The sequence below is a fragment of the Engystomops pustulosus genome, chromosome 3 (assembly GCF_040894005.1).
Source record: "Engystomops pustulosus chromosome 3, aEngPut4.maternal, whole genome shotgun sequence".
In the NCBI taxonomy this organism is placed as follows: domain Eukaryota; kingdom Metazoa; phylum Chordata; class Amphibia; order Anura; family Leptodactylidae; genus Engystomops; species Engystomops pustulosus.
In genome coordinates this window covers 3,578,521-3,690,244 of record NC_092413.1, presented here as the reverse complement: position 1 = coordinate 3,690,244, position 111,724 = coordinate 3,578,521, and the positions used below count along the sequence as shown (strand labels likewise).

At 52.3% G+C, this 111,724-nt stretch overlaps 1 protein-coding gene across 1 annotated transcript; it reads left to right on the top strand.

Moving 5' to 3' along the window:
• The first annotated feature begins 14,111 nt into the window (after positions 1–14,111).
• Positions 14,112–70,923, top strand: LOC140120816 (glucagon-like peptide 1 receptor). The gene is made up of 6 exons (XM_072139768.1): positions 14,112–14,195; positions 24,544–24,613; positions 30,384–30,472; positions 61,595–61,733; positions 69,706–69,747; positions 69,840–70,923. The coding sequence occupies exons 1-6, from the start codon at positions 14,143–14,145 to the stop codon at positions 69,975–69,977; spliced, it is 531 nt and encodes a 176-aa protein (XP_071995869.1). The 5' UTR covers positions 14,112–14,142; the 3' UTR covers positions 69,978–70,923.
• The last annotated feature ends 40,801 nt before the right edge of the window (positions 70,924–111,724 follow it).

The window sequence follows — 111,724 nt, the reverse complement described above, 5'->3', positions numbered from 1 at the left end:
CTATAACTCTTCTTTTCTTCAGATGACTCTATAACTCTTCTCCTCTTTTGATGACTCTCTATAAATCTTCTCCTCTTCTGATGACTCTCTATAACTCTTCTCCTCTTCTGATGACTCTCTATAACTGTTCTTCTTCAGATGACTATCTATAACTGCTCCTCCACTGATGACTCTCTATAACTCTGCTCTTCTTCAGATGACTCTCTATAGCTCTGTTCCTCGTCATATGACTCTCTATAACTCTGCTCTTCTTCAGATGACTCTCTATAACTGCTATAACTGCTGCTCCACTGATGACTCTCTATAACTCTGCTCTTCTTCAGATGACTCTCTATAACTCTGCTCCTCTATATGACTCTCTATAACTCTGCTCCTCTTCGGTTGACTCTATAACTGCTCCTACTCCAATGACTCTCTATAACTGCTCCTCTTCAGATGACTCTATAACTCTGCTCCTCCACTGATGACTTTGTATAGTAATAATTCGTAATAATCTCTCTCCACTATTACTTCTTAGTGACAGTCTCTCTCTTTGGGGCAAATTTATTAATTATTAATTAATAAATATGCCCCTTTGTCTTGTCTATGACTTCTCTCTCTCTCTCCACTGTGTTACCTTTCATCTTTGTGACTGTCTCTCTTTCTCTATTACAGTGACTGTCTCTCCTCTATGACTTCTCAGTGACTCTCTCCAGTATGATGTCTTGGTGACAGTCTCCTCTAACTTCTCAGTGACTCTCTCTCAAGTATGATGTCTCGGTGACTGTCTCCTCTGACTTCTCAGTGACTCTCTCTCCAGTATGATGTCTCGGTGACTGTCTCCTCTGACTTCTCAGTGACTCTCTCCAGTTTGATGTCTTGGTGACTCTCTCCAGTATGATGTCTTGGTGACTCTCTCCAGTATGATGTCTTGGTGACTCTCTCCTCTATGACTTCTCAGTGACTCTCTCCAGTATGATGTCTCGGTGACTGCCTCCTCTGACTTCTCAGTGACTCTCTCTCCAGTATGATGTCTCGGTTACTGCCTCCTCTGACTTCTCAGTGACTCTCTCTCCAGTATGATGTCTCGGTGACTGTCTCCTCTGACTTCTCAGTGACTCTCTCTGCAGTATGATGTCTTGGTGACTTTCTCCTCTGACTTCTCAGTGACTCTCTCCAGTTTGATGTCTTGATGACTCTCTCCAGTATGATGTCTTGGTGACTCTCTCCAGTATGATGTCCTGGTGACTCTCTCCAGTATGATGTCTCGGTGACTGTCTCCTCTGACTTCTCAGTGACTCTCTCCAGTTTGATGTCTTGGTGACTCTCTCCAGTATGATGTCTTGGTGACTCTCTCCAGTATGATGTCTTAGTGACTCTCTCCTCTATGACTTCTCAGTGACTCTCTCTCCAGTATGATGTCTTGGTGACTGTCTCCTCTGACTTCTCAGTGACTCTCTCTCCAGTATGATGTCTCGGTGACTGTCTCCTCTGACTTCTCAGTGACTCTCTCCAGTATGATGTCTTGGTGACTCTCTCCAGTCTGATATCTTAGTGACTGTCTCCTCTATGACTTCTCAGTGACTCTCTCTCCAGTAAGATGTGTTGGTGACTCTCTCCAGTATGATGTCTTGGTGACTCTCTCCAGTATGATGTCTTGGTGACTCTCTCCAGTATGATGTCTTGGGGACTCTCTCCAGTATGATGTCTTGGGGACTCTCTCCAGTCTGATATCTTGGTGACTGTCTCCTCTATGACTTCTCAGTGACTCTCTCTCCAGTAAGATGTCTTGGTGACTCTCTCCAGTATGATGTCTTGGTGACTCTCTCCAGTATGATGTCTTGGTGACTCTCTCCAGTATGATGTCTTGGTGACTCTCTCCAGTATGATGTCTTGGGGACTCTCTCCAGTATGATGTCTTGGGGACTCTCTCCAGTATGATGTCTTGGGGACTCTCTCCAGTATGATGTCTTGGGGACTCTCTCCAGTCTGATATCTTGGTGACTGTCTCCTCTATGACTTCTCAGTGACTCTCTCTCCAGTAAGATGTGTTGGTGACTCTCTCCAGTATGATGTCTTGGTGACTCTCTCCAGTATGATGTCTTGGTGACTCTCTCCAGTATGATGTCTTGGGGACTCTCTCCAGTATGATGTCTTGGGGACTCTCTCCAGTCTGATATCTTGGTGACTGTCTCCTCTATGACTTCTCAGTGACTCTCTCTCCAGTAAGATGTCTTGGGAACTCTCTCCAGTATGATGTCTTGGTGACTCTCTCCAGTATGATGTCTTGGGGACTCTCTCCAGTATGATGTCTTGGGGACTCTCTCCAGTATGATGTCTTGGTGACTCTCTCCAGTATGATGTCTTGGGGACTCTCTCCAGTATGATGTCTTGGGGACTCTCTCCAGTATGATGTCTTGGGGAATCTCTCCAGTCTGATATCTTGGTGACTGTCTCCTCTATGACTTCTCAGTGACTCTCTCTCCAGTAAGATGTCTTGGTGACTCTCTCCAGTATGATGGCTTGGTGACTCTCTCCAGTATGATGTCTTGGTGACTCTATCCAGTATGATGTCTCAGTGACTGTCTCCTCTGGCTTCTCAGTGACTCGCTCTCCAGTATGATGTCTTGGTGACTCTCTCCTCTATGACTTCTCAGTGACTCTCTCTCCAGTATGATGTCTTGGTGACTGTCTCCTCTGACTTCTCAGTGACTCTTTCTCCAGTATAATGTCTTGGGGACTCTCTCCAGTATGATGTCTTGGTGACTGTCTCCTCTGACTTCTCAGTGACTCTCTCCAGTCTGATATCTTGGTGACTGTCTCCTCTATGACTTCTCAGTGACTCTCTCTCCAGTAAGATGTCTTGGTGACTGTCTCCTCTAACTTCTCAGTGACTCTCTCTCAAGTATGATGTCTCGGTGACTGTCTCCTCTGACTTCTCAGTGACTCTCTCTCCAGTATGATGTCTCGGTGACTGTCTCCTCTGACTTCTCAGTGACTCTCTCCAGTTTGATGTCTTGGTGACTCTCTCCAGTATGATGTCTTGGTGACTCTCTCCAGTATGATGTCTTGGTGACTCTCTCCTCTATGACTTCTCAGTGACTCTCTCCAGTATGATGTCTCGGTGACTGCCTCCTCTGACTTCTCAGTGACTCTCTCTCCTGTATGATGTCTCGGTGACTGCCTCCTCTGACTTCTCAGTGACTCTCTCTCCAGTATGATGTCTCGGTGACTGTCTCCTCTGACTTCTCAGTGACTCTCTCTGCAGTATGATGTCTTGGTGACTTTCTCCTCTGACTTCTCAGTGACTCTCTCTCCAGTATGATGTCTTGGTGACTGTCTCCTCTAACTTCTCAGTGACTCTCTCTCAAGTATGATGTCTCGGTGACTGTCTCCTCTGACTTCTCAGTGACTCTCTCTCCAGTATGATGTCTCGGTGACTGTCTCCTCTGACGTCTCAGTGACTCTCTCCAGTTTGATGTCTTGGTGACTCTCTCCAGTATGATGTCTTGGTGACTCTCTCCAGTATGATGTCTTGGTGACTCTCTCCTCTATGACTTCTCAGTGACTCTCTCCAGTATGATGTCTCGGTGACTGCCTCCTCTGACTTCTCAGTGACTCTCTCTCCAGTATGATGTCTCGGTGACTGCCTCCTCTGACTTCTCAGTGACTCTCTCTCCAGTATGATGTCTCGGTGACTGTCTCCTCTGACTTCTCAGTGATTCTCTCTCCAGTATGATGTCTCGGTGACTGTCTCCTCTGACTTCTCAGTGACTCTTTCTCCAGTATGATGTCTTGGGGGCTCTCTCCAGTATGATGTCTCGGTGACTGTCTCCTCTGACTTCTCAGTGACTCTCTCTGCAGTATGATGTCTTGGCGACTTTCTCCTCTGACTTCTCAGTGACTCTCTCTCCAGTATGATGTCTTGGTGACTTTCTCCTCTAACTTCTCAGTGACTCTCTCTCAAGTATGATGTCTCGGTGACTGTCTCCTCTGACTTCTCAGTGACTCTCTCTCCAGTATGATGTCTCGGTGACTGTCTCCTCTGACTTCTCAGTGACTCTCTCCAGTTTGATGTCTTGATGACTCTCTCCAGTATGATGTCTTGGTGACTCTCTCCAGTATGATGTCCTGGTGACTCTCTCCAGTATGATGTCTCGGTGACTGTCTCCTCTGACTTCTCAGTGACTCTCTCCAGTTTGATGTCTTGGTGACTCTCTCCAGTATGATGTCTTGGTGACTCTCTCCAGTATGATGTCTTAGTGACTCTCTCCTCTATGACTTCTCAGTTACTCTCTCTCCAGTATGATGTCTTGGTGACTGTCTCCTCTGACTTCTCAGTGACTCTCTCTCCAGTATGATGTCTCGGTGACTGTCTCCTCTGACTTCTCAGTGACTCTCTCCAGTATGATGTCTTGGTGACTCTCTCCAGTCTGATATCTTAGTGACTGTCTCCTCTATGACTTCTCAGTGACTCTCTCTCCAGTAAGATGTGTTGGTGACTCTCTCCAGTATGATGTCTTGGTGACTCTCTCCAGTATGATGTCTTGGTGACTCTCTCCAGTATGATGTCTTGGGGACTCTCTCCAGTATGATGTCTTGGGGACTCTCTCCAGTCTGATATCTTGGTGACTGTCTCCTCTATGACTTCTCAGTGACTCTCTCTCCAGTAAGATGTCTTGGTGACTCTCTCCAGTATGATGTCTTGGTGACTCTCTCCAGTATGATGTCTTGGTGACTCTCTCCAGTATGATGTCTTGGTGACTCTCTCCAGTATGATGTCTTGGGGACTCTCTCCAGTATGATGTCTTGGGGACTCTCTCCAGTATGATGTCTTGGGGACTCTCTCCAGTCTGATATCTTGGTGACTGTCTCCTCTATGACTTCTCAGTGACTCTCTCTCCAGTAAGATGTGTTGGTGACTCTCTCCAGTATGATGTCTTGGTGACTCTCTCCAGTATGATGTCTTGGTGACTCTCTCCAGTATGATGTCTTGGGGACTCTCTCCAGTATGATGTCTTGGGGACTCTCTCCAGTCTGATGTCTTGGTGACTGTCTCCTCTATGACTTCTCAGTGACTCTCTCTCCAGTAAGATGTCTTGGTGACTCTCTCCAGTATGATGTCTTGGTGACTCTCTCCAGTATGATGTCTTGGGGACTCTCTCCAGTATGATGTCTTGGGGACTCTCTCCAGTATGATGTCTTGGTGACTCTCTCCAGTATGATGTCTTGGGGACTCTCTCCAGTATGATGTCTTGGGGACTCTCTCCAGTCTGATATCTTGGTGACTGTCTCCTCTATGACTTCTCAGTGACTCTCTCTCCAGTAAGATGTCTTGGTGACTCTCTCCAGTATGATGTCTTGGTGACTCTCTCCAGTATGATGTCTTGGTGACTCTCTCCAGTATGATGTCTCAGTGACTGTCTCCTCTGGCTTCTCAGTGACTCGCTCTCCAGTATGATGTCTTGGTGACTCTCTCCTCTATGACTTCTCAGTGACTCTCTCTCCAGTATGATGTCTTGGTGACTGTCTCCTCTGACTTCTCAGTGACTCTTTCTCCAGTATAATGTCTTGGGGACTCTCTCCAGTATGATGTCTTGGTGACTGTCTCCTCTGACTTCTCAGTGACTCTCTCCAGTCTGATATCTTGGTGACTGTCTCCTCTATGACTTCTCAGTGACTCTCTCTCCAGTAAGATGTCTTGGTGACTCTCTCCAGTAAGATGTCTTGGTGACTCTCTCCAGTATGATGTCTTGGGGACTTTCTCCAGAATGATGTCTTGGTGACTCTCTCCTCTATGACTTCTCAGTGACTCTCTCCAGTATGATGTCTTGGTGACTCTCTCCTCTGACTTCATACTGGAGAGAGTCACTGAGATGTCTCGGTGACTGTCTCCTCTGACTTCTCAGTGACTCTCTCTCCAGTATGATGTCTCAGTGACTGTCTCCTCTGGCTTCTCAGTGACTCTCTCTCCAGTATGATGTCTTGGTGACTCTCTCCTCTATGACTTCTCAGTGACTCTCTCCAGTATGATGTCTTGGTGACTCTCTCCTCTGACTTCATACTGGAGAGAGTCACTGAGATGTCTCGGTGACTGTCTCCTCTGACTTCTCAGTGACTCTTTCTCCAGTATAATGTCTTGGGGACTCTCTCCAGTATGATGTCTTGGTGACTGTCTCTTCTATGACTTCTCAGTGACTCTCTCCAGTATGATGTCTTGGTGACTGTCTCTTCTATGACTTCTCAGTAACTCTCTCCAGTATGATGTCTCGGTGACTGTCTCCTCTGACTTCTCAGTGACTCTCTCTCCAGTATGATGTCTCGGTGACTGTCTCCTCTGACTTCTCAGTGACTCTATCTCCAGTATCATGTCTTGGGTGCTCTCTCCAGTCTGATGTCTCGATGACTGTCTCCTCTGACTTACCAGTGACTCTCTCTCCAGTATGATGTCTCGGTGACTGTCTCCTCTGACTTCTCAGTGACTCTCTCTGCAGTATGATGTCTTGGTGACTTTCTCCTCTGACTTCTCAGTGACTCTCTCTCCAGTATGATGTCTTGGTGACTGTCTCCTCTAACTTCTCAGTGACTTTCTCTCAAGTATGATGTCTCGGTGACTGTCTCCTCTGACTTCTCAGTGACTCTCTCTCCAGTATGATGTCTCGGTGACTGTCTCCTCTGACTTCTCAGTGACTCTCTCCAGTTTGATGTCTTGGTGACTCTCTCCAGTGTGATGTCTTGGTGACTCTCTCCAGTATGATGTCTTGGTGACTCTCTCCTCTATGACTTCTCAGTGACTCTCTCCAGTATGATGTCTCGGTGACTGTCTCCTCTGACTTCTCAGTGACTCTCTCTCCAGTATTATGTCTTGGTGACTGCCTCCTCTGACTTCTCAGTGACTCTCTCTCCAGTATGATGTCTCGGTGACTGTCTCCTCTGACTTCTCAGTGATTCTCCCTCCAGTATGATGTCTCGGTGACTGTCTCCTCTGACTTCTCAGTGACTCTTTCTCCAGTATGATGTCTTGGGGGCTCTCTCCAGTCTGATGTCTCGGTGACTGTCTCCTCTGACTTACCAGTGACTCTCTCTCCAGTATGACGTCTCGGTGACTGTCTCCTCTGACTTCTCAGTGACTCTCTCTGCAGTATGATGTCTTGGCGACTTTCTCCTCTGACTTCTCAGTGACTCTCTCTCCAGTATGATGTCTTGGTGACTTTCTCCTCTAACTTCTCAGTGACTCTCTCTCAGGTATGATGTCTCGGTGACTGTCTCCTCTGACTTCTCAGTGACTCTCTCTCCAGTATGATGTCTCGGTGACTGTCTCCTCTGACTTCTCAGTGACTCTCTCCAGTTTGATGTCTTGATGACTCTCTCCAGTATGATGTCTTGGTGACTCTCTCCAGTATGATGTCCTGGTGACTCTCTCCAGTATGATGTCTCGGTGACTGTCTCCTCTGACTTCTCAGTGACTCTCTCCAGTTTGATGTCTTGGTGACTCTCTCCAGTATGATGTCTTGGGGACTCTCTCCAGTCTGATATCTTAGTGACTGTCTCCTCTATGACTTCTCAGTGACTCTCTCTCCAGTAAGATGTGTTGGTGACTCTCTCCAGTATGATGTCTTGGGGACTCTCTCCAGTATGATGTCTTGGGGACTCTCTCCAGTATGATGTCTTGGGGACTCTCTCCAGTATGATGTCTTGGGGACTCTCTCCAGTCTGATATCTTGGTGACTGTCTCCTCTATGACTTCTCAGTGACTCTCTCTCCAGTAAGATGTCTTGGTGACTCTCTCCAGTATGATGTCTTGGTGACTCTCTCCAGTATGATGTCTTGGTGACTCTCTCCAGTATGATGTCTTGGGGACTCTCTCCAGTATGATGTCTTGGGGACTCTCTCCAGTATGATGTCTTGGGGACTCTCTCCAGTATGATGTCTTGGGGACTCTCTCCAGTCTGATATCTTGGTGACTGTCTCCTCTATGACTTCTCAGTGACTCTCTCTCCAGTAAGATGTGTTGGTGACTCTCTCCAGTATGATGTCTTGGTGACTCTCTCCAGTATGATGTCTTGGTGACTCTCTCCAGTATGATGTCTTGGGGACTCTCTCCAGTATGATGTCTTGGGGACTCTCTCCAGTCTGATATCTTGGTGACTGTCTCCTCTATGACTTCTCAGTGACTCTCTCTCCAGTAAGATGTCTTGGTGACTCTCTCCAGTATGATGTCTTGGTGACTCTCTCCAGTATGATGTCTTGGGGACTCTCTCCAGTATGATGTCTTGGGGACTCTCTCCAGTATGATGTCTTGGTGACTCTCTCCAGTATGATGTCTTGGGGACTCTCTCCAGAATGATGTCTTGGGGACTCTCTCCAGTCTGATATCTTGGTGACGGTCTCCTCTATGACTTCTCAGTGACTCTCTCTCCAGTAAGATGTCTTGGTGACTCTCTCCAGTATGATGTCTTGGTGACTCTCTCCAGTATGATGTCTTGGTGACTCTCTCCAGTATGATGTCTCAGTGACTGTCTCCTCTGGCTTCTCAGTGACTCGCTCTCCAGTATGATGTCTTGGTGACTCTCTCCTCTATGACTTCTCAGTGACTCTCTCTCCAGTATGATGTCTTGGTGACTGTCTCCTCTGACTTCTCAGTGACTCTTTCTCCAGTATAATGTCTTGGGGACTCTCTCCAGTATGATGTCTTGGTGACTGTCTCCTCTGACTTCTCAGTGACTCTCTCCAGTCTGATATCTTGGTGACTGTCTCCTCTATGACTTCTCAGTGACTCTCTCTCCAGTAAGATGTCTTGGTGACTCTCTCCAGTAAGATGTCTTGGTGACTCTCTCCAGTATGATGTCTTGGGGACTTTCTCCAGAATGATGTCTTGGTGACTCTCTCCTCTATGACTTCTCAGTGACTCTCTCCAGTATGATGTCTTGGTGACTCTCTCCTCTGACTTCATACTGGAGAGAGTCACTGAGATGTCTCGGTGACTGTCTCCTCTGACTTCTCAGTGACTCTCTCTCCAGTATGATGTCTCAGTGACTGTCTCCTCTGGCTTCTCAGTGACTCTCTCTCCAGTATGATGTCTTGGTGACTCTCTCCTCTATGACTTCTCAGTGACTCTCTCCAGTATGATGTCTTGGTGACTCTCTCCTCTGACTTCATACTGGAGAGAGTCACTGAGATGTCTCGGTGACTGTCTCCTCTGACTTCTCAGTGACTCTTTCTCCAGTATAATCTCTTGGGGACTCTTTCCAGTATGATGTCTTGGTGACTGTCTCTTCTATGACTTCTCAGTGACTCTCTCCAGTATGATGTCTTGGTGACTGTCTCTTCTATGACTTCTCAGTAACTCTCTCCAGTATGATGTCTCGGTGACTGTCTCCTCTGACTTCTCAGTGACTCTCTCTCCAGTATGATGTCTCGGTGACTGTCTCCTCTGACTTCTCAGTGACTCTTTCTCCAGTATCATGTCTTGGGTGCTCTCTCCAGTCTGATGTCTCGATGACTGTCTCCTCTGACTTACCAGTGACTCTCTCTCCAGTATGATGTCTCGGTGACTGTCTCCTCTGACTTCTCAGTGACTCTCTCTGCAGTATGATGTCTTGGTGACTTTCTCCTCTGACTTCTCAGTGACTCTCTCTCCAGTATGATGTCTTGGTGACTGTCTCCTCTAACTTCTCAGTGACTCTCTCTCAAGTATGATGTCTCGGTGACTGTCTCCTCTGACTTCTCAGTGACTCTCTCTCCAGTATGATGTCTCGGTGACTGTCTCCTCTGACTTCTCAGTGACTCTCTCCAGTTTGATGTCTTGGTGACTCTCTCCAGTGTGATGTCTTGGTGACTCTCTCCAGTATGATGTCTTGGTGACTCTCTCCTCTATGACTTCTCAGTGACTCTCTCCAGTATGATGTCTCGGTGACTGTCTCCTCTGACTTCTCAGTGACTCTCTCTCCAGTATTATGTCTTGGTGACTGCCTCCTCTGACTTCTCAGTGACTCTCTCTCCAGTATGATGTCTCGGTGACTGTCTCCTCTGACTTCTCAGTGATTCTCCCTCCAGTATGATGTCTCGGTGACTGTCTCCTCTGACTTCTCAGTGACTCTTTCTCCAGTATGATGTCTTGGGGGCTCTCTCCAGTCTGATGTCTCGGTGACTGTCTCCTCTGACTTACCAGTGACTCTCTCTCCAGTATGACGTCTCGGTGACTGTCTCCTCTGACTTCTCAGTGACTCTCTCTGCAGTATGATGTCTTGGCGACTTTCTCCTCTGACTTCTCAGTGACTCTCTCTCCAGTATGATGTCTTGGTGACTTTCTCCTCTAACTTCTCAGTGACTCTCTCTCAGGTATGATGTCTCGGTGACTGTCTCCTCTGACTTCTCAGTGACTCTCTCTCCAGTATGATGTCTCGGTGACTGTCTCCTCTGACTTCTCAGTGACTCTCTCCAGTTTGATGTCTTGGTGACTCTCTCCAGTATGATTTCCTGGTGACTCTCTCCAGTATGATGTCTCGGTGACTGTCTCCTCTGACTTCTCAGTGACTCTCTCTCCAGTATGATGTCTTGGTGACTGTCTCCTCTGACTTCTCAGTGACTCTCTCTCCAGTATGATGTCTCGGTGACTGTCTCCTCTGACTTCTCAGTGACTCTCTCCAGTATGATGTCTTGGTGACTCTCTCCAGTCTGATATCTTGGTGACTCTCTCCAGTATGATGTCTTGGTGACTCTCTCCAGTATGATGTCTTGGGGACTCTCTCCAGTATGATGTCTTGGGGACTCTCTCCAGTCTGATATCTTGGTGACTGTCTCCTCTGACTTCTCAGTGACTCTCTCCAGTAGGATGTCTTGGTGACTCTCTCCAGTCTGATATCTTGGTGACTCTCTCCAGTATGATGTCTTGGTGACTCTCTCCAGTATGATGTCTTGGTGACTCTCTCCAGTATGATGTCTTGGTGACTCTCTCCTCTGACTTCTCAGTGACTCTTTCTCCAGTATAATGTCTTGGGGACTCTCTCCAGTATGATGTCTTGGTGACTGTCTCCTCTGACTTCTCAGTGACTCTCTCCAGTCTGATATCTTGGTGACTGTCTCCTCTATGACTTCTCAGTGACTCTCTCTCCAGTAAGATGTCTTGGTGACTCTCTCCAGTAAGATGTCTTGGTGACTCTCTCCAGTATGATGTCTTGGGGACTTTCTCCAGAATGATGTCTTGGTGACTCTCTCCTCTATGACTTCTCAGTGACTCTCTCCAGTATGATGTCTTGGTGACTCTCTCCTCTGACTTCATACTGGAGAGAGTCACTGAGATGTCTCGGTGACTGTCTCCTCTGACTTCTCAGTGACTCTCTCTCCAGTATGATGTCTCAGTGACTGTCTCCTCTGGCTTCTCAGTGACTCTCTCTCCAGTATGATGTCTTGGTGACTCTCTCCTCTATGACTTCTCAGTGACTCTCTCCAGTATGATGTCTTGGTGACTCTCTCCTCTGACTTCATACTGGAGAGAGTCACTGAGATGTCTCGGTGACTGTCTCCTCTGACTTCTCAGTGACTCTTTCTCCAGTATAATGTCTTGGGGACTCTCTCCAGTATGATGTCTTGGTGACTGTCTCTTCTATGACTTCTCAGTGACTCTCTCCAGTATGATGTCTTGGTGACTGTCTCTTCTATGACTTCTCAGTAACTCTCTCCAGTATGATGTCTCGGTGACTGTCTCCTCTGACTTCTCAGTGACTCTCTCTCCAGTATGATGTCTCGGTGACTGTCTCCTCTGACTTCTCAGTGACTCTTTCTCCAGTATCATGTCTTGGGTGCTCTCTCCAGTCTGATGTCTCGGTGACTGTCTCCTCTGACTTACCAGTGACTCTCTCTCCAGTATGATGTCTCGGTGACTGTCTCCTCTGACTTCTCAGTGACTCTCTCTGCAGTATGATGTCTTGGTGACTTTCTCCTCTGACTTCTCAGTGACTCTCTCTCCAGTATGATGTCTTGGTGACTGTCTCCTCTAACTTCTCAGTGACTCTCTCTCAAGTATGATGTCTCGGTGACTGTCTCCTCTGACTTCTCAGTGACTCTCTCTCCAGTATGATGTCTCGGTGACTGTCTCCTCTGACTTCTCAGTGACTCTCTCCAGTTTGATGTCTTGGTGACTCTCTCCAGTGTGATGTCTTGGTGACTCTCTCCAGTATGATGTCTTGGTGACTCTCTCCTCTATGACTTCTCAGTGACTCTCTCCAGTATGATGTCTCGGTGACTGTCTCCTCTGACTTCTCAGTGACTCTCTCTCCAGTATTATGTCTTGGTGACTGCCTCCTCTGACTTCTCAGTGACTCTCTCTCCAGTATGATGTCTCGGTGACTGTCTCCTCTGACTTCTCAGTGATTCTCCCTCCAGTATGATGTCTCGGTGACTGTCTCCTCTGACTTCTCAGTGACTCTTTCTCCAGTATGATGTCTTGGGGGCTCTCTCCAGTCTGATGTCTCGGTGACTGTCTCCTCTGACTTACCAGTGACTCTCTCTCCAGTATGACGTCTCGGTGACTGTCTCCTCTGACTTCTCAGTGACTCTCTCTGCAGTATGATGTCTTGGCGACTTTCTCCTCTGACTTCTCAGTGACTCTCTCTCCAGTATGATGTCTTGGTGACTTTCTCCTCTAACTTCTCAGTGACTCTCTCTCAGGTATGATGTCTCGGTGACTGTCTCCTCTGACTTCTCAGTAACTCTCTCTCCAGTATGATGTCTCGGTGACTGTCTCCTCTGACTTCTCAGTGACTCTCTCCAGTTTGATGTCTTGGTGACTCTCTCCAGTATGATTTCCTGGTGACTCTCTCCAGTATGATGTCTCGGTGACTGTCTCCTCTGACTTCTCAGTGACTCTCTCTCCAGTATGATGTCTTGGTGACTGTCTCCTCTGACTTCTCAGTGACTCTCTCTCCAGTATGATGTCTCGGTGACTGTCTCCTCTGACTTCTCAGTGACTCTCTCCAGTATGATGTCTTGGTGACTCTCTCCAGTCTGATATCTTGGTGACTCTCTCCAGTATGATGTCTTGGTGACTCTCTCCAGTATGATGTCTTGGGGACTCTCTCCAGTATGATGTCTTGGGGACTCTCTCCAGTCTGATATCTTGGTGACTGTCTCCTCTGACTTCTCAGTGACTCTCTCCAGTAGGATGTCTTGGTGACTCTCTCCAGTCTGATATCTTGGTGACTCTCTCCAGTATGATGTCTTGGTGACTCTCTCCAGTATGATGTCTTGGTGACTCTCTCCAGTATGATGTCTTGGTGACTCTCTCCAGTATGATGTCTTGGTGACTCTCTCCAGTATGATGTCTTGGGGACTCTCTCCAGTATGATGTCTTGGGGACTCTCTCCTCTGACTTCTCAGTGACTCTCTCCAGTATGATGTCTTGGTGACTGTCTCCTCTGACTTCTCTGTGACTCTCTCTCCAGTATGATGTCTCGGTGACTGTCTCCTCTGACTTCTCTGTGACTCTCTCTCCAGTATGATGTCTTGGTGACTGTCTCCTCTATGACTTCTCAGTGACTCTCTCCAGTATGATGTCTTGGTGACTCTCCAGTATGATGTCTTGGGGACTTTCTCCAGTATGATGTCTTGGGGACTCTCTCCAGTAAGATGTCTTGGGGACTCTCTCCAGTATGATGTCTTGGGGACTCTCTCCAGTATGATGTCTTGGTGACTCTCTCCTCTGACTTCATACTGGAGAGAGTCACTGAGATGTCTCGGTGACTGTCTCCTCTGACTTCTCAGTGACTCTCTCTCCAGTATGATGTCTCAGTGACTGTCTCCTCTGGATTCTCAGTGACTCTCTCTCCAGTATGATGTCTTGGTGACTGTCTCCTCTGACTTCTCAGTGACTCTTTCTCCAGTATAATGTCTTGGGGACTCTCTCCAGTATGATGTCTTGGTGACTGTCTCTTCTATGACTTCTCAGTAACTCTCACCAGTCTGATGTCTTGGGGACTGTCTCCTCTGACTTCTCAGTAAGTCTCTCCAGTATGAGGTCTTGGTGACTGTCTCCTCTGACTTCTCAGTGACTCTCTCTCCAGTATGATGTCTTGGTGACTGTCTCTTCTATGACTTCTCAGTGACTCTCTCTCCAGTATGATGTCTCAGTGACTGTCTCTTTGTCTCTCTCTTTCAGGTGTGCCTATGCTGTTTGTCCTCCCCTGGGGCATAGTCAAGTACCTCTATGAAGATGACGGGTTTGTCCCTCTTTGTCTGTGTGAACAGTGTCTTGTAGAGGATGAGATTTCTGACATTTCCTGCAGGATCCTCAGGAATCTGTTAGCAACAACTGGTAACCAAGTAGTAAGAAAAACCAAGGACAAGAAGTGGAGAGAGAAGCTTGTAACCAGAGGCCTCCGAAATCTACCAGGGCAGGGAGACACTAGAGATAGCAGGGAGGAGAGGAGAGCACCATCAGGGGAGGAGAGGAGAGCACCATCAGGGAGGAGAGGAGAGCACCATCGGGGGAGGAGAGCACCATCAGGGAGGAGAGGAGAGCACCATCAGGGAGGAGAGCAGAGCACCATCAGGGAGGAGAGGAGAGCACCATCAGGGAGGAGAGGAGATCACCATCAGGGAGGAGAGGAGATCACCATCAGGGAGGAGAGGAGATCACCATCAGGGAGGAGAGGAAAGCACCATCAGGGGAGGAGAGGAGAGCACCATCAGGGAGGAGAGGAGAGCACCATCAGGGAGGAGAGGAGTGCACCATCAGGGAGGAGAGGAGTGCACCATCAGGGAGGAGAGGAGAGCACCATCAGGGAGGAGAGGAGAGCACCATCAGGGAGGAGAGGAGAGCACCATCAGGGAGGAGAGGAGATCACCATCAGGAAAAAGAGGAGATCACCATCAGGGAGGAGAGGAGATCACCATCAGGGAGGAGAGGAGATCACCATCAGGGAGGAGAGGAGGTCACCATCAGGGAGGAGGGGAGATCACCATCAGGGAGGAGAGGAGAGCACCATCAGGGAGGAGAGGAGATCACCATCAGGGAGGAGAGGAGATCACCATCAGGGAGGAGAGGAGATCACCATCAGGGAGGAGAGGAGAGCACCGTCAGGGAGGAAAGCCCCATCAGGGAGGAGAGGAGAGCACCATCAGGGAGGAGAGGAGAGCACCATCAGGGAGGAGAGGAGATCACCATCAGGGAGGAGAGCACCATCAGGAAGGAGAGGAGATCACCATCAGGGAGGAGATGAGATCACCATCAGGGAGGAGATCACCATCAGGGAGGAGAGGAGAGCACCATCAGAGAGGAGAGCATCATCAGGGAGGAGAGCACCATCAGGTAGGAGAGGAGATCACCATCAGGGAGGAGAGGAGAGCACCATCAGAGAGGAGAGCACCATCAGGGAGGAGAGCACCATCAGAGAGGAGGTCACCATCAGGGAGGAGAGGAGATCACCATCAGGGAGGAGAGGAGAGCACCGTCAGGGAGGAGAGCACCATCAGGAAGGAGAGGAGATCACCATCAGGGAGGAGATCACCATCAGAGAGGAGAGGAGAGCACCATCAGGGAGGAGAGGAGAGCACCGTCAGGGAGGAGAGGAGAGCACCATCAGAGAGGAGAGCATCATCAGGGAGGAGAGCACCATCAGGTAGGAGAGGAGATCACCATCAGGGAGGAGAGGAGAGCACCATCAGAGAGGAGAGCACCATCAGGGAGGAGAGCACCATCAGGGAGGAGAGGAGATCACCATTCGGGAGGAGATCACCATCAGGGAGGAGAGGAGAGCACCATCAGGGAGGAGAGCAGAGCACCATCAGAGAGGAGAGCATCATCAGGGAGGAGAGCACCATCAGGTAGGAGAGGAGATCACCATCAGGGAGGAGAGGAGAGCACCATCAGGGAGGAGAGGAGAGCACCATCAGGAAAAAGAGGAGATCACCATCAGGAAAAAGAGGAGATCACCATCAGGGAGGAGAGGAGATCACCATCAGGGAGGAGAGGAGATCACCATCAGGGAGGAGAGGAGATCACCATCAGGGAGGAGAGGAGATCACCATCAGGGAGGAGAGGAGAGCACCGTCAGGGAGTAGAGGAGATCACCATCAGGGAGGAAAGCCCCATCAGGGAGGAGAGGAGAGCACCATCAGGGAGGAGAGGAGAGCACCATCAGGGAGGAGAGGAGGTCACCATCAGGGAGGAGAGGAGATCACCATCAGGGAGGAGAGGAGAGCACCGTCAGGGAGTAGAGGAGATCACCATCAGGGAGGAAAGCCCCATCAGGGAGGAGAGGAGAGCACCATCAGGGAGGAGAGGAGGTCAGCATCGGGGAGGAGAGGAGTTCACCATCAGGTAGGAGAGGAGATCACCATCAGGGAGGAGAGGAGATCACCATCAGGGAGGAGAGCACCATCAGGAAGGAGAGGAGATCACCATGCGGGAGGAGATGAGATCACCATCAGGGAGGAGATCACCATCAGAGAGGAGAGGAGAGCACCATCAGGGAGGAGAGGAGAGCACCATCAGGGAAGAGAGGAGAGCACCATCAGAGAGGAGAGCATCATCAGGGAGGAGATCACCATCAGGTAGGAGAGGAGATCACCATCAGGGAGGAGAGGAGATCACCATCATCGAGGAGAGGAGAGCACCATCAGAGAGGAGAGCACCATCAGGGAGGAGAGCACCATCAGGGAGGAGAGCACCATCAGGGAGGAGAGGAGATCACCATGAGGGCGGAGAGGAGAGCACCATGAGGGAGGAGAGGAGATCACCATTCGGGAGGAGATCACCATCAGGGAGGAGAGGAGAGAACCATCAGGGAGGAGAGGAGAGCACCATCAGAGAGGAGAGCATCATCAGGGAGGAGAGCACCATCAGGTAGGAGAGGAGATCACCATCAGGGAGGAGAGGAGATCACCATCAGGGAGGAGAGGAGAGCACCATCAGAGAGGAGAGCACCATCAGGGAGGAGAGCACCATCAGGGAGGAGAGGAGATCACCATCCGGGAGGAGAGGAGAGCCCCATCAGGGAGGAGAGGAGAGCACCAGCAGGGAGGAGAGGAGAGCACCATCATGGTGGAGAGCACCAGCAGGGAGGAGAGGAGAGCCCGTCAGGGAGGAGAGAGATCACCAGCAGGGAGGAGAGGAGATCACCATCAGGGAGGAGGGGAGAGCACCAGCAGGGAGGAGAGGAGATCACCATCAGGGAGGAGAGGAGAGCACCGTCAGGGAGTAGAGGAGATCACCAAGAGGGAGGAGAGGAGATCACCATCAGGGAGGAGAGCACCATCAGGTAGGAGAGGAGATCACCACCAGGGAGGAGAGGAGATCACCATCAGGGAGGAGAGCACCATCAGGGAGGAGAGGAGATCACCATCAGGGAGGAGAGCACCATCAGGGAGGAGAGGAGATCACCATCAGGGAGGAGATCACCATCAGGGAGGAGAGGAGAGCAACATCAGGGAGGAGAGGAGAGCACCATTGGGGAGGAGAGCACTATCAGGGAGGAGAGGAGAGCACCATCCGGGAGGAGATCACCATCCGGGAGGAGAGGAGAGCACCAGCAGGGAAAAGAGGAGATCACCATCAGGGAGGAGAGGAGATCACCATCAGGGAGGAGAGGAGATCACCATCCGGGAGGAGAGTACCATCAGGGAGGAGAGTACCATCAGGAAGGAGAGGAGAGCACCATCAGGGAGGAGAGCACCATCAGGGAGGAGAGGAGAGCACCATCAGGGAGGAGAGGAGATCACCATCTGGGAGGAGAGGAGAGCACCAGCAGGGAGGAGAGGAGAGCACCAGCAGGGAGGAGAGGAGAGCACCAGCAGGGAGGAGAGGAGATCACCATCAGAGAGGAGAGCATCATCAGGGAGGAGAGCACCATCAGGTAGGAGAGGAGATCACCATCAGGGAGGAGAGGAGAGCACCATCAGGGAGGAGAGTAGAGCACCATCAGAGAGGAGAGCACCATCAGGGAGGAGAGCACCATCAGGGAGGAGAGCACCATCGTGGAGGAGATCACCATGAGGGAGGAGAGGAGAGCACCATGAGGGAGGAGAGGAGATCACCATTCGGGAGGAGATCACCATCAAGGAAGAGAGGAGAGCACCAGCAGGGAGGAGAGGAGATCACCATCCGGGAGGAGAGGAGAGCCCCATCAGGGAGGAGAGGAGAGCACCAGCAGGGAGGAGAGGAGAGCACCATCATGGTGGAGAGCACCAGCAGGGAGGAGAGGCGAGCCCGTCAGGGAGGAGAGAGATCACCAGCAGGGAGGAGAGGAGATCACCATCAGGGAGGAGGGGAGAGCACCAGCAGGGAGGAGAGGAGAGCACCGTCAGGGAGTAGAGGAGATTACCAAGAGGGAGGAGAGGAGAGCACCATCAGGGAGGAGAGGAGATCACCATCCGGGAGGAGAGGAGAGCCCCATCAGGGAGGAGAGGAGAGCACCAGCAGGGAGGAGAGGAGAGCACCATCATGGTGGAGAGCACCAGCAGGGAGGAGAGGCGAGCCCGTCAGGGAGGAGAGAGATCACCAGCAGGGAGGAGAGGAGATCACCATCAGGGAGGAGGGGAGAGCACCAGCAGGGAGGAGAGGAGAGCACCGTCAGGGAGTAGAGGAGATTACCAAGAGGGAGGAGAGGAGAGCACCATCAGGTAGGAGAGGAGATCACCATCAGGGAGGAGAGGAGATCACCATCAGGGAGGAGAGCACCATCAGGGAGGAGAGGAGATCACCATCAGGGAGGAGAGCACCATCAGGGAGGAGAGGAGATCACCATCAGGGAGGAGATCACCATCAGGGAGGAGAGGAGATCACCATCAGGGAGGAGAGGAGATCACCATCAGGGAGGAGAGGAGAGCACCATCAGGGAGGTATGGAGAGCACCATCAGGGAGGAGAGGAGATCACCATCAGGGAGGAGAGGAGATCACCATCAGGGAGGAGAGGAGATCACCATCAGGGAGGAGAGGAGATCACCATCAGGGAGGAGAGGAGGTCACCATCAGGGAGGAGAGGAGATCACCATCAGGGAGGAGAGGAGATCACCATCAGGGAGGAGAGGAGAGCACCGTCAGGGAGTAGAGGAGATCACCATCAGGGAGGAAAGCCCCATCAGGGAGGAGAGGAGAGCACCATCAGGGAGGAGAGGAGAGCACCATCAGGGAGGAGAGGAGGTCACCATCAGGGAGGAGAGGAGATCACCATCAGGGAGGAGAGGAGAGCACCGTCAGGGAGTAGAGGAGATCACCATCAGGGAGGAAAGCCCCATCAGGGAGGAGAGGAGAGCACCATCAGGGAGGAGAGGAGGTCAGCATCGGGGAGGAGAGGAGTTCACCATCAGGTAGGAGAGGAGATCACCATCAGGGAGGAGAGGAGATCACCATCAGGGAGGAGAGCACCATCAGGAAGGAGAGGAGATCACCATGCGGGAGGAGATGAGATCACCATCAGGGAGGAGATCACCATCAGAGAGGAGAGGAGAGCACCATCAGGGAGGAGAGGAGAGCACCATCAGGGAGGAGAGGAGAGCACCATCAGAGAGGAGAGCATCATCAGGGAGGAGAGCACCATCAGGTAGGAGAGGAGATCACCATCAGGGAGGAGAGGAGATCACCATCAGGGAGGAGAGGAGAGCACCATCAGAGAGGAGAGCACCATCAGGGAGGAGAGCACCATCAGGGAGGAGAGCACCATCAGGGAGGAGAGCACCATCAGGGAGGAGAGGAGATCACCATGAGGGAGGAGAGGAGAGCACCATGAGGGAGGAGAGGAGAGCACCATGAGGGAGGAGAGGAGATCACCATGAGGGAGGAGATCACCATCAGGGAGGAGAGGAGAGAACCATCAGGGAGGAGAGGAGAGCACCATCAGAGAGGAGAGCATCATCAGGGAGGAGAGCACCATCAGGTAGGAGAGGAGATCACCATCAGGGAGGAGAGGAGATCACCATCAGGGAGGAGAGGAGAGCACCATCAGAGAGGAGAGCACCATCAGGGAGGAGAGCACCATCAGGGAGGAGAGGAGATCACCATCCGGGAGGAGAGGAGAGCCCCATCAGGGAGGAGAGGAGAGCACCAGCAGGGAGGAGAGGAGAGCACCATCATGGTGGAGAGCACCAGCAGGGAGGAGAGGAGAGCCCGTCAGGGAGGAGAGAGATCACCAGCAGGGAGGAGAGGAGATCACCATCAGGGAGGAGGGGAGAGCACCAGCAGGGAGGAGAGGAGATCACCATCAGGGAGGAGAGGAGAGCACCGTCAGGGAGTAGAGGAGATCACCAAGAGGGAGGAGAGGAGATCACCATCAGGGAGGAGAGCACCATCAGGTAGGAGAGGAGATCACCACCAGGGAGGAGAGGAGATCACCATCAGGGAGGAGAGCACCATCAGGGAGGAGAGGAGATCACCATCAGGGAGGAGAGCACCATCAGGGAGGAGAGGAGATCACCATCAGGGAGGAGATCACCATCAGGGAGGAGAGGAGAGCAACATCAGGGAGGAGAGGAGAGCACCATTGGGGAGGAGAGCACTATCAGGGAGGAGAGGAGAGCACCATCCGGGAGGAGATCACCATCCGGGAGGAGAGGAGAGCACCAGCAGGGAGGAGAGGAGATCACCATCAGGGAGGAGAGGAGATCACCATCAGGGAGGAGAGGAGATCACCATCCGGGAGGAGAGTACCATCAGGGAGGAGAGTACCATCAGGAAGGAGAGGAGAGCACCATCAGGGAGGAGAGCACCATCAGGGAGGAGAGCACCATCAGGGAGGAGAGGAGATCACCATCTGGGAGGAGAGGAGAGCACCAGCAGGGAGGAGAGGAGAGCACCAGCAGGGAGGAGAGGAGAGCACCAGCAGGGAGGAGAGGAGATCACCATCAGAGAGGAGAGCATCATCAGGGAGGAGAGCACCATCAGGTAGGAGAGGAGATCACCATCATGGAGGAGAGGAGAGCACCATCAGGGAGGAGAGTAGAGCACCATCAGAGAGGAGAGCACCATCAGAGAGGAGAGCACCATCAGGGAGGAGAGCACCATCGTGGAGGAGAGGAGATCACCATGAGGGAGGAGAGGAGAGCACCATGAGGGAGGAGAGGAGATCACCATTCGGGAGGAGATCACCATCAAGGAAGAGAGGAGAGCACCAGCAGGGAGGAGAGGAGATCACCATCCGGGAGGAGAGGAGAGCCCCATCAGGGAGGAGAGGAGAGCACCAGCAGGGAGGAGAGGAGAGCACCATCATGGTGGAGAGCACCAGCAGGGAGGAGAGGCGAGCCCGTCAGGGAGGAGAGAGATCACCAGCAGGGAGGAGAGGAGATCACCATCAGGGAGGAGGGGAGAGCACCAGCAGGGAGGAGAGGAGAGCACCGTCAGGGAGTAGAGGAGATTACCAAGAGGGAGGAGAGGAGAGCACCATCAGGGAGGAGAGGAGATCACCATCCGGGAGGAGAGGAGAGCCCCATCAGGGAGGAGAGGAGAGCACCAGCAGGGAGGAGAGGAGAGCACCATCATGGTGGAGAGCACCAGCAGGGAGGAGAGGCGAGCCCGTCAGGGAGGAGAGAGATCACCAGCAGGGAGGAGAGGAGATCACCATCAGGGAGGAGGGGAGAGCACCAGCAGGGAGGAGAGGAGAGCACCGTCAGGGAGTAGAGGAGATTACCAAGAGGGAGGAGAGGAGAGCACCATCAGGTAGGAGAGGAGATCACCATCAGGGAGGAGAGGAGATCACCATCAGGGAGGAGAGCACCATCAGGGAGGAGAGGAGATCACCATCAGGGAGGAGAGCACCATCAGGGAGGAGAGCACCATCAGGGAGGAGAGGAGAGCACCATCAGGGAGGAGAGGAGAGCACCATCAGGGAGGAGAGGAGATCACCATCAGGGAGGAGATCACCATCAGGGAGGAGAGGAGATCACCATCAGGGAGGAGAGGAGAGCACCATCAGGGAGGTATGGAGAGCACCATCAGGGAGGAGAGGAGATCACCATCAGGGAGGAGAGGAGATCACCATCCGGGAGGAGAGGAGATCACCATCAGGGAGGAGAGGAGATCACCATCAGGGAGGAGAGGAGGTCACCATCAGGGAGGAGAGGAGATCACCATCAGGGAGGAAAGGAGAGCACCATGAGGGAGGAGAGTACCATGAGGGAGGAGAGTACCATCAGGGAGGAGAGTACCATCAGGGAGGAGAGTACCATCAGGGAGGAGAGTACCATCAGGGAGGAGAGTACCATCAGGGAGGAGAGCACCATCTGGGAGGAGAGGAGAGCACTAGTAGGGAGGAGAGGAGAGCACCAGCAGGGAGGGGAGGAGAGCACCAACAGGGAGGGGAGGAGATCACCATCAGGGAGGGGAGGAGATCACCATCAGGGAGGAGAGGAGATTACCATCAGGGAGGAGAGGAGATCACCATCAGGGAGGAGAGGAGATCACCATCAGGGAGGAGAGGAGATCACCATCAGGGAGGAGAGGAGAGCACCATCAGGGAGGAGAGGAGATCACCATCTGGGAGGAGAGGAGAGCACTAGTAGGGAGGAGAGGAGAGCACCAGCAGGGAGGGGAGGAGAGCACCAACAGGGAGGGGAGGAGATCACCATCAGGGAGGGGAGGAAATCACCATCAGGGAGGAGAGGAGATCACCATCAGGGAGGAGAGGAGATCACCATCAGGGAGGAGGGGAGATCACCATCAGGGAGGAGAGGAGATCACCATCAGGGAGGAGGGGAGATCACCATCAGGGAGGAGAGGAGATCACCATCAGGGAGGAGAGGAGATCACCATCAGGGAGGAGAGGAGATCACCATCTGGGAGGAGAGGAGAGCACCATCTGGGAGGAGAGGAGAGCACCATCTGGGAGGAGAGTAGAGCACTAGTAGGGAGGAGAGGAGAGCACCAGCAGGGAGAGGAGGAGAGCACCAACAGGGAGGGGAGGAGATCACCATCAGGGAGGGGAGGAGATCACCATCAGGGAGGGGAGGAGATCACCATCAGGGAGGGGAGGAGATTACCATCAGGGAGGAGAGGAGATTACCATCAGGGAGGAGAGGAGATTACCATCAGGGAGGAGAGGAGATCACCATCAGGGAGGAGAGGAGATCACCATCAGGGAGGAGAGGAGATCACCATCAGGGAGGAGAGGAGATCACCATCAGGGAGGAGAGGAGATCACCATCAGGGAGGAGAGGAGATCACCATCAGGGAGGAGGGGAGATCACCATCAGGGAGGAGGGGAGATCACCATCAGGGAGGAGGGGAGATCACCATCAGGGAGGAGAGGAGATCACCATCAGGGAGGAGAGGAGATCACCATCAGGGAGGAGAGGAGATCACCATCAGGGAGGAGAGGAGATCACCATCAGGGAGGAGGGGAGATCACCATCAGGGAGGAGGGGAGATCACCATCAGGGAGGAGGGGAGATCACCATCAGGGAGGTATGGAGAGCACCATCAGGGAGGAGAGGAGAGCACCATCAGGGAGGAGATCACCATCAGGGAGGAGAGGAGATCACCATCAGGGAGGAGGGGAGAGCACCATCAGGGAGGAGATCACCATCAGGGAGGAGAGGAGAGCACCATCAGGGAGGAGAGCCCCATCAGGGCAGCAGCAGGGAGCGGAGCTTCATCCAGAGCTGCAGTCACTGTTCTTGACCCAATTCATGTATCTTATGCATTTTGCATCTTTTGCTTCATGCTTTGTTCCTCCTCCCTCTTTCTGTTTGTCTTCTCTCCATCTTTTAATTCCTTCTGTTCTGTTCTTTATTTTTTTGGGTTCTTCTTCTGCCTTTTGCCTCCCTTCTCCTCTTCTTTGCATCTTTTTACTCGCTGCTCATTATCTGACTTTTCCTTAGTCTTTTTTCCTCCCTCCTTCCATAGTTCCTTCCTCGCTTCTTTCCTGTTTCTTCCTCTTTTCTTTTCTTTTTTCCTTTTCCCTGTTCCGTCCTTTCTACCTGTTTCTTCCTTTCTGGCTTCCTCTGTTCTTCTTCTCTTCTTTCCACAATGTTTTCTTCTTCCTTCTTTCTTTTCCTTGATCTTCTTCCTTCCTTTCTTTCCGTTAGTTCTTCTTCCTTTGTCCTTCTTCGTCTTTTGTTCTCTTCTTCCTATAAGGATTTCCCCATCACTTTGGGGTCATGTTGTGGGGTCAGGGCTGGTCTGGAGAACATTTCGGACACTTCCAGGACTTGTTATTTCATGTTCTGTCTATTGTCCTCTCTCATAGAGCGGTGGGGAGTGTGGGGGATGGTACATCAGTAATTTGGGGGGGTCGCACTCCCCTCCTGTGTGTTCTGTAGCATTGTAATTCTGCGCAGGTTAGTGGAGAGTCTGGCGCTCATCTCTGGCCAGTAAAACGTTTGAGGTCTATAAATCACATCAGGTATCGCAGTGCGGAGCGAGGGAGAGATTGGCGTGAAGTAGTCTCAGCATCAAACTGTCAGACCACGCAACAGGCAGCGCACAAATCATCACAGACGGATCGACGCCATCTGATTCGCTGCCAGCGCCTGACCGAAACGCGCTCATCTGTCACTAAATCATCAAGTAAACGACGACATTTGTCTGAATTTGGGTTCTTCGCTCCCTGTAATAAATCATTGTGTCTCTTCTGCAGCTGCTGGACCCGGAACTATAACATGAACTACTGGCTCATCATCCGCCTGCCCATCCTAATCGCCATCGGGGTAAGTGGCTGCGGGCTCGTTACGGGGTCATTGTCCCCCGGGGCTCCCCTCCTGTCTTGTGGCCTGATCCTGGGTTAGATGTCAGGATTCTAGAGGGGAGGTCCACTCCAAGGAAGTCTTCAATGATGCAATAAACTATGTGGGGTCCGGTGGGATCTGGTCTTATGAAGCCCCCCCCCCCTTCTTCAGGAACTTCTATTTAATGATTCCTTCTTTATTGGACTTCCCATCTAATGACCCACCACTTTAGGACCTTCTTCCTAGGATCATCCTCCTTCAGACGTCCTACCTACCGGGAACCTGTCATCAAGAACTGACACAATAAACCTTACATATCCACCAATACCTCGTCCTGCTCGTCCTTCCCGGAACATTTCTCACTGTGGCCCTGCAGCAGCTCTCCTCCTCACCTCTCCCTGTGCCCTGCAGCTCTCCTCCTCACCTCTCCCTGTTCCCTGCAGCAGATCTCCTCCTCACCTCTCCCTGTGCCCTGCAGCTCTCCTCCTCATCTCTCCCTGTTCCCTGCAGCAGCTCTCCTCCTCACCTCTCCCTGTGCCCTGAAGCAGCTCTCCTCCTCACCTATCCCTGTGCCCTGCAGCAGCTCCCCTCCTCACCTCTACCTGCACCCCGCAGCAGCTTTCCTCCTCACCTCTCCCTGTGCCCTACAACAGCTCTCCTCCTCACCTCTCCTTGTGCCTGTGCAGCATCTCTCCTCCTAACCTCTCCCTGCGCTCCCACAGCAGCTCTCCTCCTCACCTCTCCCTGTGCCCTGCAGCAGCTCTCCTCCTCACCTCTCCTTGTGCCTGTGCAGCATCTCTCCTCCTAACCTCTCCCTGCGCTCCCACAGCAGCTCTCCTCCTCACCTCTCCCTGTGCCCTGCAGCAGCTCTCCTCCTCAACTCTACCTGCACCCCGCAGCAGCTTTCCTCCTCACCTCTCCCTGTGCCCTACAACAGCTCTCCATCTCACCTCTCCTTGTGCCTGTGCAGTAGCTCTCCTCCTAATCTCTCCCTGCGCTCCCACAGCAGCTCTCCTCCTCACCTCTCCCTGTGCCCTGCAGCAGCTCTCCTCACCTATCCCTGTGCCCTGCAGCAGCTCTCCTCCTCACCTCTCCCTGTGCCCTGCAGCAGCTCTCCTCCTCACCTCTCCCTGTGCCCTGCAGCAGCTGTCCTCCTCACCTCTCCCTGTGCCCTGCAGCAGCTCTCCTCCTCACCTCTACCTGCACCCCGCAGCAGCTTTCCTCCTCACCTCTCCCTGTACCCTACAACAGCTCTCCTCCTCACCTCTCCTTGTGCCTGTGCAGCATCTCTCCTCCTAACCTCTCCCTGCGCACCCACAGCAGCGCACCTCCTCACCTCTCCCTGTGCCCTGAAGCAGCAACTCTCCTCCTCACCTCTTCCTGTGCCCTGCAGCAACTCTCCTCCTCACCTCTCCTTGTGCCTGTGCAGCAGTTCTCCTCCTCACCTCTCCCTGCGCTCCCACAGCAGCTCTCCTCCTCAAATTTCCCTGTGCCCCTGCAGCAGCTCTCCCCCTCACCTCTCCCTGTGCCCTGCAGCAGCTCTCCTCAACTCTCTCTGTGCCCTGCAGCAGCTCTCCTCCTCACCTCTCCCTGTGCCCTGCAGCAGCTCTCCTCCTGACCTCTACCTGTGCCCTACAGTAGCTGTCCTCCTCACCTCTCCTGCGCTCCCACAGCAGCTCTCCTCACCTCTCCCTGTGCCCTGCAGCAGCTCTCCTCCACACCTCTCCCTGTGCCCTGCAGAAGCTATCCTCCTCACCTCTCCCTGTGCCCTGCAGCAGCTCTCCTCCTCACCTCTCCCTGTGTCATGCAGCAGCTCTCCTCCTCACCTCTCCCTGTGTCATGCAGCAGCTCTCCTCCTCACCTCTCCCTGTGCCCTGCAGCAGCTCTCCTCCTCACCTCTCCCTGTGCCCTGCAGCAGCTCTCCGCCTCACCTCTCCCTGTGCCCTACAACAGCTCTCATCCTCACCTCTCCTTGTGCCTGTGCAGCAGCTCTCCTCCTCACCTCTCCCTGTATCCCTGCAGCAGCTCTCTCCCTCACCTATCCCTGTGCCCTGCAGCAGCTCTCCTCCTCACCTCTCCCTGTGCCCTGCAGCAGCTCTCCTCCTCACCTCTCCCTGTGCCCTGCAGCAGCTGTCCTCCTCACCTCTCCCTGTGCCCTGCAGCAGCTCTCCTCCTCACCTCTACCTGCACCCCGCAGCAGCTCTCCCCCTCACCTCTCCCTGTGCCCTGCAGCAGCTCTCCTCAACTCTCTCTGTGCCCTGCAGCAGCTCTCCTCCTCACCTCTACCTGTGCCCTGCAGAAGCTCTCCTCCTCACCTCTCTCTGTGCCCTGCAGCAGCTCTCCTCCTCACCTCTCCCTGTGCCCTGCAGAAGCTCTCCTCCTCACCTCTACCTGCACCCCGCAGCAGCTTTCCTCCTCACCTCTCCCTGTACCCTACAACAGCTCTCCTCCTCACCTCTCCTTGTGCCTGTGCAGCATCTCTCCTCCTAACCTCTCCCTGCGCACCCACAGCAGCGCACCTCCTCACCTCTCCCTGTGCCCTGAAGCAGCTCTCCTCACCTATCCCTGTGCCCTGCAGCAGCTCTCCTCCTCACCTCTCCCTGTGCCCTGCAGCAGCTCTCCTCCTCACCTCTCCCTGTGCCCTGCAGCAACTCTCCTCCTCACCTCTTCCTGTGCCCTGCAGCAACTCTCCTCCTCACCTCTCCTTGTGCCTGTGCAGCAGTTCTCCTCCTCACCTCTCCCTGTGCTCCCACAGCAGCTCTCCTCCTCAAATTTCCCTGTGCCCCTGCAGCAGCTCTCCCCCTCACCTCTCCCTGTGCCCTGCAGCAGCTCTCCTCAACTCTCTCTGTGCCCTGCAGCAGCTCTCCTCCTCACCTCTCCCTGTGCCCTGCAGCAGCTCTCCTCCTGACCTCTACCTGTGCCCTACAGTAGCTGTCCTCCTCACCTCTCCTGCGCTCCCACAGCAGCTCTCCTCACCTCTCCCTGTGCCCTACAACAGCTCTCCTCCTCACCTCTCCCTGTGCCCTACAACAGCTCTCATCCTCACCTCTCCTTGTGCCTGTGCAGCAGCTCTCCTCCTCACCTCTCCCTGTATCCCTGCAGCAGCTCTCTCCCTAACCTCTCCCTGTGCCCTGCAGCAGCTCTCCTCACCTCTTCCTGTGCTATGCAGCAGCTCTCCTCCTCACCTCTCCCTGTGCCCTGCAGCAGCTCTCCTGCTCACCTCTACCTGTGCCCTACAGTAGCTCTCCTCCTCACCTCTCCTGCGCTCCCACAGCAGCTCTCCTCCTCACCTCTCCCTGTGCCCTGCAGAAGCTCTCCTCCTCACCTCTCCCTGTGCCCTGCAGCAGCTCTCCTCCTCACCTCTCCCTGTGCCCTGCAGCAGCTCTCCTCCTCACCTCTCCCTGTGCCCTGCAGCAGCTCTCCTCCTCACCTCTCCCTGTGCCCTGCAGCAGCTCTCCCCCTCACCTCTCCCTCTCACCTCTCCCTGTGCCCTGCAGCAGCTCTCCTCCTCACCTCTCCCTATGCCCTGCAGCTCTCCTCCTCACCTGTACCTGTGCCCTGCAGCAGCTCTCCTCCTCACCTCTTCCTGTGCCCTGCAGCTCTCCTCCTCACCTCTCCCTGCGCTCCCACAGCGGCTCTCCTCCTCACCTCTCCCCGTGCCCTGCAGCAGCTCTCCTCCTCACCTCTCCCAGTGCCTGCAGCAGGTCTCCCCCTCACCTCTCGCTGTGCCCTGCAGCAGCTCTCCTCCTCACCTCTCTCTGCTCCCCCGGAGCAACTCTCCTCCTCACCTCTTCCTGTGCCCTGCAGCAGCTCCTCACCTCTCCTTGCACCCCGCAGCAGCTCTCCTCCTCACATCTTCCTGCACACTGCAGCAGCTCTCCTCCTCACCTCTCCCTGCACTCCAACAACAGCTCTCCTCCTCACTTATCCCTGTACCCCCGCAGCATCTCTCATTCTCACCTCTGCAGCAGCTCTCCTCCTCACCTCTACCTGCACCCCTGCAGCAGCTCTCCTCCCCACCTCTTATCTGCAGCAGCTCTTTTTTAAACCTCTCCCCAGTCCCCCACAGCAGCTCTCCTCCTCACCTCTCCCTGAACCAGCTCTCCTCTTCACCTCTCCTGCGCCTCTGCAGCAGCTCTCCTGCTCACCTCTCCTGCACCTCTGCTGCAGCTCTTCTTCTAACCTCTCCCCGCTCCCCCACAGCAGCGCTCCTCCTCACCTATCCCTGCGCTTCTGCAGCAGCTCTCCTCCTCTCCTCTCACTGCACCCCACAACAGCTCCCCTTTTCACCTCTCCCTGAAACCAGCAGCAACTCTCCTCCTCACCTCTCCCTGTGCCCTGCAGCAGCTCCCCTACTCACCTCTCCTTGTACCCCACAGCAGCTCTCCTCCTCACATATTCCTGCACCCTGCAGCAGCTCTCCTCCTCATCTCTCCCTGCGCCTCTGCAGCAGCTCTCATCCTCTCCTCTCACTGCACCCCGCAACTGCTCCCCTTTTCACCTCTCCCTGAACCCCGCAGCAACTCTCCTCCTCACCTCTCCCTGTGCCCTGCAGCAGCTCCCCTCCTCACCTCTCCTTGTGCCCTGCAGCAGCTCCCCTCCTCACCTCTCCTTGTGCCCTGCAGCAGCTCTCCTCTTCACCTCTCCCTGTGCCCTGCAGCAGCTCTCCTCTTCACCTCTCCCTGTGCCCTGCAGCAGCTCTCCTCCTCACCTCTCCCTGTGCCATGCAGCAGCTCTCCTCCTCACCTCTCCCTGTGCCCTGCAGCAGCTCTCCCCCTCACCTCTCCCTGTGCCCTGCAGCAGCTCTCCTCCTCACCTCTCCCTGTGCCCTACAACAGCTCCCCTCCTCACCTCTCCTTGTGCCTGTGCAGCAGCTCTCTTCCTCACCTCTCCCTGCGCTCCCACAGCAGCTCTCCTCCTCACCTCTCCCTGTGCCCTGCAGCAGCTCTCCTCCTCACCTCTCCCTGTGCTCCCACAGCAGCTCTCCTCCTCACCTCTCCCTGTGCCCTGCAGCAGCTCTCCTCCTCACCTCTCACTGTGCCCTGCAGCAGCTCTCCTCTTCACCTCCCCTACGCCCCACAGCAGCTCTCCTCCTCACCTCTCCCTGTGCCTCTGCAGCAGCTCTCCTCCTCACCTCTCACTGCACCTCGCAACAGCTGCCCTTTTCACCTCTCCCTGAACCCCGCAGCAACTCTCCTCCCCACCTCTTATCTGCAGCAGCTCTTTTTTACACCTCTCCCCAGTCCCCCACAGCAGCTCTCCTCCTCACCTCTCCTGCACCTTTGCAGCTGCTAAGTAGAGGGACCTGGGAAGGACTTCCTGTGAGCTTGGGCAGAGAGCTGGAGGGACACTGAGCTGTGTGGGGTTTGCTGGCAGCCTGAGGGAAACCTGACTCTTCTCTTAGAAGTTTACTCATCTCTACTCATTTGCATATGAGAAAAAATGGGTGTCATTAAGGTACAGGACATTAGTGTCAGATAATATTAGGTGATATGACTTTTAACCCTTTACCAGCAGATATTACTGCTGTTGGGGGTAAAATATTGGTGATAGGACCTCCACCTTGTTTAGGACCTCCTCCTGTAGGACCCTTGGAAGCCCATTCCACATTGTTATATAACTTGTCATGTGATGTAGAAGTTTGTGTCCCTGCTCATCATTGGGGGCCCTAGTAATGAAGAAGGGGTGCACATATTTTGACTTTTGCTTGTCCTGGAAGTGGGGTGCATGATGGTCTCTCTTCTGTGCACAGGTGAACTTCGTCATCTTCGTCCGGGTCATCTGTATTATCATCTCCAAGTTGCAGGCAAATCTGATGTGCAGGACAGACACTAAGTGCAGGTAGGTCTCCCCCTGTTATACCACCACCTACCTACAGCTACTTAATAATAAGCAGACTCCAAACGGTGGAAAATGGCAAAATACTAATCCCTGGGCTCTTCCCCGTCAAAGCTCTTCCTCCTCTCCACTCACCGACAGAAACTCCTTGCCTATCCCTGCTCCCCCGCTGCGGCTCTCCTCATCACCTCTCCCTGCTCCCCTGCAGTAGTTCCCAGCTTTTCCCCTCACCTCTTGCCATTCCCCTCCTGCAGCTCTCGTCCTCATATCTCCCCCACCTTTCCTCCACAGCAGCTCTCCCCCACCTTTCCTCCACAGTAGCTCTCCCCCACCTTTCCTCCACAGCAGCTCTCCCCCCACCTTTCCTCCACAGCAGCTCTCCCCCCACCTTTCCTCCACAGCAGCTCTCCCCCTCACCTCTCACGTACAGCAGCTCTCCTCCTGACTGCTTTCACTCCCCCACAGCAGCTCTCCTCCTGACTTATATCACTCCCCCACAGCTGCTCTCCTCCTCCCCTTTCCTCCACAGCAGCTCTCCTCCTCCCCTTTCCTCCTCAGCAGCTCTCCTCCTCACCTCTCCCCTACAGCAGCCCTCCTCCTAACTTATATCACTCCCCCACAGCTGCTCTCCTCCTCCCCTTTCCTCCACAGCAGCTCTCCCCTACAGCAGCCCTCCTCCTGACTTATATCACTCCCCCACAGCAGCTCTCCTCCTCGCCTTTCCTGCTCCCTCATTGCAGCTCACCTCTCCCCCCAAGTCAACTCTCCTTCCTCCCTCCCACAGCAGCCCTCCCCCTAACATATACTCCACAGCAGCTCTCCCCGTAGCTCTCCTCCTCACCTCTCCCCCACAGCAGCTCTCTGCCTCTCCTATCCCATTCCCCTAGAGGAGATCTCCTCCTCACCTATCCAGTTCCCCCACAGCAGATCTCCTCCTCACCTATCCCACTCCCTCACAGCAGCTTTCACCTTCACCTCTCCTGTTCCCTTGCAGCAGCTCTCCTCCCAACCTTTGCCCCACAGCAGCTCTCCTCACCTCTCCTCAACAGCAGCTCTCTCCGCCACCCCTCTCCCCACCACCCCTCTCCCCACATTCCTCTGCCCAAACTCTCCTCCTCACACTCTCCTCCTCACTGCAGCAGCTCTCATCACCTCTACCCACTCCTTCACATTTTCTCTTCTTCTCACCTCTCTCCACTCCATTACAGCAGCTCTTCTTTTCACCTTTTTATATTCCCCTGCAGCAGTTCTCCTCCTCACCTCTTTCCCACAGCAGTTCTCCTCCTCCCTCACCCCTAGCCCCCACAGCAGCTCTCCTCCTCACCTCTCCCCCACAGCAACTCTCCTCACCTCTCCCCTCTCCCTTGCAGCAGTTCACCTCCTCACCTCTCCCCATTCCGCTGCAGCAGCTCTCCTCCTCACCCCTCCCCTACAGCAGTTCTCTTCCTCACATCTCCCACTCTCCTCCTCATTTCCTCTCCCACTCCCCCACAGCAGCTCTCCTCACCTCTCCTCCAAAGCAGCTCTCCTTTTACTCACCTCTCCCGCTCACCCACAGCAGCTTTTCTCCTCACCTCCCCTGCTACCCCAGAGTGGCTCTACTTCTCCCCACTCCCCTGCAGCAGCTCTCCTCCTCACTTCTCCCCACTCCATAACAGCAGCTCTTCTTCTCACCTTTTCCCATTCCCCTGCAGTAACTTTCCTCCTCAATTATCCCTGCTCCCCCACAGCAGTTCTCTTCTTTACCTCTCCCCACTCCCCGCAGCAACTCTCCTCCTCACTTCTCCCTACTTCCCTGCTTTAGCTCTCCTCGCCGCTCCCCACTCCATCACAGTAGCTCTTCTTCTTACCTTTTCTCATCTTCCTGCAGCAACTTTCCTCCTCATTTCTCCCTGCGCACCGCAGCAGCCTCCTCATCACCTCTCCTTACACCCCTGCAGCAGCTCTTCTCACCTCTCCCTGCTCCCTTGCATCAGCTCACCTCCTCAACTCTCCACATTCCCCTGCAGCAGCTCTTCTCCTAACCTCTCCCCCACAGCAGCTTTTCTCCTTACCACTCCCACACTGCCCCACAGCAGCTCTCCTCCTCACCTCTCCCTACTTTCCCGCAGCAGCTTTTCTCCCCTCTCCCCACTCCCTTGCAGCAGCTCTTCACCTCTGCCTATTCCCCTGCAGCAGCGCTCCTCTCCCTGCTCCACCACAGCAGCGCTCCCCTTCTGCTCTCCCTGCTCCACCACAGCAGCTCTCCTTACCTCTTCCCCACAGCAGCTCTACTGCTCACCCCTCCCCACTCCACTGCAGCAACTCTCCTTCTCCAAACTCCCCTCCAGCAGCTCTCCTCACCTCTCCCCTCTCTCTCGCAGCAGCTCTCTTCCTCCTCCTCACGCCTCCCTGCTCCCTGCAGCAGCTCTCCTCCTCACTACCTCAATTGTGTTGATGGTAACCAATTATCTTTCTTTCTCTCTGGATCCTTTTGTTATTAATGTTGAAGTATCACAAATGTCCTGATGAGATTCTATACTGAGCTGCTGGTATCCATACTAGTGCCCTGCCAGGACCTTATAGCTATCTATATATAAGTATCTTCCTGGTGCCAAGAGGTGACGTCACCCGCAGAAAATTGTTGCTCTGACCAGCAGGGGGAGTATGGCTACAGCTTCCGGACCCTGCTGGTCGCATTGGGTTGTAGGAAGACATAAGGCAACAGCTCCACTGCTCTCTTCCATATATTTTAATAAGACAGTCTTCACTAGTGCCCTGCCAGGACCTTCCTCCTCAATGCAATCACAATAGAACTAACCTCCCCCTGAGCCTGACATCTCCAGCACAACCTGCCCCCTGCTACTTCTCCACTGATCTCCTATACATGTTATTATCATGGGAGATGCTGTGCTAGTGCCCTGCCAGGACCTTCACCATAGAGCAGCAGCTCCTGGACCCAGCCCTGTTACTGTACCCAAACACTGATACATTGTAACAAAAGCCAGCTGTATTGTACAAACGTCCGACAATGTGACTGCGCTGATGACTATGATCACTGCTGAAGCTCGTTACAATGTATCGGTTTTCTTACTGAACATCATTAGCGCTGATCCCTCCATAATGAAGATGTAATCGTCCCGGTAATGAAGTCGTTTATATTCTGGAGGATGGAGCAGCCGTCACCCCCCGGCCATGAATCCTCAGCACCGCTGCTGAGTGTGCACTTACCTCAGGACTCGCCCAGGGAATTAGTATCTCCGCAAGAAAGGCACCAGCGGACCGGGGCAATAACAGAGCAGAGGGGCCACTCAGCAACTACCCCTGTCACCAGACTCAAGGGACCCCCACCAGCTCTCCTGACATCCTCTGTGCTGCTGTGTCACTGTTATATATAACCCCCTCACCGGATCAGAACCCTCCTCTCCTGACATCCTCTGTGCTGCTGGATCACTGTTATATATAACCCCCTCACCGGATCAGAACCCTCCTCTCCTGACATCCTCTGTGCTGCTGGATCACTGTTATATAACCCCCTCACCGGATCAGAACCCTCCTCCCCTGACATCCTCTGTGCTGCTGGGTCACTGTTATATATATATAACCCCCTCACCGGATCAGAACCCTCCTCCCCTGACATCCTCTGTGCTGCTGGATCACTGTTATATATAACCCCCTCACCGGATCAGAACCCTCCTCTCCTGACATCCTCTGTGCTGCTGGATCACTGTTATATATAACCCCCTCACCGGATCAGAACCCTCCTCTCCTGACATCCTCTGTGCTGCTGGATCACTGTTATATAACCCCCTCACCGGATCAGAACCCTCCTCCCCTGACATCCTCTGTGCTGCTGGGTCACTGTTATATATATAACCCCCTCACCGGATCAGAACCCTCCTCTCCTGACATCCTCTGTGCTGCTGTGTCACTGTTATATATAACCACCTCACCGGATCAGAACCCTCCTCCCCTGACATCCTCTGTGCTGCTGGATCACTGTTATATATAACCCCTCACCGGATCAGAACCCTCCTCCCCTGACATCCTCTGTGCTGCTGGGTCACTGTTATATATAACCCCCTCACCGGATCAGAACCCTCCTCCCCTGACATCCTCTGTGCTGCTGTGTCACTGTTATATATAACCCCTCACCGGATCAGAACCCTCCTCCCCTGACATCCTCTGTGCTGCTGTGTCACTGTTATATATAACCCCCTCACCGGATCAGAACCCTCCGCCCCTGACATCCTCTGTGCTGCTGTGTCACTGTTATATATAACCCCTCACCGGATCAGAACCCTCCTCCCCTGACATCCTCTGTGCTGCTGTGTCACTGTTATATATAACCCCTCACCGGATCAGAACCCTCCTCCCCTGACATCCTCTGTGCTGCTGGGTCACTGTTATATATAACCCCTCACCGGATCAGAACCCTCCGCCCCTGACATCCTCTGTGCTGCTGGGTCACTGTTATATATATAACCCCCTCACCGGATCAGAACCCTCCGCCCCTGACATCCTCTGTGCTGCTGGGTCACTGTTATATATAACCCCTCACCGGATCAGAACCCTCCGCCCCTGACATCCTCTGTGCTGCTGGGTCACTGTTATATATATAACCCCCTCACCGGATCAGAACCCTCCGCCCCTGACATCCTCTGTGCTGCTGGGTCACTGTTATATATAACCCCCTCACCGGATCAGAACACTCCTCCCCTGACATCCTCTGTGCTGCTGGGTCACTGTTATATATATAACCCCCTCACCGGATCAGAACCCTCCTCTCCTGACATCCTCTGTGCTGCTGTGTCACTGTTATATATAACCACCTCACCGGATCAGAACCCTCCTCCCCTGACATCCTCTGTGCTGCTGTGTCACTGTTATATATAACCCCTCACCGGATCAGAACCCTTCTCCCCTGACATCCTCTGTGCTGCTGGGTCACTGTTATATATAACCCCCTCACCGGATCAGAACCCTCCTCCCCTGACATCCTCTGTGCTGCTGTGTCACTGTTATATATAACCCCTCACCGGATCAGAACCCTCCTCCCCTGACATCCTCTGTGCTGCTGTGTCACTGTTATATATAACCCCCTCACCGGATCAGAACCCTCCGCCCCTGACATCCTCTGTGCTGCTGGGTCACTGTTATATATAACCCCCTCACCGGATCAGAACCCTCCTCCCCTGACATCCTCTGTGCTGCTGGGTCACTGTTATATATAACCCCCTCACCGGATCAGAACCCTCCTCCCCTGACATCCTCTGTGCTGCTGGGTCACTGTTATATATAACCCCCTCACCGGATCAGAACCCTCCTCCCCTGACATCCTCTGTGCTGCTGGGTCACTGTTATATATATAACCCCCTCACCAGATCAGAACCCTCCTCTCCTGACATCCTCTGTGCTGCTGTGTCACTGTTATATATATAACCCCCTCACCAGATCAGAACCCTCCTCTCCTGACATCCTCTGTGCTGCTGGATCACTGTTATATATAACCCCTCACCGGATCAGAACCCTCCTCCCCTGACATCCTCTGTGCTGCTGTGTCACTGTTATATATAACCCCCTCACCGGATCAGAACACTCCTCCCCTGACATCCTCTATGCTGCTGTGTCACTGTTATATATAACCCCCTCACCGGATCAGAACACTCCTCCCCTGACATCCTCTGTGCTGCTGTGTCACTGTTATATATAACCCCCTCACCGGATCAGAACCCTCCTCTCCTGACATCCTCTGTGCTGCTGTGTCACTGTTATATATAACCCCTCACCGGATCAGAACCCTCCTCCCCTGACATCCTCTGTGCTGCTGGGTCACTGTTATATATAACCCCCTCACCGGATCAGAACCCTCCTCCACTGACATCCTCTGTGCTGCTGGGTCACTGTTATATATAACCCCTCACCGGATCAGAACCCTCCTCCCCTGACATCCTCTGTGCTGCTGTGTCACTGTTATATATAACCCCCTCACCGGATCAGAACCCTCCTCCCCTGACATCCTCTGTGCTGCTGTGTCACTGTTAAATATAAGCCCTCACCGGATCAGAACACTCCTCCCCTGACATCCTCTGTGCTGCTGTGTCACTGTTAAATATAAGCCCTCACCGGATCAGAACCCTCCTCCCCTGACATCCTCTGTGCTGCTGGGTCACTGTTATATATAAGCCCTCACCGGATCAGAACCCTCCTCCCCTGACATCCTCTGTGCTGCTGGGTCACTGTTATATATAACCCCCTCACCGGATCAGAACCCTCCTCCCCTGACATCCTCTGTGTTGCTGGGTCACTGTTATATATATAACCCCCTCACCGGATCAGAACCCTCCTCCCCTGACATCCTCTGTGCTGCTGTGTCACTTTCATATATAAGCCCCTCACCGGATCAGAACCCTCCTCCCCTGACATTCTCTGTGCTGCTGGGTCACTGTTATATATAACCCCTCACCGGATCAGAACCCTCCTCTCCTGACATCCTCTGTTCTGCTGGGTCACTGTTATATATAACCCCTCACCGGATCAGAACACTCCTCCCCTGACATCCTCTGTGCTGCTGTGTCACTGTTATATATAACCCCTCACCGGATCAGAACCCTCCTCCCCTGACATCCTCTGTGCTGCTGGATCACTGTTATATATAACCCCCTCACCGGATCAGAACCCTCCTCTCCTGACATCCTCTGTGCTGCTGGATCACTGTTATATATAACCCCCTCACCGGATCAGAACCCTCCTCTCCTGACATCCTCTGTGCTGCTGTGTCACTGTTATATCTAACCCCCTCACCGGATCAGAACCCTCCTCTCCTGACATCCTCTGTGCTGCTGGGTCACTGTTATATATAACCCCCTCACCGGATCAGAACCCTCCTCCCCTGACATCCTCTGTGCTGCTGTGTCACTGTTATATATAAGCCCTCACCGGATCAGAACCCTCCTCCCCTGACATCCTCTGTGCTGCTGGGTCACTGTTATATAACCCCCTCACCGGATCAGAACCCTCCTCTCCTGACATCCTCTGTGCTGCTGGATCACTGTTATATAACCCCCTCACCGGATCAGAACCCTCCTCCCCTGACATCCTCTGTGCTGCTGGGTCACTGTTATATATATAACCCCCTCACCGGATCAGAACCCTCCTCTCCTGACATCCTCTGTGCTGCTGGATCACTGTTATATATGCAACATCCCCCACCGGGGCCTAGCCCTTGAGGTGAGGCCTGGAGGCAGCCGGGGCCCGCTGTACCGGAGTGGCTGGCGGTTGCGGCCTAAGCACGCTATTGTCACGGTGCTTGGTACGGGGGAACCGGAGGGCTGTCCTACAGCCTGGCAGGTCTCCAGCAGGGTGGTGTTGGCAAGAAATGATGAGGGAGAGGCTGCTATAGCGGATCTCCCTGGGGCAACCCCTTAATGTCCCGAGTGTGAGTCTCTGGGTGATGGACAGGGTGCCGGTGATGAGGGTAGTTGTATTAGCAGGGACCAGACGGAGGCAGAAGTTGAAGCAAACAACTTACAGTTTATTGCAACCGGCAGGAACTGCAGAAAACGTGCCTTTAACAGGTAGGTAGGGTGCCGAGATGTGAGTTGGAGGGAGCCTCAGGAGATAGTTCACCAGCCTGGAAGTAGAGGGCAGGCTGGGTGGCAGCTGTGTCCTTATAGGAAGCTTCAGCTTGTCCTGGATCTCTTCAGGTATCACCCTTGAAGGTAGGAACGATACCCCTTTCCTCACTACACTACTCTAGTCTAATAGCTCCACTCTTCAGAGGCAGGGGCTAGGCTCTTCCTGCTCTGGTATGGGCTAGACAGAGATTTACTCACTCACTCACTACATAGACTGAGAGACTTCTCTCAGTCTAACTCTCTAAGAGTGCTCCAGAACATTCCTGGGCCAGAGGTTTTATTACCTCCCTTTGGTCAGGTGGTGGCTGCTCCTCCAATCACATCTCAGCTCACAAAGCACAGGATGTAACACAGACATTGGTTGACATAATTACATCATACATTAACATCTGCCTTGCCAGGCAGGATTAACCACTGCAATTTCCCCTTGATCCTATCAGGACCATGTAGTGTAATATGGTGTTACCTACAGGTGGGACGTATTCGCAAGCACTACCTCGCCATTGCATCGGCGAGGGTGTTGCATATATAACCCCTCACCGGATCAGAACCCTCCTCCCCTGACATCCTCTGTGCTGCTGTGTCACTGTTATATATAACCCCTCACCGGATCAGAACCCTCCTCCCCTGACATCCTCTGTGCTGCTGTGTCACTGTTATATATAACCCCTCACCGGATCAGAACCCTCCTCCCCTGACATCCTCTGTGCTGCTGTGTCACTGTTATATATAACCACCTCACCGGATCAGAACCCTCCTCCCCTGACATCCTCTGTGCTGCTGTGTCACTGTTATATATAACCCCCTCACCGGATCAGAACCCTCCTCCCCTGACATCCTCTGTGCTGCTGTGTCACTGTTAAATATAAGCCCTCACCGGATCAGAACACTCCTCCCCTGACATCCTCTGTGCTGCTGTGTCACTGTTATATATAACCCCACACCGGATCAGAACCCTCCTCCCCTGACATCCTCTGTGCTGCTGGGTCACTGTTATATATAACCCCCTCACCGGATCAGAACCCTCCTCTCCTGACATCCTCTGTGCTGCTGGGTCACTGTTATATATAACCCCCTCACCGGATCAGAACCCTCCTCCCCTGACATCCTCTGTGCTGCTGGGTCACTGTTATATATAACCCCCTCACCGGATCAGAACCCTCCTCCCCTGACATCCTCTGTGTTGCTGGGTCACTGTTATATATATAACCCCCTCACCGGATCAGAACCCTCCTCCCCTGACATCCTCTGTGCTGCTGTGTCTCTTTCATATATAAGCCCTCACCGGATCAGAACCCTCCTCCCCTGACATTCTCTGTGCTGCTGGGTCACTGTTATATATAACCCCTCACCGGATCAGAACCCTCCTCTCCTGACATCCTCTGTTCTGCTGGGTCACTGTTATATATAACCCCTCACCGGATCAGAACCCTCCTCCCCTGACATCCTCTGTGCTGCTGTGTCACTGTTATATATAACCCCTCACCGGATCAGAACCCTCCTCTCCTGACATCCTCTGTGCTGCTGGGTCACTGTTATATATAACCACCTCACCGGATCAGAACCCTCCTCTCCTGACATCCTCTGTGCTGCTGTGTCACTGTTATATATAACCCCCTCACTGGATCAGAACCCTCCTCCCCTGACATCCTCTGTTCTGCTGGGTCACTGTTATATATAACCCCTCACCGGATCAGAACCCGCCTCCCCTGACATCCTCTGTGCTGCTGTGTCACTGTTATATATAATCCCCTCACCGGATCAGAACCCTCCTCCCCTGACATCCTCTGTGCTGCTGGGTCACTGTTATATATAACCACCTCACCGGATCAGAACCCTCCTCCCCTGACATCCTCTGTGCTGCTGTGTCACTGTTATATATAACCCCCTCACCGGATCAGAACCCTCCTCTCCTGACATCCTCTGTGCTGCTGGGTCACTGTTATATATAACCCCTCACCGGATCAGAACCCTCCGCCCCTGACATCCTCTGTGCTGCTGTGTCACTGTTATATATAACCCCCTCACCGGATCAGAACCCTCCTCCCCTGACATCCTCTGTGCTGCTGGGTCATTGTTCTATATAACCCCCTCACCGGATCAGAACCCTCCTCCCCTGACATCCTCTGTGCTGCTGTGTCACTGTTATATATAACCCCCTCACCGGATCAGAACCCTCCTCTCCTGACATCCTCTGTGCTGCTGTGTCACTGTTATATATAACCCCCTCACCGGATCAGAACCCTCCGCCCCTGACATCCTCTGTGCTGCTGGGTCACTGTTATATATAAGCCCTCACCGGATCAGAACCCTCCTCCCCTGACATCCTCTGTGCTGCTGGGTCACTGTTATATATAAGCCCACACCGGATCAGAACCCTCCTCCCCTGACATCCTCTGTGCTGCTGTGTCACTGTTATATATATAACCCCATCACCGGATCAGAACCCTCCTCTCCTGACATCCTCTGTGCTGCTGTGTCACTGTTATATATAACCCCTCACCGGATCAGAACCCTCCTCCCCTGACATCCTCTGTACTGCTGTGTCACTGTTATATATAACCCCTCACCGGATCAGAACCCTCCTCCCCTGACATCCTCTGTGCTGCTGTGTCACTGTTATATATAACCACCTCACCGGATCAGAACCCTCCTCCCCTGACATCCTCTGTGCTGCTGTGTCACTGTTATATATAACCCCCTCACCGGATCAGAACCCTCCTCCCCTGACATCCTCTGTGCTGCTGTGTCACTGTTAAATATAAGCCCTCACCGGATCAGAACACTCCTCCCCTGACATCCTCTGTGCTGCTGTGTCACTGTTATATATAACCCCACACCGGATCAGAACCCTCCTCCCCTGACATCCTCTGTGCTGCTGGGTCACTGTTATATATAACCCCCTCACCGGATCAGAACCCTCCTCTCCTGACATCCTCTGTGCTGCTGGGTCACTGTTATATATAACCCCCTCACCGGATCAGAACCCTCCTCCCCTGACATCCTCTGTGCTGCTGGGTCACTGTTATATATAACCCCCTCACCGGATCAGAACCCTCCTCCCCTGACATCCTCTGTGTTGCTGGGTCACTGTTATATATATAACCCCCTCACCGGATCAGAACCCTCCTCCCCTGACATCCTCTGTGCTGCTGTGTCTCTTTCATATATAAGCCCTCACCGGATCAGAACCCTCCTCCCCTGACATTCTCTGTGCTGCTGGGTCACTGTTATATATAACCCCTCACCGGATCAGAACCCTCCTCTCCTGACATCCTCTGTTCTGCTGGGTCACTGTTATATATAACCCCTCACCGGATCAGAACCCTCCTCCCCTGACATCCTCTGTGCTGCTGTGTCACTGTTATATATAACCCCTCACCGGATCAGAACCCTCCTCTCCTGACATCCTCTGTGCTGCTGGGTCACTGTTATATATAACCACCTCACCGGATCAGAACCCTCCTCTCCTGACATCCTCTGTGCTGCTGTGTCACTGTTATATATAACCCCCTCACTGGATCAGAACCCTCCTCCCCTGACATCCTCTGTTCTGCTGGGTCACTGTTATATATAACCCCTCACCGGATCAGAACCCGCCTCCCCTGACATCCTCTGTGCTGCTGTGTCACTGTTATATATAATCCCCTCACCGGATCAGAACCCTCCTCCCCTGACATCCTCTGTGCTGCTGGGTCACTGTTATATATAACCACCTCACCGGATCAGAACCCTCCTCCCCTGACATCCTCTGTGCTGCTGTGTCACTGTTATATATAACCCCCTCACCGGATCAGAACCCTCCTTTCCTGACATCCTCTGTGCTGCTGGGTCACTGTTATATATAACCCCTCACCGGATCAGAACCCTCCGCCCCTGACATCCTCTGTGCTGCTGTGTCACTGTTATATATAACCCCCTCACCGGATCAGAACCCTCCTCCCCTGACATCCTCTGTGCTGCTGGGTCATTGTTCTATATAACCCCCTCACCGGATCAGAACCCTCCTCCCCTGACATCCTCTGTGCTGCTGTGTCACTGTTATATATAACCCCCTCACCGGATCAGAACCCTCCTCTCCTGACATCCTCTGTGCTGCTGTGTCACTGTTATATATAACCCCCTCACCGGATCAGAACCCTCCGCCCCTGACATCCTCTGTGCTGCTGGGTCACTGTTATATATAAGCCCTCACCGGATCAGAACCCTCCTCCCCTGACATCCTCTGTGCTGCTGGGTCACTGTTATATATAAGCCCACACCGGATCAGAACCCTCCTCCCCTGACATCCTCTGTGCTGCTGTGTCACTGTTATATATATAACCCCATCACCGGATCAGAACCCTCCTCTCCTGACATCCTCTGTGCTGCTGTGTCACTGTTATATATAACCCCTCACCGGATCAGAACCCTCCTCTCCTGACATCCTCTGTGCTGCTGTGTCACTGTTATATATAACCCCCTCACCGGATCAGAACCCTCCTCCCCTGACATCCTCTGTGCTGCTGTGTCACTGTTATATAACCCCTCACCGGATCAGAACCCTCCTCCCCTGACATCCTCTGTGCTGCTGTGTCACTGTTATATATATAACCCCCTCACCGGATCAGAACCCTCCTCTCCTGACATCCTCTGTGCTGCTGGGTCACTGTTATATATAACCCCCTCACCGGATCAGAACCCTCCTCCCCTGACATCCTCTGTGCTGCTGTGTCACTGTTATATATAACCCCCTCACCGGATCAGAACCCTCCGCCCCTGACATCCTCTGTGCTGCTGTGTCACTGTTATATATAAGCCCTCACCGGATCAGAACCCTCCTCTCCTGACATCCTCTGTGCTGCTGGGTCACTGTTATATATAACCCCTCACCGGATCAGAACCCTCCTCTCCTGACATCCTCTGTGCTGCTGTGTCACTGTTATATATAACCCCCTCACCGGATCAGAACCCTCCTCTCCTGACATCCTCTGTGCTGCTGTGTCACTGTTATATATAACCCCTCACCGGATCAGAACCCTCCTCCCCTGACATCCTCTGTGCTGCTGTGTCACTGTTATATATAACCCCCTCACCGGATCAGAACCCTCCTCTCCTGACATCCTCTGTGCTGCTGGGTCACTGTTATATATAAGCCCCTCACCGGATCAGAACCCTCCTCCCCTGACATCCTCTGTGCTGCTGGGTCACTGTTATATATAACCCCCTCACCGGATCAGAACCCTCCTCCCCTGACATCCTCTGTGCTGCTGGGTCACTGTTATATATAACCCCCTCACCGGATCAGAACCCTCCTCCCCTGACATCCTCTGTGCTGCTGGGTCACTGTTATATATAACCCCCTCACCAGATCAGAACACTCCTCTCCTGAAATCCTCTGTGCTGCTGGGTCACTGTTATATATAACCCCCTCACCGGATCAGAACCCTCCTCCCCTGACATCCTCTGTGCTGCTGGGTCACTGTTATATATAACCCCCTCACCGGATCAGAACCCTCCTCCCCTGACATCCTCTGTGCTGCTGGGTCACTGTTATATATATAACCCCTCATCGGATCAGAACCCTCCTCTCCTGACATCCTCTGTGCTGCTGTGTGACTGTTATATATAACCCCCTCACCGGATCAGAACCCTCCTCTCCTGACATCCTCTGTGCTGCTGTGTCACTGTTATATATAAGCCCTCACCGGATCAGAACCCTCCTCCCCTGACATCCTCTGTGCTGCTGTGTCACTGTTATATATAACCCCCTCACCGGATCAGAACCCTCCTCCCCTGACATCCTCTGTGCTGCTGGGTCACTGTTATATATAACCCCCTCACCAGATCAGAACACTCCTCTCCTGAAATCCTCTGTGCTGCTGGGTCACTGTTATATATAACCCCCTCACCGGATCAGAACCCTCCTCCCCTGACATCCTCTGTGCTGCTGTGTCACTGTTATATATAACCCCTCACCGGATCAGAACCCTCCTCTCCTGACATCCTCTGTGCTGCTGGGTCACTGTTATATATAACCCCCTCACCGGATCAGAACCCTCCTCCCCTGACATCCTCTGTGCTGCTGTGTCACTGTTATATATAACCCCCTCACCGGATCAGAACCCTCCTCTCCTGACATCCTCTGTGCTGCTGTGTCACTGTTATATATAACCCCTCACCGGATCAGAACCCTCCTCTCCTGACATCCTCTGTGCTGCTGTGTCACTGTTATATATAACCCGTCACCGGATCAGAGCCCTCCTCCCCTGACATCCTCTGTGCTGCTGTGTCACTGTTATATATAATCCCCTCACCGGATCAGAACCCTCCTCCCCTGACATCCTCTGTGCTGCTGTGTCACTGTTATATATAATCCCCTCACCGGATCAGAACCCTCCTCTCCTGACATCCTCTGTGCTGCTGGGTCACTGTTATATATAACCCCCTCACCGGATCAGAACCCTCCTCCCCTGACATCCTCTGTGCTGCTGGGTCACTGTTATATATAACCCCCTCACCGGATCAGAACCCTCCTCTCCTGACATCCTCTGTGCTGCTGTGTCACTGTTATATATAACCCCCTCACCGGATCAGAACCCTCCTCCCCTGACATCCTCTGTGCTGCTGTGTCACTGTTATATAACCCCTCACCGGATCAGAACCCTCCTCCCCTGACATCCTCTGTGCTGCTGTGTCACTGTTCTATATATAACCCCTCACCGGATCAGAACCCTCCTCTCCTGACATCCTCTGTGCTGCTGTGTCACTGTTATATATAACCCCCTCACCGAATCAGAACCCTCCTCTCCTGACATCCTCTGTGCTGCTGGGTCACTGTTATATATAACCCCCTCACCGGATCAGAACCCTCCTCCCCTGACATCCTCTGTGCTGCTGGGTCACTGTTATATATAACCCCCTCACCGGATCAGAACCCTCCTCTCCTGACATCCTCTGTGCTGCTGGGTCACTGTTATATATATAACCCCCTCACCGGATCAGAACCCTCCTCTCCTGACATCCTCTGTGCTGCTGTGTCACTGTTATATATATAACCCCCTCACCGGATCAGAACCCTCCTCTCCTGACATCCTCTGTGCTGCTGGGTCACTGTTATATATAACCCCCTCACCGGATCAGAACCCTCCTCCCCTGACATCCTCTGTGCTGCTGTGTCACTGTTATATATAACCCCTCACCGGATCAGAACCCTCCTCTCCTGACATCCTCTGTGCTGCTGGGTCACTGTTATATATAACCCCCTCACCGGATCAGAACCCTCCTCCCCTGACATCCTCTGTGCTGCTGTGTCACTGTTATATATATAACCCCCTCACCGGATCAGAACCCTCCTCTCCTGACATCCTCTGTGCTGCTGGGTCACTGTTATATATAACTCCTCACCGGATCAGAACCCTCCTCCCCTGACATCCTCTGTGCTGCTGTGTCACTGTTATATATAAGCCCTCACCGGATCAGAACCCTCCTCTCCTGACATCCTCTGTGCTGCTGTGTCACTGTTATATATAAGCCCTCACCGGATCAGAACCCTCCTCCCCTGACATCCTCTGTGCTGCTGTGTCACTGTTATATATAACCCCTCACCGGATCAGAACCCTCCTCCCCTGACATCCTCTGTGCTGCTGTGTCACTGTTATATATAACCCCTCACCGGATCAGAACCCTCCTCTCCTGACATCCTCTGTGCTGCTGTGTCACTGTTATATATAACCCCTCACCGGATCAGAACCCTCCTCCCCTGACATCCTCTGTGCTGCTGGGTCACTGTTATATATAAGCCCATCACCGGATCAGAACCCTCCTCCCCTGACATCCTCTGTGCTGCTGGGTCACTGTTATATATAACCCCCTCACCGGATCAGAACCCTCCTCCCCTTACATCCTCTGTGCTGCTGGGTCACTGTTATATATAACCCCCTCACCGGATCAGAACCCTCCTCCCCTTACATCCTCTGTGCTGCTGGGTCACTGTTATATATAACCCCCTCACCAGATCAGAACACTCCTCTCCTGACATCCTCTGTGCTGCTGTGTGACTGTTATATCTAACCCCCTCACCGGATCAGAACCCTCCTCTCCTGAAATCCTCTGTGCTGCTGGGTCACTGTTATATATAACCCCCTCACCAGATCAGAACACTCCTCTCCTGAAATCCTCTGTGCTGCTGGGTCACTGTTATATATAACCTACTCACCGGATCAGAACCCTCCTCCCCTGACATCCTCTGTGCTGCTGGGTCACTGTTATATATATAACCCCTCATCGGATCAGAACCCTCCTCTCCTGACATCCTCTGTGCTGCTGTGTGACTGTTATATATAACCCCCTCACCGGATCAGAACCCTCCTCTCCTGACATCCTCTGTGCTGCTGTGTCACTGTTATATATAAGCCCTCACCGGATCAGAACCCTCCTCCCCTGACATCCTCTGTGCTGCTGGGTCACTGTTATATATAAGCCCTCACCGGATCAGAACCCTCCTCCCCTGAAATCCTCTGTGCTGCTGGGTCACTGTTATATATAACCCACTCACCGGATCAGAACCCTCCTCCCCTGACATCCTCTGTGCTGCTGGGTCACTGTTATATATAACCCCCTCACCGGATCAGAACCCTCCTCCCCTCACATCCTCTGTGCTGCTGTGTCACTGTTATATATAATCCCCTCACCGGATCAGAACCCTCCTCCCCTGACATCCTCTGTGCTGCTGGGTCACTGTTATATATAACCCCCTCACCGGATCAGAACACTCCTCTCCTGAAATCCTCTGTGCTGCTGGGTCACTGTTATATATAACCCCCTCACCGGATCAGAACCCTCCTCCCCTGACATCCTCTGTGCTGCTGGGTCACTGTTATATATAACCCACTCACCGGATCAGAACCCTCCTCCCCTGACATCCTCTGTGCTGCTGGGTCACTGTTATATATAACCCCCTCACCGGATCAGAACCCTCCTCCCCTCACATCCTCTGTGCTGCTGTGTCACTGTTATATATAATCCCCTCACCGGATCAGAACCCTCCTCTCCTGACATCCTCTGTGCTGCTGGGTCACTGTTATATATAACCCCCTCACCGGATCAGAACCCTCCTCCCCTGACATCCTCTGTGCTGCTGTGTCACTGTTATATATAACCCCCTCACCGGATCAGAACCCTCCTCTCCTGACATCCTCTGTGCTGCTGTGTCACTGTTATATATAACCCGTCACCGGATCAGAACACTCCTCCCCTGACATCCTCTGTGCTGCTGGGTCACTGTTATATATAACCCCTCACCGGATCAGAACCCTCCTCCCCTGACATCCTCTGTGCTGCTGTGTCACTGTTATATATAATCCCCTCACCGGATCAGAACCCTCCTCCCCTGACATCCTCTGTGCTGCTGGGTCACTGTTATATATAACCCCCTCACCGGATCAGAACCCTCCTCCCCTGACATCCTCTGTGCTGCTGGGTCACTGTTATATATAACCCCCTCACCGGATCAGAACCCTCCTCTCCTGACATCCTCTGTGCTGCTGGGTCACTGTTATATATAACCCCCTCACCGGATCAGAACCCTCCTCCCCTGACATCCTCTGTGCTGCTGTGTCACTGTTATATATAACCCCCTCACCGGATCAGAACCCTCCTCCACTGACATCCTCTGTGCTGCTGGGTCACTGTTATATATAACCCCTCACCGGATCAGAACCCTCCTCCCCTGACATCCTCTGTGCTGCTGTGTCACTGTTATATATAACCCCCTCACCGGATCAGAACCCTCCTCCCCTGACATCCTCTGTGCTGCTGTGTCACTGTTATATATAACCCCCTCACCGGATCAGAACCCTCCTCTCCTGACATCCTCTGTGCTGCTGGGTCACTTTTATATATAACCCCCTCACCGGATCAGAACCCTCCTCCCCTGACATCCTCTGTGCTGCTGGGTCACTGTTATATATAACCCCCTCACCGGATCAGAACCCTCCTCCCCTGACATCCTCTGTGTTGCTGGGTCACTGTTATATATATAACCCCCTCACCGGATCAGAACCCTCCTCCCCTGACATCCTCTGTGCTGCTGTGTCTCTTTCATATATAAGCCCTCACCGGATCAGAACCCTCCTCTCCTGACATCCTCTGTTCTGCTGGGTCACTGTTATATATAACCCCTCACCGGATCAGAACCCTCCTCCCCTGACATCCTCTGTGCTGCTGTGTCACTGTTATATATAACCCCTCACCGGATCAGAACCCTCCTCCCCTGACATCCTCTGTGCTGCTGGGTCACTGTTATATATATAACCCCATCACCGGATCAGAACCCTCCTCCCCTGACATCCTCTGTGCTGCTGGGTCACTGTTATATATAACCACCTCACCGGATCAGAACCCTCCTCTCCTGACATCCTCTGTGCTGCTGTGTCACTGTTATATATAACCCCCTCACTGGATCAGAACCCTCCTCCCCTGACATCCTCTGTTCTGCTGGGTCACTGTTATATATAACCCCTCACCGGATCAGAACCCGCCTCCCCTGACATCCTCTGTGCTGCTGTGTCACTGTTATATATAATCCCCTCACCGGATCAGAACCCTCCTCCCCTGACATCCTCTGTGCTGCTGGGTCACTGTTATATATAACCACCTCACCGGATCAGAACCCTCCTCCCCTGACATCCTCTGTGCTGCTGTGTCACTGTTATATATAACCCCCTCACCGGATCAGAACCCTCCTCTCCTGACATCCTCTGTGCTGCTGGGTCACTGTTATATATAACCCCTCACCGGATCAGAACCCTCCGCCCCTGACATCCTCTGTGCTGCTGGGTCATTGTTCTATATAACCCCCTCACCGGATCAGAACCCTCCTCCCCTGACATCCTCTGTGCTGCTGGGTCACTGTTATATATAACCACCTCACCGGATCAGAACCCTCCTCTCCTGACATCCTCTGTGCTGCTGTGTCACTGTTATATATAACCCCCTCACCGGATCAGAACCCTCCGCCCCTGACATCCTCTGTGCTGCTGGGTCACTGTTATATATAAGCCCTCACCGGATCAGAACCCTCCTCCCCTGACATCCTCTGTGCTGCTGGGTCACTGTTATATATAAGCCCACACCGGATCAGAACCCTCCTCCCCTGACATCCTCTGTGCTGCTGTGTCACTGTTATATATATAACCCCCTCACCGGATCAGAACCCTCCTCTCCTGACATCCTCTGTGCTGCTGTGTCACTGTTATATATAACCCCCTCACCGGATCAGAACCCTCCGCCCCTGACATCCTCTGTGCTGCTGGGTCACTGTTATATATAAGCCCTCACCGGATCAGAACCCTCCTCCCCTGACATCCTCTGTGCTGCTGGGTCACTGTTATATATAAGCCCACACCGGATCAGAACCCTCCTCCCCTGACATCCTCTGTGCTGCTGGATCACTGTTATATAACCCCCTCACCGGATCAGAACCCTCCTCCCCTGACATCCTCTGTGCTGCTGTGTCACTGTTATATATATAACCCCATCACCGGATCAGAACCCTCCTCTCCTGACATCCTCTGTGCTGCTGTGTCACTGTTATATATATAACCCCATCACCGGATCAGAACCCTCCTCTCCTGACATCCTCTGTGCTGCTGGGTCACTGTTATATATAACCCCCTCACCGGATCAGAACCCTCCTCCCCTGACATCCTCTGTGCTGCTGTGTCACTGTTATATATAACCCCTCACCGGATCAGAACCCTCCTCTCCTGACATCCTCTGTGCTGCTGTGTCACTGTTATATATAACCCCCTCACCGGATCAGAACCCTCCTCCCCTGACATCCTCTGTGCTGCTGTGTCACTGTTATATAACCCCTCACCGGATCAGAACCCTCCTCCCCTGACATCCTCTGTGCTGCTGTGTCACTGTTATATATATAACCCCCTCACCGGATCAGAACCCTCCTCTCCTGACATCCTCTGTGCTGCTGTGTCACTGTTATATATATAACCCCCTCACCGGATCAGAACCCTCCTCTCCTGACATCCTCTGTGCTGCTGTGTCACTGTTATATATAAGCCCTCACCGGATCAGAACCCTCCTCCCCTGACATCCTCTGTGCTGCTGTGTCACTGTTATATATAACCCCTCACCGGATCAGAACCCTCCTCCCCTGACATCCTCTGTGCTGCTGTGTCACTGTTATATATAACCCCCTCACCGGATCAGAACTCTCCTCCCCTGACATCCTCTGTGCTGCTGTGTCACTGTTATATATAACCCCTCACCGGATCTGAACCCTCCTCTCCTGACATCCTCTGTGCTGCTGGGTCACTGTTATATATAAGCCCATCACCGGATCAGAACCCTCCTCCCCTGACATCCTCTGTGCTGCTGGGTCACTGTTATATATAACCCCCTCACCGGATCAGAACCCTCCTCCCCTGACATCCTCTGTGCTGCTGGGTCACTGTTATATATAAGCCCATCACCGGATCAGAACCCTCCTCCCCTGACATCCTCTGTGCTGCTGTGTCACTGTTATATATAACCCCCTCACCGGATCAGAACCCTCCTCCCCTGACATCCTCTGTGCTGCTGTGTCACTGTTATATATAAGCCCTCACCGGATCAGAACCCTCCTCCCCTGACATCCTCTGTGCTGCTGGGTCACTGTTATATATAACCCCCTCACCAGATCAGAACACTCCTCTCCTGACATCCTCTGTGCTGCTGTGTCACTGTTATATATATAACCCCCTCACCGGATCAGAACACTCCTCTCCTGACATCCTCTGTGCTGCTGTGTCACTGTTATATATAACCACCTCACCGGATCAGAACCCTCCTCCCCTGACATCCTCTGTGCTGCTGTGTCACTGTTATATATAACCCCCTCACCGGATCAGAACCCTCCTCCCCTGACATCCTCTGTGCTGCTGGGTCACTGTTATATATAACCCCCTCACCGGATCAGAACCCTCCTCCCCTGACATCCTCTGTGCTGCTGGGTCACTGTTATATATAACCCCCTCACCAGATCAGAACACTCCTCTCCTGACATCCTCTGTGCTGCTGTGTCACTGTTATATCTAACCCCCTCACCGGATCAGAACCCTCCTCCCCTGACATCCTCTGTGCTGCTGGGTCACTGTTATATATAACCCCCTCACCGGATCAGAACCCTCCTCCCCTGACATCCTCTGTGCTGCTGGGTCACTGTTATATATAACCCCCTCACCGGATCAGAACCCTCCTCCCCTGACATCCTCTGTGCTGCTGGGTCACTGTTATATATAACCCCCTCACCAGATCAGAACACTCCTCTCCTGAAATCCTCTGTGCTGCTGGGTCACTGTTATATATAACCCCCTCACCGGATCAGAACCCTCCTCCCCTGACATCCTCTGTGCTGCTGGGTCACTGTTATATATAACCCCCTCACCGGATCAGAACCCTCCTCCCCTGACATCCTCTGTGCTGCTGGGTCACTGTTATATATATAACCCCTCATCGGATCAGAACCCTCCTCTCCTGACATCCTCTGTGCTGCTGGGTCACTGTTATATATAACCCCCTCACCAGATCAGAACACTCCTCTCCTGAAATCCTCTGTGCTGCTGGGTCACTGTTATATATAACCCCCTCACCGGATCAGAACCCTCCTCTCCTGACATCCTCTGTGCTGCTGTGTCACTGTTATATATAACCCCTCACCGGATCAGAACCCTCCTCCCCTGACATCCTCTGTGCTGCTGTGTCACTGTTATATATAACCCCCTCACCGGATCAGAACCCTCCTCTCCTGACATCCTCTGTGCTGCTGTGTCACTGTTATATATAACCCCTCACCGGATCAGAACCCTCCTCCCCTGACATCCTCTGTGCTGCTGTGTCACTGTTATATATAATCCCCTCACCGGATCAGAACCCTCCTCCCCTGACATCCTCTGTGCTGCTGTGTCACTGTTATATATAATCCCCTCACCGGATCAGAACCCTCCTCTCCTGACATCCTCTGTGCTGCTGGGTCACTGTTATATATAACCCCCTCACCGGATCAGAACCCTCCTCCCCTGACATCCTCTGTGCTGCTGGGTCACTGTTATATATAACCCCCTCACCGGATCAGAACCCTCCTCTCCTGACATCCTCTGTGCTGCTGTGTCACTGTTATATATAACCCCCTCACCGGATCAGAACCCTCCTCCCCTGACATCCTCTGTGCTGCTGTGTCACTGTTATATAACCCCTCACCGGATCAGAACCCTCCTCCCCTGACATCCTCTGTGCTGCTGTGTCACTGTTATATATATAACCCCCTCACCGGATCAGAACCCTCCTCTCCTGACATCCTCTGTGCTGCTGTGTCACTGTTATATATATAACCCCCTCACCGGATCAGAACCCTCCTCTCCTGACATCCTCTGTGCTGCTGGGTCACTGTTATATATAACCCCCTCACCGGATCAGAACCCTCCTCCCCTGACATCCTCTGTGCTGCTGTGTCACTGTTATATATAACCCCTCACCGGATCAGAACCCTCCTCTCCTGACATCCTCTGTGCTGCTGTGTCACTGTTATATATAACCCCCTCACCGGATCAGAACCCTCCTCCCCTGACATCCTCTGTGCTGCTGGGTCACTGTTATATATAACCCCCTCACCGGATCAGAACCCTCCTCCCCTGACATCCTCTGTGCTGCTGTGTCACTGTTATATAACCCCTCACCGGATCAGAACCCTCCTCCCCTGACATCCTCTGTGCTGCTGTGTCACTGTTATATATATAACCCCCTCACCGGATCAGAACCCTCCTCTCCTGACATCCTCTGTGCTGCTGGGTCACTGTTATATATAACTCCTCACCGGATCAGAACCCTCCTCCCCTGACATCCTCTGTGCTGCTGTGTCACTGTTATATATAAGCCCTCACCGGATCAGAACCCTCCTCTCCTGACATCCTCTGTGCTGCTGTGTCACTGTTATATATATAACCCCCTCACCGGATCAGAACCCTCCTCTCCTGACATCCTCTGTGCTGCTGTGTCACTGTTATATATAACCCCCTCACCGGATCAGAACCCTCCTCTCCTGACATCCTCTGTGCTGCTGTGTCACTGTTATATATAAGCCCTCACCGGATCAGAACCCTCCTCCCCTGACATCCTCTGTGCTGCTGTGTCACTGTTATATATAACCCCTCACCGGATCAGAACCCTCCTCCCCTGACATCCTCTGTGCTGCTGTGTCACTGTTATATATAACCCCTCACCGGATCAGAACCCTCCTCTCCTGACATCCTCTGTGCTGCTGTGTCACTGTTATATATAACCCCTCACCGGATCAGAACCCTCCTCCCCTGACATCCTCTGTGCTGCTGGGTCACTGTTATATATAAGCCCATCACCGGATCAGAACCCTCCTCCCCTGACATCCTCTGTGCTGCTGGGTCACTGTTATATATAACCCCCTCACCGGATCAGAACCCTCCTCCCCTTACATCCTCTGTGCTGCTGGGTCACTGTTATATATAACCCCCTCACCGGATCAGAACCCTCCTCCCCTGACATCCTCTGTGCTGCTGGGTCACTGTTATATATAACCCCCTCACCGGATCAGAACCCTCCTCCCCTGACATCCTCTGTGCTGCTGGGTCACTGTTATATATAACCCCCTCACCGGATCAGAACCCTCCTCCCCTGACATCCTCTGTGCTGCTGGGTCACTGTTATATATAACCCCTCACCGGATCAGAACCCTCCTCCCCTGACATCCTCTGTGCTGCTGTGTCACTGTTATATATAACCCCCTCACCGGATCAGAACCCTCCTCCCCTGACATCCTCTGTGCTGCTGTGTCACTGTTATATATAATCCCCTCACCAGATCAGAACACTCCTCTCCTGACATCCTCTGTGCTGCTGTGTGACTGTTATATATAACCCCTCACCGGATCAGAACCCTCCTCCCCTGACATCCTCTGTGCTGCTGTGTCACTGTTATATCTAACCCCCTCACCGGATCAGAACCCTCCTCTCCTGAAATCCTCTGTGCTGCTGGGTCACTGTTATATATAACCCCCTCACCGGATCAGAACCCTCCTCCCCTGACATCCTCTGTGCTGCTGGGTCACTGTTATATATAACCCCCTCACCGGATCAGAACCCTCCTCTCCTGACATCCTCTGTGCTGCTGGGTCACTGTTATATATATAACCCCTCATCGGATCAGAACCCTCCTCTCCTGACATCCTCTGTGCTGCTGTGTGACTGTTATATATAACCCCCTCACCGGATCAGAACCCTCCTCTCCTGACATCCTCTGTGCTGCTGTGTCACTGTTATATATAAGCCTTCACCGGATCAGAACCCTCCTCCCCTGACATCCTCTGTGCTGCTGTGTCACTGTTATATATAACCTACTCACCGGATCAGAACCCTCCTCCCCTGACATCCTCTGTGCTGCTGGGTCACTGTTATATATAACCCCCTCACCAGATCAGAACACTCCTCTCCTGAAATCCTCTGTGCTGCTGGGTCACTGTTATATATAACCCCCTCACCGGATCAGAACCCTCCTCCCCTGAAATCCTCTGTGCTGCTGGGTCACTGTTATATATAACCCACTCACCGGATCAGAACCCTCCTCCCCTGACATCCTCTGTGCTGCTGGGTCACTGTTATATATAACCCCCTCACCGGATCAGAACCCTCCTCCCCTCACATCCTCTGTGCTGCTGTGTCACTGTTATATATAATCCCCTCACCGGATCAGAACCCTCCTCTCCTGACATCCTCTGTGCTGCTGGGTCACTGTTATATATAACCCCCTCACCGGATCAGAACCCTCCTCCCCTGACATCCTCTGTGCTGCTGTGTCACTGTTATATATAACCCCCTCACCGGATCAGAACCCTCCTCTCCTGACATCCTCTGTGCTGCTGTGTCACTGTTATATATAACCCCTCACCGGATCAGAACCCTCCTCCCCTGACATCCTCTGTGCTGCTGGGTCACTGTTATATATAACCCCTCACCGGATCAGAACCCTCCTCCCCTGACATCCTCTGTGCTGCTGTGTCACTGTTATATATAATCCCCTCACCGGATCAGAACCCTTCTCTCCTGACATCCTCTGTGCTGCTGTGTCACTGTTATATATAATCCCCTCACCGGATCAGAACCCTCCTCCCCTGACATCCTCTGTGCTGCTGGATCACTGTTATATATAAGCCCTCACCGGATCAGAACCCTCCTCCCCTGACATCCTCTGTGCTGCTGTGTCACTGTTATATATAAGCCCTCACCGGATCAGAACCCTCCTCCCCTGACATCCTCTGTGCTGCTGTGTCACTGTTATATATAAGCCCTCACCGGATCAGAACCCTCCTCCCCTGACATCCTCTGTGCTGCTGGGTCACTGTTATATATAACCCCTCACCGGATCAGAACCCTCCTCCCCTGACATCCTCTGTGCTGCTGGGTCACTGTTATATATAAGCCCTCACCGGATCAGAACCCTCCTCTCCTGACATCCTCTGTGCTGCTGGGTCACTGTTATATATAACCCCCTCACCGGATCAGAACCCTCCTCCCCTGAAATCCTCTGTGCTGCTGGGTCACTGTTATATATAACCCCCTCACCGGATCAGAACCCTCCTCCCCTGACATCCTCTGTGCTGCTGGGTCACTGTTATATATAACCCCCTCACCGGATCAGAACCCTCCTCCCCTGACATCCTCTGTGCTGCTGGGTCACTGTTATATATAACCCCCTCACCGGATCAGAACCCTCCTCTCCTGACATCCTCTGTGCTGCTGGGTCACTGTTATATATAACCCCCTCACCGGATCAGAACCCTCCTCTCCTGACATCCTCTGTGCTGCTGTGTCACTGTTATATATAACCCCTCACCGGATCAGAACCCTCCTCTCCTGACATCCTCTGTGCTGCTGGGTCACTGTTATATATAACTCCCTCACCGGATCAGAACCCTCCTCCCCTGACATCCTCTGTGCTGCTGGGTCACTGTTATATATAACCCCCTCACCGGATCAGAACCCTCCTCTCCTGACATCCTCTGTGCTGCTGGGTCACTGTTATATATAACCCCCTCACCGGATCAGAACCCTCCTCTCCTGACATCCTCTGTGCTGCTGTGTCACTGTTATATATAACCCCTCACCGGATCAGAACCCTCCTCTCCTGACATCCTCTGTGCTGCTGTGTCACTGTTATATATAACCCCCTCACCGGATCAGAACCCTCCTCTCCTGACATCCTCTGTGCTGCTGGGTCACTGTTATATATAACTCCCTCACCGGATCAGAACCCTCCTCCACTGACATCCTCTGTGCTGCTGGGTCACTGTTATATATAACCCCTCACCGGATCAGAACCCTCCTCCCCTGACATCCTCTGTGCTGCTGTGTCACTGTTATATATAACCCCCTCACCGGATCAGAACCCTCCTCCCCTGACATCCTCTGTGCTGCTGTGTCACTGTTAAATATAAGCCCTCACCGGATCAGAACACTCCTCCCCTGACATCCTCTGTGCTGCTGTGTCACTGTTATATATAACCCCACACCGGATCAGAACCCTCCTCCCCTGACATCCTCTGTGCTGCTGGGTCACTGTTATATATAACCCCCTCACCGGATCAGAACCCTCCTCTCCTGACATCCTCTGTGCTGCTGGGTCACTTTTATATATAACCCCCTCACCGGATCAGAACCCTCCTCCCTTGACATCCTCTGTGCTGCTGGGTCACTGTTATATATAACCCCCTCACCGGATCAGAACCCTCCTCCCCTGACATCCTCTGTGTTGCTGGGTCACTGTTATATATATAACCCCCTCACCGGATCAGAACCCTCCTCCCCTGACATCCTCTGTGCTGCTGTGTCTCTTTCATATATAAGCCCTCACCGGATCAGAACCCTCCTCTCCTGACATCCTCTGTTCTGCTGGGTCACTGTTATATATAACCCCTCACCGGATCAGAACCCTCCTCCCCTGACATCCTCTGTGCTGCTGTGTCACTGTTATATATAACCCCTCACCGGATCAGAACCCTCCTCTCCTGACATCCTCTGTGCTGCTGGGTCACTGTTATATATAACCACCTCACCGGATCAGAACCCTCCTCTCCTGACATCCTCTGTGCTGCTGTGTCACTGTTATATATAACCCCCTCACTGGATCAGAACCCTCCTCCCCTGACATCCTCTGTTCTGCTGGGTCACTGTTATATATAACCCCTCACCGGATCAGAACCCGCCTCCCCTGACATCCTCTGTGCTGCTGTGTCACTGTTATATATAATCCCCTCACCGGATCAGAACCCTCCTCCCCTGACATCCTCTGTGCTGCTGGGTCACTGTTATATATAACCACCTCACCGGATCAGAACCCTCCTCCCCTGACATCCTCTGTGCTGCTGTGTCACTGTTATATATAACCCCCTCACCGGATCAGAACCCTCCTCTCCTGACATCCTCTGTGCTGCTGGGTCACTGTTATATATAACCCCTCACCGGATCAGAACCCTCCGCCCCTGACATCCTCTGTGCTGCTGGGTCATTGTTCTATATAACCCCCTCACCGGATCAGAACCCTCCTCCCCTGACATCCTCTGTGCTGCTGTGTCACTGTTATATATAACCCCCTCACCGGATCAGAACCCTCCTCTCCTGACATCCTCTGTGCTGCTGTGTCACTGTTATATATAACCCCCTCACCGGATCAGAACCCTCCGCCCCTGACATCCTCTGTGCTGCTGGGTCACTGTTATATATAAGCCCTCACCGGATCAGAACCCTCCTCCCCTGACATCCTCTGTGCTGCTGGGTCACTGTTATATATAAGCCCACACCGGATCAGAACCCTCCTCCCCTGACATCCTCTGTGCTGCTGTGTCACTGTTATATATATAACCCCATCACCGGATCAGAACCCTCCTCCCCTGACATTCTCTGTGCTGCTGGGTCACTGTTATATATAACCCCCTCACCGGATCAGAACCCTCCTCCCCTGACATCCTCTGTGCTGCTGTGTCACTGTTATATATAACCCCTCACCGGATCAGAACCCTCCTCTCCTGACATCCTCTGTGCTGCTGTGTCACTGTTATATATAACCCCCTCACCGGATCAGAACCCTCCTCTCCTGACATCCTCTGTGCTGCTGTGTCACTGTTATATATAACCCCCTCACCGGATCAGAACCCTCCTCCCCTGACATCCTCTGTGCTGCTGTGTCACTGTTATATAACCCCTCACCGGATCAGAACCCTCCTCCCCTGACATCCTCTGTGCTGCTGTGTCACTGTTATATATATAACCCCCTCACCGGATCAGAACCCTCCTCTCCTGACATCCTCTGTGCTGCTGTGTCACTGTTATATATATAACCCCCTCACCGGATCAGAACCCTCCTCTCCTGACATCCTCTGTGCTGCTGTGTCACTGTTATATATAAGCCCTCACCGGATCAGAACCCTCCTCCCCTGACATCCTCTGTGCTGCTGTGTCACTGTTATATATAACCCCTCACCGGATCAGAACCCTCCTCTCCTGACATCCTCTGTGCTGCTGTGTCACTGTTATATATAACCCCCTCACCGGATCAGAACCCTCCTCTCCTGACATCCTCTGTGCTGCTGTGTCACTGTTATATATAACCCCTCACCGGATCAGAACCCTCCTCCCCTGACATCCTCTGTGCTGCTGGGTCACTGTTATATATAAGCCCATCACCGGATCAGAACCCTCCTCCCCTGACATCCTCTGTGCTGCTGGGTCACTGTTATATATAACCCCCTCACCGGATCAGAACCCTCCTCCCCTGACATCCTCTGTGCTGCTGGGTCACTGTTATATATAACCCCCTCACCGGATCAGAACCCTCCTCCCCTGACATCCTCTGTGCTGCTGGGTCACTGTTATATATAACCCCCTCACCGGATCAGAACCCTCCTCCCCTGACATCCTCTGTGCTGCTGGGTCACTGTTATATATATAACCCCTCATCGGATCAGAACCCTCCTCTCCTGACATCCTCTGTGCTGCTGTGTGACTGTTATATATAACCCCCTCACCGGATCAGAACCCTCCTCTCCTGACATCCTCTGTGCTGCTGTGTCACTGTTATATATAAGCCCTCACCGGATCAGAACCCTCCTCCCCTGACATCCTCTGTGCTGCTGGGTCACTGTTATATATAACCCCTCACCGGATCAGAACCCTCCTCCCCTGACATCCTCTGTGCTGCTGGATCACTGTTATATATAACCCCCTCACCAGATCAGAACACTCCTCTCCTGAAATCCTGTGTGCTGCTGGGTCACTGTTATATATAACCCCCTCACCGGATCAGAACCCTCCTCCCCTGAAATCCTCTGTGCTGCTGGGTCACTGTTATATATAACCCCCTCACCGGATCAGAACCCTCCTCCCCTGACATCCTCTGTGCTGCTGGGTCACTGTTATATATAACCCCCTCACCGGATCAGAACCCTCCTCCCCTGACATCCTCTGTGCTGCTGGGTCACTGTTATATATAACCCCCTCACCGGATCAGAACCCTCCTCTCCTGACATCCTCTGTGCTGCTGGGTCACTGTTATATATAACCCCCTCACCGGATCAGAACCCTCCTCCCCTGACATCCTCTGTGCTGCTGTGTCACTGTTATATATAACCCCCTCACCGGATCAGAACCCTCCTCTCCTGACATCCTCTGTGCTGCTGTGTCACTGTTATATATAACCCCTCACCGGATCAGAACCCTCCTCTCCTGACATCCTCTGTGCTGCTGGGTCACTGTTATATATAACCCCCTCACCGGATCAGAACCCTCCTCTCCTGACATCCTCTGTGCTGCTGGGTCACTGTTATATATAACCCCTCACCGGATCAGAACCCTCCTCCCCTGACATCCTCTGTGCTGCTGTGTCACTGTTATATATAATCCCCTCACCGGATCAGAACCCTCCTCTCCTGACATCCTCTGTGCTGCTGTGTCACTGTTATATAAAATCCCCTCACCGGATCAGAACCCTCCTCCCCTGACATCCTCTGTTCTGCTGGGTCACTGTTATATATAACCCCTCACCGGATCAGAACCCGCCTCCCCTGACATCCTCTGTGCTGCTGGGTCACTGTTATATATAACCCGTCACCGGATCAGAGCCCTCCTCCCCTGACATCCTCTGTGCTGCTGTGTCACTGTTATATATAAGCCCTCACCGGATCAGAACCCTCCTCCCCTGACATCCTCTGTGCTGCTGTGTCACTGTTATATATAACCCCTCACCGGATCAGAACCCTCCTCCCCTGACATCCTCTGTGCTGCTGTGTCACTGTTATATATAACTCCTCACCGGATCAGAGCCCTCCTCCCCTGACATCCTCTGTGCTGCTGTGTCACTGTTATATATAACCCGTCACCGGATCAGAACCCTCCTCCCCTGACATCCTCTGTGCTGCTGTGTCACTGTTATATATAATCCCCTCACCGGATCAGAACCCTCCTCCCCTGACATCCTCTGTGCTGCTGTGTCACTGTTATATATAACCCCCTCACCGGATCAGAACCCTCCTCCCCTGACATCCTCTGTGCTGCTGGGTCACTGTTATATATAACCCCTCACCGGATCAGAACCCTCCTCCCCTGACATCCTCTGTGCTGCTGTGTCACTGTTATATATAACCCCTCACCGGATCAGAACCCTCCTCCCCTGACATCCTCTGTGCTGCTGTGTCACTGTTATATATAATCCCCTCACCGGATCAGAACCCTCCTCCCCTGACATCCTCTGTGCTGCTGTGTCACTGTTATATATAACCCCTCACCGGATCAGAGCCCTCCTCCCCTGACATCCTCTGTGCTGCTGTGTCACTGTTATATATAACTCCTCACCGGATCAGAACCCTCCTCCCCTGACATCCTCTGTGCTGCTGTGTCACTGTTATATATAACCCCTCACCGGATCAGAACCCTTCTCCCCTGACATCCTCTGTGCTGCTGGGTCACTGTTATATATAACCCCTCACCGGATCAGAACCCTCCTCCCCTGACATCCTCTGTGCTGCTGGGTCACTGTTATATATAAGCCCTCACCGGATCAGAACCCTCCTCTCCTGACATCCTCTGTGCTGCTGTGTCACTGTTATATATAACCCCTCACCGGATCAGAACCCTCCTCCCCTGACATCCTCTGTGCTGCTGGGTCACTGTTATATATAACCCCCTCACCGGATCAGAACCCTCCTCCCCTGACATCCTCTGTGCTGCTGGGTCACTGTTATATATAACCCCCTCACCGGATCAGAACCCTCCTCCCCTGACATCCTCTGTGCTGCTGGGTCACTGTTATATATAAGCCCTCACCGGATCAGAACCCTCCTCCCCTGACATCCTCTGTGCTGCTGGGTCACTGATTCTTTAGTATGCTCTGCTGTGATGCATTGTGGGAGTTGCAGTACACTGCTGTGCTCATTAGCGCCCCCTCTCATCCGCAGATTGGCTAAGTCCACCCTGACCCTGATCCCGCTCCTCGGGACGCATGAGATCATCTTCGCCTTCATCACGGATGAGCACGCCAAGGGGTCCCTGCGCTACGTCAAGCTCTTCTTTGAACTCTCCTTTAGTTCGTTCCAGGTAAGACGTAGCTGTAGGGGGCGGTACATTCCCAGCATTCCTCTCCTGGCCTGTGTCATGGTGTAGCAGAGCTGAGTGTGTCACCCTGCAGTGCACAAATACGTGGGATAAGGAAAGCCACGCCTCTTTATCTCCTTGTAAGGCGGCTCCCCTGACACTAAGCCTGACCTACAAGAAGCCTATGACATGATGCGGGAGTGTATATCCATTACAGAAGGAGCAGCCTCCCCCCTGTATGTTGCCATGTGGGTGCATCACTATATATATATATTGTGAGAAAGTGAGAGGTGTTGTGTGGGAAAACCGCTATCTGTCTTACAGGCAGATGAAATGCTGGTGGTAAAAGCCCTGGGTTTGTCTGCAGTAACCCAAGGGTTAATGCAGACATGATAAGCAGGAATAGTCTGTTTTGTCTGTGTTGGCCTAGCTAACACAGACACATTGGTAATGTCCGTACTGGGCCTGCTTATTATGGAGTAGGGGTAGGCTGGTAGTGGGACTCCTACTCCACCCGGGCTTCGGTCCTGGGCTTTTGTATAGCCCACAGGTGCAGGTCACAGGCCTCGTTAGGGTCTGATTTAGTCTGCAGGCCAGAAGCAGTAGGAGAGGCCCTACCTGGAGAGCTGAAAGCGAGATTGCATTCTCACAGCAAAGGTAACTGAGGGTCTCCTGTCTTGCTGCTGGCCAAGAGCGTGTGCCAGGCAGCCTGGTACCCGGATAGCTAGGGTCCTCAAAATGTATTAGACAGCGCCTAGCCGGGCAGGAATTACTTTTATAATGTTTTTGCATGTGCCTAAGCCAAGGCTGAATTTGTGTTCTGTTTTGTAAGTGTGAATAAACACTTAAGTTGGACTTTTAAACCTGCGTGTGTCACTGCTTCCTGCACTGCTACCTGTCAACTACCAGAGCAATTCCCCACATATGGTGGATTGGAGCGGGCAAAGTGAAGTGAAGTATACACTAGTGCATGTCCTGGAAGTTGACAGCACTGAAGCTGCAAGCCACAGCCATGGAGGAGTTAATCAAGCAGCTTGTCCAGTCCAACGTGCAGCAGCAAGAGACAAACAGATTGCTGCTCCAGCAGATAACAGCCCTGACCGCTGCTCAGCAAAGGACTGTCCTAGCAATGACGGTGAAGGACGCCAGGAAAGAGGTCCGCAAAGCTATGACCAAGATGACCGCCGAGGATGATGTGGAGGCCTATCTGACAGGCTTTGAGAGGGTGGCCACCCGAGAGAGGTTGCCACAGCAACACTGGGCAGAGGTGTTGGCCCCCTTCCTCGTCGCTGATCCCCAGCAGGCATACTACGACCTGAGCGAGGAGTATGCCCGGGACTACTCCAAGGTAAAGGCAGAGATCTTGGCCCGACTAGGAGTGGATCAGCATCTACGCGCTCAAAGAGTGAATAGCTGGAGATACCAGGAGGCGCTACCACCGAGGGGGCAGATGCACCAACTTGTTCACTTGGTCCGCAAGTGGCTTCAGCCGGAGACATCAACCCCAGCCCAGATGGTCGAGAAGGTTGTTTTGGACCGTTTCCTGAGGGCCTTGCCGGGTGAGATCCAACAATGGGTGGGACACGGGGACCCGTCTGATGCCGATGCGCTGGTGGGGTTGGTGGAGAGGTTTTGTGCCACTCAGGCCCTAACAAAGAAAGCCCCTTATACCAAGACAGGCCTTAAGGCACGGAAGGTCTTGTCACCCACAAATTCCCGGGGCAGGACAACGCCCAATGTCCGGGAAGTACCCCAGGGGAGGAGGAGGGGGGAGGCTCCCACCTGTTGGACCTGCCATGAGCCAGGTCATATTGCAGCCCATTGCCCCAATTCCTCAGAGCCCATGGACTGCAGTTCCGCCAGAAGGGTTTCTCTCTATGCTGCCCCTGTCTACACAGCTACTGGCCCCGACTCTGCTGATGAGCGCCACCTGTGCCGGGTGACTGTGGCAGGGCATCCAGCGTTGGCTCTGCTGGACTCAGGCAGTCGGGTGACCTTGATTAATGGGTCCCTCACAGACCCCAAGGCAGTCACAGGGCGCACAATTGGAGTCCTGTGCATCCATGGGGACGTAAAGGACTACCCCACCACAGTTATTAACTTCCAGACCTCTTGTGGAGAGACACTACATGAGGCCGCGGTTGTCAAGAACTTGCCCTATGACCTTATCTTGGGACGGGACTTCCCAATGTTCTGGACTCTATGGCGGGGAAACCAAGAGTTGGGGGGTTGTTCTCCTGTGTTGTCTGGTCAGATCTCTGAAGCCGAGCCTGATGACCCAGACTCTGGAGTTCCTGCCGTAGGGGTGACCGCCACAGAAGATGGAAGTGTAATGTTTCCCCTAGATGTTATGGCAGGCGAAACTGAGGAGGTAGTGACAGGACCGCAGTTGTCTGATTTGGAGGTATCCCGTGACAACTTTGGTACTGCCCAACTCCAGGACCCCACTCTGGTCCGCGCCAGAGAAAATGTGGTAGAAATTAATGGCGTACCTCAGCACCCAGGTGCGGATAAGTTGTTCCCTCGTGTGGTGGTAAATCAGGAGTTGTTGTACCGCATTGATAAGGTCCACGGTGAAACCCGGGAGCAGTTAATGGTGCCCCAGCCATATCGTCAGATGGTGTTAGACCTTGCACATAAGCATGTGATGGGAGGGCACCTAGGTACCACAAAAACTCTGGAACACATCTTGCAGCGTTTTTACTGGCCAGGAGTATATGATAGGGTAAAAAGGTATTGTGAAACTTGCCCTGATTGTCAATTGCATGCTCCCATGGTACACTTTCGAAGTCCGTTGGTACCTCTGCCCATTATTGAGGTACCCTTTGAAAGGGTCGCCATGGATTTGGTCGGTCCTTTAGTTAAATCTGCTCGGGGGCATCAGCATATCCTGGTAGTCATGGACTATGCTACCCGATATCCTGAGGCCATCCCACTGCGGCACACCTCTGCGAAACTAATTGCTAAAGAGTTGTTTGCCATGTTCTGCCGGGTGGGACTTCCCAAGGAGATCCTCACAGATCAGGGGACTCCTTTTATGTCAAAAGTTACCAAGGAGCTATGTCGGCTCTTTAATATTAAACAGTTACGCACCTCTGTGTACCATCCTCAGACGGATGGATTGGTAGAACGGTTCAACAAAACTTTAAAGAGTATGCTAAAAAAAGTGGTAAACAAGGATGGGAAGGACTGGGATGTACTATTGCCATATTTAATGTTCGCCATCCGAGAGGTCCCACAAGCCTCTACTGGGTTCTCACCGTTTGAGTTAGTGTATGGCAGACATCCCAGGGGTCTCCTGGACATAGCCAAGGAGACATGGGAACAAGAGCCCACCCCCCACAAAAGTGTAATAGACCATATCGCAGATATGCAGGACAGGGTGGCAGCCGTCATGCCCATTGTCAAAGAGCATATGGAGGAGGCACAAAGAACTCAAAGCCGGGTTTATAACAGGTCAGCAAAAGTAAGGAGCTTTAGTCCCGGTGATCGTGTGTTGGTGCTAGTCCCCACTGTAGAAAGTAAGTTTCTCGCTAAATGGCAAGGACCGTATGAGGTTATAGAGAAAATAGGAGAGGTGAACTACAGGATACGTCAGCCCGGACGGAGAAAACCCGAGCAGACTTATCATGTAAATCTGTTGAAGGCCTGGAAAGACAGAGAGAGTCTGCATACAGAGATGGTCCTGGCTAGTCCACCTCCTGCGATACCCTCACCGGCCGCAGATAAGCCTGTGCCGGAGGCAGAAGTGCAAATAGCCGATACCCTCACAGGCTGCAGGTAAGCCTGTGCCGGAGGCAGAAGTGCAAATAGCCGATACCCTTACCAAAGAGCAACAGCGAGAGGCTCGAGAGTTTGTAGCAAGAAATACAGATGTGTTCTCAGAGTTGCCTGGTTACACATCTGTAATTAAACATGATATTGTCACTGAGCCAGGGGTAAGGGTAAGATTAAGGCCGTACCGAGTCCCTGAAGCTCGTAGACAAGCCATATCAGAGGAGGTTCAGAAGATGCTGAAGCTAGGGGTTATTGAGGAGTCCAAAAGTGAGTGGGCCAGTCCAATTGTTCTAATTCCCAAACCGGATGGGACGTTGCGATTTTGCAACGATTTTAGAAAATTGAATGAGGTGTCTAAGTTTGATGCCTATCCCATGCCCCGGGTGGACGAGCTTATAGAGAGACTAGGGGGTGCTCGGTACTTCACCACCCTGGATCTAACTAAAGGATATTGGCAGGTACCCCTGACAGATAGGGCTAAAGAAAAGACAGCCTTTATCACCCCTGAGGGGCTTTTTCACTATGTTGTATTACCGTTTGGGCTTCATGGGGCCCCCGCTACCTTTCAACGGTTAATGGACATAGTGTTAAAGCCACATAGGAGATACGCCTCCGCCTATCTGGATGATATTATCATCTACAGTCAAGACTGGGCGAGTCACTTGGCCAAGGTACAGGCCGTAGTGAACTCTCTAAGGGCAGCGGGCCTGACTGCAAACCCCAAGAAGTGTGCGCTGGGAATGGAGGAGACACACTATTTGGGGTATGTGATCGGTCGAGGTATAATTAAACCTCAGGTCAACAAGATTGACGCTATACAGGGTTGGCCTCAACCAGTGAGCACAAAGCAAGTCAGGGCGTTCCTGGGCATTGTAGGGTACTACAGACGGTTTATACCAAACTTTGCCACCATGTCCGCTCCCCTGACAGACCTGCTGAAGGGTAAAAGGCCGGTCATGGTGCGGTGGAATGAACAAGCAGAAGGGGCTTTTCAGGCATTGAAGTCTGCGCTGTGTGGATCTCCCATCCTCATTGGGCCAAATTTCCAGAGAGAGTTTATTGTGCAGACGGATGCGTCAGATGTAGGACTGGGAGCTGTCCTGTCTCAGGAGGTGAATGGCGAGGAACACCCCATTACCTACCTGAGCAGGAAGCTCACGCCAGCTGAAAAAAATTACAGTATCGTAGAGAAGGAATGTCTGGCGATAAAGTGGGCATTAGAGTCCCTACGGTACTACTTGCTGGGACGACAGTTCCGTCTCATAACTGACCACTCTCCTCTCACGTGGATGAGTAGAACTAAGGAGAAGAATGCCAGGGTCACTAGGTGGTTCTTGTCCCTCCAAAATTTCAGTTTCATGGTGGAGCACAGAGCCGGGAAGCTACAGGGCAATGCGGATGCCTTGTCCCGAACGCATTGCTTAATGTCAGGAGTTCGCCCCGGTGGGTCTGAACTGAGGGGGAGGGTATGTGAGAAAGTGAGAGGTGTTGTGTGGGAAAACCGCTATCTGTCTTACAGGCAGATGAAATGCTGGTGGTAAAAGCCCTGGGTTTGTCTGCAGTAACCCAAGGGTTAATGCAGACATGTGATAAGCAGGAATAGTCTGTTTTGTCTGTGTTGGCCTAGCTAACACAGACACATTGGTAATGTCCGTACTGGGCCTGCTTATTATGGAGTAGGGGTAGGCTGGTAGTGGGACTCCTACTCCACCCGGGCTTCGGTCCTGGGCTTTTGTATAGCCCACAGGTGCAGGTCACAGGCCTCGTTAGGGTCTGATTTAGTCTGCAGGCCAGAAGCAGTAGGAGAGGCCCTACCTGGAGAGCTGAAAGCGAGATTGCATTCTCACAGCAAAGGTAACTGAGGGTCTCCTGTCTTGCTGCTGGCCAAGAGCGTGTGCCAGGCAGCCTGGTACCCGGATAGCTAGGGTCCGCCAAATGTATTAGACAGCGCCTAGCCGGGCAGGAATTACTTTTATAATGTTTTTGCATGTGCCTAAGCCAAGGCTGAATTTGTGTTCTGTTTTGCAAGTGTGAATAAACACTTAAGTTGGACTTTTAAACCTGCGTGTGTCACTGCTTCCTGCACTGCTACCTGTCAACTACCAGAGCAATTCCCCACAATATATATATATACTCAGCAGCCGGGGAGGAGCGGGGTCTGGTCCTGTATCTCCAAATATTAAGTCCCTATGTACAGAAGGGAGGGGAGCCATGTGAGAGTGCTGAGAGGAGACTGGCCCTGGGTACAGAAGGGGAGGAGGAGCAGTGTGAGAGTGCTGAGAGGTGACTGTCCCTGGATACAGAAGGGAGGAGGAGCAGTGTGAGAGTGCTGAGAGGTGACTGTCCCTGGATACAGAAGGGGAGGAGGAGCAGTGTGAGAGTGCTGTGAGGAGACTGTCCCTGGGTACAGAAGGGAGGGGAAGCAGTGTGAGAGTGCTGAGAGGAGACTGTCCCTGGGTAAAGATGGGAGAGAGAGCAGTGTGAGAGTGCTGAGAGGAGACTGTCCCTGGGTAATGATAGGAGAGAGAGCAGTGTGAGAGTGCTGAGAGGAGACTGTCCCTGGTTACAGAAGGGAGGGGAGCAGTGTGAGAGAGCTGAGAGGAGACTGCCCCTGGTTACAGAAGGAGGGGGAGCAGTGTGAGAGTGCTGAGAGGAGACTGTCCCTGGATACAGAAGGGAGGGGAGCAGTGTGAGAGAGCTGAGAGGTGACTGTCCCTGGGTACAGAAGGGAGGGGAGCAGTGTGAGAGAGCTGAGAGGTGACTGTCCCTGGGTACAGAAGGGAGAGGAGCAGTGTGAGAGAGCTGAAAGGGGACTGTCCCCGGGTACAGAAGGGAGGGGGAGCAGTGTGAGAGTGCTGAGAGGAGACTGTCCCTGGATACAGAAGGGAGGGGGAGCAGTGTGAGAGAGCTGAGAGGTGACTGTCCCTGGATACAGAAGGGAGGGGGAGCAGTGTGAGAGTGCTGAGAGGAGACTGCCCCTGGATATAGAAGGGAGGGGGAGCAGTGTGAGAGTGCTGAGAGGAGGCTGTCCCTGGGTACAGAAGGGAGGGGGAGCAGTGTGAGAGTGCTGAGAGGAGACTGTTCCTGGGTACAGAAGGGAGGGGGAGCAGTGTGAGAGTGCTGAGAGGAGACTGTCCCTGGATACAGAAGGGAGGGGGAGCAGTGTAAGAGTGCTGAGAGGAGACTGTTTCTGGGTACAGATGGGAGGGGAGCAGTGTGAGTGCTGAGAGGAGACTGTTCGCATATAGAACACTGAGGGAGAGCAATGTCACTGCTGAGAAGACACTGGGCCAAATTTACTTACCCGGTCCATTCGCGATCCAGCGGCACGTTCTCTGCGCTGGATTCGGGTCCGGCCGGGATTTATTAAGGTAGTTCCTCCGCCATCCACCAGGTGCTGAAAAGCATCGGAACGCACTGGAGTTCACCGAGCTGAGTGAAGGTAAGTGCAAGCTTCGTGACAGATTTTTTTAAAAAAATGCGGCGGTTTTTACGAATCCGTCGGGTTTTCGTTCGGCCACGCCCCCCGCTTTCCGTCGCGTGCATGTCAGTGCCGATGCGCTACAATCCGATCGAATGCGCCAAAATCCCGGGGCAATTCAGGGGAAATCAGCGCAAATAGGAAATATTCGGGTAACACGTCGGGAAAATGCGAATCGGGCCCTTAGTATATGACCCCCACTGTCCCTGGCTACAGAAGGGAGGGGGAGCAGTGTGAGTGCTGAGAGGAGACTGTTCCTGGGTACAGAAGGGAGGGGGAGCAGTGTGAGAGTGCTGGGAGGAGACTGTTCCTGGGTACAGAAGGGAGGGGGGGCAGTGTGAGTGTGCTGAGAGGAGACTGGCCCTAGGTACAGAAGGGAGGGGGAGCAGTGTGAGTGCTGAGAGGAGACTGTCCCTGGGTACAGAAGGGAGGGGAACAGTATGAGAGTGCTGAGAGGAGACTGTTCCTGGGTACAGAAGGGAGGGGGAGCAGTGTGAGTGCTGAGGGGAGACTGTCCCTGGGTACAGAAGGGAGGGGAACAGTATGAGAGTGCTGAGAGGAGACTGTCCCTGGGTACAGAAGGGAGGGGAGCAGTGTGAGAGTGCTGAGAGGAGACTGTCCATAGATAGAGATGAGAGGTCGAGCAGTGTGAGAGTGCTGAGAGGAGATCTCTCTTTCTGTCTATAACTGACCCGTGTCCCATCTCTGTCCCTCCAGGGTCTGATGGTCGCCGTCTTATACTGCTTTATCAACAACGAGGTGAGGCGCAGGCACCCAAAACAAGCACTGCCATCCTGATCTATGATGAGGTCACTATGAGATCTGTAGATTTGACCTCCTTTTCCCCCCAGGTCCAGGCAGAGTTCCAGAGGAGATGGGAGCGGTGGAGGTTGGAGCACTTATACAGCCAACGCGACAGCAGCATGAAACCCATCAAGTTCCCGGCCAACAGTCTGAGCAGCGGGGTGACCATGGGCAGCAGTGTCTAAGTCTCCTCAGAGAACGGCTCCATAGACATTGCCCAGTCATGAACTGTAGAGCCACCAAGGGACTTGACCCGGTCAGCGAGGTCCATTGTTTTGCACAAGTAACAACGCTGTCCTCCGTTCTTGTTTCTATATAAGTGACATTGACATTCTGCTGCTTTCAGTCTTGTCATCAGCTGGTGAGCTGAGCCACCACCAGGGAGTCCTCAGGAGAAGAACTTCAAGCTTGGAGGGAAAAGTCTTGGAACTTGTGACAGTCACGTGGTTGAATACAGAGTTTTATTGCATTGATGACATGTACAAGTCTACAAGGGTCCACAGGAAATATATTAGGGTCTTCAGGAGGACATCCATGAGGATTTTCAGGAGATCATCTACAAAGTTCTCTGAGGGCCTTCAGGAGGACATCCGTAAAGGTCCTCAGGAAGACATCTAGAAGGATATCTATGAGGGTCTCTTGGGGTGTCTACAAGGATCTTTTCGAGGACATTTCTATGGCTTTGGATATTTCAGCGACTTGATTTTGTATTTTGGAATCTCTTTGAATGTTTTCACCAGCACCTTCACCAGTCTTCATGGTCGATGTGCTTATAATCGGACTTTATTGGGGTGGGCCAACATGATTGTTCTTGAATATTCCTGCAATAAACGTGTCATGTAGGTGATAATCTCACACTCACCTTCTATAACAGAACTCCACAAGTACTAAGATATCTCCTGATGCTCTCCAGTGGCTGGTGCTGGTGGCCACCATGGGATGTGTGATTACCAGAGGGGCTGGAGATTGGCCATAGTTTATTGACTGTTGCTCAATGACGCCCCATCACTAGGGTCTCCCATCACTAGGGTCTGCTATCAGTGGGGTCTGCCGTCACTAGGGTCTCCAATCAGTGGGGTCTCCCATCAATGGGATCTCCCATCACTAGAGTCTGCCATCAGTGGGGTCTCCCATCACTACGGTCTGCCATCAGTGGGGTCTCCCATCAGTGGGATCTCCCATCACTAGGGTCTGCCATCAGTGGGGTCTCCCATCATTAGGGTCTCCTATCACTAGTGTCTCCCATCACTAGGGTCTGCCATCAGTGGGGTCTGCCATCACTACAGTCTCCCATCAGTGGGGTCTCCCATCAGTGGGATCTCCCATCACTAGGGTCTGCCATCAGTGGGATCTCCCATCACTTCGGTCCGCCATCAGTGGGGTCTCCCATCATTAGGGTCTCCCATCACTAGAGTCTGCCATCCCAGGGGTCTCCCATCAGTGGGGTCTCCCATCACTAGAGTCTGCCATCAGTGGGGTCTCCCATCACTAGGGTCTGCCATCAGTGGGGTCTGCCATCAGTGGGGTCTGCCATCAGTGGGGTCTGCCATCAGTGGGGTCTCCCATCAGTAGGGTCTCCCATCAGTAGGGTCTGCCATCAGTGGGGTCTCCCATCACTAGAGTCTGCCATCACTAGGGTCTGCCATCAGTGGGATCTCCCATCACTACAGTCTGCCATCAGTGGAATCTCCCATCACTTCAGTCTGCCATCAGTGGGGTCTGCCATCATTAGGGTCTCCCATCACTAGAGTCTGCCATCAGTGGGATCTCCATTCACTAGGGTCTTCCATCAGTGGGGTCTGCCATCAGTGGGATCTCCCATTAGTAGGGCCTGCCATCAGTTGGGTCTCCCATCACTACAGTCTGCCATCAGTGGGGCCTGCCATCAGTGGGGTCTGCCATCAGTAGGGTCTCCCATCAGTGGGGTCTCCCATCACTACAGTCTGCCATCAGTGGGGTCTGCCATCAGTGGAGTCTGCCATCAGTGGGGTCTCCCATCACTATGGTCTGCTATCAGTGGGGTCTCCCATCATTGGGGTCTGCCATCCCAGGGGTCTCCCATCACTAGAGTCTGCCATCAGTGGGGTCTCCCATCAGTAGGGTCTCCCATCAGTAGGGTCTCCCATCAGTGGGGTCACCCATCATTAGGGTCTCCCATCACTAGGGTCTGCCATCAGTGGGATCTCCCATCACTACAGTCTGCCATCATTAGGGTCTCCCATCACTAGAGTCTGCCATCAGTGGGGTTTCCCATCACTAGGGTCTCCCATCAGTGGGATCTCCCATCACTTTGGTCCGCCATCAGTGGGGTCTCCCATCATTAGGGTCTCCCATCACTAGAGTCTGCCATACCAGGGGTCTCCCATCAGTGGGGTCTCCCATCACTAGAGTCTGCCATCAGTGGGGTCTGCCATCAGTGGGGTCTCCCATCAGTGGGGTCTCCCATCAGTAGGGTCTGCCATCAGTGGGGTCTCCCATCATTTCAGTCTGCCATCAGTGGGGTCTGCCATCACTAGGGTCTGCCATCAGTGGGATCTCCCATCATTTCAGTCTGCCATCAGTGGGGTCTGCCATCACTAGAGTCTGCCATCAGTGGGGTCTCCCATCAGTGGGATCTCCATTCACTAGGGTCTTCCATCAGTGGGGTCTGCCATCATTAGGGTCTCCCATCACTAGAGTCTGCCATCAGTGGGGTCTCCCATCAGTGGGATCTCCATTCACTAGGGTCTTCCATCAGTGGGATCTCCCATCAGTAGGGCCTGCCATCAGTGGGGTCCCCCATCACTACAGTCTGCCATCAGTGGGGTCTGCCATCAGTGGGGTCTGCCATCAGTAGGGTCTCCCATCAGTGGGGTCTCCCATCACTACAGTCTGCCATCAGTGGGGTCTGCCATCAGTGGAGTCTGCCATCAGTGGGGTCTCCCATCACTATGGTCTGCTATCAGTGGGGTCTCCCATCATTGGGGTCTGCCATCCCAGGGGTCTCCCATCACTAGAGTCTGCCATCAGTGGGGTCTCCCATCAGTAGGGTCTCCCATCAGTAGGGTCTCCCATCAGTGGGGTCACCCATCATTAGGGTCTCCCATCACTAGGGTCTGCCATCAGTGGGATCTCCCATCACTTCGGTCTGCCATCAGTGGGATCTCCCATCACTTCGGTCTGCCATCAGTGGGGTCTCCCATCATTAGGGTCTCCCATCACTAGAGTCTGCCATCAGTGGGGTCTCCCATCACTAGGGTTTCCCATCAGTGGGATCTCCAATCACTAGGGTCTGCCATCAGTGGGGTTTCCCATCACTAGGGTCTCCCATCAGTGGGATCTCCAATCACTAGGGTCTTCCATCAGTGAGGTCTGCCATCAGTGGGATCTCCCATCAGTGGGGTCTTCCATCAGTGAGGTCTGCCATCAGTGGGGTCTGCCATCAGTAGGGTCTCCCATCAGTAGGGTCTCCCATCAGTGGGGTCTCCCATCACTAGGGTCTCCCAACACTAGAGTCTGCCATCACTAGGGTCTGCCATCAGTGGGGTCTCCAATCACTGGGGTCTCCCATCACTAGGGTCTGCCATCAGTGGGGTCTCCCATCACTGGGGTCTTCCATCGGTGGGGTCTCCCATCGGTGGGGTCTCCCATCAGTAGGGTCTCCCATCACTAGGGTCTGCCATCAGTGGGGTCTCCCATCACTAGGGTCTGCCATCAGTGGGTTCTCCCATCACTGGGGTCTCCCATCAGTGGGGTCTCCAATCACTGGGGTCTCCCATCAGTGGGGTCTGCCATCAGTAGGTTTTCCCATCAGTAGGGTCTCCCATCACTGGGGTCTCCCATAAGTGGGGTCGCCCATCAGTGGGGTCTCCCATCACTAGGGTCTTCCATCAGTGGGGTCTCCCATCACTAGGGTCTCCCAACACTAGGGTCTCCCAACACTAGAGTCTGCCATCACTAGGGTCTGCCATCAGTGGGGTCTCCAATCACTGGGGTCTGCCATCAGTGGGGTCTCCAATCACTGGGGTCTGCCATCAGTGGGGTCTCCCATCACTAGGGTCTCCCATCAGTAGGGTCTCCCAGCACTAGGGTCTGCCATCAGTGGGGTCTCCCATCACTGGGGTCTCCCATCAGTGGGATCTCCAATCACTAGGGTCTGCCATCAGTGGGGTTTCCCATCACTAGGGTCTCCCATCAGTGGGATCTCCAATCACTAGGGTCTTCCATCAGTGAGGTCTGCCATCAGTGGGATCTCCCATCAGTGGGGTCTCCCATCACTAGGGTCTGCCATCAGTGGGGTCTCCCATCACTGGGGTCTTCCATCGGTGGGGTCTCCCATCGGTGGGGTCTCCCATCAGTAGGGTCTCCCATCACTAGGGTCTGCCATCAGTGGGTTCTCCCATCACTGGGGTCTCCCATCAGTGGGGTCTCCAATCACTGGGGTCTCCCATCAGTGGGGTCTGCCATCAGTAGGTTTTCCCATCAGTAGGGTCTCCCATCACTAGAGTCTGCCATACCAGGGGTCTCCCATCAGTGGGGTCTCCCATCACTAGAGTCTGCCATCAGTGGGGTCTGCTATCAGTGGGGTCTGCCATCAGTGGGGTCTGCCATCAGTGGGGTCTCCCATCAGTAGGGTCTGCCATCAGTGGGGTCTCCCATCACTAGAGTCTGCCATCACTAGGGTCTGCCATCAGTGGGATCTCCCATCATTTCAGTCTGCCATCAGTGGGGTCTGCCATCATTAGGGTCTCCCATCACTAGAGTCTGCCATCAGTGGGGTCTCCCATCAGTGGGATCTCCATTCACTAGGGTCTTCCATCAGTGGGGTCTGCCATCATTAGGGTCTCCCATCACTAGAGTCTGCCATCAGTGGGGTCTCCCATCAGTGGGATCTCCATTCACTAGGGTCTTCCATCAGTGGGGTCTGCCATCAGTGGGATCTCCCATCAGTAGGGCCTGCCATCAGTGGGGTCTGCCATCAGTGGGATCTCCCATCAGTAGGGCCTGCCATCAGTGGGGTCCCCCATCACTACAGTCTGCCATCAGTGGGGTCTGCCATCAGTGGGGTCTGCCATCAGTAGGGTCTCCCATCAGTGGGGTCTCCCATCACTACAGTCTGCCATCAGTGGGGTCTGCCATCAGTGGAGTCTGCCATCAGTGGGGTCTCCCATCACTATGGTCTGCTATCAGTTGGGTCTCCCATCATTGGGGTCTGCCATCCCAGGGGTCTCCCATCACTAGAGTCTGCCATCAGTGGGGTCACCCATCATTAGGGTCTCCCATCACTAGGGTCTGCCATCAGTGGGATCTCCCATCACTTCGGTCTGCCATCAGTGGGATCTCCCATCACTTCGGTCTGCCATCAGTGGGGTCTCCCATCATTAGGGTCTCCCATCACTAGAGTCTGCCATCAGTGGGGTCTCCCATCACTAGGGTTTCCCATCAGTGGGATCTCCAATCACTAGGGTCTGCCATCAGTGGGGTTTCCCATCACTAGGGTCTCCCATCAGTGGGATCTCCAATCACTAGGGTCTTCCATCAGTGAGGTCTGCCATCAGTGGGATCTCCCATCAGTGGGGTCTTCCATCAGTGAGGTCTGCCATCAGTGGGGTCTGCTATCGGTGGGGTCTGCCATCAGTAGGGTCTCCCATCAGTAGGGTCTCCCATCAGTGGGGTCTCCCATCACTAGGGTCTCCCAACACTAGAGTCTGCCATCACTAGGGTCTGCCATCAGTGGGTTCTCCAATCACTGGGGTCTGCCATCACTAGGGTCTGCCATCAGTGGGGTCTCCAATCACTGGGGTCTCCCATCACTAGGGTCTGCCATCAGTGGGGTCTCCCATCACTGTGGTCTTCCATCGGTGGGGTCTCCCATCGGTGGGGTCTCCCATCAGTAGGGTCTCCCATCACTAGGGTCTGCCATCAGTGGGGTCTCCAATCACTGGGGTCTGCCATCAGTGGGGTCTCCAATCACTGGGGTCTGCCATCAGTGGGGTCTCCCATCACTAGGGTCTCCCATCAGTAGGGTCTCCCAGCACTAGGGTCTGCCATCAGTGGGGTCTCCCATCACTGGGGTCTCCCATCAGTGGGATCTCCAATCACTAGGGTCTGCCATCAGTGGGGTTTCCCATCACTAGGGTCTCCCATCAGTGGGATCTCCAATCACTAGGGTCTTCCATCAGTGAGGTCTGCCATCAGTGGGATCTCCCATCAGTGGGGTCTTCCATCAGTGAGGTCTGCCATCAGTGGGGTCTGCCATCAGTGGGGTCTGCCATCAGTAGGGTCTCCCATCAGTAGGGTCTCCCATCAGTGGGGTCTCCCATCACTAGGGTCTCCCAACACTAGAGACTGCCATCACTAGGGTCTGCCAGCAGTGGGTTCTCCAATCACTGGGGTCTGCCATCACTAGGGTCTGCCATCAGTGGGGTCTCCAATCACTGGGGTCTCCCATCACTAGGGTCTGCCATCAGTGGGGTCTCCCATCACTGGGGTCTCCCATCACTAGGGTCTGCCATCAGTGGGGTCTCCCATCACTGGGGTCTTCCATCGGTGGGGTCTCCCATCGGTGGGGTCTCCCATCAGTAGGGTCTCCCATCACTAGGGTCTGCCATCAGTGGGTTCTCCCATCACTGGGGTCTCCCATCAGTGGGGTCTCCAATCACTGGGGTCTCCCATCAGTGGGGTCTGCCATCAGTAGGTTTTCCCATCAGTAGGGTCTCCCATCACTGGGGTCTCCCATAAGTGGGGTCGCCCATCAGTGGGGTCTCCCATCACTAGGGTCTTCCATCAGTGGGGTCTCCCATCACTAGGGTCTCCCAACACTAGAGTCTGCCATCACTAGGGTCTGCCATCAGTGGGGCCTCCAATCACTGGGGTCTGCCATCAGTGGGGTCTGATTACACATCTCTCCAGGGATTATACATAACACTGGCTGCAGAGAGCACAGAGTACAGCAGTGTGAGGTCTGATTACACACCTCTCCAGGGACAATACATAGCACTGGCTGCAGAGAGCACAGAGCACAGCAGTGTGAGGTCTGATTACACATCTCTCCAGGGACAATACATAACACTGGCTGCAGAGAACACAGAGCACAGCAGTGTGAGGTCTATTTACACATCTCTCCAGGGACAATACATAACACTGGCTGCAGAGAGCACAGAGCACAACAGTGTGAGGTCTGATTACACATATCTCCAGGGACAGTACATAGCACTGGCTGCAGAGAGCACAGTGCACAGCAGTGTGAGGACTGATTACACATCTTCCTGAGGATAATACATAACACTGGCTGCAGAGAGCACAGAGCACAGCAGTGTGAGGTCTGATTACACATCTCTCCAGTGACAATACATAACACTGGCTGCAGAGAGCACAGAACACAGCAGTGTGAGGTCTGATTACACATCTCTCCAGGGACAATACATAACACTGGCTGCAGAGAGCACAGAGCACAGCAGTATGAGGTCTGATTACACATCTCTCCAGGGACAATACATAACACTGGCTGCAGAGAGCACAGAGCACAGCAGTGTGAGGTCTGATTACACATCTCTCCAGGGACAATATATAACACTGGCTGCAGAGAGCACAGAGCACAGCAGTGTGAGGTCTGATTACACATCTCTCCAGGAGCAATACATAACACTGGCTGCAGAGAGCACAGAGCACAGCAGTGTGAGGTCTGATTACACATCCCTCCAGGGACAATACATAACACTGGCTGCAGAGAGCACAGAGCACAGTAGTGTGAGGTCTGATTACACATCTCTCCAGTGACAATACATAACACTGGCTGCAGGGAGCGCAGAGCACAGCAGTGTGAGGTATGATTACACATCTCTCCAGGGACAATACATAACACTGGCTGCAGAGAGCACAGAGCACAGTAGTGTGAGGTCTGATTACACATCTCTCCAGGGACAATACATAACACTGGCTGCAGAGAGCACAGAGCACAGCAGTGTGAGGTCTGATTACACATCTCTCCAGGGACAGTACATAACACTGGCTGCACAGAGCACAGAGCACAGCAGTGTGAGGTCTGATTACACATCTCTCCAGGGACACTACATAACACTGGCAGCAGAGAGCGCAGAGCACAGCAGTGTGAGGTCTGATTACACATCTCTCCAGGGACAGTACATAACACTGGCTGCAGAGAGCACAGAGCACAGCAGTGTGAGGTATGATTACACATCTCTTCAGGGACAATACATAACACTGGCTGCAGAGAGCACAGAGCACAGCAGTGTGAGGTCTGATTACACATCTCTCCAGGGACAATACATAACACTGGCTGCAGAGAGCACAGAGCACAGCAGTGTGAGGTCTGATTACACATCTCTCCAGGGACAATACATAACACTGGCTGCACAGAGCACAGCAGTGTGAGGTCTGATTACACATCTCTCCAGGGACAATACATAACACTGGCTGCACAGAGCACAGAGCACAGCAGTGTGAGGTCTGATTACACATCTCTCCAGGGATAGTACATAACACTGGCTGCAGAGAGCACAGAGCACAGCAGTGTGAGGTCTGATTACACATCTCTCCAGGGACAATACATAACACTGGCTGCAGAGAGCACAGAGCACAGCAGTGTGAGGTATGATTACACATCCCTCCAGGGACAATACATAACACTGGCTGCACAGAGCACAGCAGTGTGAGGTCTGATTACACATCTCTCCAGGGACAGTACATAACACTGGCTGCAGAGAGCACAGAGCACAGCAGTGTGAGGTCTGATTACACATCTCTCCAGGGACAATACATAACACTGGCTGCAGAGAGCACAGAGCACAGCAGTGTGAGGTCTAATTACACATCTCTCCAGGGATAATACATAACACTGGCTGCAGAGAGCACAGAGCACAGCAGTGTGAGGTCTAATTACACATCTCTCCAGGGATAGTACATAACACTGGCTGCAGAGAGCACAGAGCACAGCAGTGTGAGGTCTGATTACACATCTCTCCAGGGACAGTACATAACACTGGCTGCAGAGAGCACAGAGCACAGCAGTGTGAGGTCTGATTACACATCTCTCCAGGGACACTACATAACACTGGCAGCAGAGAGCGCAGATCACAGCAGTGTGAGGTCTGATTACACATCTCTCCAGGGACAGTACATAACACTGGCTGCAGAGAGCACAGAGCACAGTAGTGTGAGGTCTGATTACACATCTCTCCAGGGACAATACATAACACTGGCTGCAGAGAGCACAGAGCACAGCAGTGTGAGGTATGATTACACATCTCTCCAGGGACAATACATAACACTGGCTGCAGAGAGCACAGAGCACAGCAGTGTGAGGTCTGATTACACATCTCTCCAGGGACAATACATAACACTGGCTGCAGAGAGCACAGAGCACAGCAGTGTGAGGTCTGATTACACATCTCTCCAGGGACAATACATAACACTGGCTGCACAGAGCACAGCAGTGTGAGGTCTGATTACACATCTCTCCAGGGACAATACATAACACTGGCTGCACAGAGCACAGCATTGTGAGGTCTGATTACACATCTCTCCAGGAACAATACATAACACTGGCTGCACAGAGCACATAGCACAGCAGTGTGAGGTCTGATTACACATCTCTCCAGGGACAATACATAACAATGGCTGCAGAGAGCACAGAGCACAGAAGTGTGAGGTCTGATTACACATCTCTCCAGGGACAGTACATAACACTGGCTGCAGAGAGCACAGAGCACAGCAGTGTGAGGTCTGATTACACATCTCTCCAGGGACAATACATAACACTGGCTGCAGAGAGCACAGAGCACAGCAGTGTGAGGTCTGATTACACATCTCTCCAGGGATAGTACATAACACTGGCTGCAGAGAGCACAGAGCACAGCAGTGTGAGGTCTGATTACACATCTCTCCAGGGACAATACATAACACTGGCTGCAGAGAGCACAGAGCACAGCAGTGTGAGGTCTGATTACACATCTCTCCAGGGACAATACATAACACTGGCTGCATAGAGCACAGCAGTGTGAGGTCTGATTACACATCTCTCCAGGGACAATACATAACACTGGCTGCAGAGAGCACAGAGCACAGCAGTGTGAGGCCTGATTACACATCCCTCCAGGGACAATACATAACACTGGCTGCACAGAGCACAGCAGTGTGAGGTCTGATTACACATCTCTCCAGGGATAATACATAACACTGGCTGCAGAGAGCACAGAGCACAGCAGTGTGAGGCCTGATTACACATCGCTCCAGGGACAATACATAACACTGGCTGCAGAGAGCACAGAGCACAGCAGTGTGAGGTCTGATTACACATCTCTCCAGGGACAATACATAACACTGGCTGCACAGAGCACAGCAGTGTGAGGTCTGATTACACATCTCTCCAGGGACAATACATAACACTGGCTGCACAGAGCACAGAGCACAGCAGTGTGAGGTCTGATTACACATCTCTCCAGGGATAGTACATAACACTGGCTGCAGAGAGCACAGAGCACAGCAGTGTGAGGTCTGATTACACATCTCTCCAGGGACAATACATAACACTGGCTGCAGAGAGCACAGAGCACAGCAGTGTGAGGTATGATTACACATCCCTCCAGGGACAATACATAACACTGGCTGCACAGAGCACAGCAGTGTGAGGTCTGATTACACATCTCTCCAGGGACAGTACATAACACTGGCTGCAGAGAGCACAGAGCACAGCAGTGTGAGGTCTGATTACACATCTCTCCAGGGACAATACATAACACTGGCTGCAGAGAGCACAGAGCACAGCAGTGTTAGGTCTGATTACACATCTCTCCAGGGACAATACATAACACTGGCTGCAGAGAGCACAGAGCACAGCAGTGTGAGGTCTAATTACACATCTCTCCAGGGATAATACATAACACTGGCTGCAGAGAGCACAGAGCACAGCAGTGTTAGGTCTGATTACACATCTCTCCAGGGACAATACATAACACTGGCTGCAGAGAGCACAGAGCACAGCAGTGTGAGGTCTAATTACACATCTCTCCAGGGATAATACATAACACTGGCTGCAGAGAGCACAGAGCACAGCAGTGTGAGGTCTAATTACACATCTCTCCAGGGATAGTACATAACACTGGCTGCAGAGAGCACAGAGCACAGCAGTGTGAGGTCTGATTACACATCTCTCCAGGGACAGTACATAACACTGGCTGCAGAGAGCACAGAGCACAGCAGTGTGAGGTCTGATTACACATCTCTCCAGGGACAATACATAACACTGGCTGCAGAGAGCACAGAGCACAGCAGTGTGAGGTCTAATTACACATCTCTCCAGGGGCAATACATAACACTGGCTGCAGAGAGCACAGAGCACAGCAGTGTGAGGCCTGATTACACATCGCTCCAGGGACAATACATAACACTGGCTGCAGAGAGCACAGAGCACAGCAGTGTGAGGTCTGATTACACATCTCTCCAGGGATAATACATAACACTGGCTGCACAGAGCACAGAGCACAGCAGTGTGAGGTATTATTCCACATCGTTTGCCAGAAATCTGCAGTACAAACCCCTGATAAATGTGATTTCTAGGGCAGACATTAGCCTAAGCGTATACACAGCGAGCGTCGCCCCACAGCCTGCGGGTCCTGTATGATGCATTGGCTCGGGTCCCAGCATCAGCTCCATCTTTCGGCTCAGTTCTGTCACTTCTCTTTTATGTAGAAATATTTTATGGCTATAATTCAGCTCATTGTTCTCTGTAATGAAAATGAACACTTGTCCTGTGGCGGAGGGTCTCCGGGGGCGGCTGCGGAGGACGCTGTAATAGGGTATAATGGGCGATCAAGGACGCGTCTGCTGCGCACATTCTCCATCATCACCATCGCTACAATGTGATGTCTGTCCCTGTATACGGGACCTATAGGGGGATCTTCTGTGATACATTGTATGAAATATTGGGAACTTATCCCCAATCACTGAGGGTCCTGCGGCAGAATGGGGGACCCCTGCACCGCCCATAGAGTCTGCAGGAGATGACCCCCGTCTGCCCATCATTGGGGTCTCAGAAGCTAAGTCACCAGTGATCGGACAGAAATGTGTATAATGAGAAACCCCTTAGAATTGTTTTTCTTTATGCTGTATTGTTATTAGTCATTGGGGTCTCCTGGGGCCCCCACTCACCCTGCAATTATAGGGGCTGCAGCGATATCCGCGCTCATTGTGAATGGACGCATCCTAGAAGCTTCTCCAAGCGAGGAAAGACATTAGAAGAGGCGCTGCAGGATCAGGAGCCGCCCAGGAAGCGTCATGATACAGCTGCAGCCACTAGGGGGCGACCTGTACACAGCAGCACATAGAGAGCTCCACCTAGTGGTGACAACACACCAGCAGAAGATGCACATGGGGCCCAGGACCTCGTCCCGCAGGGAAAGTTCTGGATTACTGAGCTGCTGGAATGTTCAGAAGAAATTAGTAAAATCCATGTAAATTGTAAAATAAGAGACTGGTTGGGGCTCCGGTGTCTTTGTGTTTTGTTGGTTCCCCGCTCTTTCTTCCTGCGCTCCGGTCGCCTGTGATACATTGGGGGGGGATTTACTAATAGTGTCGCCACTACGACAGATCAGACTACGGAAAGCGCAGCCCGATGTACTGAAGTGGCGCTCGGCTGTAAGTAACTAATGCGCAGACGGAACTAATTAGTCGGGCGCCAGAATCTTACATGGACCGCGCCTGTTTTTTCAGACCTTTTTTTCCTGGTCTGTTCTGCGTCTAAAAATGACGACAAACTCCACATAAATGTGGCGAATGAGGTGGAAGAGTTAGGCCACGCCCACTTGCACAAAAAAATTCCTGACGAGTCGCGATTGTCGGAAAAAAACAATTCTTTCTGGCGCCAACAATTCTGTATGATTATGTAAAAGACAATTCCCGACACTTTTATGGTGCAGATACGAGAATACATCCTGTGCCCCTTCCTGAGCAGTGTAGGGGGGGGGGGGGGTACATGTAGGATCGGGCCCTTCCTGTATAATCAGGGGGTCTCTGTGTAGAATCAGGGGGTCTCCATGTAGTATTGGGGGTCTCTGTGTAGAATCAGGGGGTCTCCATGTAGTATTGGGGGTCTCTGTGTACTATCAGGGGATCTCCATGTAGTTTTGGGGGTCTCTGTGTACAATCAGGGGGTCTCCATGTAGTATTGGGGGTCTCTGTGTAGAATCAGGGGGTCTCCATGTAGTATTGGGGGTCTCTGTGTACAATCAGGGGGTCTCCATGTAGTATCGGGGGTCTCTGTGTACAATCAGGAGGTCTCCATGTAGTATTGGGGTCTCTGTGTAGAATCAGGGGGTCTCCATGTAGTATTGGGGTCTCTGTGTACAATCAGGGGGTCTCCATGTAGTATTGGGCCCTTCGTGTATAATTAGGGGGTCTCCATGTAGTATTGGGGGTCTCTGTGTAGAATCAGGGGGTCTCCATGTAGTATTGGGGGTCTCTGTGTACAATCAGGGGGTCTCCATGTTGTATTGGGGGTCTCTATGTATAATCAGGGAGTCTCCATGTTGTATTGGGGGTCTCTGTGTACAATCAGGGGGTCTCCATGTTGTATTGGGGGTCTCCATGTAGTATTGGGGGTCTCTGTGTACAATCAGGGGGTCTCCATGTAGTATTGGGGTCTCTGTGTACAATCAGGGGGTCTCCATGTAGTATTGGGCCCTTCGTGTATAATTAGGGGGTCCCCATGTAGTATTGGGGTCTCTGTGTACAATCAGGGGGTCTCCATGTAGTATTGGGGTCTCTGTGTACAATCAGGGGGTCTCCATGTAGTATTGGGGGTCTCTGTGTACAATCAGGGTGTCTCCATGTAGTATTGGGGGTCTCTGTGTAGAATCAGGGTGTCTCCATCTAGTATTGGGCCCTTTGTGTATAATCAGGGGGTCTCCATGTAGTATTGGGGCCTCTGTGTAGAATCAGGGGGTCTCCATGTAGTATTGGGGGTCTCTGTGTACAATCACGGGGTCTCCATGTAGTATTGGGGGTCTCTGTGTACAATCAGGGGGTCTCCATGTTGTATTGGGGGTCTCTGTGTACAATCAGAGGGTCTCCATGTAGTTTTGGGGGTCTCTGTGTACAATCAGGGGATCTCCATGTAGTTTTGGGGGTCTCTGTGTACAATCAGGGGGTCTCCATGTAGTATTGGGGTCTCTGTGTACAATCAGGGGGTCTCCATGTAGTATTGGGGGTCTCTGTGTAGAATCAGGGGGTCTCCATGTAGTATTGGGGGTCTCTGTGTACAATCAGGGGGTCTCCATGTAGTATCGGGGGTCTCTGTGTACAATCAGGAGGTCTCCATGTAGTATTGGGGTCTCTGTGTAGAATCAGGGGGTCTCCATGTAGTATTGGGGTCTCTGTGTACAATCAGGGGGTCTCCATGTAGTATTGGGCCCTTCGTGTATAATTAGGGGGTCTCCATGTAGTATTGGGGGTCTCTGTGTAGAATCAGGGGGTCTCCATGTAGTATTGGGGGTCTCTGTGTACAATCAGGGGGTCTCCATGTTGTATTGGGGGTCTCTATGTATAATCAGGGAGTCTCCATGTTGTATTGGGGGTCTCTGTGTACAATCAGGGGGTCTCCATGTTGTATTGGGGGTCTCCATGTAGTATTGGGGGTCTCTGTGTACAATCAGGGGGTCTCCATGTAGTATTGGGGTCTCTGTGTACAATCAGGGGGTCTCCATGTAGTATTGGGCCCTTCGTGTATAATTAGGGGGTCCCCATGTAGTATTGGGGTCTCTGTGTACAATCAGGGGGTCTCCATGTAGTATTGGGGTCTCTGTGTACAATCAGGGGGTCTCCATGTAGTATTGGGGGTCTCTGTGTACAATCAGGGTGTCTCCATGTAGTATTGGGGGTCTCTGTGTAGAATCAGGGTGTCTCCATCTAGTATTGGGCCCTTTGTGTATAATCAGGGGGTCTCCATGTAGTATTGGGGCCTCTGTGTAGAATCAGGGGGTCTCCATGTAGTATTGGGGGTCTCTGTGTACAATCACGGGGTCTCCATGTAGTATTGGGGGTCTCTGTGTACAATCAGGGGGTCTCCATGTTGTATTGGGGGTCTCTGTGTACAATCAGAGGGTCTCCATGTAGTTTTGGGGGTCTCTGTGTACAATCAGGGGATCTCCATGTAGTTTTGGGGGTCTTTGTGTACAATCAGGGGGTCTCCATGTAGTATTGGGGTCTCTGTGTACAATCAGGGTGTCTCCATGTAGTATTGCGGGTCTCTGTGTACAATCAGGGGGTCTCCATGTAGTATTGGGGCCTCTGTGTACAATCAGGGGGTCTCCATGTAGTATTGGGGCCTCTGTGTACAATCAGGGGGTCTCCATGTAGTATTGGGGCCTCTCTGTACAATCAGGGGGTCTCCATGTAGTATTGGGGCCTCTGTGTACAATCAGGGGGTCTCCATGTAGTATTGGGCCCTTCGTGTATAATTAGGGGGACCCAAGTAGTATTGGGGTCTCTGTGTACAATCAGGGGGTCTCCATGTAGTATTGGGGTCTCTGTGTACAATCAGGGGGTCTCCATGTAGTTTTGGGGGTCTCTGTGTACAATCAGGGTGTCTCCATGTAGTATTGGGGGTCTCTGTGTACAATCAGGGGGTCTCCATGTAGTATTGGGGGTCTCTGTGTACAATCAGGGGGTCTCCATGTAGTATTGGGGGTCTCTGTGTACAATCAGGGGGTCTCCATGTTGTATTGGGGGTCTCTGTGTACAATCAGAGGGTCTCTATGTAGTTTTGGGGGTCTCTGTGTACAATCAGGGGATCTCCATGTAGTTTTGGGGGTCTCTGTGTAGAATCAGGGGGTCTCCATGTAGTATTGGGGCCTCTGTGTACAATCAGGGGGTCTCCATGTAGTATTGGGGTCTCTGTGTACAATCAGGGGGTCTCCATGTAGTATTGGGGGTCTCTGTGTACAATCAGGGGATCTCCATGTAGTTTTGGGGGTCTCTGTGTACAATCAGGGGATCTCCATGTAGTTTTGGGGGTCTCTGTGTACAATCAGGGGGTCTCCATGTTGTATTGGGGGTCTCTGTGTACAATCAGAGGGTCTCCATGTAGTATTGGGGGTCTCTGTGTACAATCAGGGGATCTCCATGTAGTTTTGGGGGTCTATGTGTACAATCAGGGGGTCTCCATGTAGTATTGGGGGTCTCTGTGTACAATCAGGGGATCTCCATGTAGTTTTGGGGGTCTCTGTGTACAATCAGGGGGTCTCCATGTAGTATTGGGGGTCTCTGTGTACAATCAGGGGATCTCCATGTAGTATTGGGGGTCTCTGTGTACAATCAGGGGATCTCCATGTAGTTTTGGGGGTCTCTGTGTACAATCAGGGGGTCTCCATGTTGTATTGGGGGTCTCTGTGTACAATCAGAGGGTCTCCATGTAGTTTTGGGGGTCTCTGTGTACAATCCGAGGGTCTCCATGTAGTTTTGGGGGTCTCTGTGTACAATCAGGGGATCTCCATGTAGTTTTGGGGGTCTTTGTGTAGAATCAGGGGGTCTCCATGTAGTATTGGGGCCTCTGTGTACAATCAGGGGGTCTCCATGTAGTATTGGGGGTCTCTGTGTACAATCAGGGGGTCTCCATGTAGTATTGGGCCCTTCGTGTATAATTAGGGGGTCCCCATGTAGTATTGGGGTCTCTGTGTACAATCAGGGGGTCTCCATGTAGTATTGGGGTCTCTGTGTACAATCAGGGGGTCTCCATGTAGTTTTGGGGGTCTCTGTGTACAATCAGGGTGTCTCCATATAGTATTGGGGGTCTCTGTGTACAATCAGGGGGTCTCCATGTAGTATTGGGGGTCTCTGTGTACAATCAGGGGGTCTCCATGTAGTATTGGGGGTCTCTGTGTACAATCAGGGGGTCTCCATGTAGTATTGGGGTCTCTGTGTAGAATCAGGGGGTCTCCATGTAGTATTGGGGGTCTCTGTGTACAATCAGGGGGTCTCCATGTAGTATTGGGGTCTCTGTGTACAATCAGGGGGTCTCCATGTAGTATTGGGCCCTTCGTGTATAATTAGGGGGTCCCCATGTAGTATTGGGGTCTCTGTGTAGAATCAGGGGGTCTCCATGTAGTATTGGGGTCTCTGTGTACAATCAGGGGGTCTCCATGTAGTTTTGGGGGTCTCTGTGTACAATCAGGGGGTCCCCATTTAGTATTGGGGGTCTCTGTGTACAATCAGGGGGTCTCCATGTAGTATTGGGGTCTCTGTGTACAATCAGGGGGTCTCCATGTAGTATTGGGGGTCTCTGTGTAGAATCACGGGGTCTCCATGTAGTATTGGGGGTCTCTGTGTACAATCAGGGGGTCTCCATGTAGTATTGGGGTCTCTGTGTACAATCAGGGGGTCTCCATGTAATATTGGGGGTCTCTGTGTAGAATCAGGGTGTCTCCATGTAGTATTGGGCCCTTTGTGTATAATCAGGTGGTCTCCATGTAGTATTGGGGTCTCTGTGTAGAATCAGGGGGTCTCCATGTAGTATTGGGGCCTCTGTGTAGAATCAGGGGGTCTCCATGTAGTATTGGGGGTCTCTGTGTACAATCACGGGGTCTCCATGTAGTATTGGGGGTCTCTGTGTAGAATCAGGGGGTCCCCATGTAGTATTGGGGTCTCTGTGTACAATCAGGGGGTCTCCATGTAGTATTGGGGGTCTCTGTGTACAATCAGAGGGTCTCCATGTAGTATTGGGGGTCTCTGTGTACAATCAGGGGGTCTCCATGTAGTTTTGGGGGTATCTGTGTACAATCAGGGGGTCTCCATGTAGTATTGGGGGTCTCTGTGTACAATCAGGGGGTCTCCATGTAGTATTGGGGGACTCTGTGTAGAATCAGGGGGTCCCCATGTAGTATTGGGGTCCCTGTGTACAATCAGGGGGTCTCCATGTAGTATTGGGGGTCTCTGTGTACAATCACAGGGTCTCCATGTAGTATTGGGGGTCTCTGTGTACAATCAGGGGGTCTCCATGTAGTATTGGGGGTCTCTGTGTACAATCAGGGGGTCTCCATGTAGTTTTGGGGGTATCTGTGTACAATCAGGGGGTCTCCATGTAGTATTGGGGGTCTCTGTGTACAATCAGGGGGTCTCCATGTAGTATTGGGGGGTCTCTGTGTAGAATCAGATGGTCTCCATGTAGTATTGGGGGTCTCTGTGTACAATCAGGGGATCTCCATGTAGTTTTGTGGGTCTCTGTGTACAATCAGGGGGTCTCCATGTAGTATTGTGGGTCTCTGTGTAGAATCAGGGGGTCTCCATGTAGTATCGGGGGTCTCTGTGTACAATCAGGAGGTCTCCATGTAGTATTGGGGTCTCTGTGTAGAATCAGGGGGTCTCCATGTAGTATTGGGGGTCTCTGTGTACAATCAGGAGGTCTCCATGTAGTATTGGGGCCTCTGTGTAGAATCAGGGGGTCTCCATTTAGTTTTGGGGGTCTCTGTGTAGAATCAGGGGGTCTCCATGTAGTTTTGGGGGTCTCTGTGTAGAATCAGGGGGTCTCCATGTAGTATTGGGGGTCTCTGTGTAGAATCAGGGGGTCTCCATGTAGTATTGGGGTCTCTGTGTAGAATCAGGGGGTCTCCATGTAGTATTGGGGGTCTCTGTGTAGAATCATCGGGTCTCCATGTAGTTTTGGGGGTCTCTGTGTAGAATCAGGGGGTCTCCATTTAGTTTTGGGGGTCTCTGTGTACAATCAGGGGGTCTCCATGTAGTATTGGGGTCTCTGTGTACAATCAGGGGGTCTCCATGTAGTATTGGGGGTCTCTGTGTAGAATCAGGGTGTCTCCATGTAGTATTGGGCCCTTTGTGTATAATCAGGGGGTCTCCATGTAGTATTGGGGTCTCTGTGTAGAATCAGGGGGTCTCCATGTAGTATTGGGGCCTCTGTGTAGAATCAGGGGGTCTCCATGTAGTATTGGGGGTCTCTGTGTACAATCACGGGGTCTCCATGTAGTATTGGGGGTCTCTGTGTAGAATCAGGGGGTCCCCATGTAGTATTGGGGTCTCTGTGTACAATCAGGGGGTCTCCATGTAGTTTTGGGAGTCTCTGTGTACAATCAGGGGGTCTCCATGTAGTATTGGGGTCTCTGTGTAGAATCAGGGGGTCTCCATGTAGTATTGGGGTCTCTGTGTACAATCAGGGGGTCGCCATGTAGTTTTGGGGGTCTCTGTGTACAATCAGGGGGTCTCCATGTAGTTTTGGGGGTATCTGTGTACAATCAGGGGGTCTCCATGTAGTATTGGGGGTCTCTGTGTACAAATAGAGGGTCTCCATGTAGTATTGGGGGTCTCTGTGTACAATCAGGGGGTCTCCATGTAGTATTGGGGGTCTCTGTGTACAATCAGGGGGTCTCCATGTAGTTTTGGGGGTATCTGTGTACAATCAGGGGGTCTCCATGTAGTATTGGGGGTCTCTGTGTACAATCAGGGGGTCTCCATGTAGTATTGGGGGTCTCTGTGTAGAATCAGATGGTCTCCATGTAGTATTGGGGGTCTCTGTGTACAATCAGGGGATCTCCATGTAGTTTTGGGGGTCTCTGTGTACAATCAGGGGGTCTCCATGTAGTATTGGGGGTCTCTGTGTACAATCAGGGGGTCTCCATGTAGTATCGGGGGTCTCTGTGTACAATCAGGAGGTCTCCATGTAGTATTGGGGTCTCTGTGTAGAATCAGGGGGTCTCCATGTAGTATTGGGGGTCTCTGTGTACAATCAGGAGGTCTCCATGTAGTATTGGGGCCTCTGTGTAAAATCAGGGGGTCTCCATTTAGTTTTGGGGGTCTCTGTGTAGAATCAGGGGGTCTCCATGTAGTTTTGGGGGTCTCTGTGTAGAATCAGGGGGTCTCCATGTAGTATTGGGGGTCTCTGTGTAGAATCAGGGGGTCTCCATGTAGTATTGAGGTCTCTGTGTAGAATCAGGGGGTCTCCATGTAGTATTGGGGGTCTCTGTGTAGAATCATGGGGTCTCCATGTAGTTTTGGGGGTCTCTGTGTAGAATCAGGGGGTCTCCATGTAGTTTTGGGGGTCTCTGTGTAGAATCACGGGGTCTCCATGTAGTTTTGGGGGTCTCTGTGTAGAATCCGGGGGTCTCCATGTAGTATTGGGGGTCTCTGTGTACAATCAGAGGGTCTCCATGTAGTATTGGGGGTCTCTGTGTACAATCAGGGGGTCTCCATGTAGTATTGGGGGTCTCTGTGTACAATCAGGGGGTCTCCATGTAGTTTTGGGGGTCTCTGTGTAGAATCAGGGGGTCTCCATGTAGTATTGGGGGTCTCTGTGTAGAATCAGGGGGTCTCCATGTAGTATTGGGGTCTCTGTGTAGAATCAGGGGGTCTCCATGTAGTATTGGGGGTCTCTGTGTAGAATCATGGGGTCTCCATGTAGTTTTGGGGGTCTCTGTGTAGAATCAGGGGGTCTCCATTTAGTTTTGGGGGTCTCTGTGTAGAATCACGGGGTCTCCATGTAGTTTTGGGGGTCTCTGTGTAGAATCAGGGGGTCTCCATGTAGTATTGGGGTCTCTCTGTACAATCAGGGGGTCTCCATGTAGTTTTGGGGGTCTCTGTGTACAATCAGGGGATCTCCATGTAGTTTTGGGGGTCTCTGTGTAGAATCAGGGGGTCTCCATGTAGTATCGGGGGTCTCTGTGTACAATCAGGAGGTCTCCATTAGTATTGGGGTCTCTGTGTAGAATCAGGGGGTCTCCATGTAGTATTGGGGGTCTCTGTGTACAATCAGGAGGTCTCCATGTAGTATTGGGGCCTCTGTGTAGAATCAGGGGGTCTCCATGTAGTTTTGGGGGTCTCTGTGTAGAATCAGGGGGTCTCCATGTAGTATTGGGGGTCTCTGTGTAGAATCAGGGGGTCTCCATGTAGTATTGGGGTCTCTGTGTAGAATCAGGGGGTCTCCATGTAGTATTGGGGGTCTCTGTGTAGAATCATGGGGTCTCCATGTAGTTTTGGGGGTCTCTGTGTAGAATCAGGGGGTCTCCATTTAGTTTTGGGGGTCTCTGTGTAGAATCACGGGGTCTCCATGTAGTTTTGGGGGTCTCTGTGTAGAATCCGGGGGTCTCCATGTAGTATTGGGGGTCTCTGTGTATAATCAGAGGGTCTCCATGTAGTATTGGGGGTCTCTGTGTACAATCAGGGGGTCTCCATGTAGTATTGGGGGTCTCTGTGTACAATCAGGGGGTCTCCATGTAGTTTTGGGGGTCTCTGTGTAGAATCAGGGGGTCTCCATGTAGTATTGGGGGTCTCTGTGTAGAATCAGGGGGTCTCCATGTAGTATTGGGGTCTCTGTGTAGAATCAGGGGGTCTCCATGTAGTATTGGGGGTCTCTGTGTAGAATCATGGGGTCTCCATGTAGTTTTGGGGGTCTCTGTGTAGAATCAGGGGGTCTCCATTTAGTTTTGGGGGTCTCTGTGTAGAATCACGGGGTCTCCATGTAGTTTTGGGGGTCTCTGTGTAGAATCAGGGGGTCTCCATGTAGTATTGGGGTCTCTCTGTACAATCAGGGGGTCTCCATGTAGTTTTGGGGGTCTCTGTGTACAATCAGGGGATCTCCATGTAGTTTTGGGGGTCTCTGTGTAGAATCAGGGGGTCTCCATGTTGTATTGCGGGTCTCTGTGTACAATCAGAGGGTCTCCATGTAGTATTGGGGGTCTCTGTGTACAATTAGGGGGTCTCCATGTAGTATTGGGGGTCTCTGTGTACAATCAGGGGGTCTCCATGTAGTATTGGGGGTCTCTATGTAGAATCAGGGGGTCTCCATGTAGTATTGGGGGTCTCTGTGTAGAATCATGGGGTCTCCATGTAGTTTTGGGTGTCTCTGTGTAGAATCAGGGGGTCTCCATTTAGTTTTGGGGGTCTCTGTGTAGAATCACGGGGTCTCCATGTAGTTTTGGGGGTCTCTGTGTAGAATCAGGGGGTCTCCATTTAGTTTTGGGGGTCTCTGTGACTGTGTAGAATCAGGGGGTCTCCATGTAGAATCAGGGTGTCTCCATGTAGTATTGGGGGTCTCTGTGTAGAATCAGGGGGTCTCCATGTAGTATTGGGTCTAAGACAGATATATGGTCTGAATATAAGGTATGGAGGTGACCCCTGCAGATTATTCCTACTCCAATCACATCTAGAGCTGCGAGCACAGTCATTGCTTTGTCATTGGGATCTATGTGCTCCCTGTATATAAGCATCGGACCCTTCACCCTCTGTGCAGCCTCCAGGGGTCCGGGAGACATCATCACGTCCCCCCTTCTGTAGTGGATTTCATAGCAGGATGCTGGTTCTGGACTCTGGGTTTGGGTTGTGCGATCCATCGGTTGGTGGTCCATGGTCCGGGGGTCTGTGCCCAGCATGAAGCTGTCAGGTCCACCCTGTACCCCACAATTTACGGGACTGATCATCTTCCCTGTAGTAGGTTCTGATCCGATGGCAGAGGAATCTTTCTTTCACACTTCCAGTATCAAATTATGCTAATTAGACTCTCTTCTGTCAGGAGGGTGGAGCCTGTAACCCAGGACCACCCATCTGACAATAGTGAATCCAGTAAGAATATTCATTGTCCTGGACCCAGTGGAGCGCCCCCTAATGATGGGGAGCAGATCTCTCCACGGATGTGTCTGCAGGAGCTTATTCACACGGATGCATCGCGGCTCCTTCATCGTTACAGTCACTTATCACATTGTGATCTGTAAAAGACGCGTCATCATGAACACCCAGCGCCAATGTGAGACGTGTTTATGAATATTCAGGGGAAATTATCTGCAGCTTAATAAATTATCAGCCATTATAAACCTTCGCCATCATAATCTTCCCCGAGTCCTGTCCCATTCTCTGCCTCATAAGCTCCATGAGGGATGTGACTCCCATAATGACTCCCATAATGACCCGCTAATGATGCGCCTCTTACAGCTTCATCAGGCGTCTGGCAGATACATGGTTAACTCTCTGACGATGGATGGGAGTAAAACGTGAATGTCGTCCATCTCATCAGCATCAGACGATATTTCCAGCATGGCTGTCACCTAAGGACCACACGGGTTCACTAGGACTTGGTACAGGGAGGTGTCACCTACCACCAAAAAAATCTCAGAATCTCTAGGAAAGAGAAAGGGTGAGAAGCTTAAAGATCCACAACAGGAGGGTCCGGCACCGACGAACCCCATCAGAAGGGCCTACAGGAAGATCCCGAGCAGAAGGTCTTAACCATTAGGTCCTACGCGGACAACCCTTCTCAGAAGGACAAGAGGCTCAGGGCAGAAAGTTCTGGAGATCTTGGAGCTTTAACCCTTAGTGTCACCTGAGGTTTTGTATAAATTTACCCTCGTGATAAACTCTCCCAGTTTCTCCTCCATCTCACAATTCTCCCAGCGGAGCCTCAGCCTTGATGGATCTGATGAGGAGACTCGTGAAATCTCAGGGCATCGCAGGACAAATGAGACGTCACATCATTCACTCCATAAACAATAACGAGACAGGAATCTTAACGAGCCCCAGCCCTGGTGGTGACATCTCGGTGTATTAGTTATTTCTGTGTTGTATCCTGGAGATCCGCATCAAGTCATCAGACATGACGCCTCCTGAGGACTTCTGGTCCATTCTCCTGGAGGTTCTGTGAGCGCCTTCTCTGGACTCTGAGCTGGAGATCTTTCCATGGATTTCCTATGGATTCGGGTCTTTGTCTCAGACGTTCCTGCAGATTTATCTCCTTGGTTGTGTTTGGGATCATTGTCCCCCCCCCCCCCATATGGTCCCCTTGGTGTCATCTTCATCCTCCTGGTAGATGGCAGCGGATCTTCCTCCAGAACGTCTCGCTAAATTCCTACATTCATCTTTCCTTCCATGATATGAAGTCTCACAGCCCCATGTGCTGGATAACAGCCCCACACCTCCACTGCGGGTGATGCTGGGGTGATATGAGGTGCATGGCCTCCAGACATGGTGTGTATTACATCCCCCAGAGAGTTCAGTTCTAGTCTCCGCACGGCATCCCCACTGGGGGCCAGCAGTATGCCGGGGTCAGCAGTATGCCGGGGTCAGCAGTATGCCGGGGCCAGCAGTATGCCGAGGCCAGCAGTATCCCGGGGGCCAGCAGTATGCCAGGGCCAGCAGTATGCCGGGGCCAGCAGTATGCCGAGGCCAGCAGTATCCCGGGGGCCAGCAGTATGCCAGGGCCAGCAGTTTGCCGAGGCCAGCAGTATGCCGAGGCCAGCAGTATGCCGGGGCCAGCAGTATGCCGGGGCCAGCAGTATGCCGGGGCCAGCAGTATGCCGGGGCAAGCAGTATGCCGGGGCCAGCAGTATGCCGGGGCCAGCAGTATGCCGGGGCCAGCAGTATGCCGGGGCCAGCAGTATGCCGGGGCCAGCAGTATGCCGAGGCCAGCAGTATGCCGGGGCCAGCAGTATGCCGGGGCCAGCAGTATGCCGAGGCCAGCAGTATGCCGGGGTCAGCAGTATGCCGGGGTCAGCAGTATGCCGGGGTCAGCAGTATGCCGGGGTCAGCAGTATGCCGGGGCCAGCAGTATGCCGAGGCCAGCAGTATGCCGGGGTCAGCAGTATGCCGGGGTCAGCAGTATGCCGGGGTCAGCAGTATGCCGGGGTCAGCAGTATGCCGGGGTCAGCAGTATGCCGGGGCCAGCAGTATGCCGGGGCCAGCGGTATGCTGGGGCCAGCGGTATGTCGGGGCCATAGGTATGTCGAGGCCAGCAGTATGCCGGGAGGCCAGGACCTGAGTGGCCGCAGGTGTCATGAGAGCCTTGTCTAGGGTAGGCCTCATGCACGCCTGTCCAGGCCGGCAAGGTAAAGCAAGAAGTGGGGGAGGCCGCAGGCAGTGCAGGTTCCCCCAGGGGCACTACTGGTGTGGACAATGAATCCCGGGCAGATGGTAACGAGGGAGGCCCTTGGAAGCGGCAGCACACAGACACACACAGCAAGCAGAGAGCTTGGAAACAACTCACAAAATCCGGAGAGGCACTGCACTGCAGAAGGTAACAGACTGGTGACAAGCTTCTTCCTTTGGAGGCCTAGTAGAGCTGTGAATTGGCTGACGGTGGCAGCACGGAAAGTCCTTGGCAGGCAGGAACCTCAGCTTGGAGCAGGATCTACTTGGCTGACAAGTATCTGCAGTGCATCAGCAGCACAAGAACAATCTCTGTGGCACAGTCTGAAGAGAGACTAAGGACAAAAGAAAGACCCAAAACAGACCCCAGAGCTCCAGGACCAGGAAGAAGGTGAACTCTGGCGGACTGATCCCGCGGCGCGTTGTCTGACGAGGATTCGGGTCTGCCGGGAGTCACTAAGATCGTGCGCCCCGTATCCTGAATGTGTCGCTGCTGCGCCGAGGTCCACTGGAGTTCACCTTCTTCGTTCCGGAGCATGTGAGTGCTGATCTTGTGACACAAATTATTTTTTAAAATTCTGTGGTTTTTCCGAATCTGTCGCCTGAAAGCCGGCGCCGATGCGCCACAATCCGTTAGCGTGTGCAAAACGGAAATATTCAGGTAACTCGACGAAAAGGGGGCATTCGGACCCTTAGTAAATGAGCCCCAGTGTGTAACAATGCAAATAACGGTAGTAAAAGACATACAAATAATTCACATGTAATATCCTCTGCTCACCACTAGTTGTTAGTGCCAGGCACCCGAACCAGGGGGTGCAATATGCAACTGAGGGGTTCCTGAGCGCTAATGAGGCCCTAAATACCTGTATTATCTGAGTTGGGGAGGCTGCCGGGTGATCAGTCCCACAGGTCCCTGGGGCAAGAATTCCAGGGTTGAATTTAGTAAAGGCCCAACCCCAACACATTACATCTGTATCTGAGCAGATGATCTTCTCCAGTGTCTTTCCAGCTTCTGGTTCAGCGCTGGAGTCCTGGTTGGTGCCCACAGGCCATGGAGGGTGATTCCAGGTCTTTCTGGACATCTCCACATGTGGTCCTGATAATTCTTCTCCTTCCTTGAGGGCAGCCCATGGTCATCACCAGATTACGATGAGTTGATGTTCTTTCTGCTTCGGCAGAGATTACAGGAGCCTTCAGATGTTCTTTCCCCACCATCATATGTTGCATATGGTTTTCTACATCTATCTAATCTACGTTGGCTTTTGCTGCAGCAGCCTGATATTGAATGCTCTCGTACATGTACATTCTGCATGCCCCCCAGCACATAATCTATGTCAAGTCATGGGCAGGCGGCTCGGGATATAATATTTTATACCAGGTTTCCAATGTGTAGGATCATAACTTCAGCAGAAGACGGGGTCCCAGCTATTCCCACCTCTCTTTATGAGAGGGTTGAGGGCATTGGGTCTGAGCCTCCATGTCCATGAAGAACCTTATAGTCCAATTTTCTTCAGACTTGTGACATTTCCAGTACGTGAAGGACCTTCGCTGATCTTCCTCTCAGGTGTCACCTTGAAGATAACTCTCAGTGGTCTCCTACAGAGGACATTACTGCTGCGAGGGAGGGGCAGAAGCTCCGTCATCACGGTCATACGCTGAGATAACAGTTTAGAAGTCCCTGGCAATAAAAACATCTCGAGTATAAAGCCATTTAATGAATTGTTTCTTCTGAATGTTCCATTAGTCAATGGATGAAATTTACGGCGGCGTTTAATGTCCTAATGAATTACAGCTCTGAAGGCGTCTGATCAAGTGGAATGGATCATACGGTGGTGACAGTAATGTATGGTGTGACCTCCACCTGCCACAACCACAACATCATCTCATCTCAGGGCAACAAAAACACAATTATGTTGACAGAGAGTTCTCCGCATAAAGGTCGAGAATCGGGAACCGCCAGCTAATTAGGAAGAGTCTAAAGGTTGTCTGTTAGCCGAAAAGTAATGGCGGCTTCTGCAGTGTGTGATTGATCGTCTATCTCTCGCTCGGCGCCCCTGGAACCTCCACTATGTTGGCTCCCAAAGGAACAGAACATAAAGTTGTGATAACTTATAAGAGGTTAATGTAACCTTGTCTGGCGCATGAAACAACTTCACAGCAGGAAGTTTCCTAAGAATCATGGCCCCAAATCTGGGGGAAGAGGAGAACGGCTCATGATAGGTCCAAATAGTAGGACCACAGGTGGAGCCATGTCTATGACTGGGGGAAGAGGAGAATGGCTCCTAACAGGTCATGACAGTAGGACCATAGGAGGAGCCATGTCTATGCCTGGGGGAAGAGGAGAACGGCTCATGATAAGTCCATATAGTAGGACCACAGGTGGAGCCATGTCTATGACTGGGGGAAGAGAAGCACGGCTCCTAACAGGTCCAGACAGTAGGACCATAGGAGGAGCCATGTCTATGACTGGGGGAAGAGGAGAACGGCTCCTAACAGGTCCAGACAGTAGGACCATAGGAGGAGCCATGTCTATGCCTGGGGGAAGAGAAGAACGGCTCCTCACAGGTCCAGACAGTAGGACCATAGGAGGAGCCATATCTATGCCTGGGGGAAGAGGAGACCAGCTCCTAACAGGTCCCGACATTAGGACCATAGGAGGAGCCATGTCTATGCCTGAGGGAAGAGGAGACCAGCTCCTTACAGGTCCAGACATTAGGACCATAGTTGGAGCCATATCTATGCCTGGGGGAAGATGAGAACAGCTCCTAATAGGTCCAGACAGTAGGACCATAGGAGGAGCCATGTATATGTCTGGGGCAAGAGAAGAACGGCTCCTAACAGGTCCAGACAGTAGGACCATAGGAGGAGCCATGTCTATGCCTGGGGGAAGAGGAGAACGGCTCATGATAGGTCCATATAGTAGGACCACAGGTGGAGCCATGTCTATGACTGGGGGAAAAGAAGAACGGCTCCTAACAGGTCCAGACAGTAGGACCATAGGATGAGCCATGTCTATGACTGGGGAAAGAGAAGAACGGCTCCTAACAGGTCCAGACAGTAGGACCATAGGAGGAGCCATATCTATGCCTGGGGGAAGAGGAGACCAGCTCCAAACAGGTCCAGACATTAAGACCATAGGAGGAGCCATGTCTATGCCTGGGGGAAGAGGAGACAGGCTCCTAACAGGTCCAGACCGTAGGACCATAGGAGGAGCCATGTCTATGTCTGGGGCAAGAGAAGAACGGCTCCTCACACGTCCAGACAGTAGGACCATAGGAGGATCCATATCTATGCCTGGGGGAAGAGGAGACCAGCTCCTAACAGGTCCAGACATTAGGACCATAGGAGGAGCCATGTCTATGCCTGGGGGAAGAGGAGACAGGCTCCTAACAGGTCCAAACAGTAGGACCATAGTTGGAGCCATATCTATGCCTGGGGGAAGAGAAGAACGGCTCCTCACGGGTCCAGACATTAGGACCATAGGAGGAGCCATGTCTATGCCTGGGGGAAGAGGAGAACGGCTGCTAATAGGTCCAGACAGTAGGACCATAGGAGGAGCCATGTATATGTCTGGGGCAAGAGAAGAACGGCTCCTAACAGGTCCAGACAGTAGGACCATAGGAGGAGCCATGTCTATGCCTGGGGGAAGAGGAGAACGGCTCATGATAGGTCCATATAGTAGGACCACAGGTGGAGCCATGTCTATGACTGGGGGAAAAGAAGAACGGCTCCTAACAGGTCCAGACAGTAGGACCATAGGATGAGCCATGTCTATGACTGGGGAAAGAGAAGAACGGCTCCTAACAGGTCCAGACAGTAGGACCATAGGAGGAGCCATGTCTATGACTGGGGGAAGAGGAGAACGGCTCCTAACATGTCCAGACAGTAGGACCATAGGAGGAGCCATGTCTATGCCTGAGGGAAAAGAAGAACGGCTCCTCACAGGTCCAGACAGTAGGACCATAGGAGGAGCCATATCTATGCCTGGGGGAAGAGGAGACCAGCTCCAAACAGGTCCAGACATTAAGACCATAGGAGGAGCCATGTCTATGCCTGGGGGAAGAGGAGACAGGCTCCTAACAGGTCCAGACCGTAGGACCATAGGAGGAGCCATGTCTATGTCTGGGGCAAGAGAAGAACGGCTCCTCACACGTCCAGACAGTAGGACCATAGGAGGATCCATATCTATGCCTGGGGGAAGAGGAGACCAGCTCCTAACAGGTCCAGACATTAGGACCATAGGAGGAGCCATGTCTATGCCTGGGGGAAGAGGAGACAGGCTCCTAACAGGTCCAAACAGTAGGACCATAGTTGGAGCCATATCTATGCCTGGGGGAAGAGAAGAACGGCTCCTCACGGGTCCAGACATTAGGACCATAGGAGGAGCCATGTCTATGCCTGGGGGAAGAGGAGAACGGCTGCTAATAGGTCCAGACAGTAGGACCATAGGAGGAGCCATGTCTATGTCTGGGGCAAGAGAAGAACGGCTCCTCACAGGTCCAGACAGTAGGACCATAGGAGTAGCCATGTCTATGCCTGGGGGAAGAGAAAACATACTCCTAATAGGTCCAGACAGTAGGACCATATGAGGAGCCATGTCTATGTCTGGGGCAAGAGAAGAACGGCTCCTCACACGTCCAGACAGTAGGACCATAGGAGGAGCCATATCTATGCCTGGGGGAAGAGGAGACCAGCTCCTAACAGGTCCAGACATTAGGACCATAGGAGGAGACATGTCTATACCTGGGGGAAGAGAAAACAGACTCCTAGTAGGTCCAGACAGTAGGACCATAGGAGGAGCCATGTCTATTCCTGGGGGAAGAGAAGAACGGCTCCTAACAGGTCCAGACAGTAGGACCATAGGAGGAGCCATGTCTATGCCTAGGGGAAGAGGAGACCAGCTCCTAACATGTCCAGACATTAGCACCATAAGAGGAGCCATGTCTATGCCTGGGGGAAGAGGAGACAGGCTCCTAACAGGTCCAGACATTAGGACCATATGAGGAGCCATGTCTATGCCTGGGGGAAGAGGAGACCAGCTCCTAACAGGTCCAGACAGTAGGACCATAGGAGGAGCCATATCTATGCCTGGGGGAAGAGAAGAACGGCTCCTCATAGGTCCAGACAGTAGGACCATAGGAGGAGCCATGTCTATGCCTGGGGGAAGAGGAGACCAGCTCCTTACAGGTCCAGACATTAGGACCATAGGTGGAGCCATATCTATGCCTGGGGGAAGAGAAGAACGGCTCCTCATAGGTCCAGACAGTAGGACCATAGGAGGAGCCATGTCTATGCCTGGGCTCCTGAGAACGGCTCCTAATAGGTCCAGACAGTAGGACCATAGGATGAGCCATGTCTATGTCTGGGGCAAGAGAGGAACGGCTCCTCACAGGTCCAGACAGAAGGACCATAGGAGGAGCCATATCTATGCCTGGGGGAAGAGGAGACAGGCTCCTAACAGGTCCAGACATTAGGACCATAGGAGGAGCCATGTCTATGCCTGGGGGAAGAGGAGACCAGCTCCTAACAGGTCCAGACATTAGGACCATAGGAGGAGCCATGTCTATGCCTGGGAGAAGAGAAGAACGGCTCCTAACAGGTCCAGACAGTAGGACCATAGGTAAATCCATGTCTATGCCTGGGGGAAGAGAAAACAGACTTCTAATAGGTCCAGACAGTAGGACCATAGGAGGAGCCATGTCTATGTCTGGGGCAAGAGAAGAACGACTCCTCACAGGTCCAGACAGTAGGACCATAGGAGGAGCCCTGTCTATGCCTGGGAGAAGAGAAGACTGGCTCCTAACAGGTCCAGACAGTAGGACCATAGGGAGGAGCCATGTCTATGCCTGAGGGAAGAGTAGAACGGCTCCTAACAGGTCCAGACAGTAGGACCATAGGATGAGCCCTGTCTATGCCTGGGGGAAGAGGAGAAAGGCTCCTAACAGGTACAGAGAGTAGGAGCATAGGATGAGCCATGTGTATGTCTGGGGCAAGAGAAGAACGGTTCCTCACAGGTCCAGACAGTAGGCCCATAGGATGAGCCATATCTATGCCTGGGGGAAGAGGAGAAAGGCTCCTAACAGGTCCAGACATTACGACCATAGAAGGAGCCATATCTATGCCTGGGGGAAGAGAAGACCAGCTCCTAACAGGTCCAGACCTTAGGACCATAGGAGGAGCCATATCTATGCCTGGGGGAAGAGGAGACCAGCTTCTAACCGGTCCAGACAGTAGGACCATAGGTGGAGCCATGTCTATGCCTGGGGGAAGAGGAGAACACCTCCTAACAGGTCCAGACAGTAGGACCATAGGTAAATCCATGTCTGTGCCTGGGGGAAGAGAAAACAGACTTCTAATAGGTCCAGACAGTATGACCATAGGAGGAGCCATGTCTATGTCTGGGGCAAGAGAAGACCGACTCCTCACAGGTCCAGACACTAGGACCATAGGAGGAGCCCTTTCTTTGCCTGGGGGAAAAGAAGACTGGCTCCTAACAGGTCCAGACAGTAGGACCATAGGGAGGAGCCATGTCTATGCCTGGGGGAAGAGGAGAACGGCTCCTAACAGGTCCAGACAGTAGGACCATAGGATGAGCCATGTCTATGCCTGGGGGGAAGAGGAGAAAGGCTCCTAACAAGTACAGACAGTAGGACCATAGGATGAGCCATGTGTATGTCTGGGGCAAGAGAAGAACGGCTCCTCACAGGTCCAGACAGTAGGACCATAGGAGGAGCACTGTCTATGCCTGGGGGAAGAGAAGTCTGGCTCCTAACAGGTCCAGACAGTAGGACCATAGGGAGGAGCCATGTCTATGCCTGGGGGAAGAGGAGAACGACTCCAAACAGGTCCAGACAGTAGGAACATAGGATGAGCCATGTCTATGCCTGGGGGAAGAGAAGAAAGGCTCCTCACAGGTACAGAGAGTAGGACCATAGGATGAGCCATGTGTATGTCTGGGGCAAGAGAAGAACGGCTCCTCACAGGTCCAGACAGTAGGCCCATAGGAGGAGCCAAGTGTATGTCTGGGGCAAGAGGAGACAGGCTCCTAATAGGTCCAGACATTACGACCATAGAAGGAGCCATATCTATGCCTGGGGGAAAAGAAGACCATCTCCTAACAGGTCCCGACATTAGGACCATAGGAGGAGCCATGTCTATGCCTGGGGGAAGAGGAGACCAGCTCCTTACAGGTCCAGACAGTAGGACCATAGGTGGAGCCATGTCTATGTCTGGGGGAAGAAGAGAACAGCTCCTAACAGGTCCAGACAGTAGGACCATAGGATGAGCCATGTCTATGCCTGGGGGAAGAGAAGACAGACTCCTATTAGGTCCAGACAGTAGGACCATAGGAGGAGCCATGTCTATGTCTGGGGCAAGAGAAGAACGGCTCCTCACAGGTCCAGACAGTAGGACCATAGGAGGAGCCAGGTCTATGCCTGGGGGAGGAGGAGACCAGCTCCTAACAGGTCCAGACAGTAGGACCAAAGGTGGAGTCATGTCTATGCCTGGGGGAAGAGGAGACCAGCTCCTAACAGATCCAGACAGTAGGACCATAGGTGGAGCCATGTCTATGTCTGGGGCAAGAGTAGAACGGGTCCTAACAGGTCCAGACAGTAGGACCATGGGAGGAGCCCTGTCTATGCCTGGGGGAAGAGAAGAACGGCTCCTCACAGGTCCAGACAGTAGGACCATAGGAGGAGCCATGTCTATGCCTGGGGGAAGAGGAGAACGGCTCCTAACAGATCCAGACAGTAGGACCATAGGAGGAGCCATGTCTATGCCTGGGGGAAGAGGAGACCAGCTCCTTACAGGTCCAGACATTAGGACCATAGGTGGAGCCATATCTATGCCTGGGGAAGGGGAGAACGGCTCCTAACAGGTCCAGACAGTAGGACCATAGGAGGAGCCATGTCTATGCCTGGGGGAAGAGAAAACACACTCCTTCAGGTCCAGACAGTAGTACTATTGGAGGAGCCCTGTCTATGCCTGGGGGAAGAGAAGAACGGCTCCTCACAGGTCCAGACAGTAGGACCATAGGAGGAGCCATGTCTATGCCTGGGGGAAGAGAAAACACACTCCTTCAGGTCCAGACAGTAGTACTATTGGAGGAGCCCTGTCTATGCCTGGGGGAAGAGAAGAACGGCTCCTCACAGGTCCAGACAGTAGGACCATAGGTGGATCCATGTCTATGCCTGGGGGAAGAGAAAACAGACTCCTAATAGGTCCAGACAGTAGGACCATAGGAGGAGCCATGTCTATGTCTGGGGCAAGAAAAGAACAACTCCTCACAGGTGCAGACAGTAGGACCATAGGATGAGCCATGTGTATGTCTGGGGCAAGAGAAGAACGGCTCCTCACAGGTCCAGACAGTAGGACCATAGGAGGAGCAATATCTATGCCTGGGGGAAGAGGAGACAGGCTCCTAACAGGTCCAGACATTAGGACCATAGAAGGAGCCATATCTATGCCTGGGGGAAGAGAAGACCAGCTCCTAATAGGTCCAGACATTAGGACCATAGGAGGAGCCCAGTCTATGCCTGGGGGAAGAGGAGACCAGCTCCTAACAGGTCCAGACATTAGGACCATAGAAGGAGCCATGTCTATGCTTGGGGGAAGAGGAGACCAGCTCCTTACAGGTCCAGACATTAGGACCATAGGAGGAGCCATATCTATGCCTGGGAGAAGAGAACGACTCCTAACATGTCCAGACATTAGGACCATAGGAGGAGCCATGTCTATGCCTGGGGGAAGAGGGGACAGGCTCCTAACAGGTCCAGACAGTAGGACCATAGGTGGAGCCATGTCTATGCCTGGTAGAAGAGTAAAAAGGCTCCTCACAGGTCCAGACAGTAGGACCATAGGAGGAGCCATATCTATGCCTGGTAGAAGAGGAAAAAGGCTCCTCACAGGTCCAGACAGTAGGACCATAGGAGGAGCCATGTCTATGACTGGGGGAAGAGGAAAACAGCTCCTAACAGGTCCAGACATTAGGACCATAGGTGGATCCATGTCTATGCCTGGGGGAAGAGGAGACAGGCTCCTAACAGGTCCAGACAGTAGGACCATAGGAGGAGCCATGTCTATGCCTGGGGGAAGAGGAGACAGGCTCCTAACAGGTCCAGACAGTAGGACCATAGGTGGAGCCATGTCTATGCCTGGGGGAAGAGGAGAACGGCTCCTCACAGGTCCAGACAGTAGGACCATAGGTGGAGCCATATCTATGCCTGGGAGAAGAGGAAAAAGGCTCCTAACAGGTCCAGACAGTAGGACCAAAGGAGGAGCCATGTCTATGACTGGGGGAAGAGGAAAACAGCTCCTAACAGGTCCAGACATTAGGACCATAGGAGGAGCCATGTCTATGTCTGGGGCAAGAGAAGAACGACTCCTCACAGGTCCAGACATTAGGACCATAGTAGGAGCCATGTCTATTCCTGGGGAAGGGGAGAACGGCTCCGAACAGGTCCAGACAGTAGGCCCATAGGTGGAGCCATGTCTATGTCTGGGGGAAGAGGAGAACGGCTCCTCACAGGTACAGACAGTAGGACCATAGGAGGAGCCATGTCTATGTCTGGGGCAAGAGAAGAACGACTCCTCACAGGTCCAGACATTAGGACCATAGTAGGAGCCATGTCTATTCCTGGGGAAGGGGAGAACGGCTCCGAACAGGTCCAGACAGTAGGCCCATAGGAGGAGCCATGTCTATGACTGGGGGAAGAGGAAAACAGCTCCTAACAGGTCCAGACAGTAGGACCATAGGATGAGCCATATCTATGCCTGGGGGAAGAGGAGATCGGGTCCTAATAGGTTTTACGTCTCACGATTTCATTCTCCCTAAACCTCATTTATCTTCTGCATAAATGAATATATTTCCGTCAGTAAAGTATAACAGACTAATACACAAAGGGCACAGATATTGAAGTGTTTTCTGCTGGTACATGGATTTATATGCCAGTTTAGTGTCACAGCAGAACTTTGTCCCACGCACCACAAACGTCTGCAGGTAAAGGAGAGTCCGGTGCTTAGTCGGATCTTGCGACACATTAATTATAGCGACATGTAATTGTGTTGTACGGTCTATGTTAATGGCGCCCCAATTCCGGAGCAGTGCAGGGGGCGCTAGATTCATGAGGAATGGAGCCAGTATTCAGTAATCTGCCACCTCCTGCACATCAGTGACTGCACCCAGTACACACTGCACTCATACTGGTAAATCTGGGCCAGTGAGTCCGGTGGGTCCAGGTCCCGCCAGGCCTTGCTACTGTTTAGGAGAGAAGTTGCAGAGTTTGTACAAAGCGGCTGATGATGGAGTTTCTTCGGGTCAGTTCCAGAAATCATCGGGTCCAGATGCTTTATAGTGACACGGGCCGGGATGGATCGGATTTTCGGCTCAGATAATGTAAGGAGAGGTAATGGAGATAGCAGCTAATTACTGCACAACACAGCAAAATCTGCCCAACTCGTTACCAGGGGATATGTAAATCACCGCAATACACAGCGCCTGCGGAAAACGGGGGCGGCCGGGTAATTACTCGCAGGATTAGGAGAAAGTACAGGGGAGATCTGCAGGTCCATCACACAGAACAACAGCCCCGTCCTGAGCCTCCACACATCAAGGACATCACACAGACCGGGTCAGCCCCACAAGTACAGGGGTCACAGTGACCAGAAACATCAGTCACAACACCGTGACCCCCCCGACAAATCCTTCCCCTGCAGGATACATGGGCTGCTTACACTAAAGGGTCATGTGATGCTCTATTGACGGGTCATGTGATGCTCTATTGACGGGTCATGTGATGCTCTATTGATGGACCATGTGATGCTCTACTGACGGATCAGGTGATGCTGCATGGATGGATCAGGTGATGCTGAATGGATGGATCATGTGATGATGAATTGATGGATCAGGTGATTCTCTACTGACGGATCATGTGATGCTATATTGACGGATTATGTGATGCTGAATGGATGGATCATGTGATGCTGAATGGATGGATCATGTGATGCTGCATGGATGGATCATGTGATGCTCTATTGAAGGATCATGTGATGCTGAATTGACGGATCCTGTGATGCTCTATTGACGGGTCATGTGACGCTCTACTGATGGATCATGTGACGCTATATTGATGGACCATGTGATGCTCTACTGATGGATCATGTGATGCTCTACTGATGGATCATGTGATGCTCTACTGATGGATCATGTGATGCTGAATGGATGGATCATGTGATGCTGAATGGATGGATCATGTGATGCTCTATTGACGGACCATGTGATGCTGAATGGATGGATCATGTGACGCTCTATTGACGGACCATGTGACGCTCAATTGACGGACCATGTGATGCTCAATTGACGGACCATGTGATGCTGCATGGATGGTTCATGTGATGCTCTACTGACGGGTCATGTGCAGGGGGTGTACTATGTGCAGTGTGTACTATGTGCAGGGGGTGTGTACTTTGTGCAGGGGGTGTGTATTATGTGCAGGGGGTGTGTACTATGTGCAGGGGGTGTACTATGTGCAGGGGGTGTGTACTATGTGCAGGGGGTGTGTACTATGTGCAGTGGGTGTACTATGTGCAGTGTTTACTATGTGCAGGGGGGTGTGTACTATGTGCAGGGGGTGTGTACTATGTGCAGTGTGTACTATGTGCAGTGTGTACTATGTGCAGGGGGTGTGTACTATGTGCAGGGGGTGTGTACTATGTGCAGCGGGTGTACTATGTGCAGGGGGTGTACTATGTGCAGGGGGTGTGTACTATGTGCAGTGCCCTGTGTACTATGTGCAGTGTGTACTATGTGCAGGGGGTGTGTACTATGTGCAGTGTGTACTATGTGCAGTGTGTACTATGTGCAGTGTGTACTATGTGCAGTGTGTACTATGTGCAGGGGGTGTACTATGTGCAGGGGCTGTGTACTATGTGCAGGGGGTGTACTATGTGCAGGGGGTGTACACTATGTGCAGGGGGTGTACACTATGTGCAGGGTGTGTACTATGTGCAGTGTGTACTATGTGCAGGGTGTACTATGTGCAGGAGGTGTAGTATGCGCAGGGGGTGTACTATGTGCAGGGGGTGTACTATGTGCAGGGGGAATGTGTACTATGTGCAGGGGGAATGTGTACTATGTGCAGGGGGTGTAGTATGTGCAGGGGGTGTACTATGTGCAGGGTGTGTACTATGTGCAGGGTGTGTACTATGTGCAGGGTGTGTACTATGTGCAGGGGGTGTGTACTATGTGCAGGGGGTGTGTACTATGTGCAGGGGGTGTGTACTATGTGCAGGGGGTGTACTATGTGCAGTGTGTACTATGTGCAGGGGGGTGTACTATGTGCAGGGGGTGTGTACTGTGTGCAGGGGGTGTACTATGTGCAGTGTGTACTATGTGCAGTGTGTACTATGTGCAGGGGGTGTGTACTATGTGCAGGGGGTGTGTACTATGTGCAGCGGGTGTACTATGTGCAGGGGGTGTACTATGTGCAGGGGGTGTGTACTATGTGCAGTGCCCTGTGTACTATGTGCAGTGTGTACTATGTGCAGGGGGTGTGTACTATGTGCAGTGTGTACTATGTGCAGTGTGTACTATGTGCAGTGTGTACTATGTGCAGTGTGTACTATGTGCAGGGGGTGTACTATGTGCAGGGGCTGTGTACTATGTGCAGGGGGTGTACTATGTGCAGGGGGTGTACACTATGTGCAGGGGGTGTACACTATGTGCAGGGTGTGTACTATGTGCAGTGTGTACTATGTGCAGTGTGTACTATGTGCAGGGTGTACTATGTGCAGGAGGTGTAGTATGCGCAGGGGGTGTACTATGTGCAGGGGGTGTACTATGTGCAGGGGGAATGTGTACTATGTGCAGGGGGAATGTGTACTATGTGCAGGGGGTGTAGTATGTGCAGGGGGTGTACTATGTGCAGGGTGTGTACTATGTGCAGGGTGTGTACTATGTGCAGGGTGTGTACTATGTGCAGGGGGTGTGTACTATGTGCAGGGGGTGTGTACTATGTGCAGGGGGTGTACTATGTGCAGTGTGTACTATGTGCAGGGGGGTGTACTATGTGCAGGGGGTGTGTACTATGTGCAGGGGGTGTGTACTATGTGCAGGGGGTGTACTATGTGCAGTGTGTACTATGTGCAGTGTGCACTATGTGCAGGGGTGTGTACTATGTGCAGGGGGTGTGTACTATGTGCAGTGTGTACTATGTGCAGGGGGTGTACTATGTGCAGGGGCTGTGTACTATGTGCAGGGGGTGTACTATGTGCAGGGGGTGTACACTATGTGCAGGGGGTGTACACTATGTGCAGGGTGTGTACTATGTGCAGTGTGTACTATGTGCAGTGTGTACTATGTGCAGTGTGTACTATGTGCAGGGTGTGTACTATGTGCAGTGTGTACTATGTGCAGTGTGTACTATGTGCAGGGTGTGTACTATGTGCAGTGTGTACTATGTACAGTGTGTCCTATGTGCAGTGTGTACTCTATGTGCAGGGGGTGTACACTATGTGCAGGGTGTGTACTATGTGCAGGGTGTGTACTATGTGCAGGGTGTGTACTATGTGCAGTGTGTACTTTATGTGCAGTGTGTACTATGTGCCGGGGGGTGTACTATGTGCAGGGGGGTGTACTATGTGCAGGGTGTGTACTATGTGCAGTGTGTACTATGTACAGTGTGTACTATGTGCAGTGTGTACTCTATGTGCAGGGGGTGTACTATGTGCAGGGTGTGTACTATGTGCAGGGTGTGTACTATGTGCAGGGTGTGTACTATGTGCAGTGTGTACTCTATGTGCAGTGTGTACTATGTGCCGGGGGGTGTACTATGTGCAGGGGGTGTACTATGTGCAGGGGGTGTACTATGTGCAGGGTGTACTATGTGCAGGGGGTGTACTATGTGCGATGTGGACACTATGGAGGCGATTTATGAACATTGTAACTTTGTAAGAAAAAATTTTACAAAAAAGCCCAAAAGATCCTCACTTTTGTCTCGATAAAGTAAATCCTTGAGGGCGGCGGCTTTTGAAGCTCCTGTCTGCACAGATGTTTCCTGCAAATGAGAAACTGGAAGACAAGAGTTTCGGATCCGCCATCAGGTGCGCGACAAAAATGAGTTGTAATTAGCGGAGTCGTAAATCCAGCGCGATGCTCCCCGGAGCCATTAGACGGCAGGCACGTTCCGCAGTCACTCTCCTTACACCGAGCCGCCATCAGCGTCAGGACCTCATTAAGTCTGGAGGAGAAGCCCAAGTGCCCCCCAGCGACCACATCCAGGACCTGCTCCAGGCTCCGCTGCAAAATCCTTCAATGAGCAAATAAAAACATAAAAGGCATCAATTGGGAAGAATATTACGTTTTATGAGGACAACGCAGCGCGGAGAGAGGACCTTGGGGCCGTCGCTTCACACAACGTGATATCAGACAACGGCCTCATAAAACATCAGTCTGGAGGAGACAGAAGCCACATTACTGCTCATCCGCGGGCGCTGCGCCCACATTACACTGACGGATGACTGTACACACAGACAACAAACATCCCGAGGACGGAGGAGGAATAGCAAGTCACAAAGATCGGACCCCCCACACACACAGGCACCGGAGAGGACCCCAATACAGGGATCACCCCTCATCCAGGGCTGCCACACACCAGCTCCATCACATACATACATGGACTATAAGAGTAGTAAATCCTTCCCCTGCTCCCTGCACTCAGACTGATGATACACAGCCCCACACAGGGGTGACCCCCATACACCTCCACAGGTCACCCCAGAATCCTTAGTCACTGACTAACATATACACCTCTCCAGTGCCCACCCTAGACTGCCCATACAATGTCTTCCTCCTAACACTGTTCTAATATCATAATACACAGAGGTAAATATTCAGGATCCAGCTTCTTCTCTAGTGCTCCACTGAACCCTACATGTAATATATAGTAACACTAAGATACATAGTATAGACCTAAGACCCAGATACATAAGACAGAACATTCAGGGTCCAGCTTCTTCTCTAGTGCTCCACTGGACCGTACGTGTAATGTATAGTAACACTAAGATACATAGTATAGACCTAACACCTAGATACATAAGACAGAGCATTCAGGGTCCAGCTTCATCTCTAGTGCTCCACTGGACCGTACATGTAATGTATAGTAACACTAAGATACATAGTATAGACCTAAGACCTAGATACATAAGACAGAACATTCAGGGTCCAGCTTCTTCTCTAGTGCTCCACTGGACCGTACGTGTAATGTATAGTAACACTAAGATACATAGTATAGACCTAAGACCCAGATACATAAGACAGAGCATTCAGGGTCCAGCTTCTTCTCTAGTGCTCCACTGGACCCTACATGTAATGTATAGTAACACTAAGATACATAGTATAGACCTAACACCTAGATATATAAGACAGAGCATTCAGGATCCAGCTTCTTCTCTAGTGCTGCACTGGACCCTACATGTAATGTATAGTAACACTAAGATACATAGTATAGACCTAACACCTAGATACATAAGACAGAACATTCAGGGTCCAGCTTCTTCTCTAGTGCTCCACTGGACCCTACATGTAATGTATAGTAACACTAAGATACATAGTATAGACCTAAGACCTAGATACATAAGACAGAGCATTCAGGGTCCAGCTTCTTCTCTAGTGCTCCACTGGACCCTACATGTAATGTATAGTAACACTAAGATACATAGTATAGACCTAAGACCTAGATACATAAGACAGAACATTCAGGGTCCAGCTTCTTCTCTAGTGCTCCACTGAACCCTACATGTAATGTATAGTAACACTAAGATACATAGTATAGACCTAAGACCTAGATACATAAGACAGAGCATTCAGGGTCCAGCTTCTTCTCTAGTGCTTCACTGGACCATACATGTAATGTATAGTAACACTAAGATACATAGTATAGACCTAACACCTAGATACATAAGACAGAGCATTCAGGATCCAGCTTCTTCTCTAGTGCTCCACTGGACCCTACATGTAATGTATAGTAACACTAAGATACATAGTATAGACCTAAGACCTAGATACATAAGACAGAGCATTCAGGGTCCAGCTTCTTCTCTAGTGCCCCACTGAACCCTACATGTAATATATAGTAACACTAAGATACATAGTATAGACCTAAGACCCAGATACATAAGACAGAGCATTCAGGGTCCAGCTTCTTCTCTAGTGCTCCACTGGACCCTACATGTAATATATAGTAACACTAAGATACATAGTATAGACCTAAGCCCTAGATACATAAGACAGAGCATTCAGGGTCCAGCTTCTTCTCTAGTGCTCCACTGGACCATACATGTAATGTATAGTAACACTAAGATACATAGTATAGACCTAACACCTAGATACATAAGACAGAGCATTTAGGGTCCAGCTTCTTCTCTAGTGCTCCACTGGACCCTACATGTAATGTATAGTAACACTAAGATACATAGTATAGACCTAAGACCCAGATACATAAGACAGAACATTCAGGGTCCAGCTTCTTCTCTAGTGCTCCACTGGACCATACATGTAATGTATAGTAACACTAAGATACATAGTATAGACCTAACACCTAGATACATAAGACAGAGCATTCAGGGTCCAGCTTCTTCTCTAGTGCTCCACTGGACCATACGTGTAATGTATAGTAACACTAAGATACATAGTATAGACCTAAGACCTAGATACATAAGACAGAGCATTCAGGGTCCAGCTTCTTCTCTAGTGCTCCACTGGACCCTACATGTAATGTATAGTAACACTAAGATACATAGTATAGACCTAACACCTAGATACATAAGACAGAGCATTCAGGGTCCAGCTTCTTCTCTAGTGCTCCAATGGACCCTACATGTAATGTATAGTAACACTAAGATACATAGTATAGACCTAACACCTAGATACATAAGACAGAGCATTCAGGGTCCAGCTTCATCTCTAGTGCTCCACTGGACCCTACATGTAATGTATAGTAACATTAAGATACATAGTATAGACCTAACACCTAGATACATAAGACAGAACATTCAGGGTCCAGCTTCTTCTCTAGTGCTCCACTGGACC

Bases quoted from the DNA above. Each gene is read 5' to 3' on its own strand.
- LOC140120816 (XM_072139768.1), top strand. From the start codon at position 14,143: ATGCTGTTTGTCCTCCCCTGGGGCATAGTCAAGTACCTCTATGAAGAT. The intron at 24,614-30,383 runs GTAAGTGGCTGC...TTCTGTGCACAG, and splicing joins CCATCCTAATCGCCATCGGG to GTGAACTTCGTCATCTTCGT. The intron at 61,734-69,705 runs GTAAGACGTAGC...CTGTCCCTCCAG, and splicing joins TCTCCTTTAGTTCGTTCCAG to GGTCTGATGGTCGCCGTCTT.